At 37.0% G+C, this 144,179-nt stretch overlaps 4 protein-coding genes and 1 pseudogene across 8 annotated transcripts; 2 read left to right on the forward strand and 3 right to left on the reverse strand.

Annotated features, from left to right (window-relative positions):
• Window positions 1–11,753: 11,753 nt before the first annotated feature.
• On the reverse strand, window positions 11,754–23,531 carry LOC149833956 (uncharacterized). 3 transcript variants are annotated; one of them, XM_090011134.1, is made up of 7 exons: window positions 23,413–23,527; window positions 22,236–22,523; window positions 21,971–22,122; window positions 21,746–21,886; window positions 21,213–21,335; window positions 12,530–12,673; window positions 11,754–12,422 (listed from the first exon to the last, which is right to left on the reverse strand). In XM_090011134.1, exons 3-7 carry the CDS (start codon window positions 22,106–22,108, stop codon window positions 11,985–11,987), a joined length of 984 nt encoding a protein of 327 aa, XP_089867260.1. In that variant the 5' UTR covers window positions 22,109–22,122; window positions 22,236–22,523; window positions 23,413–23,527; the 3' UTR covers window positions 11,754–11,984. The 3 variants fall into 3 exon arrangements, 2 of the variants coding, with proteins under 2 accessions (XP_089867260.1, XP_089867258.1); XM_090011132.1 differs by lacking the exon at window positions 22,236–22,523 and having other exon boundaries at window positions 21,971–22,184; window positions 23,413–23,531; XR_016432734.1 differs by lacking the exons at window positions 21,213–21,335; window positions 21,746–21,886; window positions 21,971–22,122; window positions 22,236–22,523; window positions 23,413–23,527 and adding an exon at window positions 18,660–20,739 and having other exon boundaries at window positions 12,283–12,422.
• A 3,658-nt stretch (window positions 23,532–27,189) lies between these two features.
• LOC149833957 (monodehydroascorbate reductase 4, peroxisomal-like) lies at window positions 27,190–78,532 on the reverse strand (annotated as a pseudogene). Its single transcript, XR_016432735.1, has 7 exons — window positions 78,411–78,532; window positions 76,398–76,449; window positions 67,204–67,284; window positions 29,583–29,702; window positions 29,082–29,301; window positions 28,525–28,640; window positions 27,190–28,128 (listed from the first exon to the last, which is right to left on the reverse strand). The product of XR_016432735.1 is annotated as a monodehydroascorbate reductase 4, peroxisomal-like (transcript).
• Window positions 41,897–45,276, forward strand: LOC149833958 (uncharacterized). Of its 2 annotated transcripts, XR_016432489.1 has the most exons (4): window positions 41,897–43,761; window positions 43,873–44,679; window positions 44,756–45,119; window positions 45,155–45,276. XR_016432489.1 is itself a non-coding variant. In XM_090009911.1 (2 exons), exons 1-2 carry the CDS (start codon window positions 41,997–41,999, stop codon window positions 44,259–44,261), a joined length of 2,154 nt encoding a protein of 717 aa, XP_089866037.1. In that variant the 5' UTR covers window positions 41,897–41,996; the 3' UTR covers window positions 44,262–44,748. The 2 variants fall into 2 exon arrangements, 1 of the variants encoding a protein (XP_089866037.1); XM_090009911.1 differs by lacking the exons at window positions 44,756–45,119; window positions 45,155–45,276 and having other exon boundaries at window positions 43,873–44,748.
• Window positions 78,533–93,823: 15,291 nt separating the features above from the next.
• LOC149833959 (large ribosomal subunit protein bL12c-like) lies at window positions 93,824–113,132 on the forward strand. The gene is made up of 2 exons (XM_090011136.1): window positions 93,824–94,553; window positions 112,935–113,132. Exon 1 carries the CDS (start codon window positions 93,926–93,928, stop codon window positions 94,505–94,507), a length of 582 nt encoding a protein of 193 aa, XP_089867262.1. The 5' UTR covers window positions 93,824–93,925; the 3' UTR covers window positions 94,508–94,553; window positions 112,935–113,132.
• A 23,396-nt stretch (window positions 113,133–136,528) lies between these two features.
• On the reverse strand, window positions 136,529–137,739 carry LOC149833960 (gibberellin 2-beta-dioxygenase 1-like). Its single transcript, XM_090009244.1, has 3 exons — window positions 137,342–137,739; window positions 136,891–137,236; window positions 136,529–136,792 (listed from the first exon to the last, which is right to left on the reverse strand). Exons 1-3 carry the CDS (start codon window positions 137,737–137,739, stop codon window positions 136,529–136,531), a joined length of 1,008 nt encoding a protein of 335 aa, XP_089865370.1.
• Window positions 137,740–144,179: the final 6,440 nt, after the last annotated feature.

Genomic DNA, 144,179 nt, shown 5'->3' on the forward strand with positions numbered 1-144,179 from the left:
AACAACATCATGCATTCATCAATATATCACAATTAAGGGAATAAGTAAAATATATATGATCTAATGCATAATAGGAATATGCATTATTTCAATGCAATGCATGCATAATTTATTATCGTTAATCAAGTTTTCTTTAATATGCATGTCTCTATTAGGATGCACACACATTTAAGTTACACTTTTTATTACCATCAGCCGCGGATACTTAAAACGGGTAAATTTTCTGAGGTCAAGTTAGGGTTTTCAGGGTAACTTAGCACACAAGTTTTATTTTATTAATGGGTTCCAAACTTAGCCCTCGACTGATATCAGGAAACAACACCATCTATCAGAATATTAGAAAACAGCATCTAATATCGGGACACCAGGAAAAACAACATCCACAAGTACCACTTCTTTTTTTCCTTCTCTTTCTCTTTTCTCTCTCTTTTTTGGGGTCTTTTTATAGGCCCCATAGGGGAGGTCGCCCCTTCCTTTTTCTCCAGCCCCATATAAGAGAGTTTCCAACATATGGAACTCTCTCTCTCCCTTTTTTTCCTTTTTTTTTTTTGAAACTCTTCCAAATGTTGACTTTTTTTTTCAGAATTTTGTTAAAAAAGAACTCTTAATCTCTCAAATCCTCTTGAACTCTTTCATAGGTGTTTAAAGGCTCTTTCAACAGTTCTAAACAAACCCAAAAATAAATTTTTGAAATTGCATTAAATTAATTATTTATTTATTTATTTATTTAATACTAAATTATAAATACATTTCCAAAAATTACCAAATTAATGTTGGAGGCTTTTTAACATAAATAAACCCCAATTTAAAGTTTTTTAATGAATTCAAAGTTAGAAAAGTTGTTAGGCATGGATTTGGATCTAGATTTGGATCCAATATCCAAATCTATATCCGAAATCCAAATGAGTTTTAAACTGGATCAAATCTAGATTAATATGGGTCTAGGATAGGGTCCAAATCCAGATTAATTTAGATCAAATCCCTCAGATCCTGTCTGATCCAAGTTCGGATCCGAATTGACAAACTACTTAAAATTTTGAAAAAATATGATTTTTGGCTCAACCGTAGCTTGAATCGAGAAAAATAAAATATCGTTGCACTCAAAATTCTGAGACGCAACCAACAACATATTACACGAATATCAAATTCTGAATTTTGCTCGAATTTTTCTTAAACTTAATTGTCAAAAATAAAAAAATTTTCTCACGTTTTAAGTGGCTCGTTTAGACCTAGTTGATGAGACCTGGGCCAATCCTAGACTCAAAAGCATCGATCTAAACTCGATATTCAAATGATTTTTCTTCTATACTTCGCCAAATTTTCGAAAAAACTGAAAATGACTAAGTATAAAAATATGTGATATTACAATGCTACCTATCTTCCTCCTTTAAATGAGACCAGAAAAAATGTTGAGGGTCTTTTCCTTTCTTTGCTAAAAAAAAATTGTTAAAGAAAAATCATGGTGGATCTCTTCTAGTTGTCTCCTACCTTGGGACATTTTTAAAGCTTGTTGCAGCCAGACTATCATGCAGACCATAGCTTCAACTGGGCGTGAACTAGAGTTGCATGTGAAAGGTTCATGTATCCGTAATTGCCATTAAAAATCTATACTAATTGTTGTTGCTAATTCCTCGGCCGTGGTGTTTTTGTCAAATTGGAAGGAAGTAGCATTTTTTTGTTTGTATTTGAGTGACTCTTAATATTGTTTAAAACTTTACCTTGTAACTTCTAATCAGGTTTGCTTAAACTTGCTTCAGTTTGAACTAGTTATACATCTTGTTTGATCTAAGAGATTATCTTTCATGCATTGGATCTTGAATAAAAAATTTCTACTGGCTTGTTTATAATCCTTGCTTAGTCTAATTAGAGTTGGGGTAAGGTCGAAGGGATTTAATATTGAAGAAGATATATTTAGGAGTGTTTGTTTATGCATGTTGAACAATAAACCTCTAATGCTAAAATTCAGATTAAATTAAACTTGTTGTTGAATCGTGTAACATCATTCAGTTATATGACTGTCTGTGTATCAGATATAGTTGCACTAATTGGGACATAACTCTTAATTTATTTCATACAAATTAACGTATGATAGCTTGTTGGAAAGCTAACATCGGTGTATACAACTTATATGTTTAGTCTATTTTATGATTCATTCATTTTGGCTGTCAAAAATGGTATATAATAAAAAAAAATAGTCATTCGGGTGATTGTTCGGATTGTAACAGTTTCATTCCTTGTTTAGTTCATAGTGGAGTCATCATAACTTCGATTTAAGTGAGTTTTATTATTCTTATTCAATAATTAAATTCTCTACAACTTTCATGTTAGACAAATTTGTTGAATCAATCGTTTGTATGGTCAAAAGTGTCTGGAAACAAACAAAACAGTCTTACAAGTATCTGTATAGGACTGTATGAGTCTGTCATCTTGCTCAGGTCTTATCAGAGTCATATGACTTCCGATTTGAGCATTTTTAGTTTTTTCATTTTTAAAACTAAATTTTTTACAACTTTTTTATTTGGGTCATTGTCCAAATCCTTAGAAAATGATCCCGCCAGTCCATACCGGATAATCCCAGCAATCCCACATGTGAACATGTGTTAAAAACATAAACTTCTCAAGTTAAAAAAAAAATGCCACCAAATCGATCCCGTCCAAAAAACCCATAGGAAATTTAACAGGAATTTACATCTCCAATACACCCTAACCCAATTAACTTACACATCGATACCTCATACAAACCCGTGGACTGCACACACAGATAGGGATGGCAGTGGGGCGGGGCGGGGCGGGGCGGGGAAAAGTGCACATCCATCCCCGCCTCCATCCTCGGACGGGGATGGATTTTAACCTTCGTCCCCGCCTCCATCCCCGTTGCATACCCTTCATCCCCAGTCCAAATGGGGCGAGGCAGGGCGGGGGCCCGCTTTCCCCCGGTCCACTGCCATCCCTACACACAGACACATAATAAAACGGTCGTGGAAAAAGTGCACTAGATCTTTTTTCATTAGATCAAAGCAGAAATTACCATACATCAAAACAGAAACCGAAAATGCACATCTTTATTCACTAGATCTCCTTCCTAACTAGAAACCGAAAATGCACATGAAACAAAAAAGCCCAAACCGCAGAAATAGGAAGCATCTTCACTACTTCAATTCAATTACCAAACGTGGCTTGAGGATAGTGACCATCCGGAGATTAGATAGGCATTGAAGAATTTACTTTGCGTTAGGGATGTAGCCAATGAAGTCGTAGAAAAAGTTAGACCATGCTCTCTCTCTCTCTCTCTCTCTCTCTCTCTCTCTATGTATATATATATATATATATATGAGAATGGCGATTATCCTGTCATCTTTTTCATTAGGTTACCATAAGACCCTCCAAAAATCATAATTTTAGGTGTTTTACGCCCGATTCAAAACCGTTGGATGTGTTTTAACATTGTTTACTACATTTTTTACCTCCAATCAATTTGAAAGAAAGTTTTTTTCTTAATAAAAATGTAATGATAAACACATCTAGCTGTTCAGATGGAGCATAATACACCTAAAACTATAATTTTGGATGGTCCTAAAAGTGACCTAATGAAAAAAGGGGCAGAATAATTCTCATTCTCTTATAATGGGTATGTCCTCATCTTAAACCGTCCAATTACATGATTGGATAGTTAAAAGAATCAGATAGACGTGATCTACGTGGATTTGTTGAAAGTAAAAAAATAAAATTTTAAATCATGTGATTAAGATATGTTAGAAGGATTTTTAAGGGCTGCAAAAATCAATGCTTAATAATGTGTTGGAACTTTACAATTAAAAAAATTACTTCAAAAGAATAAAATCAACATGTGATCCCCAACAAAAAAAACATGTTGCACACGTTTATGGTATTAGATTGAGTGAAAAAGGGACTGTTGACTTAGTGCACAACTACTGCACCACACACACACACACACACACTATATATATATATATATATAGAGAGAGAGAGAGAGAGAGAGAGTTGCACTAGGTTTTGATGTGCACCCACCTTGGATTGTTCAATCAAATGACACGGTAAAAGAAGCTGTACATATGTAGTTTACATGGGTTTTCCTAAAGAAACATGCTTTTTCGATCGTGTAATTGCAATGCACAAAAAATTTTCAAGGGCATAAAAAATCAACCTTACGTTATCATAATTTTATGATTAAAGAAAACCATGATTTTACTTAAAAAATATATATGGCCCAAGATATGATTCCTAATAAATGAACCACACTAAACACATTTGTGGGATCAAGATAAGTGAAGAAGTTGTTGCATGAACGAATATAAGTGCACACCTTAATTGACACCTACCAATAAATTTTATATATATATATAAGAAACCCACGAGGACTCCACTTCTGGTAGGAGTGGCTTGTTAATGTCAGCAAGTTGATGGGATGTTACAAGTTCAAAACCCATAAGTTGCGTCCCTGCTGCAAGTATACTCCACGGTGGGCAGGGGAGACCACAAGGGTTTTACCAATCGGAGGCCAACCAATGTGCAGTCGATGATGGGGGAGGGGGTTCTTTTGAATTTTATATATATATATATATATATATATATATATATATATATATATATATATATATATATATATATATATATATATATATATATATATAATATGTACAAACCACCATTCATATGAACTTGGCATTTCTAATGGGGTTTTTGCGAATCTAACTCTACATGTGTTTGATATGGTTCGGTCGCTACGAATTGACACTTTGTTTGTGCTTTTTTGATGAGTTTTTTTTTAATCATAAAAACAATGAAAATGATGAATTATCAATTTTTGAAGCTCTAAAAAAACTACTCACGTAATTGGATGATCCAATATCTAGTTCCTGCAATGCCAATTACACAGATAACATCTATGAGATCAAATTTTTAAAAATTTGAAAAGTGCCAAAAATGTTGATGCATACACACAAACTCTAGTGAAAACTGTAATTTTTTTTTATCTATTTTACACGTTTAACTCTCTGGTCTACATTTTTGGTTTAGTAGAATTGGACTTTCGAATCATGTTCTTCTAATGTGTATGTTAGATTTCTGGAGGTTGAAAAGTCAACGACTCACAATATACCAAAATTTTAATCCTCCAAAATCATATATATTCACATCAAAAAATACAATCCAAAGAGTCAAAACAACATCCCTGTTAAATGAGCCGAATGAACCAGACATAGCATGTACGGACTCAGCTCGTTTACCAGTGGACTGAGCTTGTGGCTTGGCTCATGTTCACGTTTAGCCGAGCCGAGCTCAAGCTCAGCTCATCCCTGAACAAGATGAGCCAAACACGAGCTGGCTTGTGTAAAAACATTCCATGTTATTTATACATGAAAAATATATATTTTTATATATTATACTTAAAATAATAATTTTTATATATTGCATTTAATAGTTGATATTTTATGTATATTTTTCATTCATCCTACTATATATATATATATATATATATATATATATATGCATTCTTCTATTTGTATATTACACTTAAAATATATTATAGAAAAATATATATGTTTTATTTATATGCGCTCTCCTTAGCCAAACACCCTATGTTTGGGCTCAACTCCTTTCAGCTAAACAAGTGGTTCGTGGCTGGGCTGACCAACTATACGAACCAATAACAAACGAGTTTGTAACAAGCTGAACTGAGCCGAGCCACAAGCTTCTCAGTTCATTTACCAGCCCTATATATATATATATATATATATATATATATATATATATATATATATATATATATATATATATATATATATATATATATATATAGAGAGAGAGAGAGAGAGAGAGAGAGAGAGAGACTTTAATATGTTTATCAACCAAACATGTTTGAATCAAGATTTTCATAGGTTTTTTCATAAATCTAAGCCTGTAGATGTATTTAGTGTGGTCCATTTGCTAGGAATGACGGTTGGATAATCATAATTGGATAAAAAAATATGATTGTTTATGCTTAAATATTTATGAAAATTCTAAGTCATTGATTTTCAACCCTTAAAAGATCCCTCTTATACATCATAATTGGATAATCCAAAAGTCTATTTCTATAAAACCAAACGTCTAGATCATATCCGTACTGTACAATTTTCAAAAAAAAACTAAAAAACCTATGAAAATCTTGTTGGTAAGCATATTCAGCTACTATATATATACATATATATAGTGATATTATCATTGTTGATAAAACCATAAGAGAAATAAAAAAAATCAATTTATTCCAAGAATTTTGCTGCACTCACTTTTGCATTCTAAACTTATGTTGCTGCGATTATAACTAAAAAAAAACAATATTGGAAATGATGATCACCTTGTATGAAATTTTTAAGTTTTTCAAATATGATTCCTTTCAACGAGTAAAAGGAAATGCACTCTATGTCACAATGAGACGTTGACACGAGGACATGATGCGGGTTTGAATCGCAAGATTGCAATTTTTTTGGAAAATAGGACATAAGGACATGTTTTTTTAATTCTTAATCACTTAAAACTATTTTTTTGATATTTTAATGTTAAAAATATATTAAACATTAAAAAATGATGTTAAAATATTGTTTATATGTGTCACTTTCCGTGTCCATGTGTTCAAGCATGTCTGCTCATGTCATCAGGGATGCGCCACCAAAATAGTGTGTTCGTGTGACTTAGAATGCACTATGCCTACCAGTTCCACTCATCTGATGGTAGAAACTTATGAATGTCACCAAATTCAAAGGGCATCACAATTTAGAAACTGGCATACCTTTTGCATGAGGATAAAGCCCGGTGTATAGGTAAAGGAGACCTGGGGGTTTTACGGCATGAAGTTAGGGTTGCAAACGGGTTCGGTTTATGAAGGCATTTTTACAAATTTTGGCTGTTTCCTACCCAACCAACCCAACTCTCCAATATATATTTCGAAAAATGATTGTATTGTATGGCAAGCTAACGTTTTAATGTCTTTTTTTTATCGATTTTCAGTGCATGTAGTTTGAAAATAACATAGAACAGACAAAAATGGAACAATCGTGCCTATTCCAATATGCAGACTATGCTTCTATTCTAATTTTATAACTCAAAAAGAGAAACCTTAGAAGGGTTTTTGACTCTAACTTAAAACAGAAAAATTATAGGTATGTGTCAGCTTTCAACGACTATAAAACATAGGATTTCAATGTCGGATCTAAGAGACATAGATACGAGAACAGAGACTGTTCTGCAAAAATATATATATATATAATTTTTCTCATAAATATATGTGATTTTCTTACTATATATGTGATTTCTCTCATAAATATATATGAATTTTCTCCTATATATGTGATTTTCTCCTACATATATGTGAAGTTCATCCTATATATGTGATTTTACAGCTATATATATGAGTTCATCTTAAGCATTTGATTTTCTCTTAAATATACGTAGAGTTCCTCTTATATATGAAATTTTACATTTAAAAATATGTTTTTTTCTTCAATACATGCACTTTTCTAAGTTTAATAGGATATTCACACCTATTTTTAAGTAAATTTTTGAAGTATATGCGAACTTAGTCAGATATTTACGAAGTTTCAAGGTTTCAGTTTAATAGGATGTTTGCACTTATTTTTATGTAGACATCCAAATTTTATGTGAACTTTCTCATTTTATTTGGACTTTCTCATCCTCGAATATATTTTATGTGGACTTTCTTATCATCACGTATATTTTATGCGGACTTCCTCATCTATGATTATATTGAATAGTTTATCTTTCAGATGACGTTCTTTCCAACTGCTCATCAGGTCAAGGTGATTTTAGTATCATTGGAAAGCTAATGTCTTGATCTATCTTTTTATTTTTGTTGTTTTTTCAGATTTTAGGTGCAGGTGACTGGAAAATATTATAAAACAAATAGAAAATGTACAGTCGCATTTGTTCATTTAGTATTTTAGGAACACTGTCGAGGTTGTATCTCATTGCCCGTTCATTGTTTTTCAATGAATCATGTATCATTGAAAAGATATTTTTATCTTTTTTTTTTTAAATCCTTCATTTTATAGGTCAAAATGTCCTCTGAAAATATATTGTTCGTTTGTTACAGTTTGCATAGTATGTTTATATTATATTCTAGTTTTGAAACTCAAAAATGAAAACTCTAGAGGAGTTTTTTATTCTAACTCAAAATATGAAAGTTATACTTATATGTCTCAGCTTTCTAACGATTATAAAAACACAAGTTTTTTACATCAAATTAGAGAGATACATATATGAGAAGAGACTATTGTGTAAAAATAAACACATTTGGGAGGAAGTTTGTATATGAGAAAGGTAAAAAAGTATTTTTAAATCCAAATATTTATGATTTTAAGCATAAAAAGAATATAAAAAATTATAAGACATTTTAAAGACATATCATTTTTGTGTACTGTACGATCATTTTCCATATTTATTTTGGGATCCAAAACCCAACCACTTTGCATCACTGAATGAAGTTATTAGTGAGGAAGTTTTCCTTAGTTATCACATCCCCTCCCGAAAAGAAAAGAATAGAAAAGAAGATGCAACAGACATAGTAGTCAACAAAATTAGTGATATTGATTAAACACCACACGTATACCCACTTAACGGGAAGGATATGGTTTTCTTAACGTTAAGGGCGTTTGATACATGCGCGTTTCTAAGCCTGTAAGCTGTCACAGGGACATGCCATTTTGGTTGTCACATGACTAGACGCACTATGACATGCTGATATATATATAGACACTTATATGCATATGTTACTTTAATATTTTCAATAATTTTAATAATATCTTGTCTATTAAAATAAAAACTGTTTTTATTATAAACTAGAAAATCTATATATGTCCTCATGTCCTATTTTTTTTAAATTCTTCAACTACCATTAATTATGACATTTTACTATCATTTGATGTAAAATTATAATAAATTATTAAGGCAATTTGTTTTATATATTTTTGCACTGATCTCTCACTTTTTCTTATCAATGACTCAAATTGGAGCTAGAATTTATAGTTCCTCTAAAAAAACAAGGAATATATTTAGAATCAAAATAATTTTTTTGTTTTTGTTGAAGCATGCTAAAAACATATGGTTTTAAAGCATGTGGAAGCTTCTTCTTCATGTTTTTTTTAAAGAGTAACAAGTCTAAAAATGTCTATTGAAAATTGACAAGGTAAAATAACAAATGAAAAAGTAAAGTAGCATTTCCATGAAAAACATAATTTGAATTCACTTAACATGAGAGTCAAAGTCTGGTGACACTTGAAAAGTTGTTTTTCTTTATACGTTTCTTAACTAGAATTCCTAAAAAAGATTGGATAACGCAGCACTTAAAATGAAAATGAAGCAACCCAAGCCAAAATGGTAAAAGCAAGAGGTAAAAAAAACATTTTTAAGGTATATCATGATATATTCTGAGACTTGATTGCGATCAAAGCACAACATTCATATTAGAGGTAAAAGATATTATAAGTAATTTTAGTTATGAATAAATCATACTGCATTGTATGTTATTGTTGATTTTGTGAATTAGCAAGATTACAAAGATATCGCTTGAGTGTGAACATGATATGCAGAAAATGACCATGCATGAAATTATGAGATGATTATATACACATGTCAGTCTTGATATATCATGCATATTAGAAAGAGATGATTTTGTAATAGCATATCTATGTATAACATGCATTGTGATTAGACTTGAGTCACTTTATTCTATTTATGTCATGTGAATCTTTATATTGACATTAGCATGCATAACCTCTAAAATCTCAGAATTAGCAACTTGTGGAAAGGGCTACTTGGTTTGCGGCTAGAGTACAACCACCATAGAGAGTGAGTCGTCAGTGATTTAACGATGTAGGGACTCTACATCGTTGCGTGCTTAGTATGAGATAAGTGTGAACCCTAATGTGATTATGAGATTGAGAGTGAGATCTATCGTGATCATTTCACAATATCACTCATGAGAGAATGAGCGAAACACGAGCTTGAGAATATGGTTTAATGTGCTAAACTTAAGATATGACTTAGAGTTATATTCACACAGTGTTTAGGACTCTAAACGACCATGGATGGTTGAAAACTATCATAATTAGGATGTAGCATGAACTATACCGAGATTGAGCCTCACCTTCCGACTAGCTACCGGTGGGGTTCTCTTTTTGTTTCAGTGCAGTGTCTGGTGGTCCAAAGATCACTGGGAGTGTATGGTTTATAGTCTAGTCAACATGTAGAATTTGAGTGTTTTACGCGGTTTGCTATACCCATAGATGACTATGACTGGTATAGCTGACCCAGTGATTTAGTTGGATTTAAATGAGTGTTTGAGAGAGTCAAATAAGAGATAATTAAAATATATAAATTTACGTGATGTGTCAAAAACTAAACTCAGACTAGAGGCTTACAGCCCACTACAATTGTAAGTTAAAGTCTTTATTTGTTTATAATTATTTCTTATTGGGTTGTAGATTCACCTCCTATATAATTACAACTGTAGGTTTTACGCACACTAATGCAGGCAGAACATGATCGACTACTTCAGTAGAGTACTTGGTAGTTTTTATTTTCTTGTCATTGAATATTTATGTACTTGTTATTTTCTCATGTTAAGAATGATGAACATTGTGAAAGAAAGTGAGTTATTAGTAAAAAGAATTTAAAAAAAAAAATTAGCCATGTTTTCTCTGTGTGAACTTTGTATGCTTTCCCTCTGGGAAGTAATACCAACCGGACTCGGATTCTCAAGGTCCCAGATCGAGGTGTTACAGAACGAATGAAGATAAGTCTAACTGAATTCTAGAAGAGCAAATGAAGATAAAGATAAAGAAGACAAGTTGTCTTTCTTGACTCCTAAGGCAATGCACACAAGGATAACAGATTTTGTGAAAAATAAAAATCAAATGAGTGGTAATAGTAGCTGCCTCTACCCTATAAATAAGGTGGTAGCACATTGTTGAAATGTGAGGAAATAAGAGATAACTACAACATTCTTACCATGGGCGTAGGTCATAGCTGACGGAACTACATAATTTCTCATCTTGTTACCTTTCCTTCTTATTTTATTTTGGTATCAGAGCTTTTGTGACCACTGCCCTTGCTATGGCATTTTACTCAGGTGTGTTGCCTTCATCCGCTTGCACCAAATCCTACGGTACCTGGAATGCATTTCCAGCCTAGTTTCAATAAAATTGTCGAAACAATTATTTACTATGGTGAGTCGGTAGTATTCAGCAAGGACTTGTCGCTCTATCAATGAATTCTGCTCAAGACATAAACTGGTATCCTAACATTGCTGCTACACACCATGTGACATTGGACGACCAATATATAACAAACAGGACCGGATAACAAGGTGGTGAATCAGTGATGGCAGCAAATGGAGCCAACCTTCCCATATCAAACATCTGTAATATCCATCTTAACTCTTCAAAAGGATTGTTTATTTTAAAAGATGTTTTTCATATTTCAACAATCAAGAAAAAAAAATGCTACTAGTTCCCAAGATTTCAAGGGATAATGATTGCTACATTTAATTCTACTCTAATGGATTTGGTGTGAAGGATCGGCAGAGCAAAGCTACATTTCAAAGAGGGTCGACAACTAATGGGTTGTATTATTTTTAGAAGGCATCAAAAGGAGAAAATTAGCAAAGTTGAGGTAAACCTACCCAACAAGCAAGATGCAACAAATTTCGAAACTTGGCATTGTCGTCTAGGACATCCAAGTTGTGAAACTCTTGAATTTTTTAGCAAAAACAAGTTGGTTAACAAATGGCTTTTACATACTTGACAACTCACACATAGTTTCATATTTGATTAAACCCTCCAGCCTAATGAAGAAAGACCATCACTACATAAAGACTTAATAACTCATCATGATTGTCCCGAAAGACGGCTGACCCTATAGGGTTTGATAGCGGTCTGTCCGAGACAAATCCGACCCATTGATACCCTTATTCAGCACCCTCTGCGCAACCTTGCCGTTCTCCTTTGCTTCCTCCATCTTTCTTTAATATCACCAACCGCTTCATTAGCTTTGCATTTATGAGTGGCCAAATCATTGGCCTTGTGTTCATCAGTAAATTTGGGGAAATCTGCTTGCCTTATTCTTGCTGCCTCTGCTAATAGATCATGTATTAGCATTTCAGTAGTCTTAGCAGTAATACCCCTCAAGTACCATGAAATGGGTGGGGGAGGAACTAAGGCTGGCTGAATCAATTGTTGCAAACTAACAGCAGATCCTATTCTTCCTTTGCCTCCAGTACACCGTTCATAATCAGCATATGTTTTCGGCATGAAAGGTAGGCACATGTGTTCATCCACAAACAACGGTTTCAGTTCCCATGAACCTTCGAATCTTTTCATAAAACCGGTGTTCCTTTGCTTGAAACTTACCTGAAAAGGAAGAAGAAAAATGCCTAAGGATGATTCTGTATGTGCATGCACGTGCATGTGCACGTGCGTATGAGTTTGCATTTGTTGCATGTAAACCATTTCCTTACTGTGTGATCCTTTCGGTTTTGATCAACTAGGACATGTACTGAAATGACACCAGACCACCACAAGAATCTCCATGAAGCTGCTTGTTCCACTTCAACCAGTTGCCTTAGTCCCTCATCCACCAAAACCTTTCTTGAAATGACTTCCTGCCACAAGGAAAGTGCAAACAATTGAAGTAAGTACGGTCTGTACAAGCTCACATCTAAAGTACTAAATTTTTTTAATTGAAAAAAGGCCATTAGAAACAGACTGATGTAAAAGAGCAAGATACAAAGTACAGAAGGTAAGCCTTCTATGGTCCATAAAATTAACTATATAATCCATCGTTAAGAATCATGTTCAATTCAAATCAGCACTAGGCGACTTAACAGGAGTTAAAACCTAGTGACACATGGACTTCAGCAAAACCTGATGATGAAATCAAATCCGGGTCACTTGCTAGGGCCTAGATTGAAATCTTGAATTGGGACAATCTCACTCAACCATAGGGACTGAACTGAAGAGTGGTGAAATTCCTGTCTCGCCCAGTTGGACTGGGATCCCACCCAATGATGGCCTATCTGAGAGCCAAATATTGCAGGTCTTAAAACATCATTTGAGATTGGAATAATTGACAAAAATCAGCTGAGATGGAAATCCATAATTTGTGTAAAATAAAAGTCATTTGATACTAAAGTACATCAGACTTGATGTCAACTGCTTGGTTTGGCAGGTCAATGATGCAGTGGTGATGGTCGGCTGCAACGTATCTGCTGGCTGGAAGAGGCAGTGCGAATCTCACGATCAACAATGGGCAGAAATAAGAGAAACAGTCACCCAAAATGATGGTGACTGTGTTAACCCTCCTTTTATTGAAATAGAGAACCCCAATGAACAAGTGGTGATGGTCGGCTGCAACGTATCTGCTGGCTGGAAGAGGCAGTGCGACTCTCACGATCAACAATGAGCAGAAATAAGAGAAACAGTCACCCAAAATGATGGTGACTGTGTTAACCTGTGAAAATCTCTACAAAAAGAGATTGTGTGTAACACCACAATACAAGAAATACAAAGAGTGCACAAAGGCACAAAGGAGAACACTCACAAGTGCACGAAGGCACGGACAGTAACCATACGAGCTACTGGAGCAAATGTCTCTTCATAGTCAATCCCATATTCTTGACTGTACCCTTTAGCTACAAGACGAGCCTTATACCTTTCAAGAGAACCATCACTCTTAGTCTTGACCTTGAACACCCATCGACATCCTATAGTTTTCTTGCCATTGGGAAGAGATTGAAATTCCCAAGTGTTAGCTTTCTTAAGAGCTTTGAGTTCACTCTCCATGGCTTCTCTCCATTCAGTACATTGTTTGGCTTCTCCAAAAAAATTTGGTTCAAAATAAGAGTGAATGGCACTCAAACAAGCTCGATATTTAGGAGAGAAAGAATCAAAAGATATGAATCTAGAGAGAGTCCTTCTAGTTCTTTCAGTTCTCCTAGGATGAGAATCATGAGTGGAAATAGTCTCACTAGGTTCACTATATAGTTAAATAGCACTCCTAAAGGTGCTTCTATCTCTATGTGAATAAGTGATGGGTTCTCTAGATACATTTTCTTCTTGAGGGGTAGAAGGGTTAGAGTTATTGTTGATCACAATCATTTCATTTTCACTATTATATGTTGATTCATCATCACTAGAGATATCATCATCCTTAGATAAAAGGTCAAAAAGAAAGGAGTAATCGGCATTTTCTAAATGAGATTCATTTTTTTCAAAACCACTATCATTTTCCAAAAAAGTTACATTCCTTGAAATATATAATTTATCATTCTTAGAGTCATAACATCGAAATCCTTTTTTAGTTTCCGAATAGCCAAGGAAAGCACACGGAATGGCTTTTGGTGAGAGTTTATCATTTTTATCGGTAAGAACAAAGCACTTACAACCAAAAACTCTCAACCTATTATAATCAGGTTCTTTTTCATATAAAATCTCAAAGGGAGAAATTTTATCTAAATTTTTGGATGGAAGTCGGTTAATAAGATAGACGGAAGCAAGAGCCGCTTCGGCCCAAAAATTTTTAGGAATATTTTGGGAAATGAGAAGAGTTCTAGTGGTTTCAATGATATGCCTATGCTTTCTTTCGGCCAAACCATTTTGTTGTGGGGTCTTAGGACACGATCTTTGATGGACAATGCCACAATCCTCAAGATATTTCTTAAACTCATTAGAGAGATATTCACCTCCGGAATCGGTCCTAAATATCTTTAAATTACTATTAAATTGATTTTTAATCATCATATGATATGTTTTAAAACATGAAAAAACTTCATGCTTATGTTTGAGAAAATGTATCCAACAATATCGTGAGAAATCATCTACAAAAATCACATAGTAAGCAAAACCACATTTGGATATGACAGGTGCCGGTCCCCAAACATCCGAGTGAATAATTTCAAAAGGTTTAGTACTAAACATAGTTCTTGGTTCAAAAGGTATACTTCTCATTTTTCCAAGAATACAATCATTACAAGATAAAGTATTTTTACAAAGATCTTTAACAAAATGTAGACAGGATAACTTGGTAATGTTGGGATGACCAAGTCTCTTGTGCCAAACATTTATGTCTTTATGTTGGGCCACATTACAAAAGGTGTTTTTAGGAATTTGAAGAAAGTCCACATAGTACAAGTCTCCTTTCCTAGAGCCTTCCCCAATCAATCTCCCGGACTGGTGATCCTGTATTAAACATTTATTAGATGAGAATTGAATGTTACACCCAAGGTCCGTGAGTTGAGAAACGGAAAGCAAGTTTAAATTTAATTTTGGTATAAGTCTAATTTTTGGAATAAAGAAGTTTTGGGTTTTAAAATTTCCAATTCCCTTAATTTCTAGAGAAGTACCATCCGCGGTCGAAACAAAAGAAGGTGACACATTTTTAGAATACTCGGAAAGAGATGAAATGTTTGGGGTCATATGAAAGGATGCACCCGAATCTAAGAGCCAAGAAGTTTTACCTGGAGGAGAAGAGGTGGATACGGCGGCACCAGAAATAGCTCCCTTTAGAAGAGGTTGAAGAGCCTCCACAATTTGATTGAGAGATAGAGCTTCTTTTGAAGATTCCTCTTTTGATGGTTGAGATGTAGTTGTCATTGCTAGAAGTTTCTTCCATTTTGGGCAAACCAGTTTGATATGACCCGGTTCTTTGCAAAAGTGACACAAGATTTTGCTATAATCTCTTCTTCCTCCTTGATTTTGATTCTTAAAATGAGGAGGTCTATATGTTCTTAAATTGTTACCGGGTCTAGAAACGGCATTAACACCATCACATTCTTCTTGATTTGTGGACATTGCAAGCACACTAGGATTTTGCTTGCTAATGCCCATACGGGTTTCCTCTCCACTTAATTTAGTTAAGACATCTTCAAGAGAAGGAGAGGTAAAAGAGGATAGGAGAGAAGATCTTATTTGCTCAAACTCGGGCCTTAGCCCATTCAAAAAATTGAAGAATCGGTCTTCTTCTAATTGCTTATGACGAAGCTCTATGGCTTCTCCACTCCACTTGGGTTCAAGCATAGCAAGCTCATCCCAAATTGAAGAGAGTTCCGCAAAATACTCTCTTATAGACATATCACCTTGAACAAGAGTTAACGCTCTCTTTTGAAGATAATACTTATGGGACAAGTCCCTAGAAGTATACATCTTCTCAAGATACTCCCACGCTTGAGAAGTTTTTTTAAACTTTATAATGTTGGCATTAATCCTTGTCTCAACGGAAGAGAAAATCCAAGACAAGATCTTAAAATTCTTCATTTCCCATTGCTCATGTTTCCTACCATATTCCTCAAGAGCATTAGTTCTTTCATCTCCCTCAAGGATTTTGATTTCTCCTTTTTTAAACAAAGTAATTTTAGGCTCGGGTTCCGGAATCGAGCCTTGAATGTAACCCCAAAGCCCTTTCCCTTTGATGTGAGCTTCCATATTTCCGGCCGACACATGATAATTTGAGCCATTTAGCTTGAAACCAAGAGAAAAATGGGAGTCTTTCTCACCCATTAGAGAGGAAAGAAGAAAGAAAAGAATATGTACCACAATAAGATTTTAAATCTTTCTTGTTGTAGTAATCTTCTAAAATATTGAATGAAGAAGAGCCTCCACTCCAATCACCAAAAAGTTGAAGGCATGTTTTTCGAGGCACTTGATATTGAGAAGAATCACACCAATTTCTTTCTCCAAACAACCTTGCTTTGATACCATGTGAAAATCTCTACAAAAAGTGATTGTGTGTAACACCACAATACAAGAAATACAAAGAGTGCACAAAGGAGAACACTCACGAGTGCACGAAGGCACGGATACACATGCACAACAGCATGAAACAAAATGAACTTCAATTCATAAGTTCCCAAGAGGGGCTTTACAATATTGCATATGCACTCACAAAAAAGAATATGTTTACAAGGGCCACTAAGGCCTATTTATAATGCAAAAAGAAGCCACAGGTGCAGCTCAATATGACTGTTGGAGCTGCACCCAACGGTCACATTTGTGACTATCGGGGCAGCTCCAACAGCTATATGGAGTTGTCCCTTTCACAACAGTCAAAAAGAAAAAAAAAGGTAAAAAGCAAAAGTAAATAAAAAAAGAAAAAGTAAAAATGTTAGCTCATTAGGGTGGCTGACACCTATTGAGTAAAAGGATGGGTATTTCAGTTTACAGTTAAAAGAGACATAATATTTTAACATAACCCTCCTTTTATTGAAATAGAGAACCCCAATGAACAAGTACAGTGTTGAACGATAAATGAAATAACAAACAATGCAAAGGAATGAGACAATAGGTAAAGAAAGTAAAAAAAAAATGCTGGAACGAAAAAAGGCTGCTGCCCAAAAAAATCAATCACTGCCTTCCTAAAACCCTAGGAGAGGGTTTTAAATATTCAGCTGGCGGATCCGGGTCTCAGGTCCAATCATGGACCCGAGACGAGATCCGGGTCTTCTTCTTGATGGATCTGGATCCGGGTCACGGGTCTTGGGGTAGGGTCTAGGTCCATCCTGCCCTGCATCATTCTCCCTAGGTGGGAAAGAAGTCGGCTCTGACGACTTGTTGTCTCCACAGTAAGCATATAGATCAGACACATTAGATGTAGGAGAAAGGTGCCAAGTTTCGAGCAGCCCAAGGAGGGAAGATCGGTCAACTAGGCCCGCTAGCCGGGGCAACCCGGTCTCCTTGGTGGGAAGGAGAACTATCCTATGACCCTGAAAGACAAATGTGTACGTATTCCTACGGCCATCATGGATGGTCTTACGGTCAAACTGCCAGGGACGTCCCAATAGGATGTGACACGCACTCATGGGCGCCACGTCACACCACACTTCATCGTGGTAATGCTCCCCCATAGAGAACCGAACTAGACAACGCAGGGTGATTGGCACCTCGTTGCCTTTCTTGAACCATGCCATTTTATAAGGTTGGGACAATTTTTCTGTTTTTAGGTTCAAGGTTGACACGACACTCTCAAACACCATATTCTCGCACGCTCCAGTATCAATGATAACATCACATGCACGCCCCTCACAGTTACACCGAGTTCTAAAAATATTATTTCGCAACCATTTTGTGGGGGTCGACTCTCAGGATGTGGTCAACACATGACGAATGGTTAACAAATTTTCGATGTTGCCATCGAACTCTATGACTTTCACCTCGTCATTCCCCTCAACAAGCGACTCACCCTCGCTCTCACTATCGGACGCAGACTCAACAATGCCCTCTGCTAGATGAGTGTTCTTATTCATGGTGGGACACTTGGATGCAATATGACCTAACTCTTGACACCTAAAACAACGAACAATAGACTCATTGGGCTTACCCTTGGATCTGGTGTGGTACGCAGGTCCAGACTGATCGGGTTTGCTAGGGTCGACTCCTTGGGCGGACTTTGAGTCTTCTTTCCTAGGGGAGCTCGCTCCCCTGATTGGGAAACTCGACTTGGGTTGACTAGACTGATCACTACGGGATGTCCTATGTTCCTGCCTCCTTTTCAGTTTCTCCTCTACATTCATAGCATAACTACTTGCATGATCCAGTGACTCGACTGTGATACAACTGAAGTCGTCAGAAATAGCAGGACGGAGACTAGAAATATACCTCGTGACCTGCTGGCGGGTGGTCTCCTCGATCTGCACTCGTAGGGAAAGACGATGGAACTCCGCAGTGTAATCCGCCACAGTATTGGTGCCTTGACGCAGGGTCATGTACTCCTTGTAGGCTCTCTCGGCGTGATCTGACGGCACAAACTTAGACTGCATCAACCGCTGCATCTCTTCCCAAGTTTGTACACGCTCTAATCCCTGTCGCTCCCTCGACCGCTGCATCTCAACCCACCATGTCTGTGCTAGGCCTCTCAACCGAGTAGAGGCTAGGGAGACACGACGGTGCTCGGCGACATCGTGGTAGTCGAAAAAGAATTTGACGGCATATGACCAATCAAAGAACTGCTCTGCATCAAACCGACCTGCGAACTCTGGAAGCTCTAACTTCACCCCATACGTGGAGGGGCGCTCTGGTGCTCTCTGCTGACGGGCCTCCACCATGCCTGCAGGGTATTCATCCCAAAAAGTATCGTCACACACTGCTCTATCATCGCGGTTCTGCTCGCCTGGCTGCTGGCGTTGTGCTACTCCAATGACGTGTGGGGGGCGCTCAGGTCGCATCGGTCCCTGCTGAATCTGCCTCGGTCTGGCTGGCCCATGGGCGGGAGCCATCTGTGTCTGACGTTGGGGTACCGGTATGACAGGTGGTCTTGCGATAGGCGGAAGGGTTGGTCGGATCTCGGGCTCTAGGTGGGTAGAAATTGGATAGTATGGGTTTGGGTTATAGGTCGGGTTAGGATAATGGTATTGGGTAGGGTATGGTATTGGGTTTTGGATCTGGGGTGGGTTACCGGGTTGGTTCTGGTTCGGGTATTTGGTTGGGTTGGTATTGGACTGAGATGATTCGTCCGACTGGATATGGATCGGGCCTAATCCTAGACTATTCGTCGGACCCAAATTTGAATAGGTTGGATCGGGGATCGAGTTGTGGGGGTAAAAGGCTTGGTTTGAACTCAATCCACGATCCCTACAATTATGGGTCTGGTTTTGACCCGGCTCAACATCAAACTGAAGCTCCGTCCGGGTCCGATACAGGTTTGGGTCGGTATGGGGTCCCATTTGGGGTTCGAAAATAACGGGCTGGGCCGGATTCGTAGTAAACTGCAATCCAAACCCAACTGGGTAGGCTGGATATGGGTTTGCAGGACCCATACCCGCCACCGGGAACCCAAAGGGTGGTCCCTGGAAATCGGGTATGGGTCCGATCCTAGTGGGATCTCGACCGGACCCTGCTGGAGCAGGTCCGGTCCATAGGGGTTCAGTCCCCTTGGTCTGCAAATGTGCTGCAACAGCGCCCCCGCGCACAGGTGCTGGGAAAACTGACAGACCCACCCCAGTCTGGGCTGAGGTGGGTGTGTTTGCAGCTTGACTCGGCATCAGGTTCGGCCCACGCAGACCGTGCCTGATTGGCAACCCCTGTTGCGTGGGTCGTTGCCCTACTTGCGCACCCACGTTGTTGATGGGCAGGCTTTGGGGTAACGGTTGGCCGACGTTCCTGCATAACTCCTTCCCTATATCACTAGATGGCACGACTAACGGGAAGTGTTGTTGGGTCACAGCCACAGATTCGACAGGGACGACACCAACCTGCTGAGTAGACACTGAGGGTGGTACTGCTGGTGAATCAGTCGCTGCAACTCGACTCTCCACCCCATCCAATTGATGTGATATACTTGTCACATCCCGGCTGACTCGCAATACGCTTTCCTGCATCTTCGTCATCATTTTCATCATCCGTAGTATTGGGTCCGTGTTGCCGACATCCTCCTGCTCGATCTCTGTCACCGGATCGCCCCTCACCTCCGAACTCATCTTGCTGTCGGAGAGAAAAGGCGCTGGCTTTGATACCAACTGATGCAGTGGTGATGGTCGGCTGCAACGTATCTGCTGGTTGGAAGAGGCAGTGCGTCTCTCACGATCAACAATGGGCAGAAATAAGAGAAACAGTCACCCAAAATGATGGTGACTGTGTTAACCCTCCTTTTATTGAAATAGAGAACCCCAATGAACAAGTACAGTGTTGAACGATAAATGAAATAACAAACAATGCAAAGGAATGAGACAATAGGTAAAGAAAGTAAAAAAAAAATGCTGGAACGAAAAAAGGCTGCTGCCCAAAAAAATCAATCCCTGCCTTCGTAAAACCCTAGGAGAGGGTTTTAAATATTCAGCTGGCGGATCCAGGTCTCGGGTCCAGTCATGGACCCGAGACAAGATCCGGGTCTTCTTCTTGATGGATCTGGATCCGGGTCACGGGTCTTGGGGTAGGGTCTGGGTCCATCCTGCCCTGCATCAGTCAACCATGTCTACATAACTGTCTGCACAACCTTGAGCAAACTTCTCATTTGGGTATTCACTGGTTGACAGAAACATAGGTGCCTCGGTAGCTTAACATGAATAAGTATGCCTACAAGCAAAATGAGGAATCACGTCGCCAAGTTTCAGTGCTCCCTTTCAGAAGCTTGGCATTACTAGATTGCTCAGAAATGTAACACCATCAATCAACATTAATCAGCAGATTCAAATAAGAGTAATTGAGAAATTTTACCTTAATGTTCTTGAACACCCTTTTGTTACCAGGATCAGTAATGATGTTATATATTGCATCAGGAGGCAAGCCAACCTCGAACTCCACATTCAGGTTGCAAAGAGAACCTTTGGGTACACTGACCTATTGAAACAGTGCATGTTAGATTTTCTAATATTACAAGCAAGATATGGGAATCAATCTTGAATCAATATTCCAAACAGAGAGCAGAGGTGCCTTAGATGGAGCGCCTTTTTGTGCTTATTTGGATCACTCAATCGATGTAGACCGATAAACTCTACCAATGAACAGATCTGTTCAAGGGTCTGGAACTACTCAACTAATGCCAAGTATGTACAACTCTGCTCGGCCTGGTTGAATGGCTTAAGGTTGCAAGTATGATCCAAGTTTTGTGATACTAACTTCTGACATTTTCTTACAAATAAATCAGATTACTCATAATAACTATATTTGCTAAAAAGAACTATATTTAAATGGGAAAAAACTAAATTAGTTAACTTACATAAGCTGATAATAATCAATGTTCAAAATACCTCGATTCGTGGATGGTGATCAACCCAAGTAGAATTTTCTTTCCACACCTGAAGCTGCTTCTCCAAAGTGGCCTCAAAGTTTGGATAAGCGTCTTTCATCTTACACAAATCCGAGTCTTCTTTAAGCTTAGGTTTTACTGACTGAACAGAACAGAGTGCTAAAGCATTAAAACATTTCATTCTTGTCAAACACAATTTAACTGGTTTACAAAATATTGGAGATACCTCTAAATAGTTCTGAAAACTTTTGGGTATCTTAGTCAGGAAATCAAGTGATAGAAATGGAGTATTGGTTGCTGGGGGCATTGCTGTCACAGTCCTCTGATTATCCAAGTATGTACTTGTTCCATTTTCGTCCATCATGGCCTGAGTTCAACCTTCAACATGCTATGTATAAGCTACAACAAGCATTACCCTCTTGTCTTTGCAAATATGTCATCTAGCAAAAAGAAAGAAAGCAGTAATCATTAACCCTGCAGTTGAGACTTACTAAATCAGAAGTAGGGTGGACAAAGTTTTGCCAAAAAAGTCAAGCCACCACAACCATGTCGAAATGCCCAGCTTGAAGTCTTGAGATTCCTTTATTTGTGAAACCAAGTTAGGAAATTCAACCCCCTAGCAACTGAGACTCATAACCTTTCTATTTTAGGAAAATCAAGCAAAAATGCATATATCTCGCTCCATCGAGTTCGGCTTAATGGATTGACATGTCAAATCCAACCACAGCTTATCTGTGCCCTTAAATCCACTCCAAATGTTATTACCACATTGCAACCTCCTGACAGGAAACAAAATGCAAATCAAGCTTGGAAGAAATAATGAAATGATGGGACTGATGAGATTGACATGAAGGATTTAGAGATTTCTGATATATAACTTGAACCCTTTTCCTTCACATTCTTATTCCACATTGTTTTGTTTTAGGTTTGGCTGTTTTATGCTAGATAGAGACATCTGGGGAGAATAGGATCTCATTTAGATCATACGCTGTAGGGATTTGCAACAACACAGCCATCAGGTTTTCTACATGTAGCTTTACAAGGACCTTGAACTAATCATACTCAAAAACCATTTGTGTAACTGGCCAAACGTATGAGGGGCAAGAGCTCATCTAAATCATATGCATTCTCTATAACATAGGCATTTGATTTTTCTACCTATAGACTAAATAAGACTTTGAAGTAACCTGTGTCAAGAAAATCATTCATTCTGAAAATGTTAAAAGAACTATAATGATGGGTACATCAAAATGGACCAAAAAATATACCAATTCTCTTAAAAAAGAGTAAACAATTTCGAGAAAATCGCAAACATGCTCGTAGAAAACCCAATATAGTCATGATCCAATTCTTAAATTTTGGACCAGATCAAGAGGTCATGCATACCCATCTCTGTTTAAGCAGAATCATGCAGCCTTTTTCTATCAAAAAATATTAGGCACATAAATGAATACAAGAAGAAAAGAAGAAACAGAAAAAAGCCAGACATCAGATTGATAGCAAAAAATAGAAGAAAAGGAACTTGGAAACACATACACACCAAGAAATGATACAAAGAAACCCATCATTTTTCTTTTATTTGAGAAAAGAAGAAAAGGAACTTGGAAAAACACACACACACACCAAGAAAAGGAATATGACCATGGTAGATGATACAGAGAAACCCACCATTTTTCTTCCTTTTATTTGAGTTCTTTGAAATTGGGTGGTGCTAGAAACTACTCAACAAGCGCAAAGGTGAGCTAGAGAGTTCCCTCGCTTAGAATCAGAAGATGAACAGCTTTCCACCGTAATCTGTGACCAACCATGGGTGACCGCTACTTTTACACAATTTCGGATAATTTTCAAAATAGCCATAAAACTTACTATCAAATTAATGTAACTGCCATTGTCTTCATACTTTTCAAATAGCGTCCCAATTTGTTCCCTTTGAGCAAATACCCATATAGTCCTATTTGATTTCTTAACCATCTTTAGTTTGATGCCTTAATTTTGGAATTAATGTTGAATATAAAGGAGAATTTACTCTGTATCCCCCCGAGAAGGGCAATGTAAGTTTTGTTTCTCTTTATGCTCGATGTAAATTTATTCTGTTTTATGTCCTAAAAGAATATGAAATGTTCATTGTTGTTAGACGTAGAAGATTACTAGAGCAAAACATGGGTTTTTTTACCGGTCAGTAGTTTTTATTTTCTAAGAAGTCAAGACAAGGCTAAGTTAAGAGGATTAAAAGAAAAATAACATTAGTTATTTTGTGAGGATGAATTTGCTTGGTGGGGCTAAAAACATTGTGACTATTTGAAAAATAAAAAACGTTTTTTTTGGGTTATATCAATTAGGACTAAAAGTTTGGTGGCCGGTTGAAAATTACCCTTGAATATATGAAGGTGCAAGAATCTTAATAGGATATTTGGGCAAGGTCCCATGTCCCATACTATGCAGGATTTTTTTTCTTTTACAAGATGAGGTTAGACCCGAAGGGGGGTTGGCTTAGTGGCTGCTAGACAGGCAGTCAAGGTTCGATTCTCATAGGTGTCGCCTCTCTGAACAAGCCAATGCATAGCATAGGTCTCGAGGGTAGGAGTGATAGCCTTGAAGTTTTACGCTGCCGGCACAATTACAGTAGGAATGGAAGGCTAAGCCAGCGCAACCAGGTCTTCGTGTCAGGTGTGTTTCTTCAGGTTATAAATCCAAAAAAAACTGGGGTTAGACAGACCCCCCCCCCCCCCACCAATTATTATTCAACCCTACCATAGAGGTTTTGAACCTGCAACATCCCACCACAGAGCACCAACAGCTCCTACCAGCCAGGCAGAGCCCCCGTTGGTACTTTGCAGGAGTTTTGTTTCAAGCTTCCTTTATGGATCCAAGTAGGGGTGTCAACGGGTCGGGTTTGGTTGGGACCCAGGTGAGACCAAACCAGATCTGATTTGAAATGCTGGTATCGGGTCCAGACTCAGGTCCAATAGGACCTACTGTAAGAGAAACCACACCTGGATCCCATATGGATTACATAAACCTGACCCAGACCATAACCGGTAAAATAATAAACTTTTTACATTGAAAAATAGCGGATCTTAGTTGGAACTTCGGTCGGACCTCCTTGTTTCTCACCAAATCTTGGCCCTATAAGGTCGGTATGGATCGGGTCTGGATCAAACCCGACCCATTGACACCCCTAGATCCAAAGCATGTAGGGTAGGGTGGTGGTGTCCCCGGCAGGGATTTTACCTTACAGGGGTTGACCCATTAAGTGACGTGGACCTTGGTGAGGGTTTCCACGTCATTAAAAAAATACTATATTTCTGGATCAACTAAAAGTTGGTTGCCAAATATCCGGATTACCCTTATTCAGTGTCACGTCGATGTTTTCTTAGAATATTATTTATATCAGAGTATTAGACAAATGAGATTCAACAAGAAAACAGAAACTTTGATCTGAACGGACAATCTGACCTGGTCAAGTTCGGATCTAACACATGTGGTTCGGGTCCAGATCTGAATCACTCCGCTCCAAAAATGATTGGTTTTCTTTTGCGCAATCACATCAAGATCCAACCGTGAAATTTGGATCAGGTACGTTTGAATCTGACGGCAGATTCTTAATTTGGATGAAGATCCGACTTAGCCTGGCCTTACTTTTTAGTTATCCTCTCAGTTGGGTACTTTGATCCAGGTCCTGGTTCGGGCTTGTGATAATTCACATTGTGTTGATAGAGGGACCAATACTTAGCACATCAGTAGTTTGGGCTTTTTTTCTTTTTTTGATTTGTAACCCAAAGAAACCATACCCACATGAAGACCTGGTCGCGCTGGCTCAGTCTGCCATACTTACAGTCATCGTGCCCGTCTCTGAGGCTAGGACCGCCACCCCCAGGGTCTATACTGGGTGTTGGCTTGCACGGAGGGGTGATGCCTATGAGAATTGAACCTCGACTGTCCGTCTAGTGGTCAAGACCCCATCCCACTAGGCCAACCTCTTCGGCTTTTGATTCATTAAGGGTGCATTTGCATGCGTCGTTCTCAAACTTGAAAGATTTGACTTGGCCCCTGTGACCACCAAGGTGGGCTAAAGATCCATGAATTTATACTAACAAAATGAATCTCAGATCCTCAAAAAATGAGATTGATTGTTCAAATTGCTCTGGCATGGGTTACATCAAATCCAATCCCCCGAATCCGAGATTTAAAGGATTATTCAAATTCTTAACCCAACCAATCGCGTGTATTTCTTTAGTATGGGCATCTGATGGCTCATGCAGTGATAGTTCAGTTTGCCGGTTGGCTTAAGTAATAAACACTTCATAATCACAACTTACCAAACTCATATTAGAACCAACAATCCAACTTTGCTTCACTGGTTATTAGTCCCAGGTCTATTTCATGGCAATTCAGTTACAGGGCTGATTGTCGGAGAAGGCTATAACATTTTTTTCCACTGAAACAAACTTTCAGGTCAACTAGGTATGCAGCCTGACCAAGGGAAATCCGTGAACTCATGTGCATATTGGATCTACAGGAAGGTTAGCCTTGCTGGTATGCAATACTGAGACATAGTAGTGAGGCTTCTGGTATCTACTTGAGCTTGAAAGCGAAGAGTTTCCCTCATCCTGGAATCCATTTTGAAAGCAAAGAGTTTACCCCATCGCAGAATCCGCTTTAAAAGTGCTTATCACTGTCTGAGTGGAAGATTATTCAATGAGGCAAGCTACGCAGGACGTTCTGTGCTCAGGATAGTGATAACATTGTTAAAATGATTGGGCCAGTCAGTCATTACCCTGCTTGCCAGCCTAGTTTACATTTGCAATAATCTTGTTTAGAAGTACTTGCACAATGTTCACCTGGTACAGGTGCTTGTTTGGTAGAGTCAGGCCTACAGTAACCAAGCTTGCTACATCGACGACTGGACCAAGTGTTGCTCAACCCACGGGCTAGCCTAGCATGAGCTTTGCTTTGTGATACCTGAACCTAATAGGCTAGGCAGTTCATTTGTACATGCATCCATCTCTTAATTGTGGTTTGCACGGTAATTTCAGTATGAGATGTTTTGAATCCTTCAATGGCTATCAACTAAAGCAGGCTTGCTGCTTTTGTCATAAGGCAAGCAGTTATGCTGTTCAGGGATGAAGCTTCATTCAGGGTCTTTGAACCATTCTCATGGTGCCGGTGTGGAGCATTCGATAGTATAATATGCTGTAGTTGACAGTTCAGGCAGATGTCTTAGAGCATTCAATGAGAACGAGAATCAGGTGCAGAGCCAAATGGTAGGGAAGGGGCAATTTCTCGCTTTAATTACAAATTCCTATATAATTGAAGATGATTTACTTCAAGGTGCCTACTCTACGCTCCGTTTCAAAATTTCTTTATAGTAATCTAGTAAACATTTGCCCAGACGCAAGCAAATGCAATTTTAAAATGGAGGGAAAAAAAATCAAGATGAATGTGTTCTGTGTTAAACATATATTTTTCTTTATCAATAACTCTGTCAATAACATGAATGTTACACAGGAGGAGCATCAAACTCCACATAATGGAATGGAGAAAAATTTTCTATGGTTTCATCCAGATATTAAGAATAACCACCTACAGATAATGCTATAATATGACTGTCAATCAGGAGTATCATAGGCCAAAGAAAGAACCATCCAGCAATCCCTAGAAGAATCACCATCTTTGGCGGCGCCTTCCGTACCAGTAAGCGAACACAGCAATTGACACAGCCACTGCCACGCCAGCTGTAGCATGGAACACATAGACTGGTTTTTCAAGAACCAGACCTGCACCAGTGGCAGCAACAGGAGCAGGAGGCTGCTGAGTGACGGATGCAGAAAACCTCAACCCTTGCTTTGCCAATTCACCAGTGTCCTTGATCAGTGGCTGCATTCTGGTGGCCTTGGCAATCGCTTGGTACTCTTCCTTGGTTCCACCCTCAAGAAATGCTCCAACAAGCCGACCCTTGTTCACCCAATATGCACCAAAACGCCTTGTTTTGAAGTCTCCAAAATGAACTACCTCCCCCCTGTTGTCCCCATAAAACTGCCATGACAAGGTAAACACTCTCGAGTAAAAGAAAGGGAGATGGTCATAATCGCCAGTCTTGTCAGGCATCATGATTGCATTCACAGCATGCTTTGCAGATTGCCGAGCAGAATCCACATGCTCCAGCCTACGTATCTCACCAAAGAGCTTCAGAGGAAAAGACGCAACATCTCCAACAGCATAGACAGAGCTATTGCTAGTTTGCATTCGACCATTGACCCTGATCCCACCCTTATCCATAACCAGCTGGTCCTCAAACAAACTGGTGTTTGCACGGATACCTATCCCCACTACAACCATATCTGCCTTCAGCCTGGTCCCATCCTTCAGCGTCACTGATGTAACCTGTTTATATACCAAAAAAGATTTAATAATAAGAAATTTGTGGGAAGATGTGGCTCTGTATCTAAATCACATGTATGTGTGCATGCATGCATGTGCATGTGCATGTTCATATACGTGTGGTTCGAAGGCACGTAAAAACACAAGACTTGACTTTCCCTGACTTGGCTAAGTATGACCTTTAAGGCACCAGAAGGAATCATATTATTAGTAGAAAAAAGGTATAATATATAAACTGAGGATGCAGCTTGCAAAGTACGTAAAAGTTTCTCGTGTTAATTACTAGAGCGCTTTGAGAGTAATGCCATTCGATTCTAATTCCCTGCAATAATGACCACATCCACCAACATGTATCCGTTTCATAGTAGAAAACGACTTCCCAACAAGTGAAAAGCAGACCTGATCTGAATCTCTTTCAAATGATGATAAGACAGTGCCTTTGATGAACTTCACCCCTTTTGACTTGTAATAATCTTCATAGAAAGCAGCAATCTCAGGTGTAAATAACCTTGCCACTGTCAAAGACACAAAAGACACCAGATTTCAAAGAAATGAAACCCAATACCACAGTGCAGTCAGCACAGTTAAGCTCTTAAATAGCTAGCTGACATGCAAGGCTTCAATCCAGTTAAAACCAGCCTACTCCAGAGTTTGCTATGGGATGAATAAGCAGTTGACTTTGGGAAAGTTGTACCAAGCCAGTGTGATATCTTGTAAGTGAGCAAGGGTTAAAACCAACTCAAGGAAACAAAACAATGCCCAACTCAGTTGAAGTCAGTTGAAACTAAGTAAAATTTTCTTGTTTTCATTACTAGTTTCCTAAAAGCACCAAATACCAGATAGAGATTTTGAAATTGTAGCTGAGGATGCAATGCTAGTCTATGTGAATGTATTTTATAAAGAACGGTTTCAACTTTCACATCAATTTCTTGGAATTGAATGCCATGTTTACTTACTGCAGTGTTCTTCTGGGAAGACCATGGTTACACTTATTTTGTTTGTGACCAATGCAGCAGCACATTCCATGCCAATATAGCCACCCCCAATCACAATTGCATTCCCACCAACAGAAGACTTCATCACATTGACAAGCCTAGTTGCATCCTCCAAATCACGTAAATAACATACATTTTTGGCATCAGAACCCATAACACCAAACTCCTCAAGCTTCAGAGCCTATACACGAAACATGTGAAGTCATATAGCACACAACTGTGTATAAAAGACAACATTACTCATTTAAATTTCATATAGAGTAATAGGCTAACTAAATTGGAAAAGACATAATAAAGATTTAATCCAAGGGATACTAAGAAAGTTGGATAATGTGAAGGCTAGAAATTAGCTGTCAAAAAGAGAAAAGACCCAGAATTTAACAAACACATCCGCTCAATTCCCGTCAATTTATTTAAGTTATAATTTATCAAATTTATCTTATTCAGCATTGATTTATTTACCCGAGCACCAGTTGCTATGATAAGAGTCCTAATAACTAATAGTTTCCCCAGCTGCTGTTAACAATGTTTTGCGCCTCAAGTCAGCAGACTTTACTCGGGTTCCAAGAACCAGTTCAATTCCTGAAAAGGAAGATCCAGATTTACATCGTCAGCAGCTATGGTAACTGAATCTGCAAATTTGAGAAAACAACTCATGGTGAAAAACAGCAAGAAAACACTGCAATGCTCAATAAGGGCTAGCCAAATTATTCATAATAATCTCCTCATATAGATCATATTTTAGTGATCAAGGATCCACACATGACAGAACCAAGAGTAGGTGGGTCATAAATCTTCAAAGATATTCAGATGAGTCATGGTAGACATGTCAAGTTTCTCATGCATTAGTGAAGTCGCTCAAGTCAAACCAACCTCTCTCTCTCTCTCTCTCTCTCTCTCTCTCTCTCTCTCTCTATATATATATATATATATATATATATATATATATGTATATATATATATATACTATCTTTAAGTTTTAAGTATATGTGCACACACATATATATATATAGTATTTAGGGCTCCTTTGATGCATTTTTTATTTTTTTACTTTTTGGATTTTTAATGCCCTTCAAGGGCATTTATGTCTTTTGTTAGCTAGCCGTTGGGCTAGGTCTAACAGCTAGCTAACTAGCCTTGGAAACGGCTAATTAGCTAGCAGTTAGAGCTAGCTGACAGCTAGCTCTCTCCTCTCTTTTTGTATATTCCCTCTCTCCCCTCTTTTGTATATATATTGGGGATGATTCCCTTTGTATCCTATGCTTCTCTTGAGCATTTGAAGATAAATAAAATAATATTTTTTATATTTTGCCTTTGGCCCTTTAGTGATTTGTGTTTGTGTATGTTCTTGAACTCTTGTTTTTGCCCTTAGTAGATTATGTGTATTGCCCTTTGTGACCTTGTATTTGTGCACAACTTTGTTATATTGTTCTTAGGGGCTTTTGTATTGTGCACTTGTTTTGTATTTTTCATTACAGTTCTCTGCGGTAGATAATGTAATGAGATATGCGGAAATACAAATAGTGCTATAAGCACTTACAATGTCCACCAACGGACAAACAAAAAAGATAATAGACAAGTCCACAAAGGGACAACACAACACAAAATATAAATGCCTCTTTATTGAAAGAGAGAGAGCTCTCAAGAATGAAAATATGCAAAGGGGTTCACCCCTATTTATACAAATAAAATGAGAGAAGGGGGAGGCCAAATGGCCTCAAAAGAAGAGCCACAAAGGGGGCTCCCATGGAGTCGTTGGGAGCCCCCTTAAGTGGGTAAAAAGGAAGAAAATAAAAAAATAAATGCAAAAAATAAAAAGAGGAGAAAAACAAGTACCCCTATTGAGTACATATGAAATGACTAAAATACCCCTATCGAGTATGATTGAATATATATATATATATATATATATATATTTTTATTACATGCATTTTAACACCCTCCCTCAAGCTTTATGGGGATATAACCGAAAGCTTGCTGAGAAGGAACATAAAACGAGAAGCTACAAGGGCTTTAGTGAAGAAGTCCGCCAACTGGTACTCGAAAGTAACGTAAGGCAGTGCTATGGTTCATCTTAGGTATTCATCACGAACGTAGTGGCAGTCTATCTCGATGTGTTTAATACGCTCATGGAAGGTGTAATTGATTGCGCTTTTGTTGTCACAACACATCTTCGAAAGAGTAGAAATGACTATGCCCATATCACTGAGAAGACTTCTTAGTCACACAAGCTCCATTGTTGTAGTGGCCATAGCACGATATTCTGCTTTTATTGAGGACAATGATACTTTGTGTTGCTTCTTGCATCTTCAAGAAATCAGTCACTTAAGAAAACACAAAAACCAGTAGTTGGGACTCTATCATTAGAATTTTCTCCCCGATCAGCATCAGTATAAGCAATTAAATCAAGTGATGAAGAAGAGGAAAGAAAAACTCCATTAGTTATGGTGTTTTTGATGTATTTGACAATCCTTAAGACTGCACTCATGTGCACAATTGTAGGTGCATGTTGAAACTGACTGACTGAGTGGACTACATGAGCTATGTCTGGCCGAGTGATGGATAAGTAGGTCAAAGACCCAACAAGTTGACGGTAAGGAGTAGGATCCTCAATGAGTGTTTCATCTTTCAACCTTAACTTTGCATTGATAACTTCAGGGGTTTCTGTCTTTTTATCATCGGAGATACCAGACTTGGAACAAATGTCAGCAGCAAGTTTCATCTGAGAGAGAATGTACCCTCGAGGAAAGTACGCTACTTCAATTCTAAAAAAATATCTTAAGAAGCCAAGGTCAGACATGTCAAAATTTTCTTTTAAAACTTTCTTAATATCATTGATTCATTGCTCATCACTTTCAGTGATGATCATATCATCAACATAAAGTAGTAGAATAACTACTGAAGACCCTGCACTTTTCACAAACAAAGCAGTGTCAGTATAGCATGAACGAAAATTCAAACTTGTCATTACATTGCTAAATCTATCATGCCAAGCTTTTGGAGCTTGCTATAAACCATATAATGCCTTTTTAAGTTTGAGAATCTTATTTTCACCAATACATATTCCTGGTGGAGGATCCATGTAAACTTCTTCATTTAATTCACCATTTAAGAATGCATTCTTAACATCTAATTGATAAATAGGCCATTTTTTAACTGACGCAACCGCAATAAGAGTCCTAACACTAGTTATTTTAGCTACGGGCGCGAAGGTTTTGTTATAGTCTATATTGTATTTTTGAGCGTATCCTTTTGCTACCAACCAGGCTTTATAGCATTCTAATGATCCATCACTTTTAGTTTTAATTTTGAAGACTCATCTACATCCAATAGATCTCTTTCCAGTGGGTAATGAAGTTATTTCTCAAGTTTTTGCCTTTTCAAGTGCACTAAGTTCTAAGTTCATGGCTTCAACCCATTGGGAAATGTTTTTGGCTTCATGATAATGTGAAGGTTCATGAAAAGAGTGTAACGCAATTAGACATGCTCTATACCTTGGGGTTAGAGACTCATAGGAAACAAACCTATTAAGAGGATTGGAGATTCGGTCGGATCTCCTTAAAGAGGTTTCTTCTATGTTGGAATCTTGAGAGTATTTTTCTAAGGCACTCATTGGAGTTTGTTGACCACGCCTAACATAGGTTTGGATGGTTCTATCACTTTCATTTTCAACATTGTTAAGAGAAATATCCTCTAGATCATTTAACAAATCATTAGAGATTTCCTCTTCTTGAAGAGTCCCATCTTCTTGAGAGAGAAGATCAAATAAGAAAGCATATTCGTTTTCGTCAATATCTTTAGTTTTCTCAAAACCATTTTCATTTTCTAAAAAGGTTACATCTTTGGATACGTAGAGTTTGTTATTTTTAAGGTCAAAACATATAAAACCCTTTTGATTTTCTCCATATCCTAAGAAAACACATTCGATAGCTTTAGGAGATAATTTGTCTCTTTTATGTGTAAGGACAAGACATTTACACTCAAAAATTCTTAATCTATTAAAATCGGGTGTTCTTTCAAATAGTTTTGCATATGGAGATGAATTTTGTAAGGATGAAGATATCATTCTATTTATCAAGTTGAAGTTAAAGTGGCTTCGGCCCAAAAGCTTTTTGGAATTTCTTTGGAAATAAGAAGTGTCCTAGTGGTTTCCAAAATGTATTTATGCTTTCTTTCGGCTAGACCATTTTGTTGAGGAGTCCTAGGACATGATCTTTGATGACAAATTCCATTTCTTTCCAAATAATTTTGAAATTCATTTGATAGATACTCTCCACCCGAATCAGATCTAAGAGTAGAGATATTACTTGAAAATTGATTTTTGACTATCATATGAAATTTCTTGAAGAAGTCAAAGACTTCGGATTTTAAATTGAGAAAATAGATCCACATATCTAGTGTAGTCATCAATGAAAGTAACATAATAAGAGTATCCTCCTTTCGATATGACCGAAGAAGGGCCCCAAACGTCCGAATGGACTAACTCAAAAGGTTTTTTGGACACAAAAGTTCGATTTGAAAAAAGAGTGGATTTCATTTTTCTAAAAATACAATTCTTGCAAACAAAATGTTTCTCATTACAAAATTTCTTTCCAAAAGAAAAGGAGTACATTTTTAGAAACTTGGATGTCCAAGTCTTTGATGTCAAGTTTCAATATTTTTATCTTGGACATGATTACAAAAAGAGTTAGTGAGAAGTTTCAAGTTGTTCATATAATAGAGATCTCCCCTCCTATGGCCTTGCCCAATATGCTTCCCGGACCGGAGATCCTGTATAGACCAATCCTTAGTTGAGAAGGAGATTTCACATCCATGATCACATATTTGAGAAACAGAGAGAAGATTTAAATTAAGTTGAGGTACCACTCTTATGTTTGGCACAAAGAAATCTTTGAAAAAATTTAAAGTTTCAAAACTTTTTAATTGTAAAGATGTACCATCGGTGGTTGAAACATAAGAGTTTTTAGAGTTATTACATAAATCGGAAAGCCCGTTTTCAAGAGGGGTCATATGAAAGGAAGCTCCAGAATCAAGAATCCAAGAAGACATACCTGGAGGAGAAGAAGAAGCTATGGCGGCACCCGAGGTTGATGGCGATTTGAGTAGATTTTGAAGTGCCTCCGATAGTTGAGCAAGAGAAGGACTCCTTCCCTTTGATAGTTTTCTCCTTCTTTTGAGTAATTTCTTCAACGGAGGCAACCTTATTCTTTGGTGCTTCATTCAGCTTAGGGCAATTAGGTCTTATATGACCCGGTTCTTGGCAATGATGGCAAATGGCTTTTCTATAGTTGCCATTATAATTATTTTGCCTCCCAAGGTGTGGAGGCTTATAGGCTTTCACATGATTGCCGGGTTTAGACACGGCCAAAACTTCATCTCCTCCCTTAATCATGCCAAGGCGAGTTTCTTCTTGGCATATTTCGGCTATGGCATCTTCCAAAGGATGAGACTTAGATCTATAAAGAAGGGAAGATCTAACTTGTTCATATTCGAGCCTAAGCCTATGTAGAAATTAAAAAAAGTGTTCTTTTTTCATTTGTTCTCTTCTTAGTTCCACATCTACACTAGAAACCCACTTTGGTTCTAGTAAAGATAGTTCATCCCATAAGGGTCCAAGAGTGCTAAAGTAATCTCTTACACTCATTTCCCCTTGCTTAATAGTCCGGATTTTTTCTTGGAGAAAGAATTGACGAGCAAGGTCTTTTTGAGTATACATACATTTCATAAAGAACCATGCTTCATTAGCCATCCGAAATTTAGCAATGTTGGCGCAAATTTTGAGCTCCACATTATTCATGAACCAAGCAAGAATCTTTGCATGCTTGCTTTCCCAATCTTTCACTTTAGATTAATGATCTTCAATGGCCTTCATGCGGGCATTTCCTTCACGAGCTTTTTCTTGATCACCATCCATCTTGGTGAGTTGGAGTTGCGGTTCCGGAATGGTGCCTATAACGTATCCCCAAAGCTTTTTACCCCTGAGGTTGTTCTCCATGGCGGCGGCCCACATCATGTAGTTGGAACCATTAAGTTTGAAAGAGAGATCAATCTTTTGTTCTCCTTTCATTTTAACCTCTCTCAAGAAGATAAACCAAGAAAGAGAGATACAAAATAAAAAATATAACTAGTCAACTAGTTATATCAAAAACCAAGAGCATACACAAGGCTTTGATACCATGTAATGAGATATGTGGAAATACAAATAGTGCTATAAGCACTTACAATGTCCACCAACGGACAAACAAAAGAGATAATAGACAAGTCCACAAAGAGACAACACAACACAACACAAAATATAAATGCCTTTTTATTGAAAGAGAGGGAGCTCTCAAGAATGAAAATATACAAAGAGGTTCACCCCTATTTATACAAATAAAATGAGAGAAGGGGGAGGCCAAATGGCCTCAAAAGAAGAGCCACAAAAAGGGGCTCCCATGGAGTCGTTGGGAGCCCCCAACAGTCACAAATGTGACCGTTGGGGGCCCCAACGACTCAATGGTGGGGGCCCCTTAAGTGGATAAAAAGGAAGAAAATAAAAAAATAAATGCAAAAAATAAAAAGAGGAGAAAAACAAGTACCCCTATTGGGTACATGTGAAATGACTAAAATACCCCTATCGGGTATGATTGAATATATATATATATATATTGATTACATGTATTTTAACAGATAAACCACGAGAAATCCACAAAAAACTTTCCATAATTGACTAGGAAAACTTGGCAAAATAAATCAGATTGATCTGATTCTTGAACCAAACAAGATCTATTGACCTGGATTAGGGTCTGCCTATGATCTAAAGATAACTTTGAGATTAAATGATTTAAGTTGTTTATAAAAATAGCCATCAGATCATGTGCACAATGAAATGCATGAATACACTAGTATGAACTGCAACCTCATATCATGTCAAACTTGCAATGAGTGCAACATTCTATGATCCATAGGTTTCAACAATGCTGAAAAAGAAGAAAGTGTTCGCATGCATATGGTAAAAAGTAGACACTGACAAGGCACTGTTCAAAATTTTAACCCATTAGAAACTATTCCTAAATTGTCTATTGGAAGAAACCAAAAAGAGAGTGCATGTTGTGAATGATAGATAAGGGTGCAACATGATCGAAAAATGAATGACAATTTACCCAACCATTTGGGAACCCACTCATCCACCAGGTTTCTGGCCAATGCTAGAAATTGGTTAGGCAATTACATAATGATAAAAATGTAAATATACATAATATATATATATATATATTTGTATATAACTAGGTTACTTTAGTTAGGTTTCTTTTTGTTTTTTAGTTGGGATGCGTCTAGTCAACCCATATAATCATTGGGAGTCGGACCCACAACGACTCTCCCTTTTGGAGCTCCAACTTTGTGTATAAATAGGGGGCAAAACCCCCACAATATGTATGCTTCTTGCATGAGCATTGATGAATAAAATATTATTTTTATCCCTTGTGTTTGCCCCTTTAGTGAGTGTTTGTGTGTGATCCATCTTGTTGTTTTTAGTGAACATCTTCGGAGGATCTTGTTTCCTTTCATGGTATCAGAGCTTAGAGATCAAGCTGTTTTTTTTGGTGTATTGAGAAGCATGTCACTCAAGATTTGGAAGGGGTGAGGTCTTTTTTGCAAAATCCATTTAAGTGCTTTGAGATTGTGGTGCCCTTTTTTGGTGGCAGAGCGTTCATGTGTTTGTGCTCTTATTAGAGAGGGTTTTTTTGTGGTGGAGTGCCTATGATTCTTTCTTATCTCCTCTTTCTTTCTTCTCCCTCTCTATCATCTATTCTTTTTCTTAGCCCTTGTAAACATGGACGACAATGATAATGTTATCATAAAACTCATCAAGCTCAAAGATACAAACTTTGTAACATAAGCTTCTATCATGAAACATTTCGTACGGGAAAAAGGGTTGTGGGGATTAGTGGATGGGTCGGATTTCAAACAAAACTAATTCTTACTAAGATAGAAGGAGAAAAAGAAGTATCTCTTAGAGAGGTGGAAAAGACCAAGGCTATGGCCCACTATGAGAAAAAGTGGAGAATGAGGCATGCCAAGATTATATCTTTGATCATTAGTAGTGTTGATATCAAGAAGTGTTCGAGTCTTACTAAATTTGAACATGCAAATAAAGCATGAAACTATCTTAAGAGAATGTACTCTCTTAAAGATACTGACCATGTTTGCAATTTACAAGACAAAGTACGCATTGACTCAAGGAGAAAAAAGTATTAGGGAATACTTTAGTGAGTTGTCCGGTCTTTGGAATGAGTTGGCTCTTCTTGAGCCACAATGACATTATCTCGAAGATATAGAAATCTGCTCAAGACAAATTGATGCGGAGCATTTCTATTAATTCATCAATGGATTACAGTCAAAGTTTGAGTCTACTAAACCGGCTCTTCTTCATAGAGGGAAAGTTCCCTCTATTGAGGATACTATTGGAAAACTAAGTATGGAGGAAAATAGACTAAAAAATAAGACATCTAAAAATGATGATAACTCAATCCTAGCCGTCTCTAGACCAGGAAACTATGTTCATGCTTACAAACCACCACATTATAAAAGACCAAACAACGAGCAGTATGGAAGACAAGACAATGAATTTGAGAAGAAGAAAATTATTTGTTACTATTGTCGTGAACCGAGACATATCAAGATATATTGTCCAAAATTAAAGAGACCCTATGAGAAGAAGGTAGCATCGATTACACAAGAGACACATGACTTCAAAGCTTCACAAGAATCAAACATCGGGAGCATTTCCTTAAGTCAACTTGTAGAAGCCTTTCAACCTTTACTCAAAGAAGCTCCATCAACCGCAGTTGCAGTCTCTTCGGCTGACATTTCTGACCCGGTAAGTCTCTTTGGCTTCTTGACTCAGGTGCCTCTTTCCATATGACACAAAATGGTAATATTTTATTTGAATGTCAAATGTTTTTACTGTTGATGGGATATCTCTTGAAATTAAGGGAATAGAAAATTTCAAAAAGGTATTTTATTTCAAAAAATAGATATACTCCTAAACTAAACCTAAATTTTGTGTATGTTTCTCAATTATCTGACCAAGGGTATAATGTTACTTTCTCTTCTATTGGTTGTCGGGTGCAGGATCGTCAGTCAAGGAATGTGATTGGGGAAGGTCATAGAGAATGAAGTTTATACTGCATGGATTTTTTGAAAATACCCAAGAATACTTTTTGTTGTAATGTTTAGAAACTGGATTTGGATTTATAGCATAAAAGATTTTGTCATGCTAATGTATCCAAAATCCAACACTTTCCAAATATAATTTTTTTTAATATTTAAAATTTTACTTGTAAAGATTGTATTCTTGGCAAAATGAAAAGATTGTCATTTCAGGAAAGAACTTTTGTCTTTACACGATTGCTTAAGTTAATACATTCGGATGTTTGGGGTCCAACACCTGTTATATCTAAAGGTGGGTTTGCATATTATGTTAGTACGTAGAGTCGTTAGGACCTCCCCAACGACTTCATTTCTATCCGTTGTTGAGTGTTAAAAGGGCTCTATAGCTCCTTTGTGTGTATAAATAGGGGTGTTCCCCTTCCTTGTAACTCAATGCTTTTCTTAAGCATTTATGCTTAATAAAGATGAATATTTTTATATTTTCTATTTTTCTATTTAGTTCTTTAATGTGTTATATGCACTTAGTGCTTGTGTTATTGCCCCTTGCCCTTTATGGCTATTGTTTTGTCCTATAGTGAAATTGTGCTTGTGCACATTGTTATTGTGATCTTGTAATCCCTTAGTGGCATTGATTTGTGTTTATGCACTTTTGTAATCGGGATCTTGTAAAGCCCTTAGTGGCATTGTTTTTGTATTTTTTGCTATTTCATTACAAGAGAAAAGATGAAAATACTCCTAAAAGATATTTACCTTATAAATAATATATATACATATATATATATATGAATATATATATATATACAATATGAAACAAATATATACGTATGAAAATACATATATATATATACATGTACAACTTAACACTGCACTCTTTAGAAAAATGCTTAGCTGAAAGAAAATATAAGCGCATCATCGAGAAACCACAAGAACTTTGCTTATCTCAAACCAAGTACCTAAAGAATTTTGGGCTGAAGCCACATTGACTGCAGTTTATCTTATTAACAAAATGCCATCTGTCTCCCTGAGAAATATATCACCAATTGAGAAAATTTTTAAACTCAATCTTGATTATTCAAGATTAGGAGTTTTTTATGCAAATGTTTTGTTTTTACTGATAAAAATGATAAACTTTTTTCTCACGCTATTTCTTGTGTCTTTTTGGGATATGCAAATAACCAAAAAGACCATAGATGCTTTCACTTTAAAAATAAGAAATTATATGATTCAAAAGAAAAATTCTTTGAATCTGAAAATCCTAAGGAACTCACTGAGTATTCTTTTCTGTTAGATCGTGATGAAGATTAAGATATCAGAAATGATATGGTAAGTGAAGAAGAATGTCATGGTAATGAAATGAGAAAAGAACAATCTCAAAATCAAGATTGTATCCAATATTCCAAGCAAGGTATTTTCGAACATCTTTGTGCACTAGAAAAGTATACTAATGATGAAAACTATAGAGGAATACAAACTAGAAGGTCATCTAGAGTATCTAAACCCCCTGAAAATTTTGTGTTCTATGAGTCATTTTCACCTAAATATCAAACTCACATTACATTATTACATTCTTATATGAAACCCTCAAACTACGTTGAAGCAAAGAAACACTTTGAGTGAGTAGAAGCTATGAAGGTAGAATTGGATGCTTTAGAAAAGGCAAATACTTGGATTATCCAAGATATTTCTAAAGAAAAGAAACCCATAAGTTGTCGATGGGTATATAAGATAAAAATCAAGAGTGATAACATTCTTGAAAGATACAAAGCTAGGTTAGTTGTCAAGGGATACTATCAAGAGCAGAGTTACCGGAAACGCCTATAGAATAGGGGAAGCGCGCTTCCCCGCGACGCGTTTCGGAAGCGCGAAACGCAGCGCTTCCGAAACGCGAGGGGAAGCGCAGGTTCAATTGAGGAAGCGCGTCCCCCTTTAAAGGGGTACGCGTACCTCTTTAAAGGGGTACGCGTACCCCTTTAAAGGGGTGCGCGTACCCTTTTAAAGAGGTACGCGTCCCCCTTTAAAGGGGTACGCGTACCCCTTTAAAGAGGTACGCGTACCCCTTTAAAGGGGGACGCTATTATGGAAAGGTCGAGTTTGCCCTTAATTTTTTTTTTTTACACATGAATTTATATTTTTTACCGAGGTTAAAATGGGTATTTTATAAAACCCGTGAAAAAATAAAATCAAAAGGGGCTTAGGGTTTTGTTTTTTCACGCGTTTCGACTCCTCTCTCTCTCTCTCTCTCTCTCTCGAGTTTTCGGCGAGCTCCGAGTTCCGGCGACCTCAAAAAATTCCGGTGGCCTCCACCGACTTCCGAAGATGAAGATGTTCACCTTCAGGTACGCTATCCCCCTCTCTCACGCTCTGTCACTCTCTCTATCTCTCCGTGACTCTCTCATGGCTGCTGGTGGCTGAGGCAAGGGCACCCCCCATGTCTCGCACTTCTTCTTCATGGTGCTGGTGCTGGTGCTGGTGCCGGGTGGAGACAGAGGAACACCCTCTATCTTCCGCCCCCTCTTTTCCTCACAGTGGGCGATAGGGACAGAGGGTGGCCCTATGTCCTCCCCCCTTTCTCCCTTTTTTCAGACGATGTTGACAACCAGTGTGGTTTTTGACTCGTCTATTTCTCATAACTATCAAGGGTTTTTTTTTTACTGTAGATCAAGGGTTTGTTTGTAGTTTTTTTAGTTTCTGATTCATTATCGCAGCCGTTTTTTTTATTCATTCTGCATGAAGCAGTGGGTTGTTTTTTATTGTCTCCATGATACTAGTCTATTGATAGCGTAAGCAATGTAATATTAACTTCTTATCTAAACAGATGGTATGCATTCGTCACAAAACTTTTCTGATATAGCTGGATTGTTAATTTGCATTGGCCATTATGTGCTGTAGCTTCTTATTTAACTCTTCAGTTGTTTATGATATGATGGTGATAATGTATGTGGAAGTTCATTTTATACTTCATCAGTTGGCAAAGAAAATCAGTGCACCGGATGGGGTGGAAGTATCATTAGAGATAACATGATATTGTTGATGGTTTTAATGATCTTAACTATTCTACACTGATGAATAATTTTTTTACTAATTGGTGTATAACGGGTATAATATGCAATATTATTGTTTTATTGGAGAGCATTTGAGTGTGCTGTTCCCACATTTTAAAAGCTATTTCTTCAGTCCGATGTACAGTGAGAGGCTGAGAGCTGCTGGAGGATGTGAGCTGGTGCCTGGTACAAATAGTAAATGAACATTATCATGAAGAAGATAACTGTAATGATTTAGAACCTCAGTTCTAAGTCTATTGTCTCAGAGATCAATGTTTGCCAAGGCTGGTAGCACTTTAATGTTCTCCATTTGTGCAAAATTAAGTTGATGGGTACTTGGAGAATTTCCCAATGAGTCGGGTATTGAACTTTAGTGGAGTCCTGAAAGAAAACTGGATTTATATGTTCTTGATCTGATTTAGCAGTTCAATCAAACTATTCTCGCTCTCTATATTCTCAGTTATTTATGTTGCTTGTTTCTTATTAGAACTTGAAGTGCCTGTTTGAGTATTTAGTTCAGTGATAGTCAGATTGCACGTAATTTCCCCCCCTTTTTTAGCTTAGTCTTTTATTTACATCCCCATGCTTTGTGTTCTTCACTCTCCATTATTTACTGTTAATAATAGCTTTTTTTAAGTGTTTTAGGTTGATTCTGATACTTTTATGATGCAGATATATTTGCATGTTCTTTGCTTCATTAATGACCATCTCAAGCTATGATCACGATAATTCTGATGACGATGACGATTCTTTGTACAATTTGGAGCATGAATCATCTAGTGGTGTTGGGAAGGGCAAGAAGAGGTCTTCTGCTTGTCCATATCAGTTTGAGGACCGAAACGAAAATTGTTTTGATGAGGAAGATGAAGAAGAATATGACTTGGATGACTACTATTCTGAAGATGACCAAGATGATGAACCACCTAGCATGCATAAAACAACAGTGTTATGGCGCCATGTATTGAAACAAAAGAAGAGTGGGCAAGGAAAGCAAGGTGGAACCCAAGTTTTTATGTACAGGCACTGCAAAAATATTTATCATGGGTCATATACTCGAGTTTTTGCACATCTCATGGGATCTCCAAAGGGACAAAGTGTTGGGATTGCCTTTTGCCCTGAAGTTGCAAAAAATGCAGAATTGGCAAAAAAAATTAAGAGGCAAGTTCGTCGAGTGGAGGTTTCATCAAGTGCATTTGAGTTGAGGAGATCAAGAATTGATACTCCAAAGAAGCCTATTAGTATTACTACATCATCTAGTGGAAGCCGAAAAACAGTTGATATTCGTGATACCTTTAAAAAGGTAGAAAGAGATGATGTAGATCACAAAATTATCAGATTTTTGTGTGCAAATGGCATACCTTTCAATGTGCTTCGATCACCATATTGGGAAGAGATGATATCTGCAGTTAGTAAAGTGCCCGGATATAAACCCCCATCATATGAAAAAGCGCGAACAACGTTGCTTGACAGTGCGAAAGAGTGTGTTCACAGGGAGTTAAATGAATTTCGAGAAAAGTTTGAGGAGTTTGGAGTTTCCATTGTCTCAGACGGTTGGACAAATATCAAGAACAAACACTTGATAAATATACTTGCCTCAAACTGTTTTGGCTCGATGTTCTTATATGCAAGCGATTTTTCTAATGTGCAACAGTCAGCTGCAAACATTGCCGAGTTTTTGAAAACGGGATTTAAACTTGTGGGGCCTTCTAATGTAGTGCAAGTGATTACAGACAATGCAGCAAATTGCAAGTTAGCAGGTGAAGAATTAAAACAAACGTACAAGTATATTTTTTGGTCACCTTGTGTTGTGCACACACTTAATTTGATCTTCAAGGATTTGGCACATGAGTTTCATTGGTTGGGAGAAACATATTTGCAGAGTAAAGAAATTGTGAAGTATATCACAAATCATTCAAAAGCACTAGCAATCTTTAGAAGCAATGAAAAATTAGAATTAATAAAGATTGCAAAAACAAGGTTTGCTTCACATTATACTACTTTGAAACGCTTGCTTGATGTGAGGGAGAGCTTAAGGCTCACAGTAATTTCAGATAGATGGAGTGATTGGAAGCAATCATGCACGGATGAAATTATGAAAAAAAGGGCTGTTACAACAGAAACAACTGTTCTTGATGAAGAATTTTGGGATTCTGTACGTTTAGCATTATTGATTACAAAACCCATCTATAAGATGATTAAATTTTGTGATCAGGAAGGCCCTATAATTGGTGAAGTGTATGAAGGCATGGACAACATGTTGGGGGAAATCAAAGACAATCTAAAAGGACAACCAGATTTATATGAAAAGATTCATAAGATTGTCTCAAATAGATGGGACAGAATGAATGTGCCTCTCCATAGTCTAGCCCACATGCTTACTCCAAAATATTACGAGTCGGAGTATCTCAAAATCCCAGCAGCAGGAGGGGTCAAACGAGTTTCTCCTGGTAAAAAATTAATTCTATCTATTTAATAAAGTTTAAAGTTAAATGATTTAATTATTTTATTATTTCATTTGCATTTCTCTTGTTATAGTTACTAAACATTTTTTTTTGCAGAAAAGGATAATGATATCTTAGACGGTGCAATGCTTGCGCTTGAAGTCATATCTTCTGGAAATGAAGAGTTATCTACACTTTATAGGTCACAACTTGTGGCTTTTGCATCAAGAAGTGGAAGATTTAGCCGAAATGCAGCACGAATAGATGCACTGAATCCTACAATGTCAGTGCTTAATTGGTGGCGTTTTTATGGTGGTGATACACCGGAGTTGAGAGCATTAGCCATTAAGGTTTTATCTCAACCTATTAGCACATCTTCTGCAGAAAGAGTGTGGAGCACCTATAGTTACATTCACAATGTTAAAACAAATAGGCTCAATGAAGATCGTGTTGATACCATAGTGTATATTCATTCCAATCTTCGATTGATTGACAGGTATAATTAAACTGTGTTGTACTTTTGTTTTGGTATTTTTTTTCTATTTTTTTATCATTGATTGTTTATTAACATTCATATTTTATATTCTTGTTATAAAAGGTGCAACAATCGCTATAAAGAAGGGCCTAGTCGAAAATGGGATATCAATCCAGAACTTCCTATTGTAGAAGAAAATACGTTGAGATTAGAGGATATGCGATGGAGAGATTTGGATGATAGTGCACAACAATCAAGCACTATTTCCAAATCCAAACATAAAGATGCACAACCAAGAGCTCCATTACCTCCAATAATTATACGTACAAATGAAGTTCAAGAGGATACAAATCAATCCATCAGAGCTAGTAGAACTGCAGATATACAAGAGCGACCATCAGTTCCTCATGGTCGGATTGATCGTTTCTTTAGCCGGAGACCTAGGCAAGGTATGTTGATATTGTGTTTTTTATATTTTAAATTATGGTTTTTGAACATTTTAACTTTTTAATGTATTCATTATAGGAAATGAAGGAAGGAGCAGAAGACATGGTCGTGGAGGACAAGATGCACGTGATGATGCAGAAAGTTCGCGATCTATTGCTGACTTGAAGGGGAAGAGAAAGATGACAGATTAATGAAGTCTTGAATTATTATTTTTTTTTTATGATGTAGTTGGAGTTGTCCAACTTAAAAACTTTTATGTTACTTTTTTGTCATGGTCTTATAATATTTTTTTGGTATACTTTTATTTTGAATCTTGCATGATGAAGTGAAGTAGTGGATTATGTTAATTTTAAGGTTAGACTTAGAGTTTAGAACATTGTAGCTTATAATTTACAATTTAGAAATTTATAGCTTCTTAGGTCGCTTCCGGTTCGCTTCCTATGTCGCTTCCGGTTCGCTTCCTATGTCGCTTCCGAGACGCTTCCTATGTCGCTTCCGAGACGCTTCCCGGTTCGCTCCTAAGTGGTCCCCCGCTTCCCGCTTCCTAAATTTTTGAAAGTGCCTCGCTTCCCGCTTCCGCTTCCCGTATCGCTTCCCGCTCTCGCTTCCTCGACTGGCAACTCTGATCAAGAGTATGGAATAGATTATGATGAATCATTTGCTCCTGTTGTAAGAACCACAAATTTTACACTAAAAACTTAAGAATTATGTGGATTTGGGCCTAGGATCCGTTATTGGACCCAAAAGAAAATTTCGGATATTAGAGTATTTTAGAAATAGTATATAAATAAATATTTAAGAAATTAGATATTTCAAATCCACGGTTCGGACCCAAGTGGATCCAACTCTTGGGTCCACTGCTGGTTAAGCGACCCGGACCCAAATCAAATTTGGGTCCAGCATTTCGGGTCGTGGGTCGGACCCGGACCGACCCACACCCTGTTAAATGAAAAGAGGGGTTAATAAGGGGGCAACCCGATATGGGTTGCCCGATAAAAATTTTTTTAGAGGGGAAACCCTCTCCCTTGCGACAACGGGTGTTAGGGTTCAGCCGAACCCTAACACCTAAGGAGATGGGAGGTGGGGGAGCACCCCGCAGCCGCCGGGAGGGTGTGCTTCCCTTCCTTTTCGGGGGGCCACCCACCTACAAAGGGGGACCCCGAACCCTTCCTTCTCCCTCTCTCGCTGTCCCATTCTCTCTCTCACCCTTTTCTACCTTTCTAAACCTCGAAGCTCCCTCCAATCCCAAGCCGCAGCTCGAGGCCTTGCAGTGAGGAGCCAACCTCGCCGGTGGTGGTGCTGTCCAGGCCGACCGACCCCTCTCGTAGCTGCCGCAACAACTTCGCCGGAAAATGGTAGGTTTCCTGTGACTGTTCTTTTTCAGGTTAATCATGGGTTTGGTGGAGTGTGGGTTGTCCAAAACCCAAATCAGTCGATTTGCAAGGGGGAAAAATCTCTAGTGTTGGGGTTTTCTGTCAACCACAAACCGAAACCCCAAATTTACAATTTGGGGGTTTCAGATTTCTTTTTTTTTCAGAGCGTGGTGCGTGTGGGGGGTTGTACCAAAGGTGGTTTAGGTGATATCTTAAACTAAGGAATGATTCTGTGTTTAAATGCTGCGGCATCGTCCATCAAGATTCAGGGTAGGTTGCTGGTTACCTGTTGGTTTTTGGAGTGTGGTGTGAATGTTTTTTTTTCTTGTCTTAGTAACTATATTAGCATCCTGAATGTATTTTATAAACTCCAAATCCCTGCATACAATATTGCACTCAATTAGTTGCATGAAACACGATAGTGCAAGATTCTTTTTGTCATTTTCCTGATAGTAAGTTGTGGTGTAACCCGGGCAGCAGACATTTCACTAAATTAGGCACTTATTCTTATAGAAGACAGGATAAATTCGGGGTTTATGGCATGTTATACTATTGTGCAGTTCTGGTGTGAGGTTCTTCTCAAAGCTAAATCGAAATTCTTGGTGTATAGGTTGTAGGGTAGCTAAATTATTAACAGTTTTGGTGCATTTGGCTGTATGGAATATGCTCCTTATTTATTTTCCTATGTAACAAGACAGGTTATTAAATACTTATTGATTCTTTAAGGTACAGTAAATGACTAAGTAGATAGTCATTGTGCAGGCTGTATTCTAGTTGAACTGAAATGTTAAATAACACTTGGTTCATATGGCTGAACTGCTAAAAATCAAATCTTGATAATGATTAATACAAATTAGGTTTATGAAAAATCTTGTTTAACAGATCATATTTTTCTTATTCTGAAACATATATCATGCTTGTGTTGATTTATGCTGGCCGATTGGTACAGCTGTTGCCTTGTGATTATAAGTTGTCCATGTAAATTCTGACCACCCACTTGATATTCTGGTTATTGCTCCATGTTGATGGTTTAGTCTGTAAAGCTATGCTGAATCATCATAGTTTATGATTGTCTGATGTTGATTACTTCATTCTGTAAAGTTATGCTGAACTTAACATAGGTTATAATCAGCCTATGTTGATTAAATCATTATGTAAACCTGTGTTAAACATAACATAAATTATGTGGACAGATGCTAAGGGTTTCATCCTGTAAAATACAGCACGTTTATGCTGGCCGATTGACACTATTTCATTATATAAACCCTAACTTGTCTAGGTAAATACCTGTTAGCCTATTTTTGTCTATGTATTATGTTGGGAGATATGGCATGCTTATGATAACTCATGTTCACTATTGAAGATACTGGTAGTTACTATGTTTGTGGGAAATTTTCATATTGAGACCCTACATGATAATAAATTATGCTGAGCATTCATAGAAGCTGTTACATATTAGATGTTGATTCAACACATAACTTGGTGTACGCTGCAATCTTTAGACATGTGCCCTGCCTAATGGGCAAGACAGATTGGATTACCCGATACGAGTTAAGTACCTAATGAAGGCGTGTGGTCTGGTTCAAGTATATTGGAAAGGAAATTAAATAATAACTTGTGTGCTTGATTGGTTTAAAGGCACCGGAGCACTGTGGGTGGGTTATGCAATTAAAATGACAAATGACTGAGACTGTTCTATACACCTGGGTAAAATGACTAAGGTTGAAAATCCTACTACTACGATGGTAGAAAGAAGTTGGGGAAATGTCCCATACTTCGGGAAATTAACTAAATGAAAAGATTAACCCACTCAGATTCGGGCTTACCTTGGAGAGGGTAAGTGGTACAAACCTCTGGGGACATGTGTGTTGGTTTCGAGCGTAAAGCGACTCGTTGGTCCCAGTCCTCAGAGTCGGGGGACCCGGACTACCAATTGTGTCCTAGGCGGTAGTTCCATGTTCTTCTGCAGAAGTTAGGGATGCATCCTGTTTTGGTTTTGGCCTTTGGGAGTTTCTCTCGGTCACTGGCCGCTCCCTTGGGATTTCAGTCACAGTTAGAATGTTCGGGTTAATAAAACAACCTTGAATAATATACCCCCGAACGTTCTCTTCTGTGATGGTTGCCTTGGCCCGTGTCTACCCGCGGGATAAGAAAAGATAAACATTAACTAGAACAGTTAGGTATCATTGTGTTGGAGTCATTAAAGAGACAACTGTTTACTTTTCATCCTGTTTTATATTCGGTGCTTATGATGAAACGACATCCTAAATTGTGTATTTATTCGTTAATTGAATTAATATTATGGATGTTATTCATGTTAGTGTAAGTTCTGCTTTAATTGCTTAATACCTTGCTTAATTGTTGTAGTTGCATAAAATGCTTTTTGTGTAAGTATAACTGTTACATAATCTACCTTTCTATGCAGATATATGTCTATGATTGCTATTGCATCGAATTCCTTATGTGTTTATGTTTAGACTGAAATTCAAACACGACACCCACATCACAAGTGACACATGATCTACTTGCAAGAATAATTACAGTTTTCCTACTTAGACGTGGTAGTCTAATTCCTATAATTTTTATCATTTTCAGGCACCGAGTAGTCCATGAGCGAAGCAGGAGGAGGCGCTGACCATGACTGGATTTATTTGTTCCCTGGCGGTCCTAGTTGCTGTTTGATTGAAATTTTTGTTTTAAGACTGATAATGTGAGAAACTCTGTTTGGATTCTACTATTATTGAAATAAGAAAAAAAAATGGTGTAGTTTGCTTTTACCTTCCTGTATCGTTCTGAAATGCTTAACCCGAGAATTATTAGTTGTTTCCGCTTTTAAAAAAAAAAATTGGGTTAAATTTCGGGGCGTTACACCTGTTGCTAGGATGACCACAGTTAGAATTGTAGTAGCCCTTGCTTCTGTAAAAAAATGACCTATATATCAAATGGATGTTAAGAATGTATATATAAATGAAAAAATAGTTGAAGTATATATAGAGGCACCGCCTGGTATAATTATTCATAAAGGAAAAGTTCTTTTATTAGATAAGGCTCTGTATGGCCTCAAACAAGCTCCAAAGCCTTGGTATGATAGGTTTAACCAAGTTATACTTGATGTTAAATTTCAATCTTGTTTAATTGACACAGCTTTGTTTGTTAAGATTTCTGATGCAGGTATTATTATTATTTTCTTTTACGTGGACGACATCACTGTAAGTGATAAATAAGGAGTTGAACATATTAAAAGGCTTCTTAAAACTCATTATGAAATGACTAATTTAACAACTACGCCTTCATCCCAAAATAATTGCGGTCGGCGATATGAACCAAAAAAGAAAATCATTATGGGTCTTCCACATGAATCCTTCTCCTCCAATCATTTCTATCCAATGCCATGTCCTTCGTGAGGTTCAAAGCATTCATATTCTTTCCTATCACCTCCATCCATGTCTTCCTAGGCCTACCCCGACCTCTTTTAACTAATATATTTTCCCATTTCTCCATCCTTCTAACTGAAGCATCATTAGGCCTTCGCCGAATATGTCCAAACCACCGTAAACGATTCTCTCTCATCTTATTTTCAATGGGTGCAACGCCTACCTTCTTACGTATCTCCTCGTTCTGAATCTTATCTTTTATTGTATTTTCACACATCCATCTCAGCATACGCATCTCAGCTACACTCATTTTTTGAATACGATGTCTCTTGGCAGCCCAACATTCCGTACCATATAGTAAAGCAGGCCTAATAGTCGTTCTATAAAACTTTTCCTTCAACCACAATGGCATTCTACGATCGCACAACACTCCAGTTGCACTTTTTCATTTCATCCACCCAACCTTTATCCTATGATTTACATCTTCATCAATTTCTCCATACTTTTGAATGATAGGTCCCAAATATTTGAAACAATCATCCACCGGTATTTCTTGCTCACCAAGCTCCACTACACTCTCATCATTACTTCGTTACTTACTAAACCGACATTCCATGTATTCTGTCTTACTCTTACTCAACTTAAAACCTCTTCCTTCCAATGTCTGTCTCCATAATTCTAACTTAGCATTAACCCCAACTCTAGACTCATCAATCAAAACAATATCATCAGCAAACAACATACACCACGACACATTTTCTTGAATTGATCTCGTAAGCTCATCCATCACTATAGCAAATAGAAAAGGGCTTAAAGCAGATCCTTGATGTAACCCAACCGTTATAGGAAAATTGGTTGTCACCCCTCCACAAGTGCGGACATTGGTTACTACTCCTTCATACATATCTTTAATTATTTTAATGTACTTGAGAGAAACACCTTTCTTCATCATTGTCCACCAGAGAACGTCCCTAGGTACTTTATCGTATGCCTTTTCTGAATCAATAAAATCCATATGCAAATCTTTATTCCTCTCTCTATTTTTCTCGATAAGTTGTCTAAGAAGATGTATAGCTTCCATAGTTGATCTTCCAGGCATAAAACCAAATTGATTCTCCGATATCATGACAACCTTCCTCAACCTAGACTCAATCACCCTCTCCCAAAAGTTTCATAGTATGACTCATGAGTTTTATACCACAATAGTTTGTGCAATCTTGTATATCGCCCTTATTTTTATATAGAGGCACCAAAGTACTCTTCCTCCACTCATTAGGCATCTTATTTGTCCGCCAAATCTTGTTAAAAAGATTTGTCAACCATTCTAAACCTTTCTCTCTCAAGCATTTCCAAGCCTCGATAGGAATACCATCTGGGCCAACTGCCCTTCTTGATTTCATTTTCTTCAAAGCCTCTGCAATTTCTTTCTTTTGAATCTTGCGCATGAAGTCATGATTCATCTCATGAAAAGGAATAGAGAAGTCTCCAAGATCCTGAGCATGACTTTCATTAAATAGCTTATCAAAATAATTTTTCCATCTCTCCTTAATCTCCTCATCTTTGACTAAACCCCTTTGTGTTTCATCTTTGATACATCTAACCATACCCAGATCCCTCGATTTCCTATCTTTCATCTTTGCAAGCCCATAAATATCCTTCTCGCCTTCTCTGGTATCCAACTTGTCATAAACCTCCTTATATACCTTATCCCTCGCGTTCCGAACTACTTTTTTAGCTTCCTTCTTTGCTATCATATACTTCTCCAAATTCTCATTATCACGACTCTTACTTAGATTTCTATAACACTCTCTTTTAACCTTAATAGCTAATTTGACATCCTCGTTCCACCACGATGTATCCTTACCTAGCAGTGCACCGCCTTTAGACTCACCTAATACCTCCTTAGTCACCTTTCTCATGCCACCCGCTATCTTATTCCACATTGATTCTGAATCCTCCTCGAGACACCAATCAGCTTCCTTAACTACCTGCTCTACAAACATTCCTTGTTTAGCTCCTTTCAGTGCCCACCACTTAATTCTAGGATCTATCCTATGTTTATCCCTTTTGCGGTATTGTCTAATTCTAAGATCTAAAATTAAGACTCTATGTTGTGTAGCTACACTTTCTCCCGATATAACCTTACAATCGATGCAACAACCCCTATCTCTCTTTCTAAGTAGGAAAAAATCTATCTGACTCGTATTAACCCCACTTTTAAATGTTACTAAGTGAGACTCCCTCTTCCTAAACCAAGTGTTTGCTAAGATCATATCATAGGACAAACCAAAATCTAAAATCCTTTCTCCACTTTTGTTTTTTTCTCCTATACCATAGCCTCCATTTTTTTTTTAAGATTTATAATTTTTTTTTTAGTATAGAAGTTCTTATTCTTCTAGAGGATATTTGTTGACTCAATCTAAATTTGTTTTAGATATTATTGTCACGTGAGGTATCTCAGATGATAAGAAGGTCAACACTCTTGAAGTTGTCAATGTCAAAATTTAGATTTATTATGGAGAACCACTCAAAACCCAACACCTTACAAACAACTTATCGGTGCACTGTCATATCTCTCAATTACGAAGTCTGCCATTTTGCATGCAGTTCACACAACGAGCCAGCTTCAGCATGCTCCCACCATTGTTCATATGAGAGCAATTTTGCATATTATTAGATATATCAAACTTCTATTTTTCGATGACTTTTCTTGTTTGCTTTTTTCTCCGTAGATTTATTTGCTTATACTAACGCAGACGAGGGAGGAGACCCTAATAACCGACACTCAACAACTGATTTTTGTGTATTTTTAGGTGACTCGTTGATCTCCTTCAGGTATAAGCAGTAGAAAGTTTTTCTTCAATTGAACCCTAATATCGAGTCATGGTTACAACCACTATGAAAGTGGTCTGGCTGAGAAAATTGTTAGCTGACATGGGTGTTCAGATTCAAGGAGCATCACGACTATGTTGTGACAACAAAAGTTTTATCTACATCGTGTATGAAGTATGCAAAATTACAATAACAAAGTGCAAAAAGCACAGACAAGTCTAAGAGTGGACAATAACAAAAGCACAATACAAGCACAAAAGTCCACTATGAGACAATACAAAGTGCCTACAAAGGACAACACCAACAAGTAAAAGAATAGGATTTTAGTAGTAACATGCTTAAAAGCATTGAAGAAAATAGGGGGAACACCTCCTTTAATTATATACAACAAACCAAAGGGAGGTCATTGGGAGCTCCCTTCACAAAGATGTTAGGGAGCTCCCAAGAGTTATATTTATGACTGTTGGGGCCCTAACAACTCTAAAGAGTGAGGCCTCCAATAGCATAGAAATAAAAAAAAGGAAAATAAGAAAAATAAAGAAAATAAAAATATAGTTATTTTTAATAAACAACTATAATTACATGTGAAAAGACTAAAATGACCCTATCAAGCAAACTAATACAATACAAATTTTATATATATGAATATGTATATATATACATGAATCGAGTAAAATGAGCTTTGGTGAAGAAATCCGCCAACTGGTACTCCAATATAACATACAACAACATAATAGTTCCTCTCAGATATTCATCACATACATAGTGACAATTCATCTCAATATGTTGGATTCGCTCATGGAAGTTGTGGTTGCTCGCAATGTAGATTGCATTCTTATTGTGACAGCATATCTTCAAAGGTGTTGAGATGATTATTCCCATATCGCTAAGAAAAATTTTAAGCCACACAAGCTCTATTGTTGTCGTAGTCATTGCACGATATTCAGCTTCAGTTGAAGATAATGATACTTTTTGTTACTTCTTACATCTTCATGAAATCATATAGTCACCTAAAAATACACAAAAACTGGTACTTGAGACTATCATTGGGATTTCCACCCCAATTACAAGCATGTAAATCTAATGAAGAAGATGAGGATAGAAAAAACTCTTTTGTTATAGTATTCTTAATATATCTAACAATTCTCAAGACAACCCTCATGTGAACAATGGTAGAAGCATGCTGAAACTGGCTGACGGAGTGAACTGCATGAGCTATGTCTGACTGAATGATGGATAAGTAGGTGAGTGACCCAACTAGTTGGCGATAAGGTGTAGGATCTTCAAGCAGAGTTACATCTTCCAACCTTAATTTAGCATTAATCACTTTTGAGGTTTTTATTTTCTTATCATCTGTAATGCAAGATTTGGTACAAATATCAGTAGCAAGTTTCATTTGAAAAATGATGTATCCTCTAGGAGAGTACGCAACTTCAATACCTAAGAAATATCTTAAAAAACCTAAATCAAATATATCAAAATTTTCTTTTAAAATCTTTTTAATATCAATAGTTCACTGTTTGTCAGTTCCAGTGATAATCATATCATCTACATAAAGTAAAAGAATAACAATCGACCTGTACTTTTAACAAAACGAATATTGTTAGTATAGCAAGAATAAAAACCCAGATGAGTCATTACATTACTAAATTTATCATGTCAAGCTTTAGAAGCATGTTTTAGACCATGTAAAGTCTTTTTAAGTTTAAGGATTTTACATTTTTCAATACAAAACCCTGACGAAGGATCCATGTATACCTCTTTATTTAATTCACCATTTAGAAAAGCAATTTTCACATCTAGATGGTATATAGGTCATTTTTTAATAAGTGCAATGACTATGAGTGTCCTAACACTAGTCATTCTAGCCACTGGGGCAAATGTTTCTTCATAGTCAATTTCATATTCTAGAGAGTACTCTTTGGCCACTAACCTAGCTTTATATTGTTCTAGAGTTCCATCACTATTGGTTTCAACCTTAAAACCCATCTATATCCTATAGATTTTTTCTCTATGGGTAATAGATTTTTTCCCTATGGGTAATGAAGTTATTTTCCATGTTTTAGATTTTTCAAGAGCTTTAAGTTCTATATGCATTTCTTTAACCCATTATGGAAGATTTTTTGCTTCATTATAATGTGACGATTCATGATAGGAATGTAAAGTCATTAGGCATGACATATATTTTGGTGTTAATGTGTCATAAGATACAAACCTACTTGGTGGATTAGAGATACGATTAGATCTTCTAAGAGAGATTTCTTCTAATGACAAATTTTGTGAATATTTTTCTAAAGTATTTATTGAATACCTTTGCTCACGCCGAGAATATATTTATATGGGTTTATCAACAATATCATTATTTCTTATAGATGATTCTGCATTCTCATCAATTGAATGCACATTATCATCACCATTTTCATTATCATTCAAGGTATTATCCCCGATGTCATTCAAAGAGTCATCACAAGAAGTCAACTCTTCTTGTGGCAAGAGATCAAATAAAAAAGTATAATTTACTTCATTGTTTTCCTTGGTTCTCTCAAAACCATTTTCATTTTCCAAAAAGGTTACATATTTAGAAACATATAGTTTGTTACTCTTAGAGTCAAAGAGTCTATATCATTTTTTGTTTTCTCCACAACCCATGAATACACATTTAATGGCTTTCGAAAACAATTTCTCTCTTTTATGTAAGAGTATAAAACACTTACAACAAAAAATTCACAACCGCTTGAAATTGAGTGTTCTTTCAAATAATTTTTCATAAAGAGATGTATTTTGCAAGAATGATGTGGTCATTCTATTTATCAAATATGTTGATGCCAGAACGGCCTTGGCCCAAAAACTTTTTGGAATATCTTTAGAAATAAGTAGTGCCCTAATGGTTTCTATAATATGTCTATGTTTTTTTTCGGCTAATCCATTTTGTTGGGGAGTTCTAGGACATGACTTTTGGTGAAAAATCTTGTTTTGTTCTAGATAATTTTAAAACTCATTTGATAAGTATTCATCATCCGAATCGGATCTTTGAAATTGATTTTTGACAATCATATGAAATTTCATAAAAAAAGAGAACATATCGGATTTTTTGTTTTCTCCACAACCCATGAATACACATTTAATGGCTTTCGAAAACAATTTCTCTCTTTTATGTAAGAGTATAAAACACTTACAACAAAAAATTCACAACCGCTTGAAATTGAGTGTTCTTTCAAATAATTTTTCATAAAGAGATGTATTTTGCAAGAATGATGTGGTCATTCTATTTATCAAATATGTTGATGCCAGAACGGCCTTGGCCCAAAAACTTTTTGGAATATCTTTAGAAATAAGTAGTGCCCTAATGGTTTCTATAATATGTCTATGTTTTTTTTCGGCTAATCCATTTTGTTGGGGAGTTCTAGGACATGACTTTTGGTGAAAAATCTTGTTTTGTTCTAGATAATTTTAAAACTCATTTGATAAGTATTCATCATCCGAATCGGATCTTTGAAATTGATTTTTGACAATCATATGAAATTTCATAAAAAAAGAGAACATATCGGATTTAAAATTAAGGAAGTAGATTCATACATATCTAGTAAAATCATCGATAAAGATAACATAATATGAATATCCTCATTTTGATATGACGGAAGAAGATCTCCAAACATCCGAATGCACTAATTCAAAAGGTCTCTTAGAGACAAAACTTCTATTAGGAAAAGGAATGGATTTCATCTTTCCAAAGATACAATCTTTGCAAACTAAATTTTTTTCATTACAAAATTTTTTTTCAAAAGAAAGAAAATACATCTTTGAGTAGCTTGGGTGTCCAAGTCTTTTATGCCAAGTTTCAATATACTTATCTTTGACATAATTAAAAAAAAAAATGGAGAAAGATTTAGATAATTCATGGAGTAGAGATCGCCCCTCCTATGGCCTTGCCCAATCTGCTTCCCAGACCGAAGATCCTGCATGGAGCAACCTTTAGATGAGAAGGAAATTTCACATCCATGATCGAAAATTTATGAAACGGAAAGAAGGTTTACATTTAGTTGAGGAACAACCCTAACTTTTGGCACAAAAAAACTTTGAGAGGAATTTAAGGTTCCAATACTTTTAATTTACAAAGATGTTCCATTGGTAGTTGAAACATAGGAAGTTTTAGAGTTGGTGCATAAATCGGATAAACCATTCTTAGAGGGCCCCGAATCAAGGATCTAAGAAGACATACATAGAGGAGAAGATGAGGTTATCATGGCACCCGATGTAGATGGAGATTTGAGTAATGTTGGAAGTGCCTCCGATATAATTAAGCAAGTGAAAATGAATCTTTTCCTTTGATTGGTTCTTCCTTCCTTGGTGTGGCTTCTTTAACGGAACTCACTTTGTTCTTGAGGGTGTCATATAACTTGAGGCAATTGGGTCATATATGACCTGGTTCATGACAATGCTGACAAATAGCCTTCTTGTAGCCACCATTATAGTTATTTTGTCTCTCAAAGTGTGGAGGTTTGTAAGTTTTTACATGATTGTCGGGTTTAGACATGGCTAACACTTCATCTCTTCCTTTTATCATACCAAGTCGAGTCTCTTTTTAGCATATTTCGGCAACGGCGTCCTCCAAGGGAAGAGGCTTAGATTTATGAAGAGAAGATCTAACTTGTTCATATTTAGGCCTAAGCCCCTGCAAGAATTGGAAAAAGTGCACTTTTTCCATTTGCTTTTTTCTTAGTTCAACATCTTCACTAGCGACCCACTTGGGTTCAAGAAGAGATAATTCATCGCATAAGGAACAAAAAGTATTAAAGTAATCACGGACACTCATGTCCCTTTGTTTGATGGTACGTATTTTTTTTTAAGAAAGAATTGTCTTATAAGATCTTTTTGTGTATACGTACCTTTCATAAAAAACATGTCTCATTTGCCTTAACGGAACTTAACGATGTTGACACATATTTTGAGCTCAACATTGTTCATAAACCACGCAAGAATCTTTGCAATGTTTACTTTCTCAATCTTCTATCTTGAATCGATGGTTTTTAATGACTTTTATGCGAGCATTTCCTTATAAAACTTTTTTTTACCTCCTTCCAACTTGGTGACTTTGAGTTGAGGTTTCAGAATAGAGCTCATCACATGTCCCCAAAGCTTCTTGCCCTTGAGGTTATTTTTCATGGTGGATGCCCATATCATGTAATTGGTAACATTCAACTTGAAAAAGAGATCAATATTTTTCTCATTCTCCATTTTGACTCAGTAGATGAGGGAGGAGGGATTATGGAAGTGCATGAAAGAGCCCTTCCACTTGAGTTACCACAAGCACCATGATCCCCAAATGACGATCTTTCAATGGTCTCAAGAGACCAAAAGCACTATGGCTCCGATACCATGTAATGAAGTATGCAGAATTACAAGAACAAAGTGCAAAAGGCACAAACAAGTCCAAAAGTGGACAATAACAAAGGCACAATACAAGCACAAAAGTGCATTAGCAAAAGTCCACTATGGGACAATACAAAGTGCCTACAAAGGGCAACACCAACAAGTAAAAGAATATGATTTTATTAATAACATGTTTAAAAGCATTGAAGGAAATAGGGGAAACACCTCCCCTATTTATATACAACAAACCAAAGGGAGGCCATTGGGAGCTCCTTGGGGCCCCAATGACTCTATGGTAGGGATGGCAGTGGACCTGGGGAAAACGGGGCTCCGCCCCGGCTCGCCCCGTTTGGACTGGGATGAAGGGCATGAAATGAGGATGAAGGCAGAGATGAAGATTAAAATCCATCCCCATGCGGGGATGGACATACGCTTTCCCCCCGCCCCCGTCACGATCCCCGCCTTGCCCCACCTCGCCCCATCCCCAATCCTTCTAAAGGATGGCAATAGACCGAGGGGAAACGGGGACCCGCTCTGCCTCATCCCCGTTTGGACTGGGGATGGAGGGGGGATGGAGGTGGGGGTGGGGGTGGAGGTTAAAATCCATCCCTGTGCGGGGATGGAGGCGGGGGTGGAGGTTCGAATTTTGAGACGGGGCGAGGATGGAGACCTTGTCCCCCGTCCCCGCCCCGGTCCATTGCCATCCCTACTCTATGGAGTGGGGCCCCCAATGGCATAGAAATAAATAAAATAAAATAAAAAATAAATAAAATAAAAATATAGTTGTTTTTAATAAAAATATATTAGTTAAAAGAGGTCGGGGTAGGCCTAGGAAGACATGGATGGAGGTGATAGGAAAGGATATGAATGCTTTGAACCTCACCGAGGACATGGCATTGGATAGAAATGAATGGAGGAGAAGGATTCATGTGGAAGACCCAGAATGATTTTCTTTGTTGGTTCATATCGCCGACCCCAATTGTTTTGGGATGAAGGCGTAGTTGTTGTTGTTGTTGTTGTTATTGTTGTTGTATAGTTGTTTTTAATAAAAAAAACTATAATTACGTGTGAAAAGACTAAAATGCCTCTATCGGGCAAACTAATAAAATACAGATTATATATATACATACATACATATTTTAACATATCGCCAGCAACCAGACTTTTCACGAATGAACCAAACACATCGAGATGGACTGCCACTATGTACGAGAGGAGTACCTACATAGCACCATTGATCTTCCCTATGTTACTTCAGAATATCAATTGGCAGACTTCATCACCAAACCTCTTGTTGCTCCTAGATTTCACTTTCTTTTAGGCAAACTTTCGATTATCCAACCGTAAGTTTGAGAGGGAGTATTAAAAATATAAATATATATATAATATATATATATATATTTGTATATAACTAGGATAGTAACTAGGTTAGTTTAGTTAGGTTTCTTTTTGTTTTTTAGTTAGGATGAGACTAGTCAACCCATAGAGTCATTGGGAGTCCAACGGCTTGGACCCCCCAACAACTCTCCCTTTTGGAGCTCCAACTTTCTGTATAAATAGGGGGCAAAACCCCCAGAATATGTATGCTCAATAAAATATTATTTTTATCCCTTGTGTTTGCCCCTTTAGTGGGTGTTTGTGTGTGAGCCATCTTGTGGCTTGTGTGTGTTCTCTTGGTGCTTTGGTGAAACTCTTTTGAGTGTTCACATTATTGTTCTTGGTGAACATCTTGTTTCCTTTCACATAACAACCATCCACTAAGCTTTGGTTAAATCCAAAATCTGATCAGGTTTCAGGTGTTCCAAATGCAAGATGAGATAACATGTCAATATATTGTTAAGGCATTCAATCCAAAACTTCATGGACAATCTATATGGGGTGCCATCAATCAGATTTTGCCCTCCCTTGCCAGCAACACAAACATGAGTAGCATAAAGGGGTGTGTGTGTGTTGCTAAGATCAATTGTATCTACAATCGATTAGATTTTTTTATTTTTTTTAGTATATCTAATCCTACATATGTGATCTAGATGGTTTGTTTAGTAGGAACCAGGTTTCAGACATGACTTTGTGATATGTAAGCAATATTTCCAAGAGTGATAAAAACTGAAGGCTCACAAATGTACCAAATTTTTAAGACTCATAAGAACATATTTTACATTGGAAAAATATGATTCAAGGTGTGATCCTTATGAACATATCTATGAGGTCAGTGAGTTGATACAACTTGCAATTATGACTTCCCAACTAGATTGTACAAACAATATGTTGGAAAAATATGATCCAAGGTATGATCCCTATGAACACATCTATGAGGTCAGATTGAGTTTATACAACTCGCAACTATGACTTCCAACTAGATTGTACACTACATACATGTGCTTAAAAAAACGTGTAGGTGTTAGCTTAATTTGAACTTACAGGTACATTGTGTATAGCTTAGCAAAAAGCATTCAATGGCTCATATAACTAAAACTTGATGATAAAAGAATCAAGCCCCACACTGAGTATAGAAACAATGATAATCACATTTAATAGTTTAGATTAAGCAAAAAATACTTCAACTATATTTTTTGAGGTGATTAGAACAGTTAAGAGATAAAACTGTTTAAGAGAAACTAATTTCAATATGTGTGTATGTAATTATGTATGTATCAGGAAAGCACTTTGATTCATAATCCTTATTTCAGAGAAGCCAGCTGGCCAGTTTCATATGTTCAGGTATTTCATTTTCTGTTATCCAGCACAAGAACTCCAGCCAACCCAACCATTTACAGGCATTTCAATCCATATGATCTTAGGTTGTAGTTGGTCAGCTGACCAGTTTAGCAAGTTTCTACATTAGATTTTTCGTTTTCTGCACTGCAGGGAACCAATACTTATAGTCAAAGGTCTGCCACCTAGGGAGTGTATGAAGCAGATACTAGCCTCATAAAACCCTGTAGTTGAAGAAACTATGTGGCTACAAGATGTTTTCCTACAAGCTAGCTCAGTAATCACCAGTGTTGTGAAAAGCGTTGAGGCGTAGCGAGGCGCTCCACCAAAAACTGAGGCTAGGCATAAAGCGTAAGCCTCAAAAAAATTTTGAAAACTTAAAAAAAACTATAAAAAATATCTAAAATTACAAATAAATAAAAAATGCTTTATTGATGAAGTGACAACCAACAAAAAATAAAAAATCTCAAAAAAATACTGAAAAAATATGAGATTAACATGTAAAAGTAACATTAATGCAACAACTTGATCTACGTAAGTATCTAAGAAATAAAACATGAGCATTCATACCATGGATTTAGAATCTACCTTCATGATTGAAACTGCTTAATATCGCAACGATGACATAGTGGTAGGACCACAGCTATGATGTCAAGTACCGCCAATTGGCCACATATATTCTACTCTCCTAAGCCCATTCAATCGGCATTGCTCCCAAGTCACCTAATTCTGCACTTTAAGACTCCCACCCTCACCAGAACACCAAAATTTTCTTTTCTTCTACCATGAGTAAATTGCAGATTGATCTTCTACCATTTTTCTTGGGGGTTTTCTGCTATTTCTCCTAGTAGTGCAGGGCACAACTACAGGCAAGAGAGACAGCGTGCAAGTCACATTCATAGAATGAGTCCTAAAACAAAAAAATCTCCAATCTCAGCCACAACGTATTCATTTAGAATCCTCGTTTTCAAGAAAAGAGGCATGAACTAGATCGCATCAACGATCAAGCATGAAAAACAAACAAACGCAGGCAATCAAATTACAGCATTCAAGGCATCACAAATTACAAAACCAAAAAACAGTGTGTGTGTGTGTGTGTGTGTGTGTGTGTGGGGGGGGGGGGGGGGGGGGGGGAGGGGAGATCTCGCTTTGTGAGAGAAATTCATAACGTCACACATCAATTCAACAAAAAAAAGAGAGGCCAGGGCAACCCCTGGATCGAAGGCTGAATTTCAGACATCGAGAGCATCAATCCATACCAAAATCGAAGAGAAGATACAGAAACCCTCGAATCAAAAGCTGATTTCCCCAAACTCAAATCAAGAACATTAAATCCACACCAAATCAAAGAGAAGACCACGAAACCCTAGAGTTTCCCTTCAATTCTTCGCAGGTGCGCAAAGAGAACCCTAACTCCAACCGATAGCATTCGCTCGAATCCGAATTTTACAGAACAACAAGCCGTTTCGATCCATCGAAAAAGAAGTTGAGGACGGGATTTGAAACGATCGATCGAAGAACTCAACCCTTTCCAAAAAAACTCCAAAAGGGGGGGGGGGGGGGGGGGGACGAAATACCTTTCTCGATGTACGCCATTTGACGATGGAAGCAACGCTTCTTCGATTCAATGCTCTCTGCAGAGAAGACACTCCAAAGGAACAAAGAAGACGATCCAAAAATTAGGGTCGGGGGCCCTTTGTTTAAACCCTAATTTCCCTCATTTGACCAAAGGCCCTGAGGCGTATACGCCTCATCTTGAGGCGCGCCTCGCATCAGAGCTTTTACGCTTTATACATGTGCCTCAAAGCATAAATCCCCTCGACTTGAGGCGAGGCGCGCTTTTTGCGCCTTGAAGCACGTTTTTAATAACATTGGTAATCACAAAAAAACGCAAGTGCATGTGCGTGCAAGCACACACACATCTACACAGGTGGAAAGTGCAAGGAAGTCATAGGTAGGAATAAGGTTGTAAGTATTGTATTCTTACCCATATCGGTCGGGCCCATAGTAACACCATATCGTATCGTAAACGTATTGTAATTTTTAATAAAAAAATTCAAAAAATCCAAAAAAGAAAAGAAATACTTAGCAAAAATTCTAAAAAAATCATATTGTATGAAACAATAATGAATTGCACAAAATACAACTATAAAATCACATATGAAATATTTATGTCTCTATGAGATGCATAATACATCATCAAACATCAACTAATATAGAATCATAGATAATATTGCATGTATATCTCACAAGAACTATGTCACATGGGTGCGGGTGCGGGTGCGGGTGCGGGTGCGGGTGCGACACGGGTGCGGCGCAATTTCAAAAATTTTGGACACGGGGACTCGGCTATATATATATTAAAATATATATATATAAGACTCGGTCAAAGTTGTGCCCATTAGGGGACAGGTGATGAGTTGTGAAGGCATTCTGTACACTTTCTTCATACAGGAATAATTCACTTTTGGGCACTTTCTTCATACACTGTAATAATTCACTTTCTTCATACAGGAAAAAACCACAAAAACTTGAGTTGTGCCCATTCTGTACTTAAAACTTGAAAGTGTACAGGTTTTTTAGTTGTGATGGGTTTTTTTCCTTACAGCTGTAGCCCAGAAAATTTCAAAAAAAAAATCAAAAAAAAAAAAATCCAAAAAATGGACCAAAATGACCCTGGGTGCGTTGACCACACCCAGGGTCGGGTTGACCGAGTCCGAGCCGCACCCGTGTCCGCACCCATGTCGGTGCGTGTCGACGCGGGTGCGGCGACCTTGGAGCCGAGTCCGTGTGACATAGCACAAGAACAATGCAAACTATTAAATATCTTGCAATTAAGAACATGACACAAGATCATATTTTCATATTATATAAACAAAAACAAAAACAAAATAACCAAGTTTATGAACAATTAAGTGTTAAATAACCAAGTTTTTTTAATAAAAAATTAATAATCATAATCATCTATATCATCAATATCTTCTTCTTCTTCTTCTTCTTCTTCTTTTTCTCTTCCTTCTTCGACATCCACATCATCTCCAAGATACCTGGTGTTTTCATCATCTACCTCTTGTACTCCTTCCACATTAATCCACTGAATGTTCTCCTCATTCAAAAAAATTCTGCTTCTTCAAGTCATGCATCTAATTCATCAAAATATTTCAAACTGATGGGATAGAATTGCTCTTTGTGCCTCTTTCATGATAACTTTTCGATTTTCCTAAAAAGATGAGATGAAAAAATTAAAATTAGTTGGGTTTTGAATGATATAAAAAAAACTTTAAATAAACACATGAAAATAATAAACTAACTTTATAATTTTATATACCTTTGCCTCAATCGTAAGTTGTAGCAAACATAGACGAAGTCATTGAGCCTTTTGTGATTCAATCTATTTCTTCTTTTCGTATGGATTTGATAAAAAACACTTTAGTTTCTCTTGCATTCACTTGCACTACATGTTTGGCTAAGAATGTGAATAACAAAAGCTCTCAAATTTGGAACATCACTTTTAAACCTTGCTCACCTGCTGTCTGAAAAAAAAACAAGAAAATGAGAAATCAATAACATAATAACAAATACAATAAATAAATTACCTGAACGCATCGTGACACGGTTTCGCACTGCTACAGGTCTCCCCATATCATACAATGCATTATTATAAGTTTTCATTTCCTTATGAATTTGATCTTAAACGTTATAATCAGGTTTCAACCTTTTGATGCAATCCAAAAGTCTCTTGTTGACTTTTCTATCCATTTTAAATGTAGGGGAGTATCTAAATGCAGGATTTAAATAATATGTTGCAGCATGAAGAGGTTGATGAAGTTACCTAGTCCATCTATGATCAATGATGTTTCATAGAGGTATGTACAATTTTTTCTTCTCCAAATTATCTCTAAGGATCTCTTTTGCCTTATCCATGGCCTCATAGAGATAACCCATAGCTGGTCTATCAACCAAACGAAGAACTTTCACCCAAGTATAGTTATTCTCAACTTCACGCATGAATCTTAGAATTTACTTCTGAATACAATATCTACAATTTATCTGGGTTTTCTTTTTTGTACATGGGGATATGCATTCCACTCATCTGATGAAAATATTTTTTAGTGCAACTCTATTCTTTACTGGACTTTGTAATGTCAAAAAAATTGTAGCAAATCTAGTAACTACACTATGAGTCTACGAATCAACTTAGCACCAACTGTGTACTTTCTCGTTGGGCTCAAAACCCATGCATGATTGTAAATAAATTTAGTAATTTATTGGCAGCATTCAACTGTTTGCTTTACCTCATCCATGCTACCGATGTCCTCAAACATGAGGTCTATGCAATGGGTAGCAGACAGGGTCTAAAAGAATGACCCAAAATTTTCTGCCAATTCTTTACCTGTTGTCTTATAATTTGTTGCATTATCAGTAATAAATTGCACAATATTTTGAGGTTCAACCTCTTGCATAACCTGATCAAAAACTCTGAACAATAAATGTGTTGTCTTGGGTGTATCAGACAGATCAATTGACTTCAAAAATATAATTCCTTTGGGGCAATATAAAAGAAAATTTAAAAAAAGTTCTTGACTTTCTATCTGTTCACCCATCTGCCATGATGTTACACCTAATTTCTCTCAATTGCGCCTCATATCATCACAATATGCCTTCACTTCTTTCACATTAGCATCTAAAACTTTTTATCTCTCAATGCATGATATGAAGGCATTTTATATTCCGGCCCGATATTGGTTATGACATCTACCATGACCTGAAACTAAAAGAAATTTGTTGCATTAAAAAGAATGCATGCATCATAGAACCATCTCCCAAACGTGGCATCGACCTGATCAACTAAATACTGAGAAGACATAACAGTACGAATGTCGGGTTGTGCCCCAAGGGTAGTCCTAGGAGGGAAAAAACTCCTAATAGAGCCTCTAGCCCTACCTCTTCTTCTTTCTCCTTCTCTTCTTTTTGTACCCGCGACGACAATACAAATGACACTAACCACACCTTTCTCCTTCCCTATAAAACTTCCTACTTCTGATAATATGCTACAGGTTATAGGATCGAAGTAGGGAGCTCATCTTCGTAATACACATCCTCTAAGAGCTCCATATGTCCCATTTATGCCTCATTCATCTCTCTTTCTTGTTTTTTTCTCTCATATCATCAAGTAATTGTTAGCATTGTCATTTCACGACATCCAACAATTTTCTTGGTGTGCATGCTTGTGTATTATGATGTGTCCTGGCTAAATGATGCTTCGACCGAGAGATATCACCCAAAATAACAGTATGACAACAGTTGCACTCGATTTTAAATCGATTTTTACTCATTATTTGAGTGCCCCATTGTCACGTCAGATCATTTGATGTCATCTTCTCCCAAAAAAGCTCAATAAGAAGCAAAGAATAGGGTTTTTTACCTTAACCCACTTCCTTGAGTGGAAAAATAGTGAAAATGCACTATTGAGAAAATCGCAAAAGCCTTCTCCCTTGCGCACCAATAAGCCCCCAAATTGATCTCATGGCTCTTAGGGTGCGTGGGTTCCCTTCTAACAGCCTCTAAAGAAATGTAGAAGTCGACTCTCGAGAGGTCTTTAAAACCCAAAACTTAAAAATTGAGTTTTGGGTCTTTTTTAAGTGCGCTAGATCTGTATCATACGATACGACACGATACAAGGGTGTATCGTACGGTACGACACGATACACCTGATACAGGCATGATACACACTCGTATCGCAATATGGGTGTGTATTGCATCACAAAACCCAAAAGTAACGATATGTATCGTATGGTACGATACTTATAACATTGGGTAGGATGGTCAAGATGATACTTTGGCCAGGGACATGGTTTTTGTGTATCTCAATTATTCATCCCTTGACATTTACTTATATAGCTTTAGGGTCTGTTTGCATGTAAAGGAAAAGGGAAGTTTTACGGGTAAATGCATGGGCACTCGTGCCATTTCCGAGGGCACACAATGCAACACAAATGTGGGAGTTATTTTCCTCGCGGAAAGCAGCCCCCATTTTACACACTGGACCCCTTTCCACAGATTCAGTTCTCGTGGGTGATGGTATGATTCCTTTTCCGTGAAAGAAGGTGCCACTTTTGTGACAAGCAAACACACCCTTACACTCAAGTGATTCTTTTCTCTTTTGGACCTTAAGAAGTTGTACTTATGCAAAGATATGCTTTCTTGTTCATTCTATGCTCCACTTCTTGAATAAAATCTTCTATTTTCACTAAAAGAAAACAAGCTTTAGTGCTTGGAACAATAAAACTCACATGATACATATTTACAAGCATGCTTTTGTACAGTAAAGGAAACTGAGCAAAATGACTCTTCATGAAAGGCAAACATGATATTGAGAATTCAAGAAAATATGTGAAGTATTCTTGTAAATTAGACTTTGAACAGTAATTGAGGGCACTCACATATACATGTGGAGTTATATTGAAGTGATCTATCACAGCTTCAAACATTTCATTTGAAAATTTCAACATATATTCGGAAATGTGTCCTTTAATTTAGATTTTAGTAGCCAATTGCATATTCTACAAAAAAATTCAATAACAAAAATTAAGTATTGCAAAAATTCATGCCAACCCAATTTCAAAACTTATAGAAGGTACTGAATCAATGAGAATCCCTAACCTCAACAAAAGCATTTACTGAAAAATTTGTACATTGATAACACAACAATGGAGCTGAGGTATTTCAATAAGACATGCAACCAAGACCTGGGTATCTAAGTACATCAAATTTTACTGAAAAAATGCACATTGAGAACACAGCAGTGGAGTCTAGTTATCATAATAAGATACGCAAACAAGACCTTGGAAAGAAAAATTACCATGTTCTTTGTACCAGTTTGATGTTAATCTTTCATCGTTAGAACCAACACACGTATGAAATGAGGGCAGACGGGCAGGATCTGCATATGATAATGCACTAAGTAAATAAGTTTGGAAAATACAATATAACTAAAATGAAAAAAAATTGTAACATACAAAAAAGAAAATAAAGTCATGGTTTATCTCACTCAAGGGAAAAAATAGACGAACAATAGAATGGTTACGCTGCTTGTGTCTTTAGTTCTTTTTATTTGAGTAGGAATGATACATGAACCCCAAAATAAAATATTTTTTTACCATTCTGTTTCATTTTTAAATTCAAAATCCAAAGAAGTGTTGTCACATTGCAGAAGTGTAACAACACTTTAAAAATAATGATCACGGTAGTGCTACAAAAAACTCTGGGATTTACACATGCATAGAATAATCAAACTTTAAGCCGAAAGTTGGGTGACCACTGTGAAAATGTCTATGAAGAGATAATACGCATACAAGCACAAATACTTTACAAAAGATGTGCACGAAGGCACTCACACAACACTTGAACAACTACGCACAAATGCGTAAAAATAGCAAACATGCACTAAGGCATGTATTTCAATAAAAAAAGAGAATGCTTGAGATTCTCAAGCTTAACAAATACAAGGGGAGAACACCCCTATTTATACATGCAAGAGGAGCCACATGGGGGGCTCCCAAAGGAGTCGTTGGGGAGCCCCCAACGACTCTATTGGGAGGCCCCAAAGGTGGTGCGATTTTCAATATTGAAAAACAAAAAGAAAAATAAGAATAAAGAAAAAATAAAAAGAAATTACAAGCAATATTCCAAGAGGAATATGCGCAAAAGGTGAAATTACAGAAATACCCTTTTCGGGTATTATGAATGAAATATATATATATATATATACATAGAGATACGTATACATACATACATAGTATATATTATATGTATCTCTATATATATATAAATATATATATATATATATGTGTACAATGATGATTTTGAATTACATTTTAACACCCCCCCTCAAACTTACGGTGCGATAACCGCAAGTTTGCCAAGAAGAAAGTGAAATCTGAGCGAGCAAAGTGCCTTAGTAAAGAAGTCTGTCAGTTGATATTCAGACGTCACGTACGGTAGATCAATGACCTTCTTCAAGTATTCTTCCCTGACATAGTGGCAATCCATCTCTATGTACTTTGTTCGCTCATGAAAAGTGTGATTCTTGGCAATATAAATTGCACTCTTGTTGTCGCAGCATAATTTTGTTGGTTCTTTAATGACAACTCTCATATCTTCTAAAAGGCGTCGAATTCATACAATTTTCATGGTAGTGGACGCCATGGCTTTATATTCTGCTTCTGTGGAAGACAGAAAGACTTTCTGTTGCTTTTTACATCGCCAAGAAATCAGTGACTCACCTAGAAAGACACAAAAGCCAGTGGTGGAGTGACGGTTATTAGGGTCACCTCCCCAATCTGAGTCAGTACAACAACAACAACAACAACAACAACAACAACTACGCCTTCATCCCAAAACAATTGGGGTCAGCGATATGAACCAAAAAAGAAATTCATTTTGGGTCTTCCACATGAATCCTTTTCCTCCAATCATTTCTATCCAATGCCATGTCCTCGGTGAGGTTCAAAGCATTCATATCCTTTCCTATCATCTCCATCCAAGTCTTCCTAGGCCTACCCCGACCTCTTTTAACTAATATATTTTCACATTTCTCCAACCTTCTAACTGGAGCATCATTAGGCCTTCACCGAATATGTCCAAACCACCGTAAACGATTCTCTCGCATCTTATTTTCAATGGGTGCAACACCTACCTTCTTACGTATCTCCTCGTTCCGAATCTTATCTTTTATTGTATTTCCACACATCTATCTAAGCATCCGCATCTCAGCTACACTCATTTTTTGAATATGATGTCTCTTGGTAGCCCAACATTCCGTACCATATAGTAAAACGGGTCTAATAGTCGTCCTATAAAACTTTCCCTTCAACCGCAATGGCATTCTACGATCGCACAACACTCCAGTTGCACTTTTCCATTTCATCCACCCAACCTTTATCCTATGATTTACATCTCCATCAATTTCTCCATACTTTTGAATGATGGATCTCAAATATTTGAAATAATCATTCACCGGTATTTCTTGCTCACCAAGCTTCACTACACTCCCATCACTACTTCGTTGCTTACTAAACCGACATTCCATATATTCAGTCTTACTCTTACTCAACTTAAAACCTCTAGCTTCCAATGTATGTCTCCATAATTCTAACTTAGCATTAACCCCAGCTCTAGACTCATCAATCAAAACAATATCATCAGCAAACAACATACACCATGGTACATTTTCTTGAATTGATCTCGTAAGCTCATCCATCACTATCGCAAATAGGAAAGGGCTTAAAGCAGATCCTTGATGTAACCCAACCGTTATCGGAAAATTGGTTGTCACCCCTCCACAAGTGCGGACATTGGTTACTACTCCTTCATACATATCTTTAATTATACTAATGTACTTGAGAGAAACAACTTTCTTCATCATTGTCCACCAGAGAACGTCCCTAGGTACTCTATCGTATGCCTTCTCTAAATCAATAAAAACCATATGCAAATCTTTGTTCCTCTCTCTATATCTTTCAATAAGTTGTCTAAGAAGATGTATAGCTTCCATAGTTGATCTTCCAAGCATAAAACCAAATTGATTCTCTGATATCATGACAACCTTCCTCAACCTAGACTCAATCACCCTCTCCCAAAGTTTCATAGTATGACTCATGAGTTTTATACCACGATAGTTTATGCAATCTTGTATATCACCCTTATTCTTATATAAAGGCACCAAAGTACTCTTCCTCCACTCATTACGCATCTTATTTGTTCCCCAAATCAAGTTAAAAAGATTTGTCAACCATTCTAAACATTTATCTCCCAAGCATTTTCAAGCCTCGATAGGTATACCATCTGGGCCAACTGCCCTTCTTGATTTCATTTTCTTCAAAGCCTCTGCAATTTCTTTCTTTTGAATCTTGCGCATGAAGTCACGATTAATCTCATGAAAAGGAATGGAGAAGTCTCCAAGATCTTGAGCATGACTATCATTAAATAGCTTATCAAAATAATCTTTCCATCTCTCCTTAATCTCCTCATCTTTGACTAAAACCCTTTGCGTTTCATCTTTGATACATCTAACCATACCCAAATCCTTCGATTTCCTATCTCTCATCTTTGCAAGCTTATAAATATCCTTCTCGCCTTCTTTGGTATCCAACTTGTCATAAACCTCCTTATATACCTTAGCCCTCGCGTTTCGAACAACTTTTTTAGCTTCCTTCTTTGCTATCATATACTTCTCCAAATTCTCATTATCACGACTGTTACTTAGATTTCTATAACACTCTATTTTAACCTTAATAGCTAATTTGACATCCTCGTTCCACCATGATGTATCCTTACCTAGTGGTGCACCGCCTTTAGACTCACCCAATACCTCCTTAGCCACTTTTCTCATGCCACCCGCTATCTTATTCCACATTGATTTTGAATCCTCCTCGAGACACCAATCAGCTTCCTTAACTACAGCTCTACAAACATTCCTTCTTTAGCTCCTTTCAGTGCCCACCACTTAATTCTAGGATCTATCCTATGTCTATCCCTTTTGCGGCATTGTCTAATTCTAAGATCTAAAATTAAGACTCTATGTTGTGTAGCTACACTTTCTCCCGGTATAACCTTACAATCGATGCAACAACCCCTATCTCTCTTTCTAAGTAGGAAAAAATCTATCTGACTCGTATTAACCCCACTTTTAAATGTTACTAGGTGAGTCAGTATAAGCAATTAACTTTAATTCAAAAAAAGAGGATAAAAATACACTCTTATTTATTGTTCTCTTTAGATATCTGATGATGCGAAGAACAACACTCATATGAACGCTTGTGGGAGCATGCTGAAACTGACTGGCTATGTGAATAGCATGTGACAAATCAGGTCGAGTGATGCTAAGGTACATCAATAAGCCTACCAATTGTCTGTAAGGAGTAGGGTCAGTTAGAGGAACCCCATCATCAATCTTCATTTTTTAGCCCACTATTTCAGAAGTTTCGCAGATTTTGTCATCAAAAATTTCTGACCTGTCAATAATCTCACAAGCAAGTTTAGATTGAGATAGAAAATAATCACGTGGAGAATAAACAACTTCAATTCCAAGAAAATATGTCAGAAATCCTAAATTTGACATCTCATATTTCAAAGTCAAGACGGACTTAATATCCTTGACTCCTTAAACATCATCACATGTGATTAATATATCATCAACATAAAGTAATAATATCACAATCCCTGCATCAGATTTTCTAGTAAATAAAGCAGTATCAGTATAACAAGAATAAAAACCATTTTCGAGCATTACACTGTTAAGTCTATCATACCAGGCTTTAGGAGCCTGTTTCAAACCATAAAGAGCTTTTTGAAGGCAAAGAACTTTATCATTAGGAATTTTCATGCCTGGTGGGGCATCCATATAAACTTTTTCGTTAAGATCACCATTTAAAAAAGCATTTTTCACATCCATTTGAAAAATGTTCCAGTTTTTTATAGACGCAATAGTGATAAGACATCTAATTGTAACCATTTGAGCTACAGGAGCAAAAGTTTCTTCATAATCAATATCATATTCTTGGGCATACCCTTTTGCGACTAATCGAGCTTTGTATCTTTCCAGAAATCCATCGCTCTTAGTCTTAACCTTAAATACCCAACGACAACCTATAGTTTTCTTTCCAATAGGTAGAGTTTGGAGTTCCCAGTTTTCAACTTTCCTAAGAGCATTGAGTTCGTTTTGCATGACTTCTTGCCATTCTATACATTTTTTAGCTTCCTCAAAATTCCTTGATTCAAAGTAAGAATGAATAGCGCTAAGACAAGCCCTATATCTAGGTGAAAACCAGAGTTACTGGAAGCGCCTAGGGTAATGGGGAAGCGTGCTTCCCTGATACGTGCTTTGGAAGCGCGAAACGTCGCACTTTCGAAACGCGTGGGAAAGCGTCCTCCTTTTTTGGGAAGCGCGCTTCCCTTTTATGGGAAACGCGGTTCCCATTTATGGGAAGCGCGCTTCCCCATTTTTTCATTTTTTTGCTTCCCCCTCGCTTTCGGTTCGCTTCCTAGGTCACTTTCGAGACGGTTCGTAATTTTCTTCTAAGTGGTCACATGCTTCCCGCTTCCTACATTTTTTAAAGTGCCTCGCTTTCCGTATCGCTTCCCGCTCCTGCTTCCTCGACTGGTAACTCTGGTGAAAACAAATCAAAAGAGACAAATCGAATTGGAGGTCTCTTATTCCTTTCAGATCTTCTGTGATCATGAGTAAAAGCAGACTCACTAAATTGATCAATAGCACTTCTGAAAGTGTCTCGATTTCTACGATAATAGGTTATTGGGTCACTTGAAATTCTACCTTGTTGGATATTGGATGAGTTAAATTCATCAATATCTACTCCATTTTCCCCATCATGGTTTGATGATACTTCATCATCACTAGACATATCATCATTACTAGTCAATAAGTCAAATAAGGAATAGTCAACATTTTCTTGGTGGGAGACATTTTTTTCAAAGCCGCTCTAATTTTCTAAAAATGTCACATTTCTTGAGACATATAACTTATCATTTCTAGAATCATAACATCGAAACCATGTTTGAGTTTCGGAATATCCAAGAAAGGCGCAAGGAATAGCCTTAGGAGAGAGTTTGTCATTCTTATCTGTAAGTATAAAACGCTTACAACCAAAGACTCGTAACCTATTATAATTAGGTTCCATTTTATGTAATGCTTCAAAATGAGAGATCTTTCAAAAATTCCTAGATGATAAGCGATTTATAAGATACACCGAAGCAAGGGTTGCCTCGGCCCAAAAAATTTTAAGAATATTTTGGGATATAAGAAGGGTTCTAGTGGTCTTAATGATGTATCTATGTTTCCTTTCGACCAACCCATTTTGTTGAGGGGGTTTAGGACAGGACCTTTTGTGAACAATACCACTATCCTCAAGATATTTCTTGAATTCATTAGAGAGATATTCTCCTCCAGAATCACTTCTAAATATCTTTATGTTACTGTTGAATTGATTCATAATCATAACATGAAGAGATTTAAAACACGAAAATACTTCATACTTATACTTGAGAAAATAAATCCATGAATATCTAAAAAAGTCATCCAAAAAAATTACATAATAAGAAAAACCTCCTTTTGAAACAACTGGTGCAGGTCCCCAAACATCTGAATGAACAATTTCGAAAGGTTTAGAAGAGAACATAGTTTTTTGCTTAAAAGGTAAACTTCGCATTTTTTCCATAATACAATCATTGCAAGAAAATGAACTTTTACAAAGATCTTTTGCAAAATGTAAGTAAGACAACTTGGTGACGTTAGGATGACCAAGTCTTTTATGCCACACATTAATATCTTTGTGTCGGACAACATTACAAAAAAAAATTGAAACTTGAAGAGAGTCCATATAGTATAAGTCTCACTTCCTAAAGCCTCACCCAATCAATTTCCCAGACCGGCGATCCTGTATGCAATATTTATCAAAAGAAAATTTAATATCGCAACCATGGTCCGAGAGTTGAGAAACAGAAAGAAGGTTTAAGTTTAGCTTAGGTATAAATCTAATTTTTGGAACAAAAAAATCTTGAGTTTCAAAATTACATATGCCTTTAATCTCAAGAGAAGTTTCATCTGCATTGGAAACAAAAGATGGGAAAATATTTTTTGAATAATCGGAAAGAGAATATATGTTTGGGGACATATGAAAAGATGCACCGGAGTCCAAAAGCCAAGAAACTTTACCTGGAGGAAAAGAGGTAGACATGGCGGAGCCGGAGGTAGCTCCCTTGAGGAGAGGTTGAAGAGCTTCCACTATTTGATTTAGTGAAAGAGATCCACTTGAAAATGTCTCATCCTTTTGCGGTATACCGGTGGTGGTCATGGCTAGAAGTCTCTTCCATTTAGGGCATATGGGTTTAATATGCCCCGGTTCTTATAAAAATGGCAAAAAAATTGCTATAGTCCTTCTTTCCTCCTTGCCCACTATTTCCTCCTTGATTTTGTGGTTTAAAGTGAGAAGGACGATAGGTTTTTACATTGTTTTCAGGTCTTGATACGACATTGACCCCATCATTTTCTTCATAATTAGAATGAACGGCAAGAACATTTGATCCTTGTTTACTTATACTCATACGAGTCTCTTCACCACTTAATTTGGTGAGAACATCCTCAAGAGAAGGAGTAAAAGAAGATAAAAGAGACGACCTTATTTGCTCAAATTCGAGCCTTAGCTCATTCAAAAAATTGAAGAACCGATTTTCTTCAAGTTGTTTGTGATGGAGTTCAATTGCTTCTCCACTCCATTTTGGCTCGAGCATAGCAAGCTCATCCCAAATAGAAGAAAGGTCGGCGAAATATTCTCTAATAGTCATATCGCCTTGTTGAAGAGTAAGAGTCTTCTTTTGAAGGTAGTACTTATGGGATAGATCCCTTGAGGTATACATTTTTTCAAGATAATGCTATGCTTCCAAAGCTTTCTTGAACTTGATAATATTGGCATTAATCTTGGTTTCAACCGACGAAAAAATCCAAGAAAGAATCTTAAAATTCTTCATTGTCCATTCGTCATGTTTCTTGGAGTAATCTTCAAGCGCTTTGGTTCTTTCATCTCCTTCAAGAATCTTGATTTCTCCATCTTTTACAATAGTAATTTTAGGTTCGGGTTTCGGGATTGTGCCTTGAACATAACCCCATAAACCCTTCCCTTTTATGTGAGCCTCCATGTTCCTGACACAAACATGATAGTTGGAACCATTTAGTTTAAAGCTGAGAGCAAAGGAGGACTCTTTTTCGCCCATTCGAGAGAAAAAATAGAGAGAGAAATACGAACCAAAAAGATATCTCTAAGTTGAACTTGCGAAAGATTCTTCTAAAATATTGGAGAAGCAAGATCCACTACTTCAATCTTCAAAAACACCGAAGGCACACTTTTCGAGGCACTCGAAAAATAAAGAATTCCATGATCCTCTATCACCAACTTGGCTTTGATGCCATGTGAAAATGTCTATGAAGAGATAATACGCATACAAGCACAAATACTTTACAAAAGATGTGCACGAAGGCACTCACACAACACTTGAACAACTACGCACAAATGCGTAAAAATAGCAAACATGCACTAAGGCATGTATTTCAATAAAAAAAGAAAATACTTGAGACTCTCAAGCTTAACAAATACAAGGGGAGAACACCCCTATTTATACATGCAAGAGGAGCCACATGGAGGGCTCCCAAAGGAGTCGTTGGGGAGCCCCCAACGACTCTATTGGGAGGCTCCCAAGGTGGTGCGATTTCCAATCTTGAAAAACAAAAAGAAAAATAAGAATAAAGAAAAAATAAAAAGAAATTACAAGCAATAGTCCAAGGGGAATATGCGCAAAAGGTGAAATTACAGAAATACCCTTTTCGGGTATTATGAATGAAATATATGTATATATATATATATATATTTATTTATTTATATACATAGAGATACGTATACATACATACATAGTATATATGTATATCTCTCTCTCTCTCTCTCTCTCTCTCTCTCTCTCTCTCTCTCTATATATATATATATATATATATATATATATATATATATATATATATATATATATATATGTGTGTACAATGATGATTTTGAATTACATTTTAACAACCACAACACTAGAAGAACGAAAAGAAGATCAACTCTTTTCTTTTCATTGGAGTGTTCATTCAGAAAGAAATACATCAACCAGGTGAAAATATTTTATAACACAACCATAGGATATACTACAATCAACCATCAATATGGCTCAATCCGACGGAAGCAAAAGCAAGAGCCCTGTCCTGCTGAAAGGTCAAAATTCAGTTTGTCATGTTTTGCTTAACATCTCAAGCTATGAAGTCCACCAAAGATACAAAGAGACTTTTCATGTTTCTCTTGAAAATAATCTCAAACTTGTAGACTGAACCACCATCACCTAACAAGCTAGAATTGCAATGAAGTCTGACTCTTTAAATAAAATCTAACATCTAAACAGCATAAAAGGACAATGTGAGGTAACCTTGTTCACATTTTTTCATGAAAAAACATTTACCTTCAGGTAGTAAAAATCCTTTGCTCAATGCAGGTCTCTCATATGGTGCGACCTGCAGAACATCAAATGTTGATTAGCAAAGTTGAGTTCCTTGACCCAAATGGCTATATGCACTATAAGAATAAGAAAACAAGGAGAAACAACAAAATTGTGAATCACATCCGTGTAAGCTCTGGAAAAAGATGAAATCATGTCTTATATCGTGCACTTTCAGATCAGAAGCTATATGAATCAATACTTGACTAAGGGACCAACTTTACACATGATAAGGAATTAGTGCCCAATCATTAAATCTTTCCTCCTCACTATCACAAAATACAAGTAAAAGAAACAAGCTCATGTAACATACAGCAATATATAGGAATGTTATGCCTCAAATAAATCATGAGTACGATCAACTTAATAAGCAGATAATGTTTATGAACAAGATAAAAGCTAAACTATACTTAAGGTTGATTTGCATAGCACTAAAATAAATTGATCTTGAACCATGAGAACAAGAATCACATGGACAACCCAAACATATCGACCATGTGCTGAACCAAGATAAATGTTTCAAGAAAAAGCTCAAAAATTCATTAAAAATTTTATTTTTATAGATCTGAATTGCATTACAAGGTGTAGGAATTAAGAAAATTAGTAAGAAAAGGGTTAAATCACTGATTTTTTGCAAAACAATGTAGCAATGGAATTCAAGAAACACATGCACATCATAATTCTTCCATCACAGCAGCAGTGCTGCACCCTCCAGAGTTAACTTTGTATATGCCAAAGAGTATTGATGATTGATTAGCAGGACTCCCAGTTGCAGGGGATAGGCAGTTCCCTTACCCAGATAGTTTTACCAAGCCTCACACTCAAACATATTAAGCACAACATGGGAGACCATATTCCAAACATTAATGTGAACCAGATGTTACTCACTGCCAAATGCCTGAAGCTGATTGTAACTCGTCAGGAAATTGGGAAAATGTGGATGGGTCGTCAGATTACCAATTCATTCCTTAAACCTCCAACGATCCTAACTTGTTAAATTTGATGCAGGGGTACCTTGGTGGAAAAATCATTTGCTTCAAGAAAAGCACGAAACCCTTCGGATTTTAGTGACATTAACATATTTTTTATCTTTAAATCAGGGCCATCTGACAACAATTTAAGAGTGTCATGCACACTTCTTGAGAGATTAAAAGTTGTGATTCTTCATTCTCGCGATGGCTTTTTTCTCTTTCAATTTTCTTTTCTTCCCTTCATTGCAATTAAAAACCTTCTCTTTTTAAGGAAAACAAGAAAACAAGCGAGAGATTAGTAAGCAAAATACTAAAATTTAGTTCTTTTATAAAATACTGACACCAAACCTTCCCTTAGGACGGCAAGATTTGGCTAGTAACTATTAAAGCTTCTAATATATATATATATATATATATATATATATATATATATATATATATAGAGAGAGAGAGAGAGAGAGAGACGCCCACATAAGAAAGTTTGATAAATAACTAAATTTCCTACGGGAAATAACGAGTCCACATTGATTCAGACATTAAAGTGCAAAATCTAAAAGTATCAGCAAAGAACCAGCAAAAAGGCGGTCACCAACAATGGAGAACGAGATAAACTGGTAAACCCTACAGAAAGTGATTATTTCTACCTGGTTGTGACATGGCTATTGCAAAGTTAGGCACGGTAGTGACAGAAACAAAGCCAAAGAAAACTAGCAAAAGAAGAAATGCAACTGAAATAGGAGAATTCGAACAAACCAATGCAATTTTTTAACGTGACTATGCAAAGTTGGAGGCCAAAACCAACAATCCGATAAACACCAACAACCAAAGACTAAATAAACCAATAGGATTTCACAAGAAAATATGCTCTCCCTGGTTATGACGTGAATATACGAAGTTGGTCATGGAAAGAACAAAAACAGAGGCGGAAAATCAAGAGAGAAAATAAACCGACATCAAGGAAACAAGAGAATCGATGAGGAAACAATGGAAAAGGGAGAGTGCTTACGATTTCCTCGGAGATTATGCAGAGGTCGCCATGGTTGATCCCTCTTCTGGTGAACTCGAGGGCAGCATAGCCAGCTGCAACGCCACCCCCAAGAATGACGTACACAAACGCTCTACCCATCTCGGTGATGAGAGAGAGAGAGGAAGAAAGAACACTGTTTTAAATCCACGAAAATATTTCTCCACCACACGCACGCATATTACTTGCGGTCGACGGTAGCTCTATATAATATATAAAGAGAGTAATGCATCCCACGTACTAGAAATCTTTTAAGTTGTATCTTTTCAATTAAACCTTACGGATGTTGCTCAACATACTTTATTTGATAGGAATCATGCTTAAAATTTTGATACACTGTGAGCCGTTGATTTTTAAAAATCTTAAAAAACCTACATGTATGCTATAATCACATTATCCAAAACTTGTGTTCTATTAAATAATGCTTGCAGATTATATCTAAAGGGTCTGATCAACAAAAAAAAGTTAAGAAAATTGAAAATCTAAAACTTTTATTAGGTAGGAGTAGGTACTCAGGGAGCACTTTATCATTACCATTTTATATATATATATATTACCCTTACAATCCATTATATCCAATTTTAACCTTGCATGGGTTTATATTTAATACAATTTAGTGTACCTACAATCTAGTTTGAATCTCAAGATGCAAGTTGTTTTGACACAATCTAACCTCTCGGCATGCTCGATTTATTAGGAATTCACTATTGGATCATATTTTTTTATTAAAAAATATGTTTTTATGAGTTGAAAAAAATGATACTTTCATAGCCATGATTTTTAGATCACCAGAAAAACCTATATACAGGTCAAAATCCAATCATCTAAAAACCAATTTTCACTAAACAAAACATGTAGATCACATATATAGTGTTAGATGTGAAAAAAAAAACTAAACAAAGGCGTTCCACCTCATTTAAGAGGTCGATTACAACTGCAATAAATTCAATTGTAGCAAATCCTCTCTCTCTCTCTCTCTCTCTCTCTCTCTCTCTATATATATATATATATATATATATATATATATAAAGAGAAAGGAGACCATCCAACTAAATAAATGTACAAACCTTCTCAACTACTTTCAAAAATCACCTGTGGCTAATCTGATCACACAGGTGATCTCCATGATAAAAAAAACCAAGAACAAGCTATTGGATAGAATGTTTGCGTATATAAGATTTTAGAATGTTCTTGTTTTAAATTTTTGAAGTTTTCTAGATCATGAAGATCACACATATATACATAGAGAGAGAGAGAGAGAGAGTTAATATTCGGTGCACCAACAAAACTATTGAGGAAAAATCACTTGCTTTTTTCATATTTTTAGACTTTTATAGATAGGACTTTATGGATGTGATGTACAGGGTATATTCAATAAAAAAATGTGTTTTAAGTAATGTGATTATAACATGCAAATGGGTTTGTAGAGGGCTTAAAAAAGAATGACCCACAATGTATCAAAGTTTTACAATTCAAAAAGTCATATTTTTACATTGAAAAAATACTATAAAAAAATTGATACTTAGCAAACCGACTATGTTGAACACATTTATGCAGTCAGATTGAGTTGATATGGCTTGAACCTATTATTTTCAGCTCAATAGTTTTGTATCTTCATTAGTGCCAAAGAAAGGTCTCGCTCTTTATTTTTCATATGGGGTTTCCTTTTGTTCATACCTTGAGATAACACCAATCATTGCATAAGCTGCCATATAAGTGCATCATACAAGGTCATCACAAGTAACTCTTTTTCCATGTTTGCTTGACATGATCCCAAGGGAAAGAAGAACTTGTAAATAGTGTGCAATTGGATTATGGGCCATGTACATTAATATCCATATTATAGTCTTCAAAAGGAAAAATTAAAATAAGTTAATGGCATTGCATATTGAAAGAGAATATCAATATTATGATGATGACACATCTATAGTGAAGGCTTGTAACAAACCAAAAGTATAAGTAATCCTAACTATATTGGTTAAAGTAGTTGCACATAATTTAGACTTGACATTTATGTGTCTTGGCTTAGAAAAGAGAGAAATATATGCAAGATCAGTGGATGGTAGGTCTTCATTGTATGTAGATGTCATTGCAGTGAATGTTGGCTAGATAAAAAAATGTTATAAATTAATATAATATTTTCTTTTTCGATAAAAGGCTGTTGGGTTTTAATTTTCTCCTGTTTGATTTAAATAATCAGATTACATTAAACAATAAAAAGTTTAGTCCAAAGTTTAATTGACAAGCCCAAATGTCATGCCTCTTGAGGGCCTTGCCCTCTGAGCCAACTCTTCACATCTTAAACCCAATGTGTTTTTAAAAAATGTTTAATATGGAACTAAATAAATTTCATAAAGTTAGCTTTTTCCTCCAAATCTCATTTCTCAAAAACTTAGGCGAAGAGAGGGTTATTTGGCCAACGAGCATGATTCAATAAAAATAAGCTACTAATGTTAGAACTAAAATAACATCAGATTCAGGCAGTTCCTGCAATTCTGACATGTAACCACATGCTATGTCACATGGATACGGTTGAGGGTACCAAGATACATCCATTTTTATGAAGCTTTCCGTATGATTTGTGTAAAAGGAGATATGGAAAGGGAGTCAAAATGGAGTGGCCGCCTGAAGTAAACTTCATGTAACCAACACCAGACTTGTTCAAGTGGTCATGTAATCGTTGTGTAGTTTTCCTTGCTTGCAGTGCAGATCTCATTGAAGATTCTGGACAAGAAATACTCTTCATTGTCATGAGATACCTTCTTCCTAATGACCCCTAATTTCTAGGGAAAGTATTTTGTATCCTCCTCAGTAAGGAACCTCTTAGTTGGAACTCACAGTGAAGGTTTGTTTTGACCAAATCTAATCTCATAAATGTGTTCAGCATGGTCAAAATAGTATGAATTGACTCGTGGATTCGATGTAAAAATATGATTTTAGAATATTAAAATTTTGGTATATTTTAAGCAGTTGTTTTTTCAATCCCTGCAAAATCTTACATATACATTAGAATAACATGATTCAAGCATTAATTAATATTTTGAACTTAAACATGTAAATCACATCCGGAGGGTCAGATGTACGTGTAAAAATATTACAGTTTTCTTCTAACCCTAATTTCCATATGCTAGTACAGAAAATGACTACCCAAACTTTTAGTGGATCACACTAATTAGGCTAGTGTTAAGGGCTATGTCACACAGACTCGGCTAGGGAGGCGCCACATCCGAGTTGACACGCTCCGGCACGGGTGCGGCTTCGAACACAGCCTGAACTCGGTCAACGCCGAGTTGGACTTGGTCAACGAGTTAAGGCCGAATTTGTTCTTGTTTTGGACTCGATCAACGTTGACTGGGTCAAAAAATATTCATTTTTAAGCCAAAAAATAAAAAAAAATATTTTTTATATATTTTTTTAAAATATATATAGCATGAGTCTCAAACATAAGCCCCAGGGGAAAAAAATGGGAGGCGCTGCCCCCCCTACATCCCCCCGCCGCGTCGGGAGGATCCCCCCGCCATGCCGGGAGGAGCCCTCGGACCCCCTTTTCTGCAAGGGCAAAAGTATAATTTGCAAAGTTTGTAAAAACACTCATGCTGGTGCCAAACTTTAGAGGACAATATCCACATATATGCTATATATATTTTAAAAAATATCTATATATATAGCCAAGTCCCCGTGTCCAAAAATTTTAAAATTGCGCCGCACCTGCACCCGCACCCATATGACATAGGTTAAGGGATCTTTCCTTCTTACAATTTTTAATGATTCTACCCCAAAACAGTGGCTGCAATATTGCACTCGAAAAATAGATGCTCATTTGATTCTTCATCTGACTTGCACAGAAAACACCCAGATACCCTTCTTTTGGTTCTATATGTCCAGCATAGGAAGTTTGTCAAATGCCGCTAAAAGTAGCTCAAGGTAAATGGTTTTTTTTACCATATGTGAGCTCTCCAATCCTCCCTTGGATAAGATTGCCTAATAGAGTTCCATAATTTGCTTTATGGATACATTTTCAATTGGTGCACCACATCATCTTCGGCCCTGTTTGGAAACTAGTAGCTGGGATGGGAAGTGGCATTTCAGTAAGTGGCAGTTGCCAAATTCTGGATTTGGCAGCTTTCAATTCCATGATTTAGTGTAAATAGAATGTCACTTTCCAACCCAAATGCATTAACTCCCATCTCAGCTACCAGTTTCCAAACAGCCATCACCAACTTCCAAACAGGCCTTTATGATGGTTAATTGTTGTGTTTAACATTGCAGCCCAACTGTCTACTATATTATCAAAAAGGAATAGTAAACAAACCAAACAGTTCACAGCTTGGTTTGGTTTGGCTCATGCAGAGCTCATTCAAACTTGTCAAATGAGCTTGGGAAGACAAGTTACGAGCAACTTATGTAGTCTAAGTTGAGTATGAACAATGGTTGTTTGTCTCGGCTTGCTTATTTTAGATAGTGCAAGGTTTGGATACATCGGAAAGCCTCATTGGCACCTGCATGCATTTGGTGGACATTTCTAAAAATGAAAGGGTAAATAAGTTAGACCTATGGGGTTAGGTGTAGTAGGATGGGCGACAGTCTAGGCTCAAATCCCTTGGTGACTCTCTGGGGTCAAAGCAGGTTATATGTCCCCCCCCCCCCCGAACAGGGCAGTTAGCTACATCTCATGCTCGGGGCTCCCAAAGAGCACCACGTATGTAAGCATGTGTGTCTCGTATCCCCATGTTTGTCAGCATTAATTAACGTTGGAGTTTGATGCGATTACAAAGACTTAAGTACCCTCTCCTCCATTTGTGCTAAAAAAAATGACGATTCTTGAAAATGAGTGGTTGTAAAGACTTAAGTGCCCCAAAGATGATTATTTAAGACTCAGTCTCTGCACTGCAGAATTATCTGAGAAAGAAATCTCCTCTGGAGGAGGCCATGAACATCAACCCTCTCACTCTCTCTCTCTTCTATTTCAGCTTCTATGCACATCCAACAGAAGATCTTACATTGCTCCATCAAGCACCGACTGACCTGCACATTGACTGTTGTGGAGCCTGATTCAGAGTTTTTACCCTTATAGGAGGAGGGTTTCGGGGTTCATCCCAGTGTAGGTAGCATCATTCAACTAAATGAGTTGTAAATCCTAATTCAGAGTTTTTACCCTTATAGGAGAGGGGTCTGGGGGCTCCTCCCAACGTGGGTAGCATAAAAAATGTTTGTTTGAACTTTTCATCGTCATTTTTTTCTTTTTCCTACTCCGTAAAACACTGTAAAACCCTCTCTCTCTCTCTCTAGAGAAGAAATCAAGGCAGGCAAAGAGTTCCCCCTGAAGAAGGCCATGAACATCAACCATCTCACTCTCTCTCCCTTCTCTCTCTACTTCTATGCACATCCAACAAACGATCCTACATTTCTTTATCAAACACCGACTGACCTGCATACTGACTGTAGCATCGTTCAACTTGATGAGTTATGGAGCTTGATTTAGAGTTTTTGCTCTTACAGGAGCGGGGTTTGGGGGCTCCTTCCAGCGTGGGTAGCATCATTCAACTTGAAGAGTTGTAGAGTCTGATTCAAAGTTTTTACCCATTCATGTTTTAAGGCATTTAGATCTCATGTTTGAACATCCACGCATGTGCAGTTTGCTTTCATCATGTAAAGTTGCTTTTTAGATTATACTTTGAATTCTGGTGCATTTTAGATCTATCGATTTGTATGTAACAGAGCTTATTTTAATCTGAATTTTTTACTTCAACTTCATGCATATGTCTTCATGCTCTCCACCAAAAATTAGATCATTCTGAGTTTGTTTGACCCACTTTAAAAATCGAGATTCAGAACCTGTTATTTTGCACCGTCAGGATTTTAGCGAAATCAGGACCAACTTGCGGGAGTGATTTCTCCCTAACCAGAGATGATATTTCCGATCCGTAAAAAATGTTGTTTTTTAAATTGAATCTAGTTTGTTCATACCAAATTTCAGCAATTTCTATGGTGTTTTCATACCAGTTTTGAGTCGAAAACCATAACCCTGTCACCCTGTATCATTTTAACCACTCAGATTTTGATCCATTTTATTTGAATTTTACTTCCCTATTGGGAAATCATTTTTCAATTCTGTAAAACGGGTTCTCTTTTTTTATGTGTCTAGTTTATCTCTGTAAATTTTCAAAAATTTTATGGTCAATTACTATTTTATTTTGATTAAATACCAGAACCTTGTATCCAGATTTTATAAATGTTCTGATTTTTGCCCTCATATCATGACTGTTGTAGCACTTCTTCAACAAATCGCTATTTGATTGACAATATTCTTCAGCAAATCGTTGTTATGATTTTTTAGGGTCTCTAATGAGTCCCTACTATGATTTGTAGTATTTTTGGGTCTTTAACGAGCCTCACAATGATTTATAGTGTTGTCCGGTCTTTTAACTATGATTTGTAGTGCTTTGGGGTCTCCAACGAACCCCACAATGATTTATAGTGTTTTTCGATCTTTTAACTATGATTTATTGTGTTTTCGGGTCTCTAACGAGACCCACAACGATTTATAGTGTTGTTGGACCTCGCTATAGCGATTTGTAGTGTTTCTCGCTAAACACTACAGCGATTTATGATACAAATCGCTATCTGAATCACGACCAACTTGTCAGGATCATATCTCCCTAACCAGAGATCGGATTTCAAATCCGTAAAAAATGGTGTCTTTGTTATAAAATCTAGTTCTTTTCTGTAAATTTTCAGCGATTTCTATGGTTATTTGATACCCCATTTGAATCTAAAATCAGTCCCCTATCAGTCTGCCTTATTTGAGTGACATAGGTTTTTATTTCATTTTGTAAAAGTCATATCTCTCCAACGAAAGATCATTTTTCAAATATGTAAAAAGGGTTTTTCTTCCTCTATGTATCTAGTTTATATCTGGAAAGTTTTATAACTTTCTATGCTCATTTGATATTTCAAACCTGTTAACAACCGCGATATGTCTCCAACAAGTTATAGTTAACTTTCATCCACTCAGTTAAAAGAGAATAATAACATGTCTCGGTTTTTAACAGGTTTGAAATATCAAATAAGCATAGAAAGTTATAAAACTTTTCAGATATAAACTAGACACATAGAGAAAGAAAACCCTTTTTACGTATTTGGAAAATGATCTTCCGTTGGGGAGATATGACTCTTACAAAATGAAATAAAAACCTATGTCACTCAAATAAGGCAGACTGATAGGGGTCTGGTTTTAGATTCAAATGAGGTATCAAATGACCATAGAAATCGCTGAAAATTTACAAGAATAAACTAGACTTCATAACAAAGACATCACTTTTTACGGATTTGAAATCTGATCTCTGGTTAGGGAGATATGGCCCTGACAAGTTGGTCCTGATTTAGATAACGATTTGTATCACAAATCGCTGTAGTGTTTAGCGAGAAACATTACAAATCGCTATAGCGAGGTCCAACAACACTATAAATCGCTGTGGGTCTCGTTAGAGAGCCGAAAACACAATAAATCATAGTTAAAAGATCAAAAAACACTATAAATTGTTGTGGGGTTCGTTGGAGACCCCAAAGCACTATAAATCATAGTTAAAAGACCGGACAACACCAAGGTTGTTAAATGCTATGAGGCGAATCGAGGCGTTGAGCCTGAGCTTCGCCTCTGAGGTGTATGCCTCAGGTACTGAGGCGTACGCCTCTCACAACTGGTATGGAAGTGAAGCGGTGGGAGGGGAGGCAGGGAGCGGCGGAGGAGTAGTTGGCCAGCACGTGGCAGTGGATCCATCGGCACTTGGGGTTAGCACAGCCGACGAATCGGGCGGAGGAGGAAGACTTGGGGATGAAGGAGGGGATTCTGGAGGTTGATGAGGGGCAATTTGCGCATCAAAGCACGCCTCAGTACCTTGAGCATGCGCCTCGCCTCTGAGGCGTACGCTTCAGGTACTGAGGCGTACGCCTCTCACAACACTGGACAACACTATAAATCATTATGAGGCTCGTTGGAGACCCAAAAATACTACAAATCATAGTAAGGACTCATTAGAGACCCAAAAAAATCATAACAACGATTTGCTAAAGAATATTGTCAATCAAATAGCGATTTGTTGAAGAAGTGCTACAACAGTCATGATATGGGGGCCAAAATCAGAACATTTATAAAATCTGGATACAAGGTTCTGGTATTTAATCAAAATAAAATAGTAATTGACCATGAAAAATTTTGAAAATTTACAGAGATGAACTAGACACATAAACAAAAAGAACCCGTTTTACAGAATTGAAAAATGATCTCCCATTAGGGAAGTAAAATTCAAATAAAATGGATCAAAATCTGAGTGGTTAAAATGACACAGGGTGACAGGGTTATGGTTTTTGACTCAAAACTGGTATGAAAACACCATAGAAATCACTGAAATTTGGTATGAACAAACTAGATTCAATTTAAAAAACAACATTTTTTACGGATCGGAAAGATCATCTCTGGTTAGGGAGAAATCACTCCCGCAAGTTGGTCCTGATTCCGCTAAAATCCTGACAGTGCAAAATAACAGGTTCTGAATCTCGATTTTTAAAGTGGGTCAAACAAACTCAGAATGATCTAATTTTTGGTGGAGAGCATGAAGACATATGCATGAAGTTGAAGTAAAACATTTAGATTAAAATAAGCTCTGGTTACATACAAATCGATAGATCTAAAATGCACCAGAATTCAAAGTATAATCTAAAAAGCAACTTTACATGATGAAAGCAAACTGCACATGCGTGGATGTTCAAACATGAGATCTAAATGCCTTAAAACATGAATGGGTTAAAACTTTGAATCAGACTCTACAACTCTTCAAGTTGAATTATGTTACCCACGCTGGAAGGAGCCCCAAAACCCCCCTCCTGTAAGGGCAAAAACTCTAAATAAAGCTCCACAACTCATCAAGTTGAACGATGCTACAGTCAGTGTGCAAGTCAGTCGGTGTTTGATAGAGAAATGTTGGATCGTTTGTTGGATGTGCACAAAAGTAGAGAGAGAAGGGAGAGAGAGTGAGATGAGGTTTTACCCCTCTCTTATAAGGGTAAAAACTCTGAATCAGGATCTACAACTCATTTAGTTGAATGATGCTACCCACGCTGTGAGGAGCCCCCAAAGCCTCCTCCTGTAAGGGTAAAAACTCTAAATCAGGCTCCACAACAGTCAATGTGCAGGTCAGTCGGTGCTTGATGGAGCAATGTAGGATCTTCTGCTGGATGTGCACAGAAGCAGAAAGAGAAAGGAGAGAGAGAGTGAGAGGGTTGATGTTCATGGCCTCCTCCAGAGGAGATTTCTTTCTCGGATAATCCTGCAGTGCAAAGACTGGGTCTTAAATAATCATCTTTGGGGCACTTAAGTCTTTTCAAGAATCCTCCTTTGATTTCTTCTTTAGAGAGAGAGAGGGTTTTACATAGAAAGAAGAAGAAGACTTTAAAGAGTAAACATCATCCTCGACTTTCTGGATGGAGGACATGTTTGTCCTTTTTTTGAACTATTTGTTTTTTCTTTTTTGAATGAAGGGCATTTTTGTCATTTTCTCAAACCATCACTTTATAAGAAGAATAGCAAAAAAGGGTACTTAAGTCTTTGCAACAACACCAGAGTCCGATGCAAAGTTATGTCAACATACACGGGAATACGAGCCCCATGTGCTTGTATACGTGGTGCTCATTCAAAGCCTCGAACACATACGTGGGATTCAGTGAATCATCAGGGGGGAACATACATCACCCTTCGATGGGTAAGCCCTCAGAGTCTTAAGTTGACATGAACAAAGACTGTAAGTACAACAGGCTGGGCCAGAGCAGCTAGGTCTCTGCACCTGGAGCGATTTCTCCGAGTAAAAAAAAAGGTAAATAAGTTGAAAGATACAGGGGACAGGTTGAACGGGGCACAACCCACAGTTGTGGCATGCTTCTAAAAACTCGAAAGCTCGCTTCACAGGAAACTTGTTTTTTGGTAGCGGGGGAAACAATACATGTCTTTTATGCTTCTGAAACTTTATGAGAAGGTTTTTTGGTTTGTACTCGGAGAAACCACCTCGAGATCTGCCTGCTGTACTTACGATCGTTATCCTGGCAGTGTAATTCTTTGTTGAGGGTGTACTCTTTAAAACATGAAGTTAAACGTTTGCTGATGTTGAAAATGCACCTTTCATGATGGAGAACTTTTTTTTTTATTAATTTTTTTATTTATTATAAAATTTATTTCAATAAAAAAGAAATATGATCTTCCAATATAGAGAATTACAAGGGAGAAGAGAGAGGAGGATGAAACCTATAGCTAGCGAAGGGTGCATACAAGAAATAGAATCTAACGAGAAGGATCCAGCCAATGAACAAGCCGAAGGAAGCCACGTCAATTCAATGCAGCTGTAAGCACACTGCACTGACGCTTGCTATTAGACAATAGTTGGATCTGTTTACCTGTTGGAATTTCATCAAAGAAGTGAGAGCACTCATCTTCAATTGGTCTACTGTTCTGATGACGTCTAATTCCACCTATAACAAAGTAATGTTGCATGTCATAGGCTACAAAGGATACTATGTCCCATTCTCTAAACAACGCTGGCGCAATTCTGAATGAAGCCAGTCTGGCGCACTTATGCACTTATGGCATAGTGACGCAGTGATGATTCCACTCCTTCCAAACAGCTTCACTTGCAAATCATGATCAGCAGGCCACTTAATAACTGCAAATAGGCCTGCTTAATTTTTAAGCTCTCCACCATCCATCTCATCACATCTCACCACCACCACCCATCTCACCATCACAACCACCATCCATCTCACCACCACCATTACCACTATCCTCCTCCTCCTTTCTCATTTTTTCACATTTTCTCATTATGTTCTTCTCATGCTACACAAACAAGCATAAAAACTTTTATTGTAAAAAATTCTCAAAACTTTCTTATGAGAGTTTTCCCCTCTTCCAAACGTGGAGATGGCTTTCCAAATATTTTGTGAAATCGTGCAAGAAAAGAATAAATGCTCATAATTCTCATCATGCCTACAACACAAGGGGCATCTATTCGGAAGAGTCATCCCACAAAATTTGAGTCTATCTAGCCCCATTTATCTCTTGTAACACGCTAAATAAACTTTGATGCAGTTCTTAGAGAGACCTTCTTGTTCCACTCTCACACACCTTATATTGATTATAAATAAATAAAAAATCTATGTCCTCGTGCCTTATTTAAAAAAAAATCGAATTTGAATTGCATGTTCCTATCTATGCCCTTTTTGTATTCTCATGTCCTTTTGTAAAACTCCGTAGGCTTAACTGTAATGCCTCGAAATCTTAACCCAATTTTTGAGATTTTTTCTTTCTTTTTTTGAAACAATGAAAACAAGTAATACTATAAGGTTAAGCATTCTGAAACATTACAGTGGGGAGCAAACCAAAATCATTTATTTCATTTCATTATCAATAAAAAATAACATAAGAGTTTCTCAAACCATCCCTGGAACAATAAATTCAAAATCTCAGTCTGATGCTTCATCCCGCAGCCACTCATAAGCTATACTTATCACCTGAAAAATGATATATTTATACGAATTAGACTACAACTGTCTAAGTAGGAATTACTGTAACTTTTAATGCAAGTATATCATGAATCTAGTATGTGATGTGGGTGTCAAGTGAGATTTTCAGCATATACCAGAATAAGCAAATGTCTACGCTACGACAATGAACAATTTATCAGAAGCTAACTGGCAGCTAACATCGTTAGCAACATTTAAATATCCTGTAACCACAAATATGAATTTATGCAATAATTCAGAAGAATGCATTTATACAACACGGTGCATCTATTAGGCATACAACAACATTAATCAATATCATGAATTATAATTCAAGTAGCACAGAGCATTTAACATGCATTAGAAGTTAACATCATGCATCCACCAAAAATATAACAATTAAGGGAACATATAACATATGCATGTTCTAATGCATAGCATGAATATGCATGATTTATGTGCAATGTATGAACATTTCATTATCTTTCATTAAAGTTTCTCTTTGCATATGATACTCTATTAAATGCATACAACTTTAAGTTCATTTTTTTAATTACCATTGTGCGCGAATACACCCAACGAGTATAATCTCATATGTCAAGTTAGGTTCTCGGGGTAACTTAGCACATAAATTTGTATTTTATTAATGGGTTCCAAACTTAGCCCTCGATCGAATCACCTTCGAAATATTAGAAATTCACATCTAATGTCGGGGACACCCCACGCCCACAAGTGCCACTTTCTTGGTACAAAAAACAATCACAGCTATTACAAACACACTACCCCCAGGTAAAGTGGTGGACTCTCTCTAAAACCATGACTAGAAGAAGAAACTTCAATATCAGGTTCAGGGGACAAAATAAAGCACACAGAGTTTTTGTATTCTCACAGTCTCTCCAAGACCGGATATTTAAGTTTCTCATACTTCAGATGAGATATCCCATAATGTATATTACACTGCTCTTATTCATTGTCTTTTTATTAAAAGCTAATTATTGAGTTTTGCAATTCAACATGCAAAAACAAGGCAAAAGCTCGCATCTACTCCTGCGAGAATCATCACAAGACTCCAGCCCGTGAAAACACATCGAACAATGCAATATAGTGCAATAAAATTACATTTGCAAATCAACATGCAAAGTTAATAACATAGGCTTGCTAATCAACATGCAACCATAAACTCACAAATCAACATGCACAGCTCTTCACGGTCTACCACCCGTGGCAACAATAGAACAACGCAAATAAAACCATAGTATAAATGTAATTTTTGTGATACATTTAAATAATTAAAGAAAGAGCAAACCAAAGCTCAAGGCTCTTCAAGCCTTTGATGATTTACTTAGACCATCTATGCATCTTATGCAAAAATCATAACAATATGCAATTTATGTAATGATACCAACATGATTCTAAATGCATATTTATATATGTCAATTTAACCATATGCATGATATGTCACATTCATGCACATGTGTTCACCATCCATGTGCATGTGCCTTTTCAAAATCATTCCACATGCATGCATTCACTCATAAATCATCTCAATTGGGACAAGAGAACAACTCATGCATTTATGTACATGTGAAACACACATCAATTCATGTGTGCACATGCATTTGATACAAACTTTATATAGTATGATGCTTAAGCATATCATATCAAGTAAAAGCATATAAATAAATCCAAATATCGACATGTCTCGAGAACCAAAATACATGCACACCACCCATTCTGAAAATTTATATGCACATTCAGAAATGCAAACATGTATCATGTATATGCCACGATAAATATTCATAAGAGTGTCTTTGTTCAATTCGTATGAATACTCAAGTCAAATGCATACTTTTATTCATGAACCAGTTCCAATTAAAATATGTGAACATGCACGCCATGAGGTACTTGTCAAAATACATCAATTTCATGTACTTTGATAATTCTTACATTATATCACATTCAATTATTCCGACGTGAGATACACACACATGCCTACTAAGAAATTTAGTCGGATATTCATGATACACACTATTTTAGTTTTCCTTCAAGCACTTGTAGTTGCCCACGATTCAAAACTTACATCAATTGCCTGTGCTAAAAGATTGGTTCATCAAGAAGCGGCAAGACCTTTGATGGATTGGGATAACAACATAGTAGGAAAGAATTTAATGTACGTAAAAAGAGATCACTGTAACAGAATGAACCCTCAAATATGTCATCCAACACCAAGAATCAGATCTTCCTCCAAATCTGGGTTTATCAAACCCCAAAATAGGAAAGCCCCAAACTTGGGGTTATAAAATCCGAGAAACCGAAAACCCCACGTTTGGGGCTATCTAATGCTTCAGCCGAAACCCCAAATTGTTTTGATTTGGGATTTTGCAGGTTAGAGTTAGGCAAGAAACCCCCATCTACCGGATTTATGTTTTTCAGCAGCCGTGTTTCCAGAGAAGGGCTCGTTAGCAGAAATAGAACATATTTTCCCCTTTTCTTAACAAATCCCAACACAACTAAAATCAATCCATGACCTAACAAGAAAAAATCACAGAATCCCTACCTGTTCCGGCGATTGGAGGAGGCTACAACGAGAGGAGAAGGTGGTTGACGGCAAACGCTGCAGGTGTGGTCGGAGCTTTCCGACGTCGATGCTCCAGCGCTGTGAAGGGCTTCGAGAGGGCGAGATACAGAGGGAAGGAGAGAGAGTAGAGGAGAGAGAGATGAGAGATGAGAGAGCGATACCCCCTCTCCATCTCCTCTTTAACGAGCAGAAGTCTCCCTCCCTTATGAGAAAATCGGAGGGAGTTGGTTACGACTTCCGTAACCTCCTCCCCCTTTTTGCTTTGCAAGAATCGTGCCCTAGGCACGATTCTTGTTTATAGTCTTTAAAACTTTTCTCGGGTCCGGGTCCAAGCCCTACGCCCCGCGATGCTGGATCCACCGTTAGCATGGATTCGGGTCAGAAAGGGATGGTGGATCCAGAATGTTGGATCCGTTTGGGTCCAAGATCCAACCCCATATAATCCATTTTTATATACTCATTATTATTCTCTAAAATAATTTAAGTTATTTATCTATTAAATATTGAATTTTTTAATACCCATACCTATATATTTTCTTATGGATCCGGGTAACGGATCCCAGATCTGATTTGTATAAAACCACTCAAAATTTACGGGTATTACATTAACCCTTTCCCCCAACCTTAGTAAAAGGACATGATAGGGGATCATCGAGCATCCAACGATGGTATGGATTTGGATTTGCTCCTGGCTTAAAATCCAGCACACCTGATTCAGGTTTGGGCAGTGCAAGTTTGGTCCCCAAAACATTTCCATCAAGACAAGAATCCAGATCCAGACACACTGCATCGGATCCAGATGTTTCCGAATCATGAGCTAGGGGTGTCAACAGGTCAAACGCAGGCACATCCCGACTAGAATCTGATTTCAAGGTGCTGGTACCTGGTCCGACCAGACCTACCATTTGAAAAACCATACCCGGATCTTATAAGGAATACATAAGCCAGACCTGGTAAAAATAATATATTTATGTTTACATTAAAAATTTACAAATCTTAATCAAAACTTGAGCTGGACTCAGGCCTGTATGAAAATCATAAACCATACTCGGCTCCATATATTAATACTTAATTGGACCTCCTTCTTCATCAACAAACCTGGGCCCTATCGGGTTCGGGTCGGTACAGGTCGGGCCCAGATCAGTCCCGACCATTGACACCCTTAATCGGAGCAAATCCAGCAATGTCTGGATCCACAACTGCTCCTTGAAGGGGTCCGACCCGTTTATCCACCACTTATATAACGCACACTAACGGCCTCCCCTCTCCCTCCAAAATCCTCTCCTTATCCAATCTCTCTCCCCTTCTCCACGCTCCTTCGTTCCTGCAAATCCCTCTCCGCAGACGAACCGAAACCCTAAAATTTCCATCTGAAATGGCGGTTTCCCTCTCTCCGAGCTCCTTCCTCTCCCTCTCCTCTCGCTCCTACCTCAATTCCCGATCCCTATCTTCCACCCGGAGGCTCGGATTCGGAAGCGGCTTCGCCGGAAACCCCAGCTCCGCCGCCGGCAGTAGAAGCAGCTCTGCCGTTATTCCTCCTGTTTGCGCGGTTGCCGTCTCCCCCAAGATCGAGAAATTGGGTCAGGAGATCAAGCTTCTCACCCTGGAGGAGGCCCGGTCCCTCTCCGACTACCTTCAGGAGGAGCTCGGCGTCTCTCCCGCAGCCTTCGCCCCCGCCGCGGTGGGAGTCGCCCCTGGTGCTGCGCCGTCTGGGGAGGCTGCGGCCCCCGCAGTGGAGGAGAAGACGGAGTTCGACGTGGTGATCGAGGACGTGCCGAGCAACGCGAGGATATCCACGATCAAGGTGGTCCGGGCGATCACGAACCTTGCGCTCAAGGAGGCCAAGGACCTCATCGAGGGGCTGCCGAAGAAGTTCAGGGAGGGAGTCTCGAAGGAGGAGGCCGAGGACGCGAAGAAGAAGCTCGAGGAGGTGGGGGCGAAGGTCTCCATTGTCTAGAGTTAGGATTTGTCTTGCAGAAGGCGAGATTCTGCATGAGATGAAGGTAGCTGAAATGCTTTCTTCTTCTTCTTCTCCTCCTTCTCGTTCTTCTTGTTTTTGCCTCTGTGTTAATTATGTACCTACTTTTCTGGCATCGGTTAAATTGGTCATGTTGAATGTGGACTTTAATACGAATGACCGGCTTTGGGAAATGCATGCATGACACTATAATCTAGATACAACTAATGTGCACGTATTAATTTGATTGGTCATTTTCTTTCATAAATGAACAAATGTAATATGAGTTAAACACAGATCTGGCTATTATCTTCTATCAAGCCCATACCCGTGATCCTGTTTCTCTTGTGGATCCTTTATCTAGCGTATTCTGTCAATGGGTCTGAGTACTTGACAACACAGGTTAGAATCAGGTCTAGACAGCTCCAAATCAAACTTGGCATTTAGGACACGTTTGCTTTGGCCAAAGGTGGGATGAGCAACGACAGCTGGGAATCCAGAAGCAGTGATTTTTAGTCACAAGGTCAGTCTTTGACTTTCCCAGGATCCAATGGAGAAGCATTCTCAAGTGAATCACAATCACAACTTTCACTTTCACTTTCACATTTCACTAAGCTTGAGAAAGTGCTGTGATTGTGATTTGCAAGTGGTCTGTTGAGTCAGCATTACACCAATGGGACCAAGTAATGTAGCCGCCCCTAATTTGGGATAGACAAATAAAATGTAGTTCTAACACTGGAAAAATAGGACAATGCTGGATGTTTAGTGTCAATCTTGGCCACAAGCTAAGGTCAATCGTGTTATACTGCTATATTTTGAAAAAACTCAAAAAAGAAGAAATGTCTGGCTGTACCCAACCATAAACATATCATAGTGATCCTTTGAATTCCTCATTGGCTGCCGGTGAAGCACAGAGTACCCTAACCCTAACTCATTGTTAAATGCTGTTGAACCAAAACGCTGGCCAAGTTACTTGCAGGAAATCAGCATCTTGTAATTCCTTGAGCCCATTTGGATATAGTTAAACCAGGTGCACACAACTTGAACCTGCCACTGGATACCTTAGACTAATATGGAAAAGCTCTAAATTTTAAGTTCATTATATGTATTTAAGTTACTTGGAGTTCAGAGATTAGTTGGAGCATATGGTATGACACCTTGTTAGAAAAAATGAATTTCACCATTATCATTATAATCATTGTTGCAAGCATTTTGTTGTTCTGTGGACTTATTTTTTATTTGATAAAAGATTTTGAATTATTTAAGTGAATTTTGATCTTCTCATTTCGTTACATTGGATTCAGGTTAATGGTCATGAAATTTAATGCCATCATCTTGTTGGATTAATTATATTAATTAATTGTTTGACTTAGATTTCTATTTTGGTGTTTGAATTGCCTTGATGTTAAGATTCTCCAGTGTAAGAAAATTTGGTGAACGATTATGTGTGGTTTAAAAGTATTCATGTTAAGTGGGTTGTTTACTTGATTTAGGTCATTTAGTATTTCTTTATTATGTTTGGTAGAATTGTGGTGTTTGATCTTAATGGATAGGGTATTTGGATACTAAGATGTAGGAATAGTTGTAGGAGGTCATTTCTTGGATATGGTCTTAGCCATAGTTACTTTGTGCAGCTAACTACAACCTGCAGTTCAATGATCCTGGGCCTTCATTGCCACTGATCAACCAGTGAACCTTATGACTACGGTCTTGATGATAGTGCATGGGCTTATAAGAATAGTAATCTGGAGGCCTGAGAAAAGGTATAACATGGGAAGATAGGATCTAGAATGGTCAATGGATTAGCTTTATTCTGAAAATGGCAGATATGGGCAGATAAAATCTAGAATGGTAAATGGATTTTGTGTGTGTGTGTGGGCTCATTTCTTTGGCTGTTTGGAGTTAAGTCAATGGGCACTTAACGGCTTAACCTTTGACAATAGAGTATGATTTTGAGCTCAGAGGTCTAATAGATCATCATAGTCATAACAATGATCCACTTCTTTAGACAATTATTGGTATTTAAGGAAATGACATGCAATAAATATTATCACTTCTTGGTTAGGAAGTGTATGAGAAAACAATTTCCCTTTATGATTTTACGTGTTCAAGGTCATCCATATTTTCTCAAATTTTACGTGTTCAAGGTCATCTGTATTTTCTCAGCTTGATAATACTGGGACTTCATGGTTGCTATCAGAAGACTCTTCCAGAATCTTCACCAATTCAAAATCTTAAGCAGTATAAATGTTCTCCTAAAAAATGTTAGTTGGGGACCTGGGGTGAATGGTTTCTTGTGTTTTTCTTAGATTGACAAGCGGAAGCTGTTTTTAGGTTGGTTCTTATTCGTAAACCATCAATCAAATTGTTAACCAATGTTTTTTTTTTAAACTGCAGTTCTGGTTTTGTATATATATCTAGGCTGTGAGAATTGGTGTGAATTTCTACGTGCTAAATGATGGAACCCTTACAAGAATTAGTTAGGTTCCCCTATAGTTAATGGCATCTGTTTCTGAAGATATCTTTATTGTGGCTTTCAACTTAATCTGGGTAAACATCTTTTCCCATAAGAGGAAACTTTTTAATGACTTTGGTTTTGTTAATAATTTCTTCACTGTTATAAATTATTGACTTTCAAAAGTTTTCCTTTCATCTTCCAATCGTTAATACACATACATAGCAATCATTTAACATCTTACATGGGTTATGGTTGTAATCCTCTTTTCTACGTGGGTTTGACTGCATTGACTCCTTGTTAATGCTAAAACTTGATTCGCTCTACAATAGTGTATCCACCTATGATCTCATGTTTTCATTGATATCTTCTTTCTCTTGTGTCCTTTTAACCTATTTCTTTAGTGAATTTTCAAGTCTGTGTAACATGCCAAAACCATCTTAATAAGATTCCATAGTTTTTCCCTTATTTGTGTTAGTTTTATCTTTATTTGTGTTTCCCTGGACTTCCTCATGTATCAGGTTGGGATTTTATCCTCTTTTATGTTTTCCTGGACTTCCTCATGTATCGGTTTGGGATTTTATTTTTTACTTTTGTTGTTGATATCCTTCTTAACATATTATCTTAGGCATGTGGAGTCTCTTCTTGACCATGATGTGTTGCTTTGGATTTAATAAGTTTAGTATTGTTATGTATCATCATCTCTAAGTCTTATCCCAACTTCATCAGATAGGCATTATGAGACCTATTTATCTATTCCTTCCTCATCTAAAGCTATGGCCTCAACCACCTTAAAATCTTTCATATCCCATGTTACGACCTCCCTCCAAGTCCTCAATAGTCTCTTTTTCTACTTCTTTGTGCTTGCTTTGTGTCAAACTTCTTGGGGTTGTGATAGGTCTCGTTGCAATGCATCCAAACCATCTTAAAGGACATTTTATTTTTTATTAGTAGTACTACTAAACAATTTATGTTTATTTCTAGCCTTATTTTTTTTCTTCTTTTTTTTTTACTTCATAATTGAGCTTAACATACACATCCTCATGACATTTACCAAGGTTATAAGTATCCTATTGCAACCCGTATTGGTCGGCCCCAAAATAAGATACGTATCATATAGTAAAAAATCATAAATTTAAAAAAATAAAAATTCTAAAAAAATAAAAATAAAAAATATATAAAAAGTCATAAAACATGAAACAATGATTGAATGCACAAAATTCAACCATAAAATCACATATGAAGCATTTATGTCTTTATGAGTTACATAAGACATCATCAATCATCAACTATCTCACAAGAACAATGCAAAATATTAGTAGGTTTTTTCTTTTACCTTAACCCACTTCCTTTAGTGAAAAAATTGTAGAATTGCATTCTTGATGAAATCACAAAAGCCGTCTTCCTTGCGCACGGATCGGCCTCCAAGTCGCTCTCACGGCTCGTAGGGTGCGTGAATACCTCTTTAATGGCCTCTACATAAATGAGGCAGTCGACCCTCAAGAGATGTTTAAATCCCAAAAACACAAAATTACTTTTTGACCCTTTTTAAAGTGCGCCGACACTGTATCGTGTTAATATGGATGTATTCTTTTGTACATATATACGTACGTATACATATATATATATATTAATATAATATATATAAAATATATTTATATATATTATATGTTTAGTCAACATCATTGTTATTAAAAACGCACCTCAAGGTGCAAAAAGCGTGCCTTGCCTCAAGGTGAGGGCCTTTGTGCCTTGAGGCATAGGTATAAAGCGCAATACCCTTGAGGTGTGCGCCTCTATCATCGCTGGCTTGAACGTGATGCGTATCATCAACGAGCCCACCACTACTGCTACCTTCGATGTCTCTCTTCTCACTATTGAAGAGGGTATCTTCGAGGTCAAGTCCATGGCGGGAGACACCCATCTTGGTGGGGAGGACTTCGACAACTGGATGGTGAATCACTTTGTTCATGAGTTCAAGAGGAAGCATAAGAAAGATATTATCGGCAACCCCCGACCCAACAACGCCTTCTTCCGCCGAAACTTGGCCACCCACGAGTTGGACGCTTGTCGGAGGTCAGCCACCGCCGATGGCACGTTTGGATCCGACCTGTCTATCGTCAGCGTCGCCCTCACCTTCCCGATCACCTCCGTCGTCTCCCTCGTGTATTAAGAGAGAGAGAGATTTTGGTGGGCAGAGGGAGACAAATGGGGATGATTTCCTTGCCACGTGGCTTATCTGCTTATCCACTTCCCCTGCTATGGTTGGGCGCGAGCGTTCCTTGAGCTGTGAGCAGGGCTCAACGGGTCAGGCTTGTATCGAGTACCCGACCTGATCTGAATCTGAATTCTGGGATATGGTATGAAAAGTACCAAGTACCCTAATAATATTCAGGTAGTGCAAGACAGGTTTGGGTTATGATTTATGCCGGGTATGAATCCAAGTATTTTATGTGTTTTGAGTAAAAATAAATTTACGAAGAGACAATACGCATACAAGCACAAATACTTTGCACGAAGGCACTCTTACAACACTTGAACAAAATACGCAAAAAGTGTAAAAATAGCAAACATGCACTAAGGCATGTATTTTATAGAAAAGAGCAAATGCTTGAGACTCTCAAGCTTATCACATAACAAGGGGGAACACCCCTATTGGGGGACCCCCAATGACTCTATTGGGGGACCCCCAATGCACCTTTATGAAAAAAAGGAAAAATAAAAAATAAAAAGAAATACAAAAAAATAAAGAAGGAAAATACAACATATTCCAAATGAAATATGCACAAGATAGGAAATTACAAGAATACCCTTTTCGGGTAACAAATAAAATAAAATATGTATATAAATATATATACTTATATATATAGAGATACATATAATATATATATGTATATGTATCTCTATGTATATAAGTATATGTATTTATACTTACAACAATGGTTTTGGAGATACATTTTAACACCCCCCCTCAAACTTACGGTGCAATAACCGCAAGTTTGTCAAGAAGGAAATGAAATCTGGGCGAACATAGTGCTTTTGTGAAAAAGTCTGCAAGTTGATACTCAGACGTTATGTATGGTAGATCAATGACCTTCTTCAAGTATTCTTCTCTGACATAATGACAGTCCATTTCTATGTGCTTTGTTCGCTCATGAAAGGTGTGGTTCTTGGTAATATAAATTGCACTTTTATTGTGGCAACATAGCTTTGTTGGTTCTCTGATAAACACTCCCATATATTTCAAAAGGCATCGAATCCATACAATTTCCATGGTGGTAGATGCCATGGCTCTATATTCAGTTTCAGTGGATGACAAAGAGACCTTTTGTTGCTTTTTGCATCGCCATGAGATCAAAGACTCACCTAAGAAAACACAAAAGACAGTGGTGGAGTGACGGTTACTAAGGTCACCTCCCCAATCTGATTACTGTATAAGCAAGTAATTTTAATTCAGAAGAAGAAGATAGAAATACTCCCTTATTCACTGTGCCCTTCAAGTATCTGATGATGCGAAAAACAACACTCATATGAACGGTTGTGGGAGCGTGCTGAAACTGACTGGCGATGTGGATAGCATGTGACAAATCGGGTCGAGTAATGCTAAGGTACATCAAAGAGCCTACCAACTGCCTGTAAGGAGTGAGATCGGTTAAAGGAACACCGTCATCAATCTTCATTTTTGATCCCACGACTTCAGGAGTTTCGCAAACTTTGTCATCAGAAATCCCTGACCTGTCAATAATCTCACAAGCAAGTTTAGATTGAGATAGAAAATAACCTCGTTGAGAATAGACAACCTCAATTCCAAGAAAATATGTCAGAAAACCCAAGTTTGACATCTCAAATTTTGAAGTCAAGACGGACTTAATACCCTTGACTTCTTGAATATCATCACCTGTAATTAACATGTCATCAACGTAGAGTAATAGTATCACAATCACTACATTAGATTTTCTAGTAAATAAAGCAGTATCAGTATAACATGAGGAAAAACCATTTTCCAGCATTACACTGGTAAACCTGTCATACCAAGCTTTGGGAGCCTGTTTCAAACCATAGAGGGCCTTCCGAAGACGAATAACTTTATCTTTGGGAATCTTCATGCCTGGTGGGGCATCTATATACACTTCTTCGTTAAGATCACCATTTAAAAATGCATTTTTTACGTCCATTTGAAAAATGTTCCAATTTTTAATAGATGCAATAGTAATAAGATATCTAACTGTAACCATTCGGGCTACAAGGGAAAAAGTTTCTTCATAATCAATTCCATACTCTTGCCCATACATAGTAATAAGACATCTAACTCTAACCATTCGGGCTATAGGGGTAAAAGTTTCTTCATAATCAATTCCATACTTTTGCCCATACCCTTTTGCGACTAAGCGAGCTTTATACCTTTTCAGAGATCCGTCGCTCTTAGTTTTAACCTTAAAAACCCATCGACAACCTATAGTTTTCTTTCCTATAGGTAGAGTTTGGAAATCTCAAGTTTCAGCCTTCTTAAGAGCATTAAGTTCATTTTGCATAGCTTCTTGCCATTTTATACATTTTTTAGCTTCTTCAAAATTTCTTGGTTCAAAATAAGAGTGAATGGCACTAAGACAAGCCCTATATCGGGGTAAAAAAGAATCAAAAGAGACAAAACGAGTTGGAGGTCTCCTATTCCTTTTAGATCTTCTGTGATCGAGAGTAGGAGCAAGCTCACTATATTGGTCAATAGCACTTCTAAAGGTGTCTTGGTTTCTACGAGAGTAGGTTATTGGATCACTTGAAACTCTACTTCCTTATTCATTGAGAGAGTTATGTTCACCAACATCACCATCATTTTCCTCATCATGGTTTGATGAGATATCATCATCACTAGATATATCATCATTATTAGACAATACGTCAAATAGGAAGGAGTAATCAAAATTTTCTTGTTGAGAAACATTTTTTTCAAAGTTACTTTCATTTTCTAGAAATGTTACATTTCTAGAGACATATAACTTATCATCTCGAAGGTCATAACAACGAAACCCTTTTTGAGTTTCGGAATATCCAAGAAAGGCACAAGGAATAACCTTGGGAGAGAGCTTGTCATTCTTATCCGTAAGTATAAAACACTTACACCCAAAGACTCGTAACCTATTATAATCGGGTTCAAGCTTATGTAATACCTCAAAAGGGGATATTTTCCCTAATATCTTAGATGGTAAGCGATTTATTAGATAAACAGAAGCAAGAGCTGCTTCAACCCAAAAGTTTTAGGAATGTTTTGGGATATAAGAAGGGTTCTACTGGTCTCAATGATGTGCCTATGTTTTCTTTCGGCCAACCCATTCTGTTGAGGAGTTTTAGGACAAGACCTGTGGTGAACAATTTCGTGATCCTCAAGGTACACCTTAAATTGATTGGAGAGATATTCTCCTCGAGAATCACTTCTAAAGATCTTTATGTTACTGTTAAATTGATTTTTGATCATTGAATGAAAAGTTTTGAAACACGAAAAAACTTCATGTTTGAACTTAAGAAAATATATCCACGAATATCTGGAAAAATCATCCAAAAAAATTACATAATAAGAAAAGCCTCCTTTTGAAGCAATAAGTGCGGGTGCCCAAACATCTGAATGAACAATTTCGAAAGTTTTAGAAGAGAACATAGTTCTTTGCTCAAAAGGTAAACTTCGCATTTTTCCGAGAATACAGTCATTACAAGAAAATGAGCTTTTACATAGGTTTTTTGCAAAATGTAAATAAGATAACTTGGTGATATTAGGATGACCAAGTCTTTTGTGCCACACATTTATATCTTTGTGTCGGGCAACATTACAAAAAAAATTTGGAACTTGAAGAGATTCCATATAGTATAAGTCTCCCTTTCTAAAGCCTTCCCCAATCAATTTCCCGGACCGGCGATCCTGTATTAAACATTTATCACAAGAGAATTTAATATTACAACTATAGTTCGAGAGTTGAGAAACAAAGAGAAGGTTTAAGTTTAGTTTAGGTATAAATCTAATTTTTGAAATAAAAAAATCTTAAGTTTCAAAATTACCTATTACTTTAATTTCAAGAGAGGTTCCATCCACAGTGGAAACAAAAGATGGAGAACCATTTTTTGAGTAATCGAAAAGCGAAAAAATGTTTGGGGACATATGAAAGGATGCACCGGAGTCCAAAAGCCAAGAGACTTTACCTGGAGAGGAAGAAGTGGATACAACAGCACCGGAGGTAGCTCCCTTGAGGAGAGGTTGAAGGGCTTCCACTATTTGATTTATAGAGAGTGACCCACTTGAAGATGCCTTCTCCTTTTGTGGTACATCGGTGGTAGCCATTGAGAGAAGCTTCTTCCATTTGGGACATATGGGTTTGATATGCCCTGGTTCTTTACAGAAATGACAAATAATTTTGCTATAGTCCATTTTTCCTCTTTGTCCACCATTTTCACCTTGATTTTGTGGTTTAAAGTGAGGAGGATGATAGGTTTTTACATTGTTTCCGGGTCTTGATACAGCATTGACCTCATTGTTTTCTTCATAATTACAAGGAACCACAAGAACATTTGATCATTGTTTACATAGACTTATACGAGTCTCTTCACCACTTAATTTGGTGAGAACATCTTCAAGAGAGGGAGGAGTAAACGAGGATAGAAGAGATGACCTTATTTGCTCAAATTCGGGCCTTAACTCATTCAAAAAGTTGAAGAACCGATCTTCTTCAAGTTGCTTGTGACGGAGTTCAATTGCCTCTCTACTCCATTTTGGTTCAAGCATGGCAAGCTCGTCCCAAATGGAGGAAAGATCGGCAAAATATTCCTTAATAGTCATTTCACCTTGAGTAAGAGAGAGGACCTTCTTTTGAAGGTAATATTTATGAGATATATCTCTTGATGTATACATTTTCTCAAGATAATGCCAAGCTTCCGATGCCTTTTTGAACTTAATAATGTTGGCATTAATCTTGGTTTTAACGGATGAAAAGAACCAAGAAAGAATTTTGAAATTCTTGATTTCCCATTCATCGTGCTTCTTAGAATACTCTTCAAGAGCTTTGATCCTTTATTCTCCCTCAAGAATCTTGATTTCACTTCCGTTTACCACGGTTATTTTGGGTTTCGGTTCCGGAATTGTGCCTTGCACATAGCCCCATAGCCCCTTTCCTTTTATGTGAGCCTCCATGTTCCCAACCCAAACATGGTAGTTGGTCCCATTTAATTTGAAACCAAGAGCAAAATGAGACTCTTTTTCACCCATTAAGGAGTAAAGAGGAAGAGATAAAAAGCGTACCAACACAATGTTTCAAATTCTAGCTTGCACAAGATTCTTCTAAAATATTTGAGAAGCAAGATCCACCACTTCAACATCCAAAGATCTAAAGGCATGCTTTTCGAGGCACTCAAAAAAGGAGAATCCCACGATCTTCTATCACCAACCTTGCTCTGATACCATGTGAAAATGTCTATGAAGAGACAATACGCATACAAGCACAAATACTTTGCACGAAGGCACTCTTACAACACTTGAACAAAATACGCAAAAAGCGTAAAAGTAGCAAACATGCACTAAGGCATGTATTTTATAGAAAAGAGCAAATGCTTGAGACTCTCAAGCTTATCACATAACAAGGGGGAACACCCCTATTTATACAAAAGCAAAGAGGTGCAAAGGGGGGCTCCCAAAGGAGTCGTTGGGGAGCTCCCAACGGTCACATTTGTGACCGTTGGGGGCTCCCCAACGACTCTATTGGGGGATCCCCAATGCACCTTTATGAAAAAAGGAAAAATAAAAAATAAAAAGAAATACAAAAAAATAAAGAAGGAAAATACAACATATTCCAAATGGAATATGCGCAAGATAGGAAATTATAAGAATACCCTTTTCGGGTAACAAATAAAATAAAATATGTATATAAATATATATACTTATATATATAGAGATACGTATATATATAATATATATATGTATATGTATCTCTATGTATATAAGTATATGTATTTATACTTACAACAATGGTTTTGGAGATACATTTTAACAGGTTTGAGTTTGATATTCCATTATCGTGACCGGGCAAAAACAGAACCCAACAATTTATTATATGGTCTGGTTTCGGTATACCCTGGGTCGAGTACCCAACCCGTTGATAGCCCTAATTGTGAGCGAAGTTGTCAGTGGATCGGGTTCAGGTTGAATCCATTTTGTAATTGAAACTGAAAGAGGAATTGAGGAAGTGCATGGACTTTCAATATTATGTCGGATATCCAATCCATTCTGGGTGTATCTGAATTCAACCAAACAAAGTATAGTTGGCTCCTAGTAGGGCTGGGACTCAGCTCGTCGTTCAATGTAAGAAGTAGTGTCACAAATCTCATAATTTTCTTAGCAAAGAAAACACAATAATTTTTGACAAAAAAATGTTTTATGAAAATTCGTTTGTTTTTCTGCAGTTCATGCTCAGAATAATACGTTTGTTTTTCTCATATTTTTTCAGTATTTATTTGAGATTTTTTATTTCCTGTTGGTTGTTGCTTCATCAATAAATATTTTTTATTTATTTATAATTTTAGATATTTTTTTTATAGTTTTTTTAAACAAAAAACTTTGAGGCTTACACTTTATGCCTCGAGGCTTACGCCTCGCCTCAGATTTTGGTGGAGCGCCTCGCTACACCTCAACGCTTTTCACAACACTGGTCAACATATGTTGACTAAAGACAACATTGGTTGATTTGTAACCGTTAGAGAAGGTATCCAATGCTAGATTTCTAGTCATTGGACCCTCTCAAACGACTAGAATGAGCTATTTTTTCTCCTTTTACTCTCTTCTCCCCCTCAATAAATTAGTGGGTGTGTGCATATGTGAGGTTAAAGAGAGTGTATGAGTAGTTTTTAGTGTATTAAGTGTTTTGAGTGATTGTAGTGAGGCTCTTTATAATTTTGCATTTCTTTTGTATTATTTGAATTTCATTCTCAATGAAATTGTTTATTTTTTAAGTCTTGTGTTTTATTGTTATTTCTATGATAAATATGTATTCAAATACATTGTATGTGTTGGTTCTTGATCCATTACGAAGCGCATCGGGTTTCACATCATTCTCATGACATGGTATCATAGCTTGGCATCTTGGTCTTGGTATCTTGGACGCGCTTGTTCCTCTAAAGAAAACTCTTAATTGATGAATGACTGGGACTCGATGATCTCTCTTTCCGGTATGTGTTTTATATTTGGTAAAGTGTTTATGATAAAATTTCAAAAGTTGTTTTTGGTATGTTATGTTAAAAAATTAGACGTTTTTTTCAAATTAATTAAAATTAAAGCTTTCTTTTAAATCCCCTTTTAAATGTATTATTGTTTTGTTGGCTCTTGCATGAGCATGTTGATTCGAAGTATATTTTGAGTATGCTAGTACTTTTTGTTTTAACAAAACATGTTAAAATTTATGTACTAAGTAAATATATGATTTCTTATGCATTTTAAAATTATGATTACATGTTTTTCATGTTTCTTGCTTTGGTGTGTCTTTAGATACTTGTTGTGTTTGTCCGTTTAGAGTTTTAGTGGATACTTTTGTTCTATCCTATCATCAATAAAATATTATTTTGTTGTGTTAACCACAAGTGGATTTAGTGTGAGACCATTTTGTGGCTTGTGTATGCTCTTTTGATGCATTGATGGAACTCTTTGAGTGCCCACTATGTTGATTTGGTGAACATCTTCGGGAAACCTTGTTTCCTTTCATGTTAAAACTTATTTTTAAAAAAAATTGTAGTTGAATCTTAAATTACTTTATGTGTTTTGCCCATTGATGATTTATTAACTTGGGTACTTGTGCCCTCTTGCAACTCTTAGTGGTTTCTTTCTTGATATTTTTTACCATGATTCTTAAAGATTTTACACTTGCAAAATTTCTTGTATGACATATGTGAGTTCGTGATTAGAGAAAATTATATATTAAACATCTATATGAAAGATCTTCATGAATCTCTACATATGTGCCTTCATTGTCTCATAGTAGACTTATGATTTAGATTAAGCTTCGTAAAACTATTATTTTTCTCCTTTTATTGGATCTTTGTGCCTTGGTGCACGTGCCTCTTGATTGGCGAATTTATGAGTTTCCATCTTCTCTGTGTTGATTGCTTGCTTATTCACATTTGTGAAAAATGGTCATCATGTATTGTATATAATTGCATCAATTAACATATTGTTGTGCATATGATTGCACTATATTCATGCTAAGGTTTTTCATCTACCTTTATTGAATTTGATTTAAAACTTATTTTTGAAATCGGTTATTTGATATGAACTCATGCTATTTTGAAATTGATTTTTGTAAGTATTTATTGCTTTCTTATGACATTGTTTTTGTCCATCATAGAATTTTATATGATGCATCATCACTCTTAGCCTTGTTGTTGGGTCAAGGTTAGCCGTTGAGGTGAGTTATGTGTGCACCTCATGTCATCGTATCAATCTAGATTCTCAAGGGTTATGAGTGACGTGTTGTCATTTGTCTTTGGTCTTATTGATGATTGATTGACCTCTAAACTCATTATTATTGGTATTCTGAGTTAGCCATTGAGGTGAGATATGTATGCACCTCAAATCATTTTATCAATCTACAATTATCAAAGTTTATAAGTATCGTGTTGACACCAATCTTAGATCTGATTGATAGTTGATTGGCCTCTAAATCCATCTATGATTTTGTTAATTCAGAGATATTATTGGGGTGAGTTATGTGCACCCCGTTTTATGTCAGTTTAGATTGTCAACTTATGGTTTGGCTCTTACCAACAATTGTTCGATTCTGGATTTGAGTGTAGTGTTTTACTCATTTGTTGTATGACCATTATTATTATGGATGTTTATAACTCTATTTATCTGTGATGACTATCTATTTTTGAAACCATGGTGTTTCGAAAGATGATTAAAATTGATATTCTTATTGATAATATTAGTATGTTTCTATTACAAGCTTTCTTACCTCAAGTGTTTTGTCCTTTTTATGATTCTTATCTAAGTGTCATTATATGTAGACAAAAAATATTTGTTCACACATTCGTGTGTGTTTTTACCCCTTTGTTGACATTAAGATTATACTCTTGATCTAGTCACTGATACATTTGATTTTTTGAGTGTCATATGTAGACAAAAGATATTTATTCATACATTCGTGTGTGATTTTAGCCCATTGTTGGCATATACTCTTGATCTAGTTGTTGATATACTTGATTTTTGAGTATTATTATATATAGACAAGAGATGTTTATTCGCAACTTCGTGTGATTTTAGCCCATTGTTGGCATTATACTCCTGATCTAGTCACTGATACACTTGATTTTTTAGTGTCATTATATGTAGACAACATATGTTTATCAAAACCTTCGTATGTGATTTTAACCTTTCGTTGCCATTATGCTCTTGTTCTAGTCGTTTATACATTTGATGTTTAAGGTTTTGAGGCCTAAAAGGTGATTGCTTGTGGTGGTCAAACCAGTGTTTTGATTTGCAAAATTCATTCATAATTTTTCATAAACTCATTTGCTCTTTTATGATAAATGGCTCTTGAAATATTTCTATGCAATTTTGCATTATGCTTTAGTTGCATGAGTTATTCCATGATTGATTGTCTTGCATAATTTGTATAAGTTTACGCTTTTTCAAGCATATATTCATTAAAGAGTATATTTTTTACTTGTTTGTGTTGCCCTTCGTTGACTCTTTGTGTTGTCCATAGTGGATTTGTGCTTATATTATGCCTTCGTGCCTTTGTATTTTTCACTCTTGGACTTGTATGTGATTTTGCACTTTGTTTTTGTAATTCCGCATACTCCGTTACATGCTTTTTATTAGTATGCTCATAGTAGCTATTGTGTGCATTTGATTGCTCTTGAGATTGATCTCACTTTGTATTACATTTTGGTAAAGCTGGTGCTTATACACTCTTATTGTATTTGTGTGGATCCTCGTTGGGATCCTTTTTTTTCCGCTTGTTTTCTAAGCATGTGTTATCTCTTAAAATTGGTCCATAAGTGTTTTGTTTTAGTTGCATTGCTAATATTGTTTCTAAAATGAAATTGATCTGTGTATTTGATTTTTCTTAAATCTTTTATTGAACAATTGAAATAATTTCTTATCTTTCATTGTGTAAAAATAATTTGCTATTTAAATATCTTTGTGAGTTACTTCTTCTTGAAAATTTATGCCTGTAATATGCCTTTTGTGAGAGATATATGTGTGCATGATTTTAATGAATGATTAAAGTGATTTGGCCATCCTCTCTCCATAATCTCTCTCTCTCTCTCTCTATATATATATATATAGTTGTCTCTTAGATTGTTTATGTTTTGCTCTCTTTACAAGTTCTCCAAATATTTGCAGTATTGATGATTCTAAAGACATTTCGAGCATATCGAGAATTGATGATTTTGAAGATCCTTTGTTTAATAGAGCATATTATTGAGCACCCTCTAAAGAAGCACAAAGTGGAAGAAATTGCTGAAGTCTATATTATATAATGGGTTTCTTATTTTGTAATTTTAAACTTACAGTGCAACACTGTACGTTTGAGGGAGGGCTATGTCACATGGGTGTGGGTGCGGGTGCGGGGATGCGGCACTTCCGAAAAACCCGGGTGCGGGGGTGCGGCAATATATATATATATATATATATATATATATATATATATAAAGTCCAAAAGTTGGACATAAATGACCCTGGGTGCATTGACTGCACCCAGGGTCAGGTTGACCGCATCGGGTGCGACACCTAGTTGGAGAATCCCGGTGACATATAGGGCAAAAAAAAAATTTCTTGGCATTTTTTTTAAGTCCAAAAAATTGGACCAAAATGACCCTGGGTGCGTTGACCGCACCCAGGGTTGGGTTGATCGCACCCGGTCCCGCACCCGCACCCGCACCTGCATTGCATCAGCGCAGGTGCAGCACCCTGCTAGCCGAATCCTTGTGACATAGAGGGAGGGTCTTAAGATGAATGTATTTTTTGTACATATATACATATATATATATTAATATAATATATTTATATATATTATATATTGTATGTATATATATATATATTATATGTTTAATCAACATATGTTGACTAAAGTCAACATTGGTTGACTTCTAGCCATCGGAGAAGGTGTCCAATAGCCGTTGGACCCTCTTCAACAACTAGAATGAGCTCTCTCTTCTCCTTTTACTCTCTTCTCCCCCTCTATAAATATGTGGGTGTGTGCATATGTGAGGTTAGAGAGAGTGTATGGGTAGTTTTTAGTGTATCGAGTGTTTTGCGTGATTGTAGTGAGGCTCTTTATAATTTTGTATTTCTTTTGTATTATTTGAATTTCATTCTCAATGAAATTGTTTGTTTTTTAAGTCTTGTGTTCCGTTGTTATTTCTATGATGAATATGTATTCAAATACATTGTATGTGTTGGTTCTTGATTCATTACGGAGCGCATCGGGATTTGCATAATCTTTATGACATATCGTACGATACGGTATGATATAGGCATGTATCGTATGATACAAATAATACGAGTGTATATCATATAATTTTTTTAAAGTAACGATATGTATTGTACGATACGCTACGATACAAAAAACATTGATATTTACTCATTTCTTTTTGTTGCTTTTCAGTTGCCCAACACTCAACATGATAAAACAATGTTGGTCTTATAACGGTCTTGTAAAAATGTCCTTTTAATCGTGGAAGCACTTGCATATCATATAACATTGCATTGGCTTGTAGCCACTTCATCCAAACATCAAAAATCCTATTATTGGTAATGTTTTTATTAAATCCACCATGTTATATGACGATAGATCCTAAAATATTTTAAAACTTTTGGCATTGGTATTGTATTTTGACCAGAGTTGCCAATCGGGGAAGTGAGAGTAGGAAGCGATTCAAGAAGCGGGAAGCAAGACACTTCAAAAATTTTAGAAAGCGGGAAGCGTGAGATGACTTAGAATCGAACCAGGAATCGTCTCAGAAGCGAGAAGAGAAGTGAACCGGAAGCGAGGAGAAGAAAAAAAAATGAAAAAATGAAAAAAGGAAAAAAATGGAAAAAAGAAGAGAAAACGAGTTTCCCATTAAATGGGAAGCGCACTTCCCCTAAATGGGAAGTGTGCTTGGCGCTTCCCAATACATTTCGAAAGCACCACGTTTCGTGCTTCCGGTAACCCTGATTTTGACTATGATGGTCTCGTTGCTAACTCTCTCGCTAAACTTATGCATCAAATATTTTATTTTCTTTATTGACTCTTAAGACAATTAGACATGCATTCTTCAAAAGTTCTGGTTTCGTCTGTATCTCTATCTTGACTAACAAATACTAAAGATCACATTTAGACAGAGGGAAAGTGATTTATTTTCATGAAAATGAATACTTTCTCATGTAGCAGCAAGTTCAAATTGAACATGAAATCTATTGTCCCAAGCCAATTAGAAAATAGATCTCAGTCAAAGAAACTTTTGTGGGATTTGAAATCATCCCTGCTCGGTTTCTCAACCATAATTTGTGCCTATACTTGCTCTCTCTCTCTCTCTCAAAATATCAATGGGTTGAGTATTAAAATGATAAATTCATCCTGATCAGATCTCTATCAGGTGATATCTTGTTTGTATTAGACATTGGATCAAATTACATTTAGTTTGCATCCAATGCAATTAGCTTTGGATTTTGTTTTAAACTATAGCTAAATGAAGGATATTGGATCCAATCTATTTGGATATGAGCCCAAATCCAATTTTAAGCCTTGGATTTCCAGCTTAATATAGTATAAAACAAAAACGACAAACTAAATCATATTGCAAGTCATATAGTTTATGACAAATATGATAAACTGATACATATGATTCTAAATAATATGATTAATTTTCATATCTAATTTGCTTGCTTATGTGAAAATAAATCATTATTCCTAACATACCCTAAGTCATTTGTAAATAACATAGACCATGGACCTTATTTCAGATAGAAAATGCTACTTCATCTACACTATAATGCAGATAGTTATGAATACAAGGCTGATCCTTGATGTAGCCCAACTTTAGCTAAAATATAAATCTCTCCATTTGTAGTTATCATAATAATTTTTACTCTACATACATATCTTGAATGATTTCAATATATTAGTCTTTTGTTAAATATTAACCAAATTTGTTGCATTAGTACCATGTCATAAGCCTTTGCCAAATCAATAAAGACCATATGCAAATGTCTCATACAACAACAACAACAACAACAACAACTACGCCTTCATCCCAAAAAAATGCAAATGTCTCATGTGGTCTCTAATTTCTCACAAGTTGCCTTAACAAGCAAATAACCACAATTGTTGGTTTTGTTGGCATGAAACCAAGTGGTTTTTGGAACACTATGTTTTCTTTTTAAATGTTCTATTATAAGTTTCCATAAGTTTCATAATATATGTTTAATTCTCCCATAATTGTATCCACTTTTGTCTTTATAGATAGGAACCAAAACAATTTTGCGAACTCTGTGGTTCATTTTTCTTGTAGACAAAACATTGATAAATAATTTCATTGACCATTTGACCTCTATTTGGCTCATTGATATCCAAAGCTTGGTAGAAATACTCCCCACCTTTTTACCACTATTTTTATTTATCGCTAATTATATCAATCATTTTTTGATTAGGTTCTCCTTGTTCTGCTTCATCCGTTTTCATTTTGACAAGTTACCAAAAGTATTTTCTTTATCTTTAATTTGATTGTCATTGCCTGAAACCTTTTCATCCTTATCAATGTTTCAAATTTATGAAGTTAATTGATGTGTCCTTAATGATTGTGACTTGGACTATTCAAACAATATTTGACCTAAATTGCTACGAAGCAGTCTTGCTGAGTCAGGTTATTGGGAGCACTGATAGGTGTTTCTATTGTTTAGTGCTCAAAGGATGTGTAACTGGTTAATAATGCGACTAATATTTTGTTGCTTCTTATCAGTTGGTAGATGCTGATGAAGCTCAAGAACTGGTGGGAGATTCAATTCACTCTAGAAATATCCTCTTTCCTTCAGTCATGATTTCTGTGCTCATTTTGTTAATTTTTAGATCATCAGCTTTGTCATCTGATAACAAAATATCATGTAGAAGAGTTCTTTTGGTAAATGAAATGAAAAATTTCGGTGTTCCTATGTCATCACATTACAATTTTTGATTTCCACCACCACTTTTTAACTCTAGCAAGTATAGCTCTCAAAATTTGTTCCTCTTAAACTTCTTTCACTTCACGTAATGTTCTATGTAACCTTAAAAATTTATAGAAATTTCTAATGCATTTTATCTTGCTAAACACAATTCTGAACTTTGAATTGCCAAAGAGAACTTGCATAGTCCTATCTGTGTCGATTGGCTCTTATGGTAACTCAAGAGAATCCTTGAAAGAAGAAAATTTAACTTTATAGGGAACCGACTCTAGTATATTGTTAATTCTGACTTGGACTTCATTTCTAGGTTTTGGTTTTAGACAGGCTGGAGTGGTCCAATTCCTACCTATGAATTAAGCAATGTAAATGAGTTAAAACCATCGTCACAGATATCGATGATATTTTCAAAATATTGTGATATTATCACGATATTTTCAGCAAACGATAATATAGGTAAACTATCATGACATTTTGAAAATATTACCAATTTTTTTATAATATCACGGTATTCTCGTGATATTATCAATATTTTTTACTTATTTATTTATTTTTTAAATCTTAAATATCTTTTTCTTCTTTTTACATTTTTTATTATATATGTATTTTTTGTATAAACATGATATTTTCTTACTTGTTTTTGTTATTTTTTATATTTTTTAAGCGTGGAATTTTTTCCAAGATTTATAACCAAACCTCTAATATTGCAAGAAATAGCCTAGTGGAGATGATACTGATATTTATGATTATGGTTAAAACCTGTCAGATGGGTGTGGAAATGGGTATCACATGTGTATGGTTGGTTTGTCTTTTCCAAAGGAAGAGAGGGTATATATATATATATATATATATATATATATATATATATATATATATAGAGAGAGAGAGAGAGAGAGAGAGAGAGAGAGAGAGAGAGACTACCTAATGAAAAACCCTCCCAAACCTACTTAATGATGTTTTATTGATTTTTTCAAAATTTTGACCGTTATATGCTTGTTTATATAGGAATGAGTTCTTGGAGCATTTGATTCCGATGCATGGATAGGTTTTTATAAGTTTCAAAAATCAACAGCGTATAATTTTCATAAATTTTGAAGCTTTAAATACCATTTTCTATCCAAAATTCATTATTCAAGTGTCAATTTCTAGTAAATCAATTATGGTGAACACATCTGTACGGTCAAAATGTTATAAAAAAACACCATAAATTTTTTATTGGGTTTGGGACCGTTTTCATTGGAGAGGTTTTTATTCCTCTCTCTCTCTCTCTATATATATATATATATGAAATATATTTGCTATAATCGATTGTAAATACGTCGACTTAGCAAATTTGGTGAACCCTTTTTTTTATTTTTTCTCACATCTAACACCGTAGATGTGATCTACCTGTTTTATTTAGTGAGAACCGGCATTTGGATCGCTAGAATCCAACCTCTATCCAGATTTTTGCAGAGATCCAAAAATTAATGGCTATGAATGTATCAATTTTTCTTGGCTCATAAAAACATGTTCTTTTGTTGAAAAAAACATGATCCAAGAGTCTCACACACACACACACATATATATATATTTGCTACAATCAATTGTACCTACAATTGAGTTTGTATATCATGATGTCAGTTGTTTTGACCAAATCTAACCTCTTAAATGTCTTCAACATGCTCGATTTAGTAGGGATAGACTATTGGATAATCTTTTTTCGAAGAAAAATTATGTTTTTATGAGTCGGAAAAAATCAATGTATTCATAGCTGTTAATTTTTGGATTACAGAAAAAACCTGTATATTGGTCGGATTTTGGTGATACAAAATATGGTTCCCATTAATTAAAACATGTAGAACACATCTATGGTGTTAGATGTGAGCCAAAAAAACCCAAAAAGAGGTTCCTCCCATTTGCTAGGTAGTTTGTATTTACAATGACTGTAGCAATATATATATATATATATATATATATATATATATATATATATATATATATATATATATATATATGGTTGTACGAGAACATATTTTTTGCATCGATCTAGCCATCACATGTTAGATCTAACTGTACATATGTTCTTTTCACGATTTATTTTCCATGTTAGTAGGTTTAATCATCTCCAATGCATCATAAGAATCATTTTTTCAATATATGTGCAAATCAACTTCTCACAATTTATGAAAATGAGGTTGGTTTAAAAATGATGCATAACTTGGAGTCAACTCTAAAATGTAGAAATAGTAAATAGACCATGGTAAACATGAGCAAAGGTTAGGTGTTGCTTTTGGAGATCCGATCTATGTAATTTAAGGGTGTGCTAGTCTCTCTCTCTCTCTCTCTCTCTCTCTCTCTCTCTCTCTATATATATATATATATACAAAAACCCGTATCATCTAATGGGTTATGGTCGAACTTGGGGTGGGCGCATTGCCGCACACTGTGCGTCCAAAAAAATTTGTTTTTTGACCTTGTGGTTCCTGACCGTCGCTAAAGGCCTGGTTTGCACCCAGACTAAAAATCGAAAAATGCACAAAAAAAGTGTGCCATCGTGTGCACAATCAGCGGCTTACAAGTGTCCGATTTAGCGTTGGACAACTTGCCTGTTTGACAATACATGCTTCTCTCTCTCTCTCTATATATATATCTATCTATATATATATATATATATATATATAGATATATATATATATATATATATATATATATATATATAGAGAGAGAGAGAGAGAGAGAGAGAGAGAGGTTCCAAACCACGATACCATATGGTGGCACATTATTTTTTCATGGATCTAGCCACCAAATGTTACATCTAAGGTACTGTTTGGATGACATCCAAAACCTGGTTTTCCAACCTTGCAGCTGGGAAATGACGGCCAATTTCTCCCTTGCTGGTCGTCACCAGCTAAAAAATGGTCAGCCATAAAATTCGTTTTTTTTTAAGTTTTTGATGACCAAAAAGCTTAAAACCAGGTTTTTGATCACCCAAGCAGCCTTAAAAAGTTTTTTTTGGCAAACCTGGTTTGCCAAAACTAGGTTGTTTCTGTCATCCAAATAGGGCTTAACTAAATGTGTTTAACATGCTTTATTTACTATGTTTAAAAGGTTTTATCAAATCTTATATTCTGTAAGGTTTATTTCTAAAATAGTGAAAATTTGATGATTAACAATTCATTAAAATATTGTTTGTTTAAAAACAGCCCAAAACGTCATATTGGAGTCTACTGAACACATGAGAAATGAGAATAGTAAATTGGATAAGCTAAACATGATTCAAAGGCTGGTTTTTGCTTTTGAATGTCAGATCTATGTACATCATGTGTATATATATGTAAAATTTAACCCAATCATTGTTACAGATATCAAGTGTGTGCGTGTGCACGCACGCATGTGTATGCACGCGAATTATTCGTACACATTTGAATTCAGCCTAATTATTGTTACTGTTGTCAAGGTCGTCTTCATATGCATCACAAATGTGTGCATACTTCGCAAGCAGACATCAAGAAGACCTTGATAACAAACAAACTATAATTGGGTTGGGTATGGTAGCTTAATAGATAAAGTTATTTGATCTTAGTCGAGCGCCTCGGTCTAGAATCATACCGACCTGAGTTACTTCTTAAGGAGGTAAAATAAAAATTATGAATTTGTCAACTGTTATGGATGGGCTCTAACTTTCCATTAGGAACTGCTGGTGATGGTGAGGGGGTGTTTGTTACACCCCCACCCCAGGGAAGCTGATTTCTTTTGAAAGGGACGCATAGGAGGGAAAGTGTTTTCCCATAAGAAAAGGTGTAAAACCATTTCGATAAGAAATATATATATATATATATATTTGCAATTATCATGTGGACTTCACCACATGTATATTTGTCATGAAGATGTTTGTTTCACCCTTCTGAAGAAAGACGCTATGAAAGGGGGCCTCTTGGATAGAAAAGGGCATGAAACAAAGACCTCCTTAGTTTCTCACGGATTTGACAAATGTGCTGATGTTCAGAAATGATAGTTTATGACTGTGAGGTAGATTTGGGAGGAGCCATGTTGCAGAGAACAGGTAAGGTGATTTTTTTTACAAGGAGAAACTGCCCCAGGCGCAGAGACCTAGCCGCGCGGGCTCAGCCTGTTGTACTTACGGTGGCTGTCCTGTCAGCGTAAAACTCCAAGGGCTTATCCCTCGAACCCAGGGAGTCACCAAGCTTCGGCTTACACAGAAGGGTACACCCATGGGATTTGAACCTAGACTGCCCGTCAAACGGTCTAGGCCCCATCCCACTTACGCCAAACCCCTTAGGTCTAACAGCTAACGTGATTTTGGCGTTCATCTTTGTCTAACGTGGTTGTGAGGAGGTAGGAAAGGAAATTGAACTGCATATTATTTTATAATGGCGAGGACAGGATCTGTAGGTCACATTTTCCGCAAGAGGGTGCTTGAAAACCCTAGGCGATACTCTTGAGGTGGGATTTAGTATGGTAGGGATGCAAATGGATCAGATCCAGACCAGCTAAATACATGGAAAGTTGGATCCAGATCTAATTCGGAACAACAAAAAATTTGCAAAACCTAAATTCTGAATCTGACCCATTTATGGCCACAGGGGTCTGTGCCAGGTTCAACCCCCAGCAAACAAAGGATCTCAATTCAATGATCTAACATCCCCAGGAGGGCCAAGGATCAAGGATCTGAAAATGAGCCATACAAAACCTACCCTCGTACTACAAATTGGGGTATTCAAACGCTCCCTAAACCATTGGACCCACAAACCGTGAAAAAACTAGGTCATCTTTTTTGTGGATGGAATTGCTCAACAAGCCCCCCAAAAGAATGCATCTCTAAATCTGCCTTTCTGCCTTGCACAAAATTGGGAGGGGCTCCTTCTCTACCTATTGCTGCTATTACATTTATTGTCTTCTCTTCTGTTCTTGTGAGGTCATTTGGTACCTGTGAGGGCTTGGGGTTGCATGGTTTGCATCATCCTCGTCAGTTCATTTAAGCCCTTGTGCAATAGAATAATATTAACTTTTTTAGAGAAAAACAAAATAATATAATATGGATTAATGGCTGGGCTCCACCGTCCTGAACCAAGTGATCTTTTTACACGTTTAAGATAGGTGTCATTAACACATGCAACTTAAAAATAAATTGCCATTGTTTTTACATGTTTAATATATGTTGCACTCTTTCACTAGGAATAATTGAGTGTAGGACTTAACCGAAGTCTCCGATACGGGGGGGCGTGGTTTCGCCGTGTAATAAATGAAAAAAAAAGTTGAATGAAATCAACTTTTAAGGGCCGTTAGATGATGCAAAGAGTTCATTTCAAAACTTTTTCAAAATTATTATTTTTTGCTAAAAAGTGTTGGGCTGTCATTGTGGTTGAAAAGGTGTTTCAAAAAACTTGTTATGAAGGTGAAAATTCATTTTCATTTATAGGAAAGCTGGGATTAGGTAGATCCCACCATATTTGAATTTGCAACGTCCAATACAAGGTGATGTACACTCACTGCTCCTACCAGACAACCATCTTGTAGAACCACCCGGTGAAAGTGTTGGGTGGAAAAGATAAAAAAAGAGAAGACAGTTCTCCCATTTGCGGAACCGGCTTCCCCGGGTAAGGATAAACCTCACCTCAGTGCGAGGGCTCTAAAAAAAGCCCTCACAGCGAGCCCTCTACCCCATTGTTACACAGAGAAAAAAAAAAGAGAAACGAGAAAGAGTTGCAAAATGAGGGGGAGGGGATTATCGGAGCCCCTCGTCGACAATAGGTACATTGTCTTCTTCCTCTTCTTTCTTTTTCTGATTAATGAGAGGGTCGACAGCTATGGCTGCCTGCTAGTTGCAGAAAAAAGAAAGAAAAAACTCCAGCTATCGACCTTGTTGCCAAGAGAGAGAGAGGGTCGACTCTGGTTGCCGACCCCTCTGCTTCAAAAAAGGAAAAACGCGGGAAGGGGTGGTGCCCCTCCCCCCCCCCCTTTTTTTACCTAACAAGCCAACTTGGGTCGGTCTGGGTGCGACCCAGATCGAACCAAGTAAAAAAAAATCGATCGCACCAGACCAAACAGAACCAGTCCGAACTCAACCGGTTCGACTTGGTTATACCAAATCAGAGCGACTCAGTCAGACCGAACCGATCTGGGTGTGAACTAGACTGAGTCAGGTTTGATTGGGTCTTGGTTCTCTGTTTGGATTTGGTCTGACCTGGACCAGATCGAATATGGGTCAAATTCAATCCAGTTAGTCTGGACCCAATCAAATTGAAATGGATCCAAACAAATTTGTGTTTGGATCCTGTTTGACAAATCTGAATCCAGATCAGAATTGGATCTGGTTCGAATTAGTATTGGATCAAGATCAGAATTGGATCTAGCTCAAATTAGTGCTAGATCCAGATCAGAGCGGGATCTGGATCAAACTAGATGGAACAACTCTGGATTGAGATCAAAACTGGGTCTGGATCTAGTATGATATTTTGGATCCAGATCAAAACTAGATCTGGATCCAGTTTGTAAGTAGTTATGAATTTTGATAATTTAATTGAGTTTTTAAACCAAACCGAGATGGGTTGAGACTAGGTTTAGTAAACATAGTACTATAAACTTAGACTGAAGCTATTTTAACCTAAGATGAGTCAAGTCAAATCATAAGAGTTGAAATGACCAAATTACCCTTGTCTGTACCAAATACCCAATTAAGATGATCATAACTTTACATTTTGAACTTAGAATTGAGTGAGGTTTGGTGCATTTGACTCATATCGTAGAGGATAATCTCTTTGTTTTCTAATTCTAGTCAAATAAGGAGCACAAAAATCAAGGTCTGGCAAGTCAACTCAAGAGAGGTATTTTGATAATTTTGTTAAAATATAAAAAAGGTATGTGTATTAATATTAACATGCTTGTGTGATGATCAGATTCTCTTGTTAGAGCCTCTTGAAACTCAATTGCAACCAGAGTATAAAATTTGTATTCGAGGTAAAAAATATTATAAGTAATCATAGTTGCAAACAAACCGTTTTGCGTTTCATGTTATTATTGATGTTATATATTAGTATGTTTAGAAATGTAACTCTTGAGTGTGAGCATGATATGCAAAAAATAACCATGCATGAGATTGTTTCAATGAGATAATTATATGCTCACGTTAGTCATGATATGTCATGCATATTAAAATGAGATTGCTTTTATGATAACATATCTATGTTATAATACGCAAATAACATGCATTGTGATGAGATTATGATTAGTTTTGAGTCCCTCGAATCTAGTCATGTCATGTAAATTTTATATTGAGTTGAACATGCACAACCCCTTAAATCCTGAAAGTTATGACATGTGTAAAGGGCTACCTGGTTCGTAGCCAGAGTGCAACCACCATGAAGTGTGGGCCATAGGTGTTTTAACGACATTGAGACACTACTTCGTTGCATGCTTAGTATGATATAAGGTATGAACCCTAATGTTATTTCGAGATTGAGAGTGAGATCCATCGTGATTATTTCACGATATCACTCGTGGGAGAACCATGGATGGTTGAAAGCCATTATAATTAGGATTTAGCATAAATCATGCCGAGATTGAGTTTAAGCTAACTACTGATAGGGTTTCTCTTGTTGTTTCAATGCAATGCCTAGTGATACGAGGATCACTAGGAGTGTATGATTCATAGTCTGACTAACATTGTAGAATTGAAGTGTTCTACGTGGGTTGCTATGTCTATAGATGTCTATAATCGGTATAACCAACCTAGTGTTATAATTTTGTGTGAGTGAGTGTTTGATTGAGAGAGATAAAGAGAAAAAAATAAAACATACAAACTTTGTGTGGTGTATTGAAAACTAAACTCACACCAAAAGCTTATAACTCATTATAATTGTAAGTTAAAGTCATTATTAACTTCTATATATTCTTTACTAAGTTGTAGACTCACCCATTGTATAATTATAACTGTAGGTTCTAGGTACATTAGTGTAAGGAGGACATGATCAACTACTCTGACTTTGCGGCAGAGTAATTGTTAGTTTACTTTCTTGTCATTGAATATTTATGTAATCATTATTTTCGCATGTTATGAATAATAAACTTTGTGAAAGAAATTGAGTTATTAGAAAAAGAAAAAAAATAGTCATGTTTTCTCTGTGTGAACTTTGTATACTTTTCCTCTGAAAAGTAATACTAACCAGACTTGAACTCTCAAGGTCCTAAATCAGGGTATTATAAAGTGGTATCAGAACTAGGTTCACAAAAAAAAGGTTCATCATTCATAATATGTTCAATGACATAGAATATAGTATAAGTCTATGCTCGCCAAAAACATGTTAGTAATTAAATTGTTTTGATGATTAGGAATGGCTAGCGAGCACAATAATCATGTAGACCCTCGGGCGTAAGAACCTTCTGAGCTGCTGATAGTAGGGAGAGAAGAATTCATCATTGTAATGATGATGGCTATTGGAGTCATGGCGAACATGACTCAAATAGTGCGAGAGTTGATACACGTTGATCTATATCATAGTCTGAGAAAGTGATGCGTACCGACAGAATGACCCCGCAACTACTCATGGGTGATGACTATAGTATTTTTGGTGACAACTATAGTCCTATAGGTGAGGTACTCACCAATCCCATAGTCAGAGAGCTCGATCAGTTCGTGGGCGAACGGTGAGGGACTGGATGACGGCTCAAGGAGGAGCCACAAAGAGAGCATCCCCTAACGTAAACTTTGTGTCTCGTGGAGGGTTTAGAATGGCTAGTGGTGTAAGTTTTATAAACTAATATTTTTAATAAAAATAATGTGAAAGTCAGACACCAAATAATAAAAACTGGCTTGCACGAGTGTTGAAGTCCGAGTCGATCTTAGAGAACAGGAGAAACACTTTGTATTCTACAGAAAACTAAGCTACTTTTTATTGCCTTGAAAAATAAAAAAATTAATTAATTAATTAACTAAGAGTACGGCCCTCTGCGGAGGGCTTAAAAAAATAAAAAGAATTAAGTGGCCTTATTATAAACTCAATGAATCAAATAAATAAAATAAATCCTAAGCTAAAAAGAAAAAAAAAAGGGTCTTCAATGCTTGAGCTTCTAGTCCCTTTTGATGCCTTTAGCTGCTTCCCTTGCTTCAAGACCACTAATACTTTATTCTAAGATAAATGTTTTGGCCTTTTTGTTCTTGAGGGCTCCATAAAGGGCTCAAAGGGCCTTTTGAGGGGACCTCAGAGGGCTCTTTACGGGCTCATTTGAGGGTATTTTTGAGGGCTCATTGCATGTTTAACTGCTTCCCTGCAACACAAAAAGACAAAAAAAAAATATTCCTAAAACTGATGTTAGTTTTAGCAAAAACAAGAAACAAAAAGTAAAACTAACTATAAGGAACTTGTGTAACAAACTATTTAACAACTAACTATGAAACAAACTCAAAACAAATTAACTAACTCAAATTCAAGGAAGCGTTGAATCTAAAATTAACTAGTCTAAACAATCTAAGAACATAAACAAAGTCTACTTTAACCTACTTAATAAAGAGTAAGGATGGAAGAATAGCTAACTAACTATGTATGAATACTTGAATTAACTAAACAATTAGAAGGAACCGTGAATTCAACTTAACTATTGATAATAAAGAAAAGGATTGATTACGTCTACTCTAGCTAACTATAAATAACAGCTGAAACCAATCTAACTAATTAATGAATACCTATGAAACTTACCTATTACCAGACTAACAAAAATCTGCGGTAAAACAATGATGAACCTAATCATGTACTGTAGCACACACGCACGACTGTATTAAAATTTTTTTTCGTTATGCGCAGGGCTGAAGATCGATGATGATCTGCAACGTGATGTATCCAAATTGCTGACGCTCCAACACACTAAATCAGTGCTCACGCTGGGTCCAGCAGGCCGATGATGTAAGGCAGATTAAAAATCAATTGCGCTCTCCCAAACAACTAGATCGACCGCTGCATATCTAAAAATTATGGTTTATGAATCACGCCACGCTGTGTGATTCATAAACCGCAATTTTCTAACAGAACATATATGGGTAAAACAAAAGGAATCTGCAGATCTTTTCGGCGTTTTGCATAAATCAAACACCCTGCGTGAGTATGCAACTCACGCAGATTTGCTTGCAGCTCGAGAAAGAAATATTATATGCATGCTGCATATGAAAAAAAAAATTTAATTCAATGCTGGATGAAAATAGAATAAACCAAATGAAACTATTCCACAATGTACTTCAACTTAAAAATCAACTATCCTAGATAATGCGCTATTATAAAAAAAAGAAACAACTATATGCTATGCAATGTTGAAATATATTTTTAACATATGCAACAATAAACACAAGATTCTGCCCTAAAAAATCAGCAAACCTAAACTAAGTGCATAAAAAAATAGAGAAACAAGGGAGAAGGATCGTACCTTGCGGTAGTTCCCGATAGAGGGGTTGAGAAGAAGATGGCCTTTCCACTTGTCACAAACACCTCCCCGGCATAAGGATATGAGAACACTAGCGAAGATAGGGGCTAGAAGAAGAGAAGAATAATAAGAAGAGAAGAAGAAGAAAGGAAGAAAAACTGGTATAGAGAGGGAGAGAGAACGAGAGAGAGGAGAGATAAAAGAGAGAAGAGAGAGGGTTAAGAAGGGGGGGGGGCATGAATTCCTAGGAGGAAAAGACTCCCCCCTCTTCCATAAAACAAATATTTATAGTTAGTAATTAGGTTTAATTAGGTTTTGTTAGAAAAATTTCAGAAAGAGTCCATAAATTTTTCAACTATTTCAAAAGACTCCATTTTCTAAAAATCTATTCAATTTTAACAAAAAGGCTTAAAGGGGGCTCAATTTGCTCAAATTATAATTTGATCAAAATCAATGAAACCACTAACAAACAAGCATTTTTAATTAATTTTCACACATAATCATGCATGTAAAACTATAAAAATTATGCATAAAATTATGCATGATCAACTAGTGTATGGGGACAACATATATCCCAGACCAGCTATGCGGCTGCCATAAGCATAACCAATCGAGGAGTTTTAAATCTGACTGTGGAGTTTCTTTCTAAAGAAATCAATAGGGCAACAATTGAGGCCGCAGAGGCAGCATGACATGCTGCACAAGTGAATGAAAGTGGCCCAAGACTAGCACAAGGACAAGCAACATCGGAAAGTTCATAGAAAGAAGTCGAGGATGAAGATCCCACTCTTACCCTCGCCTCACTTGCTTACGCTCCTGCTTCACTTCCATACAATATGAGTACTATTCCTGTGCCCGAAGATCCCACTATTGACCCTGTATTATCTACTTCACTCCTACTTCGCCTCCATACAATATGAGTGCTCTTCTTATGCCTCACCCTTAGCAGACGCGAAGGGGTTGAGAGAGATAAGCAAGTTTTTGATAGATTAAGGAGTGAAATGATATTGCGTTTAGGAATGTTTAGTTTTATTTGGTCTAGTCCAGTTATCTCTTGTTTTGTTTAGTTTTATTTTTTTTAATGTATACTGAGATGATTAATGAAATAAAATATTTTTGACTGAATGAGTATCATAAATATATACATGTGATGAAATTTAGCGCAAATATAACATAACTGACTCAAATAATGATAAATCAATTATGATGATTTCAATGCAGCACATATGGCTATTCATAGGGAAACATCCTATCTGTCTAAGGACACTATAGCTGTTAAACGAGAGATGAGGCGACTTGATACAGTGACTGGTGATGGAGAGCGTCTTGGCAGAATATTTCAGAGGGCACCTTTATCATCTCGCACCTTTGGAGGTGCACCGATTCAGAGAATACCTTCATTTTTCTGTACCCTTGAGAGACATGCTCCACGCAGTGATAGAGAAGAGGGTATGGAGATCCCACAAGGATCATTGATGGAAAGCTTAAGAGGAGAAAACCAAGTCGTTGGTGGCGAACGAGAAAGATAAGTGCTGACGCTTTGAGAGGGGCTTGAGACCCAAAATCTCGAGGTTGGTATGGTCACTACAAATAACAAAATACAGTTGGCTCATGGACTATGCTTTAAGGATGAATTTTGGGAATTGAGGACGAAGGAGAAGTCCCAAGAAAAGAAAAAATTTAGGACTGCAGATAAGGCCAAACACAATGGTAGTAATGGAGATAATTCCTCTTGAAGAAAGTTTCAGTATAAAAAGAAGTTCTAGTGAGAGTACAAGAGACACTACAGAGGTCAGACCAATGGTTAGACCCAGGGTAAGCAAGTTAAGAATTCGAGAGGCCAACAAGCTAAGAGGCAAAAAACTCAAAAGTCGGCTACTCGGACAATTCATGTAGGACTTGTGGTCTTCAGAGGCATGAAGGCAGGTGGAATCTAAGAAATGTCAAGTACTTCAACTGCCTGCGGATGTGTCACTATGCCAATGACTGTCCACAACCTGACCAAAAAAATAGTACAACCCTAAAGCAGAAGCCTGCAGTACCAGGTCACACATACGCAACCGCTCTTCAAGAAGCCCTTGCTAGCCCTGAGGTGGTTGGAGGTACACTCCCTATTTATGGTATTTTAACACATGTGTTGTTTGATTATGGAGTTACACATAGTTTTACCTCATCAACCTTTGGGAAATAGTTATCAGTTGCATCTTCATGGTTGACTATTTCTTACTTGATAGAAACACTCATAAGTGAGTCCACCATAGTGGACACTATGTACAATAATTGTGTAGTAAAAATAGAGAACCATGAGTTGCATGTGAACTTGTTGCAATTGGATTTCAAGAATATAAATGTTATCCTTGTTATGGACTGGTTGTTGAACTACCATGCCACTACTGATTGCAGAAGAAGTGCGTTATTTTTTAAAACCTTCAAACTCCAACACTACAAGAAAAATGTTAATTAGCGATGAAAATTTGTGGCAGAAATAATCCGTCACAAATTTGTGATGGATTAGCTAGAGAAAACTAGTCGTCCCTAAAATTAGAATTAGTTGCAGAATTAGCAACGAAAATTTTTTGTCTCAAAATCCATCGCTAATTAGCGACGGATTAGCGATGAAAACATTCCGTCTTAAACTCCATCGCAACTTCATGATGGATGAGCGAAATAATTTTTTCGTTGCTAATTCGTTGCTATTTAGTGACAGATTTTGAGACAAAATGTTTTCGCCGCTAATTTTTTGAAATAAAATGGCCCATCTAGGGCACAAAATTAACTCTGCAAACCTGCTCTCTCTCTCTCTCCCCTCTTCTGCCGACTGCCTCCGCGTTGCTCGCCATCTACACCCCGCTCTCCAGTGAACCACCATCCGACAGCTTCCTCCGAAAACCTCACCGACCACCTCCCATTTTCCTCCCTCGGTCGTTCCCCCTCTGTCACCCCTTTCCCTCGGGTGAGCCCTCTCTCCCGCTTGCCGTATTTCGGCCACCCAACACCGAGGACCCCCACTCAACGTCTAACCCTCTCAAGTGATCTCTTTCCCCCTCTCCGTTTTCTTCTTCTTCATCTTCTTTCTTCTCATCTCTTGTCTCTCTTCCCCATCCTTTGTCCCCTACAGCTCGCCGACAACCCCACCCTACCTCCGGCCACCTACCGCCGCCGCCGACCTTAGCTAGAGCACCTCTCGACCTCCTGACCCCTTTGCCATCTCCCTCTCTCCAATTTTGGTTTGCTGGGCACCCAACTGCCTCCCTCTCCGACAGCCTCGTCGGGCATCCGACCCCGTCTGACACCCTTCGTTCCCACTCTCTCTTTCTTTCCTTGCTCATCCTTTCCCCCTTCTTACCTTCCACGGTCCCTCCTTCTGGTGACGATGCTGATAGACCCTTCACCGGCCCCGCTCAGATGACTCTCTCTCTGTCTTTCACTCACTCACTCACTCACTGACATCGCGGAAAGGGCATAGACCCCTCCCCACCTTCTTCTTTGCCGACAAGTTGGGCTTGCCGACACTTCCCTTTTTGCTGGCAGGTTAGGCCCATCGACTCTCTATTTCGAATAGGCAGGGGCTTGCCGCCTCTACCTTCTCGGCAAGGGGCTTCACTTTGCACTCCAAACTCAGAAGTGAGTGAGGTTTGGTGCATATTATAGAGGGAGGAATCTTCTTATTTTTTGGTTCTTATCAAATCAAGGGCACAAAAATTGAGTTTCGATGAGTCAACTCGGGAAGGGTATTTTGATAATTTTATCAAAATATAATAAAGGTATGTGTATTAATATGAACATGCTTGTGTAATGATTAGATTATGTTGTTAAAGCCTCTTGAGACTCGATTACAACCAGAGTATAACATTTGTATTCTTGGTAAGGGATATTATAAGTAATCATAATTACAAATAAACCATTTTGCATTGCATATTATTATTGATGTTGTATATTAGTATGTTTAAAAATGTCGCGCTTGAGTGTGAGCATGATATGTAAAAAATGACCATACATGAGATTGTTGCAATGAGATAATTATATGCACACGTTAGTCATGATATGTCATGCATATTAGAATGAGATTGTTTTTATGATAATATATCTATGTTATAATCTGTAAATAACATGCATTGTGATGAGATTGTGATTAACTTTGAGTCTTCTGAATCTAATAATGTCATGTGAATTTTACATTGAGTTGAGCATGCATAACTCCTTAAATCTCAAAAGTTACATGTGAAAAAGGCTATCTGGTTCGCAGTTAGAGTGCAACCACCATGGAGAGTGGGCCACGGGTGTTTTAGCGACGTTGAGACTCTACTTCATTGCATGCTTAGTATGATATAAGGTATAAACCCTAATGCCATTCTGAGATTGAGAGTGAGATCCGTTGTGATTATTTCACGATATTACTTGTGAGAGAATGAGTGAAACACGAGCTTGGGAGTAAGGTTCAATATAAAGAACTTAAAATATGACTTAAGGTTATATTCACACAGTATTTAGGTCTCTAGATAACTATAGATGGTTGAAAGTCATTATGATTAGGATATAACATAAACCCTGTCGAGATTGAGTTTGAGCCTGACCTTTCGGTGGGGTCCCCTTTGTTGTTTCACTGTAGTGCTTGGTGATCTGAAAATCACTTAGAGTATATGGTTTATAGTCTGACCAACATTGTAGAATTGGGGTATTCTATGCTGGTTGCTATGCTCATGATCAATATAATTAACCTAGTGTTATGTTATAGTTTGATGTGAGTAAGTGTTTGACTAAAAGAGTTAAGGAGAAAAAATTAAAATATACAAACCTTGTGTGGTGTGTCAAAAACCAAACTCAGATTATGGGCTTAAAACCCATTACAATTATAAGTTAAAGTCATTATTTGTTATATATATTCTTTATTGAGTTGTAGACTCACCTCTTGTATAATTACAACTGTAGGTTCCATGCACACTAGTGCAGGCAAGCGTGATCAACTACTTTGACTTTACGATAGAATACTTGTTAATTAGTTTACTTTCTTGTCATTGAATATTTATTTAATCATTATTTCAACATGTTTTGAATGATGAACTTTGTAAAAGAAATTAAGTTATTAAAAAAAAAATTAGCCATGTTTTCTCTATGTAAACTTTGTATGCTTTTTCTTTGAAAAGTAATACCAATCGGACTTGGACTTCTGAGGTCTCAGGTCAAGGTGTTACACATCTTTTGAAAAAAATGAGACACCCATTATTTTTTATCGTAAGTCATTCCATGTAAGCTTTAGATCGAGGGGCGTCCTTACACAGTCATAGTCCCCCACTCTAACCGTCCACCGGCTGTTTAACATTTTTACATTTTCAGATATCAGCGTGGCCACAAATTGTTTGGAAAATGAAAGAAAAGATGCCACCTTTCCTATCATCCGAATGAAGAAAATTTTTGAGGAAAATAAGGAAAAAGGGTTTTTCTTATCTTAGTATTTACGCCAATTTCTGGTCATCAAATATCTGGAAAATATTAGGGGTCTTGTGCTTTTTACTTTACCAATTGATGAAAGATGAATGAAGTCAGAGGTGCCGTGCACCTTTTTTTTTTTTGCTTAATCTATTACAACATGTGTTTTTTTAACTTAATCTGAACTTGTAGATGCGTTTAACATTGCTTATTCACTTAAAATCATGTTCTGAATAAATTCGATTTTACAAGAAACCTTAATTTTTATCTCAAGTTTTTGCTATGAACTCTTGATTTTTTATTGATCTCAAAGCACTTTTATTCTTGAAAATTGCTTAAACTAATACATATTTTTTTACTAATTAAGCCATAAAAAGATTAAGCAAAAAGCACATACAAGTGAGTTTTTTAAATGGTTTAGGATATAGTAGGAGTTACTCATCTCTCTCTCTCTGTGTATATATGGGTGCTTCTACAGTGACACTGTATCACCATAACTTATGGTGGTACTGATTTATATAGATCTAAGCTTCAAATGCAAAATTTAATATTTGGATCATGTTTAATATGTTTTATTTATTGTTTTCACGTGTTAAAGTTGACTGAAATATGACTTTTTATTTTATTTCTAAACTACCTTTATATTCATGAATTGTGAGCCATTAATTTTCAGTCTTAAAAATCGGATCTTATGATGTATTAAACATGATAAAAAATAAACCATGGTAAATATATTTATGGTTAGATCGACAGTGAATAGATCCGTACAAACAAATGTGTACCTTGAATCTGGATGGTATCGTTCAAAACATAGTCCAGTATTGGATGTAGTTTTCCTCTCGGAAAGATGCCTAGGTACCTCCAATCTCTCAATCATATGGAAACCTTAATGATTAACTGTGGATCTCCATTATTTGTTCAAAGGTGGGATGTATGTGGGATTGGACCTTTCCCTTGTGTTTCATGGATGTCATGAGTATGATTGCACCAAAATTTGTCCATTATGCACCCCCACACTCCATCAGGTCTTGGGTCCCACACCTCCTGTCTCCAAGATTGAGGGTGATCAGGTGCTTAATGCACAAATATTTGAGCAATCATATTGCACCTATTCTTCATATTGGTAACCTGATTAAAGTTATCAAAGAGCTCTATGATTAGTTGGTGGGCCCAACCTAATCTGTATTGGTTAATTGGCTTCCACAAGATCACGAGTGGACGATCATGGGGCAGGTTCCTTGAAGATGTGTTCTTTTGCTTTTTTCTTGAATAATTCTTTTATCTTGGTTTATACCTAGAAGTTCTCAGTCATCTTGGAAAGGTTGTGGAACCCATCTGCCCAGGATACATTTGTCCTGCTGAAGCTTTTTTTGTTTTTTATGATTAAGCCACCCATCTTTGTCAGTAGACAAGCCGTATTGGTGGCCATATATATACAACCAAGCAGTTATTCAATCACCCATATAATAGAGGGGTTTCAACTTGCAATGTCCCATCACATGGTGATTGGTACAAACTGCTCCTACCAAAACGGACGGAGCAGGAGCTCCCGTTGGTAATCATATCGGTATCTTGCCCGAGGTTCTCTATCCAAGAGAAGAGCCCATTAAGTGAACTTCGTTCCTAGGAAGATTCGTTGTTGTTAAAATCTCTCTCTCTCTCTCATTTTGTGGAGAGGGTGTTGCGTGTTCTCCCTAAGCAGATCAGGTCATGCTGAACATGAGCGTTTTTGCTCATGCGGACATCGTTGCCATCATGTTCAACATGAACTGATGATCTGCTTTCGTGAACATGCACTGTAGCTACAATGCGTGTTCGGGGGAGGGGGGGCATATAACCTGCGCCCCATTTTGTGTGTGGAGTAAGTTTAGCATAAGTAGAGTTGTTTTTTTAAAGGCAAGCTGGAGTTAGGCATACTCTTACCAGATATGACTTAAGCCCTATGTGGCAGAGGGATTGAAACCTGGACTTTCAGCTTGGCACAGGACCCCGCTTACCACATGGGATACCACCAGATGAGTTGCCACCTAAGCCAAGTGGTGTTGTGATGGTCTAGTTTTTCCAACGAACTCTTTATAGATGGAATGGCTTCATTATTTACATGGGTGGACTCCACATTTGCTTTGTTAAGTAAGGCTACCTATTGTCTTTGTTTCTCCATTGAGCACACATTTCAAATGCTTCCATGCAAGTTGTCTGACAGCCAATTTTTGGCATTGTAAAGGACGATGTACTCTTGCATGCAAGTTGTCCAAGTGATGGCCAATTCTGGCTTGTTAAAGGACGATATACTTGTCTGGTTTGGATTGCCTTGTTCCCCAGTGCATTTAACTGAATTATTATTGTTATTTTTTTATGAGAGGGGCATTAACTAAAATTAATAAGGGTCTTTTTTTTTTTTTTGAAACACAAGCTGGGGTTAGGCGGACCCCTACCAGATATCATGGAAACTCAAATTCTAAATACAATTGAATCACTTATCTCCATTAGAAGGGAACCAGTTTGGGGGCGATCCTTCCACGATTTTTGGATCCTTCTGCTTATTTAGCCAAATGTTTAGATATATAATGGGAATTATACTGTAGAGACTGTATAAATATCCTATTACATCTATACAAAAACAATCTTACCTCTTGAGGGATGATATTGCTTTGATTGAGGGCATTAAAAAAATTCTGGATTGCAAGTACCAGATCAATGAATCCTTCCGGATTCCAAAATAACCTTCGAGCCTAGACACGTGAACAGCTTCATTGGAAGAGGATAAGGGAACCACATCGAGGGGGTCGCATGTTGTCCCCCGTCTTGCCGTTGTGGCCGATTCAGGTATACTCGCTTGTAGTGAGAAGATTTGGGTCCCTTCCGAAACTTACGAGCATCACTAAGGGGAGAAAGTTCCTGCATCTACCTCTTGGATATTGTTCACATTTTTTGTTGTTGCTAAGTCAAAAGTTCATTCTCATGGCTATGACATGCGACGGTGGCATAAGATAACATAGCATTGCTTATAAGCAGCTCAACAACAAGTATCAGTTGGAGTATTACATCGCAAGTGCACCTACTCAACTTGATGCTCCATGCCATGAGGGTTTCTCTAGCCACTCGCGGCCATGTGCCATGCTTCGAGGGTGCTACGTCACATGCAGCCCGTCTTAACTTCATGTCTTCAAATAAAGAATTTTCATGTAAAATTTATGTGCCACAGTCGAGTATTCTCCTGCTCAATTATACGTAAAGAACATGTTTGTAAAGTCAGAACATTGAAAGAACTTACTTCATCAAAGAGCATCGTGCCGGTACCTACGCGGACCCGCCTAAACTTCAGGCTTACATATCTTCATGCACATTGAGAATCTCTGAGTCAATATCAAAATCTCGCTGACACATTTATATATATGTGAGGAAGGTCGTGGTGCGATCGTTTTAGCAAAATATGATAGTTCAGCTGATCAGAGCACCATTATGGGCCAAAAGTGTTGCGTTTCCAAATGGTATTGGGGTTTCTTCTACTGGCTGGGGTGGGAGAAAGGTCAACGCCCATAACACCTATATAAAGGACATTCTTTTTGACTTGTATTGGTGTACCACCATGCGGTTTTTAGTGGACAATCCCTATATCTTGTAAGTAGCACATCCGAGTGCACGGGGGTACTCATGAGTATATATGCAAATTTCACACTTTGGCATTTTAGGCATGTGCGAGACCCATGCTTGTAGCCCGCCTTGCTGCCCAACTTTGCACCCTTGCGAGGAGCTCAACGAGTGCATGTCGAGCGATGGTGATTTTTCTTGGCTAGAAAGTTTCACTACGTCATATTAGCAACTGGTTTCTGGTGAGGGTCGAAAGATCTTCTTCATCGTAACGGAGGGTTCTTTAGGGTGTGCTATATGCTCTGCGGGGCCTATAGGTGCCAGAATACAATATGTCTCTCGTTCACAAGAAGGGGACACATCCGTCTCTCATTGGCTTGGACCCTCGTACTCAAAAGACTTTGACATCGTCTCACACTCTATTCGTTCAACTTAGTCACTTCATACATTCTGCTGTGCTAAGCGTGCATGAGATATACGTGACCTCAAATTCACTTTCGCAAGACTTATGCAGCTCCTTGCCTCTAAGGCAAGCTGCGTGCTGCATGGTCCAAATAACGCGCTTCCTTTCCGTGCGACACAGAAAGTTGACAACATGAACATGCCGCATGCATTTAGGTTCTAAATTATGTACTGATTATTAGTACAGAGAATGTGTTGCCGTTGGCATTGAGTACCAGGATTACATTGTATATGCACAACACAATGTGTCTACAAGTTGCATTTTGATAACCTTGTTTCTAAGGTATAGTAAGAAGGGGTTGATTGAGATTGCTGGATGGTTAGGTTGCACTATCATAAGGGGTCTTAGATTCAAATCACACGAGGGCCAACCTCAGCTTCTTTCGATGGGAAGTACGCTGGGAAATAGGACCCCTTAAATTGATTAGAAAATATGTACAGTAAAAAATGATAGTACAACTACTTACAAAATAGGCGAGGGAGCCGGAAGGGGGACCCAATCACCTGGCATATCTCTCCAAACCACATGGGCCCAATCAACCAGATGGAAAATGACCATGATCGATCGACCTATTGCACACATGAGAGAAATCCGAATCGATTCTTTTGCGACCTTCGTGCCCAGCGCGAACCCAATTAGTCCAGAGATTGTTCGTCCCGTCAAGGGAGAGCAGCCCATCCTTAGGCCCCACCTTGCTCAAAATATCATCTATCCCAGTAATCTCCGCGAGGAAGATGAGGGAGTCACCCCTATATGACAAAGACACGAGGATGCGTGACGCTGATTCAACATGAAAGGTCAATTTTGTTTGAAAGATAGGACACGAGGGCACATACATTTTTTATTTTTTTAACAAATAAGAAACTACTTTTTGTTATTTTAATATTAAAAATAAGGTTTTTATTGAAATAATACTTAAAATATTTTAAAATTATTAAAATATTAGTCATACGTATCCGACTGTGTCCTTGTGACATAGGTCAGGCCTCATCGTAACCCCAGAAAACACAAAGTCCCCTTCCTTGGCACGAAGCGAGAAGGCCAACTTGACCCCCCTCCCAGAGAGAACAACCCCCTAGCTGAGTGACCCACTCTCCCGGAATGATTTGGGTCCGGGTCTAGGTGAGGACCCATCTGCCCTGGTCGTCGGGCCAGGGAAGTTTGAGGTGATTCTCCCCACAGGCCAAACCAACCCCAGCTTGACTGAAAAAAAATGTTTGCTGAAGTAAATGTAGTCGTGAAACACCCAAATTTCAATTAGCTAAATGCAAACTAACTATATGGAATGTCTCATGCTCCAAGAACATAAGAAAGATACATTGGTACAAAATCTAAATTTAGTGCTTATTTTTCACTACAATTGATCACAGGATACAAAAGTAAAGCAATTAATATTGCCCGGTAGGTGCCATTGGTTTATTATGAGAATATCATCCATACATGAATGCTAGAAGATAAAACAGATACCATTCAGTGTAAGCAAAGGCAAAGAAGATCAAAGAGGAAAAGATAATCTATCTAGATTCTAGATTTGAGAGAGAGAGACGAATCAAAGATATCAACATTACGACAGGTTCAACAGACGTTGAAACCGGCAAACAAAACGACCCAGACCGACAAAGAACACATAAGCCAAAAAAGCACAAAATACAAATCAGAAACAAGGCGATCAGTCCCGATCCGGGGGAGGCCTTAGCGGCAATTGGCACTAGAGATCAGGAAGAAAGATGCGCAACGAGGCGTATACATCCGCCAAAATATAATTTACTAACTTGTTGAAATTAACCGGGATTTGCCTGAAAATAGCATTATTGTGCGACATCCAAACAGCCCACCAGGAAAAAAGCAACCAAGTTTTCCAAATGATCCGCCAACTTTTACATCTAAGAACTGGTTGGGGTCCCCACAAGAGGTCCACAACGAAAGACTCCTAAAGCACTCACACTACTGGCTTATTCCAGGGTCTAGAGCTGCCAAGTAGCAGATGGAAGTACAATCAATAATGGTAGCATAGATCAATTGGACATTAAATTGATCCGTTAATGATCCTTTTTTGTCACCACATTTTTCACACAATGTTTATATTGATGATCTGATGATTATTATTACCAAGTATTAAAACTGGATAGAAGCCTATTTTGACAAAAAGGACAATCCACATGCCTGCATTTCATAAACATTGTTGTTTAAGATTCTGTTCTTTAAATAATACCAATATAACAACTGCAGCAACAGTAACAATGACAGTAAATGATAAGAACTGAAGTATGTTGACATGAAAGACAGCTAACAGAACTAGAGCTTTAATGAAAAAGATAAAATCAAAGATAACATTTAATCCATGAGCGCCCACGCTTCCAAGAAGTCTTTGAAATTAAGTGACTCAACATTGCTTCCTAGTTTTCATTTACAGGGGTGTGGGAAAAGGTGTTACAGTCTGCTTTCTCCAGGATATGAATGACATCTAGGAGACAGCTTCGTATTTTGTTACACAGTCAAGTGTGGTCGTTGCCAAGTGTTCCAGTAATATGGGCAATAACTAAATTAGTGGATTCTCTCTAAACTGGAGTTTCACCTCAATGCATTCCAGCCTTGAGGCAGGGATTCCTCCTGCAAAAGTTTAAAGTCTTTCACTTTAGGGACATGAAGCAGGTTCTGTCAATAAATAAACATTATTTTTTATGATTACATCGATAATAATCCGGCGAAAGGAGGATTGTTCAGAGTGAGCTCAATGGACAACAAAGACGGTATAGTTGGTGGTGGTTAGGACACCTTATCTTTAGGGAGAAAGAAAGACACTTAAGATCTCATCTTATTCTTAATATGCCTTTATGGTTTTTACTTTCTGGGTACAGTGAAGCAGGTTCTTTTAATCAAGGGCTCTTGAAGCTCACCTAAACATCATGTAAGAAAAAGGCTCCATGTGAAGCCAAGGTTGATTAATTTAGCCAAGTTTAACCTTGGCTTACCCATAATCTTTTCTTTGGAATAGGTTGAGAGAGAGGGACAAAGAAAAATGTTAGTGCATATTTATTTGTGTTTTTTCTCATTTCATCTTCTGCAAATACTATTTTGACTTCCCATCCTCATAAAGAGGGTATTTTCTTCATTGAATATACTCAAAATCCATTTAATGATAAATTAATAAAATTTCAGGTTATCTGCTGCTCTTGGCCAGGATCCAGACACATGGTTGCTAAATATCTCTGTTGAAAAATAAAAGAAAACAAGCTGTTGCTCGCAAATTAAAAATGTGCCTCCTCACCAAACCAAAAGTAAAGCCACATACAATAAAAACAGCAATATCTCATTATTGAGATAATAGGTACATTTGCATAAGAAACATAACAACCATTTCCTTGTCCATTTTTAGGTGAGTGCCTTACCATGTACTACACATGTAAGCCAACCTTATCTTTCCTTGGCGGAAAGGAAAAAAGGTAAAATGAAACGAAGCCAAGACAAAGGAAGGGGAGGGATAAAAATATACATGTACAAATTTTACACAGTGTCACATGCTTCTTTCTCCTCTATTCTAAAGAAATCAAGTCTATTATCTGCCAACCTTAAAGCATAAGCAGCTTTCTTGTATTCATACCATGTAAACTCTTTATATCTACTCTTCTCTCCTCTTAGAAACAATGGCAATGGTGCCACTTTTGCACTCAGAGATGGGGCACCAAAGTAGAGCATTGATAATCTAGACTTCTTACTGTTAGCCACAACCCTGTGTCTCACACTTCTGAATCTTCCATTAGTGAGAACCTGCAATACCGAAAAATAGAAACACTAAACAACAAGGACAGGAAAAAATAAACTTCATGAAAATGAGATGTGAATTCTCAGCAACTCTGTTTTCCTACCTGCATGGCATCACCAACATTGATGAAAAGGGAATTCTGGTCAGGAGGGACAGGCAGCCAACTTCCATCTCTCATACATATCTCTAGACCTGCTGTGTTGTTTGATCTCAAGACTGTTAGTATCTGTGGATCAGTGTGTTCTCCAAAGCCAATGAGACTGCACTTCAAAGCATTCAAGTCTGGACATGGTGGGTAATGATTCAGCCTGAAAACAGAGTCACTCTCTTTGTCCATCAAGTAATGGCTAAAGGAATTCCTTGGTTGAATCTTCAATCCTTCTGCTATCAATTCAAGTATTTCACAAGCCAAACTCCTCATTGCTGATGTGTATTCATTCACTGCTTTACTGTAAAGCAAGTAAAAATGGAACACAAATGAGATCAGGAAAATGTCATACCACCATGAAAAATTAACAAGGATCATTTTTTTCCCTCCAAAACTTTCCTATTACCAGAAAGATCCTGGGTTGCCATTAGAAACATGCATAGGTCCCTGAGAAATGAATTTAGGATCAGCTTGCATGAGAAGGTACTCGATCCAGCCGATGTCACCATTAGGCCCTATCCTTCTGTTACCATAACCAAATGGGTTAGCAGGCCCAGCTTTTTCCTTCTCTGACATGGGGAGTGAGAAGAACTTGACTGTTTCAGCTTCCAACCTTGATATGAATTCCATTGGTATTCCATGGTTGATGACTTTGAAGAAACCAACTTCTTCACATGCCTTCACTAGCTCTGTTTTGCTGTCAGGGAGTGAGAGGTCTATGATTGGGATATTAGTGAAGTTTGCTGGTTTCTGGTTTTTTATCAGAGGTAGATGGTCTAGTGCTGGATTTGATGATACCACCATGCTTCTCAGCAATTAAAAGTACGTGTATATCAAGAAATTCAGATTTTTGGAGGTGGGTTTTGAAGATTACTGAACTCCTGACATGCGTTGCAGAGGTCAGGCAAGTTTGGATATTGGTTTTGAGGATTTGGGTGTTATGCAGTGAAGTAGGAGATCAGGGTTGGAGAGTTGAAGCAATGTGGCTGATGACTCAAGCTAACAAAGAGAGATGAGGAAGCAAGGGATAGGACTAGGCAGGCGTGAGAGGGAAAGATGGGAGTGCAATTTATAGTTTGGTGGAGGAAATGGAAGGTCGTGACAGTATCAAAGTCATACAATTGTGTAAAGCTACCTTTCATTATTTTTATTTACTTGTCGTATCAAATTTTGATTGGGACACTTATAGGTCAACAAAGAGTCAAAAACTTGCAATTTTGAAACAGCCGTCCTTTCCCACACCTAAAGCTTCCTTGAGTGTAACATTCCATCTATTTCCAGGAAAGTGTGTGTGGATGTGCGCGCAAAGAAAGCATTCAGTATATAATGAAAATATCAATGACAAGTCTGGTTTTTCAGTATTGTTCTCTCATCTAATGATAAATAGTTGATATATTGCTTTGAAAATGTAATTAGCTAGATATTTTGCCCATCCAAACCCACGGATTTAGGGATGTTAAGGGATCGAATTTCATCCATTATCCAAACCCATGAATTTGGTAAGCAAAACCATATCCAATTATAATCGGCTGAGGATAAGGTTTTGAGTTTTTGCTACTGAATTTACCTGAATCTGATTACATGTAAAAAATTAGATTTGGTATGAGCTTTTTGCTATCCAAATCTGAATTCGAATCATTTAACCAACATCCAATTAGTCAGATCTGGTATTGGCCACATCTAACCTGAATCCGAGCCATTTTGCCTGGTTTGAAATAATTTGAGGGCGATGGGAGGAAAAAGGTTGGGAGGCTAGGGGTGCAAACAGACTGGATATTAGTCGGATGAGGGCTGACTTGGACCTGATTCCAAATTTTAAGCAGTAAATCCAAACGAAATCCAATAAAGTGGATTTGAATCCGAATCTATGGTATTACTGAAATAAGTAGAAATAGGTTGAGAATTTGTCTGTATTTTTTTTATGACGAGGAACCCTCACCGAGAACTGGGTCACCTAATGGACTCACCCCCCCTGCAAAGCAAACCCCGAATGGAGCCCACGATCACCCTGCCTTGCGTTACTCACCTTTAAAAGCCCTGGACACGTGCACCACTGGGGCTTGATCTGGTGCCTTCATCTCAATGCCTTCACAACCATCCTACTGGCCACACGGGAGACCACACGATGGTGGTTGAAAATATGTATTTCACATGTAAATATTAGCACTTTTTGTATGACAACATCAAATTGAATCTGACTCGTTGCAGGAAGCTGAGATACTGGGTGATACTTATCCTGTGTCAAATTTCACTAGTCATAACCTGTATGGGGATGATGCATTGTTTTTTCAGAGACAAAAGATCAGTGAAAAATTCTGGCAATCATTGAAGAATTTGAGGGTGTCTGGCCTTCGGGTGAGCAAGAATAAATCGACCACTATTGCTTTCAAAGTTGCTCATTCTCAGGTCTTGAATAGATGTCAGTGGCAACAAGGCTGCCTTCCTCTTAAGTACTTAAGAGTTACCAATCTTCCAAGGTGGTCTAAAATCGAGTTATTGCCAAATTTCAAAAGTTACAATCTTGGAGTGACCACCTTCTGCTGATGGGTAGAGTTTGTTGGGTTTTGAATACCCTAATTGAAGCAACGAAATATGGCTATGGCCAAAAAAATAAGATTGATAAGAAGAGGAATTTAAAGTTTTTTTCACACTTACACACAAATGCACTAAAAAAGAAATAATATTTTATTGAGCAAATGAGATGAGATTGCATGTCCTACGGATGCGAGCTTTATATAGAGCCCAAAAAGAAGTTCTTTCAAAAGGTTGCACATTTTCAAAAGAAACCTAATACCTTTTGGTAAATTTCAAAGAGACATAAAGTTGCATCATTTCATCAAGCAAGGTATCTTTTTTGAAAACCTAAGACACCTCTTCCCTTCACTTTTGGATTTGGATATTACAAATTACTAATTTTGACATCTTAAAGAGGATCATAAATTTTTGAAATTATCTATGGCCAATGGCTTGGTGAACATATTTGCAACTTGCTTATTGCTTGGCACAAATTCCAACATGATTTCTTCTTTTTCAACTAATTCTCTGATAAAATGATGATGAATCTCAATGTGCTTTGATCGGCTATGGAAGACTGGATTTTTCGTCATCGCATTGACAGACTTGTTGTTACAATTGATGATGGTCGGTCCTTCAAGCTTTTGCTATAAATCTAAAAGAATTCTTCTAAGTCAAACTGCTTCACTTGCTGTTGTGGTAGCTGCGATATATTCTGCATTTGCAATCGACAATGTAATTGTATTTTGCTTCTTTGATGACCAAGATATGATTTTGGATCCTAGGCAAAGGACATATCTTGAAGTATTTTTTCGATCATCAAGTGACCCTATCCAATCACTATTCGTATAGCCCACAAGTTGAATGTTGTTTTCAACAACATATTTGATTCCAATTTTTTTTTACCTTGCAAATATTTCAAATTTCTTTTGGCTGCTGTAAGATGGAGTTTGCTTGGTTCACTCATAAACCTAGATACAAGACTAACGACATTTATAATGTCGGTTCTTGTGTTAGTAAGATAAATCAATGATCGAACCTTTTTATGAGGCTCAAATGAAAACAATGTCATATAACAAGAAGCATATATATATCTGCAAGAGATCTAACCTTTTTATGAGAAGTATCTGATTCTGAATTACTTGAGTCCATTGAGTCCATATGTTCTTTGCTTGTAGAAGTATCTGGCATAGTCAAATTTGTCTCTCTTTGAGGTATTTCTACTGAGAGTATTCCCCAATCCCATTCACTTTTTTCATCAAAAATTACATCTCTTGAGATAACAAACTCCTTTGTATTTGGGTTAACGAGGTGATAGGCTTTTGAAGTGTCACTATAACCAACAAATATGAACTTTTCTCCCTTTTCATCAATTATTTCTCTATTTTGAGAAGGAATTTTGCTATAAGAAACACAACCAAAAACTTTAAAATGACTTACTTTTGGTTTGTGCTTGTACCATGCCTCATGCGGAGTTTTGTTGTTAATAGACTTGGTAGGAGTTCTATTCAAAATATACACTGTTGTGTTCATGGCTTCAGCCAAAAAACAGTTTGGAAGATTCTTTCATTTTAACATGCTCCTTGCCATTTCAACAATAGTGCGATTTTGTCGCTCTACGACACCATTTTGTTGTGGCGTTTTTCTGCACTTAGTTGTTTTTTGATGCCTTGGATTTTGCAATAGCTCCAAAATTTATTAGATGTAAATTCGACTCCGCGATCAGTCCTTAATCTTTTCAATTTGAACCCGCTCTCTTTTTCTGCACAGGCTTTAAATTCTTTGAAAATAAAGAATGCATTTGACTTTTGTTGGAGAAAGTATATCTACACCATTCTACTGAAGTCGTCAACGAAGAGTAAAAATACTTTCTTCCATTATGAGATTTTGTCTGCATTGGTCCATAAATGTCTGCATGAACCAATTCAAGAGGATGCTTCACCTTCCAAGATGAATTTGAGAAAGAAAGTCTATGAAATTTGCCATATATACAACCTTCACATATTTTATTTTCTCTATTGATATAAGGAAGCCCAATCACCATATTTTTTTGCTTCAATAATTTTAAACTTTGATAATTTAAATGTCCAAATCTTAAATGCCAAAGATTTGATACGTCTAAACTTTCAACCTTTAGTACTTGTCCTTCACATGAACTCAATGTCAAGGGAAAGACCTTATTTATAGCCATCTTCACTTTGGCTATTGTTTGTTGGCTATTTTTGTTAACAATAGTACATTGGTCATTATTGAAGTTTACTAAGTACCCCTTTTTCATCAGTTGACCAACACTTAACAAGTTTTGTGCTAAACCAGGTACATAAAAAATATCATGAATGAGTTTGGTGTGACCTGATTTAGTTTTGACTGCTATGACTCCTTTGCCTTCAACATTTTAAGATTTTTCATCCCTCATTCTTATTTGGAGGTGATGGTTTCATCAAGTTTGACAAAACACTTTTTATTTTCAATCATTTGGTTGTAACAACCATTATTTGCATACCATATATATATCACTTGGTTCTTGCTCAACGTTCATGCAAGAGAAGACAATTTGATCTTTCTTATCTTTATTTTTTGAGAAATTAGCTTCATGCTTTTCTTGAAACCAATAGTCCTTTTGAGAATGATTTGGTATTCGACATATTGTATATTTGAATCGACATTCTTTTGACTCATGCCCAAATTTTTTGCAGACATGGCAGTATTTTTCTGATTGCTTAAACTACCTTGGTTGACTAGAATAATTTTTCCTTTGCTGCAACCTTTGAAAAACTTTTGATTTCTTCCTTTTAAAAATTGAGGTCTTTTTTTAAAGCCTTCTTTTGCTTCATCTATATTGAGCTTTGTTTGGAGTGCGTGCTCAATTACTTGAGATTCAGTCATTACGATTTGCTTCTCATGAGCCTCAAGGAATTCCATCAATTCTTGTAATGATAGAGTTTATAGATCTTTTGACTCTTCTATGGCTGCTATGACATAATCGTACTTTAACGACAAACTTCTTAATAAAAAAAATTCAACTATTTTTTTCTCCTTAATTTTATCATCATAGCAACTTATTTAATTGATAATCCCAACAACTCTAGTAAAAAACTTTTGAATAGATTCATTGTCTTTCATAGACAATGTATCAAAATCTCTCCACAATGCTTGAAGCTTGATGGAGATAATCTTCTTCGAGCCTTGAAATTCATTCTTTAAAATATCACAAGTTTTTTTGGACGAAGTTGTATTCATGATTCAGGGAAATATAACATTTCTTACCCCAAGTTGGATATATAGAAGTGTTTTTGCATCCTTCTTCTTGTTATCCTTAAATTATTTTGTTTTGGAGCCGTCCATGATGTAAGAATTGCATCATCATTTGATTCTTCGTAACCGTCATGAACAATCTCCCAAAGCTTTTGTGAGGCGAATAGAGTCTTCATTTTAAGATTTCAAAAATCATAGCCTTCATTATCAAACATAGGCACTTGAAGTTAAGAGAGATTGATGACAGAGTTGTTCAAATTTTCTATTATAATTTTGATGTAAGTATGGTCTCCTTCAACCTGGTTCTGATACCACTTGTTGGATTTTGAATACCCTAATTGATACAATAGAATATAGCTATGGCTATAAAAAATTAAGGTTGAGAAGAAGAGAAACTTAAAAGTTTTTCTCACATTTACACACAAATGTACTAAAAAATAATATTTTATTGAGCAAATGAGATGAGATTGCATGTCCAACGGATGAGGGCTTTATATAGAGCCCCAAAAAAAATGTACCATGTCCCTTCAAAAGGTTACATCTTTTAAAAAAAAAACTTAATACCTTTTGGTAAATTTTAAAGAGACATAAAGTTGCATCCTTTCATCAAGCAAGGTGTCTTTTTGAAAATCTAAGACACCTCTTCCCTTCACTTTTGGATTTGGATATTACAAATTACTAATTTTGATAGAGTTGTCCTCATTAACTAGGTGCTTTGCATCTATATTCTGGTTTTCTGGATATTGTGATACATTCTTCTCAAACCAATTGTAAACAATATCAAATATTTGTTGAAGCAATACTTGTGGTGTGGTGCTGATCAGCAATCCAACATGCATTTGCTTAATTGAGACTGTCTATAAACCTCATGGTGAAGGAAGCTTGAGTATTTGTAGAGTTGCGGATTTCAATGTTGAGTTGCTTGCCAAAGGTACTTGGAAAATAGCTTGTAAAAATGATGAACCGTGGATGAAGTTGATTCATAACAAGTACCTTGATGTGAATTCATTGTAGTTCGAGTGGCGAGCTGATCATCGGTTACCGGGATGGAAATCAGTGAAGATACTCAGTAGAGAGTAGCAGTGGGCAATAAAATTGAGTTCTGGTTTGATCCTTGGGTTGACAATTGGCAAATAGGTGCCGCCTTCCTCTGAGGCTGAGGAGTCTCATGTTCATCTTTTTTTGCATTGCAAAGTGGTTCATATAGTTTGGGTTCAGGTGGCTCTATGTTTTGGGATCAAATGGAGTCATGGAGATAGTATCGAATCGTCACTGAAGAGGTGGGCATTAGTTCATTTTCATCACAAGACTGCTGATTATTGGTTTTTCAGTTGGTGGTGAGATTTATTTGGGAGTATCGTAACAATAATGCCATCTTTAGGGATGTCATGAAGATCTTGAATCAGATTAGAGAGCTCATTCTCCCAATCTTGAGTAATGTTCACCACCCGATTGCTCGCAAATGGTTCTATGCC

Source organism: Nuphar pumila, chromosome 6 (assembly GCF_984573655.1).
Source record: "Nuphar pumila chromosome 6, dmNupPumi1.hap1.1, whole genome shotgun sequence".
Classification (NCBI taxonomy): domain Eukaryota; kingdom Viridiplantae; phylum Streptophyta; class Magnoliopsida; order Nymphaeales; family Nymphaeaceae; genus Nuphar; species Nuphar pumila.

Bases quoted from the DNA above. Each gene is read 5' to 3' on its own strand.
- LOC149833960 (XM_090009244.1), bottom strand. From the start codon at position 137,739: ATGGTGGTATCATCAAATCCAGCACTAGACCATCTACCTCTGATAAAA. The intron at 137,237-137,341 runs GTAATAGGAAAG...CTTGCTTTACAG, and splicing joins GGCAACCCAGGATCTTTCTG to TAAAGCAGTGAATGAATACA. The intron at 136,793-136,890 runs GTAGGAAAACAG...TCGGTATTGCAG, and splicing joins ATGTTGGTGATGCCATGCAG to GTTCTCACTAATGGAAGATT.
- LOC149833958 (XM_090009911.1), top strand. From the start codon at position 41,997: ATGTTCTTTGCTTCATTAATGACCATCTCAAGCTATGATCACGATAAT. The intron at 43,762-43,872 runs GTAAAAAATTAA...TTTTTTTTGCAG, and splicing joins GGTCAAACGAGTTTCTCCTG to AAAAGGATAATGATATCTTA.
- LOC149833956 (XM_090011132.1), bottom strand. From the start codon at position 22,108: ATGATGGACGAAAATGGAACAAGTACATACTTGGATAATCAGAGGACT. The intron at 21,336-21,745 runs GTATTTTGAACA...CTGTTTCAATAG, and splicing joins ATCACCATCCACGAATCGAG to GTCAGTGTACCCAAAGGTTC. The intron at 12,423-12,529 runs GTAAGGAAATGG...CTTCCTTTTCAG, and splicing joins AAAACCGAAAGGATCACACA to GTAAGTTTCAAGCAAAGGAA.
- LOC149833959 (XM_090011136.1), top strand. From the start codon at position 93,926: ATGGCGGTTTCCCTCTCTCCGAGCTCCTTCCTCTCCCTCTCCTCTCGC.